Source organism: Melanostigma gelatinosum (genome assembly GCF_949748355.1).
Source record: "Melanostigma gelatinosum genome assembly, chromosome: 3".
NCBI classification, from domain to species: Eukaryota; Metazoa; Chordata; class Actinopteri; order Perciformes; family Zoarcidae; genus Melanostigma; species Melanostigma gelatinosum.
In genome coordinates this window covers 4,312,954-4,453,781 of record NC_136636.1, presented here as the reverse complement: position 1 = coordinate 4,453,781, position 140,828 = coordinate 4,312,954, and the positions used below count along the sequence as shown (strand labels likewise).

Genomic DNA, 140,828 nt, shown 5'->3' with positions numbered 1-140,828 from the left:
CACTGTCTATTCTTACTGAGACCTGTGGGCGTCGCCCAGAAAAATAGGGGCATTTAATAGAAATGATATAATTCCTACTTTGACTGGTATATTTGTGGTAGATCACGGATGATGCACATTTATTTCTGAGGCGACAACATTACATTCAAACCCTTTATTCTTTGATCGCTGGGTAACCATCATTACCTCTGAGTTACAGCATTATATTGATGAACAGTAGAGCTGCATTCACATGCTCTGACTGTCATGAAGACAGACATTTAGCTGAAACATTACAGTACAGTCATTTAGCAGATGCTTTTATCCAAAGCGACTTACAATAAGTGTATTCAGGTCGGGCGGGGGTGTAGGGCTTGACCATGGCCTGGAGATAGGAAGGAGCTGCTCCTTTCATTGCCCTGTAGGCTAGCACCAGAGTCTTAAACTGGATGCGGGCTCTTACAGGGAGCCAGTGGAGAGAACGGAGAAGGGGGGTTGTGTGGGAGAAGTTGGGGCGATTGAACACCAGACGAGCTGCAGCTTTCTGGACAAGCTCCAGAGGTCTGATGGTCGACGCCTGGGCTCCGGCAAGTAGTAAGTTGCAGTAGTCCAGGCAGGAGATGACAAGAGCCTGGATGAGCACCTGCGCCGTCTCATTGGTGATGAAGGGGCGAATCCTCCTGATGTTGTAGAGCAGGAATCTGCAGGAGCATGTGACTGTTGCAATGTTTGCTGAGAACGACAGTTGGTCGTCCAGGGTCACACCCAGGTTTCTCGCAGGTCGAGTTGGCGTCACCATGGTATCATCAATGGTGATGGACAGGTCTCGGTGCGGGCAACCCTTTCCCGGGAGGAACAGTAGCTCGGTTTTGTCCAGGTTGAGCTTGAGGTGGTGTGTCGTCATCCACTTCGCGATGCCAGCCAAGCACGCAGCAATGCGTGCCTCCACTTGAGTGTCCCCGGGGGGAAAAGACAAGACCAGCTGGGTGTCATCGGCATAACAATGGTAAGAGAAGTCATGCAAGCGAATAACAGAACCCAGATATGTTGTGTAGAGCGAGAAGAGAAGGGGGCCCAGGACTGAGCCTTGCGGAACCCCCGTAGTCAGCATGCGTGGTTCCGACACGGCCCCCCTCCATGTCACCTGGTATGATCGACCTGTCTGGTAGGATGCAAACAGAGTGCCGAGCCTGAGACGCCCATCCCCTCGAGGGTGGATAGGAGGAGGATCTGGTGGTTAACGGTGTCAAACGCAGCAGACAGGTCCAGGAGAATCAGGACAGAGAGTTAGCTCTCGCTGCGTGAAGCGACTCTGTCACCGCAAGGAGGGCTGTCTAAGTCGAGTGACCCACTTTGAACCCGGACTGGTGGGGGTCCAAGAGGTTGTTTTGGTGGAGATAGGATGATAGTTGAGTAAAGACCGCACGTTCCAGTGTTTTGGAAAGAAAGGGTAGAAGAGAAACCGGTCTGAGGTTCTTGACATCAGAGGGGTCAAGTGATGGTTTTTTCAGAAGGGGGGTGACTCTAGCAGTCTTGAAAGCTGTGGGAAAGCATCCTGAAACAAGAGATGTGTTGATGAGGTGGGTGAGGAAAGGAAGGAGTTCAGTCGCAATAGACTGAAAAAGAGGGGAGGGGATCGGGTCAAGGGAGCACGTGGTGGGGCGGTTAGATGTAACAAGGTTGAGGACCCCGTTGGGGCCCAACGTCTATGTGACCACCGAGAAGAGAGGACCGAAATCGGATGCAAACACATGGTTTGAAAGTAACTACGTTTGCACGTTGTAGAAAAAGCTGCTCTTCTCATGCAGCGTGTCTATGTTGCGCATAGCTCTGAATAGCATTTACGGCTAACTGGCTTGGCCAGTTGCTGCTAGCACAACAGCTATTCAGAGCTATGAGCAACAACAGTTATTGCCTCATTGCTTTTCGTTTGGTAGCCGTGAGAGACCTTAGTCTGTAATGCAAGTATGTCTGCATGAAAAGATGTACAAAGATATATTATATATTCGCTAATGCTAATCGCGGTTAGCATTTCCCCATTGGCCGTAATGTTAAAATTAGCTTAGAAGCTAGCGAGTCGGACATGTACTGTTAAAAGCATCTTGCCGTTAAACCTTTTTTGTTAACAGTCCTAGTGAGGGGTAGGTCAAAGGTACTTCATCCATATTGTAGCGACCCTGTCAGTAACAGCTGGTAGCAGAGGGGTTGCTGGTAGCAACTGTTCTGTGTCAGGAGCTAGTAAATGTTGTGTTAGACCGGAACCGGAAGTTGCGGTTGTGGCAGAGAAAAGCTACGGAAAAATCCGTATATAAAGCGCACAGGACTATAAGCAGACGCCTCAAAGCCTGGGGTAAAAAGTAGCAGCTTATAGTCCGAAAAGTACGGTAAGCTAGATTCACATCAGTCTTATTTTCAAACTGCCTGTTTCTGTTTCATCTAGAAAATGGCAGAAATTGCCAAAATGTGGATGCAATTTATAAAAATCAATACCAGACGATATCCTCTACCACAGCGGTTCCCAAACTTTTTAGGCCGCGCACCCCCTTCTACATCCCGACCGGGTTCGCGCATCCCCCCCCTTAATAAAAAAAAAAAAGAAGCAACAGAGCCTTTTAAGCCTTCATAGCCGCATAAGAATCGGACCAATGAGAGAACAGTTTGCTCGCGCGTGGCATTTGTTTACAAGATTTAGTCCGCTGTTAAATGTTGCAGTGTGAACACAAACCGAACAAAGGCGCCACTGCAACAAAGCAAACGAACTGAAGGTGTGAAAACGCCCTGAAACACTGCAACAAAGTTTCAATAACTTTCAGTGACACAAGGCGTCACTTTTAAAGACCAATACGGATGGCGAGCACACACGCACAGGCTCAGAGGCAGATTATCACATTTCATTTACAATTAATGAGCGACTAATGTAGCCAGGATGTCTTCGGACAAAGCATCGATGCGGCGCGACACAGTGTTGTTGGACACCGGGATCATGTCCAACTTTTTTGCTTCTTTCTCCCCAATCATACATTCGACCATCTCTCTGGCAGCTGGCAAGCTCACGTCTTCGGCGATTGTGTGCGGTAGCCCCTTTCTCGCTATTCTGTAACCAGATATGAAGCCCGTAGTGCGTCATTTATAGACCCAACACATGAATGAGACTCCAGTTGTTTTTGGCTGTTTTGTAACTCCTCCAATTTCGATATAAACAATGTAAGGGGCTTTTGACTTGCACTGGCATGCTTGGTGTTCAGGTGGCGACGTAAATAAGAGCTTCAGACAGTTAGCCAGAACCTCACTGCACACCACGCACTGTGGCTTTGGGGAATCTGCGTTGCCAATCCAAGTGAAGCCCAGACACAGATACTTTTCATCATATTTCCTCTTTTTTTCCCAGTCTGATGCTCACTCTCGTTTCCTCTTTTTCACCTTGACTCCGCGATGGGCCGATGTGCTCCCGATTTGTCTGTGCTATCCCTTCCTCCTTTTCGGTCTCCTCCATCTCATCTTCCTCTGACTCCCGTTCGATTTCTTCTCCCGGTCTCTCCCCAACGCACCTCTCCGTTCCGTTCCCCTCGCCTCCGATTCCTCTCTCTCTCTCTGTCCCTCTCCTCTTTTACGACTGATAGCTTCAGATGTCCCACCTGACAGTTTTTAAATAAAAATTACATTTTTTTTTAATATTTAATATTATTACACCATCAGACCGCCATTACACTTTTCCTCTCGCGCACCCCCTAGAGGCAGCTCGCGCACCCCCTAGAGGCAGCTCGCGCACCCCACTTTGGGAATCCCTGCTCTACCAGACGATGTCCTCTACCATTCAGTGCTGACAGCTATGGCTGTATCGAATAGTCTGAATCTTTGAAGCCTAGTTCATAATCTTGACAATCAAATTCTAAAAGCAACATAAAATCATATTTTTGCTTATCTATTCATCATGGTTAGGGCATGTTTCTGCTCAGCTGCAGATAAAGATTAGGCTACACTAATATTATCCGTAGGTTTGGAGTATTATACTGTTGAATTTGATTCCCAGGTTGACCCATCGAATCTGGATACAACCCGCTGGCCGGCCGCGTTCGGGTGGGCGACAAAGCAGCATTCTGAATTAGTTTTCAACTACTTACAGAAACACTGCATGCAATAGTCCACCTTGTCTTCACCTCTCTACCTCACTCTCAAACACGCACAGACACAATGTCATAAAATATGACGACAGACATTCAAAGCTTTAAAGAAAAAAGAAAGATGTTCATTACAGCCCAACTGACAGCGCATTCATCACTAAACGATGGCCAGGATGCACTTTATTTCTTCGACTGCGTGGAAATCCAAACCACAGATGATGAACAAAAGCATTAAAAGGACCAGTGTGTACGATTTAGTGGCACTTATGGGTTTGTTGCAGATATCAACCAACTAAATACCCCTCAGCTCACCCCTCCCTTTCTAAGCATGTTGGGGAACTACGGTGGCCTTTAGGATTTTAGTACAACAATTCCTTTTTCAAAACATATACAGAATTTTGAAAACAAATAAAATCAGAACAGGATTAGAATTTGTATTTAAAATATATAAAAATATAGTTTTTAGAGCAGCAACAATTGCGTTTACAACAGCAAAGTCACTAAAATCTCACTGGGAACAAATATAAATAAAATATAACGGAGAGCACAGACATTCCTCAGTATTAGTTATTCCTCTTGTGCTCATGGCTGCTTTGTTTCAGCCACAGAAGTTCTTTAAAATAATGCTGTTGGCCAATAATGCGTGCTGTGTAAACATTGTGTTTGGTCACGGCGCAACTCTGCAGGTGTGCTGGACTGGATACAACATTATATACAAATAGAATACAAATGGGGTGCAACTGCATTTTGTTATGCAACCCTGTGTTGCATAATGACAATGAACTAGAAAATGCATTACCTGCTGAAAATGCGTTGGAATGCTGAAAGCTGAAATGAATCTCAAAAACATTGCTGAAAATAGATATACAATTTAAAAAAAATTGCAAAAAGCTGAATAATTCAAAAGTTTAAAGATTACAAATATGAAAAGTCATACCACCCCTCTCCTGAAAGAGCTGAACATTTTGATATTCGAACGGTTTCTGTAGCTTAAAAGAATTCCAGCAGTAGTGATATTTGTTGTAGTAGTAGTAGAAGTATTATTCGCAGTATAAGTATGAGTAGCATATGAATACGTACTAGTTGTAGCAGTAGTGATATTTGTAGTAGCAGTAGGAGTGGAAGTATTTGTAATTCGAAGAAGTAGTAGAAGTAGTAGTATCAGCAGTCGTACTAATAGCTGTAGTAGTATTAGTACTGGTTATTAGTACTGGTAGTAGCAGGAATAGCAGTATTAGCAGTTGTGGTATCAGTAATAATAGTAGTGGTAGTGGTAGTAATAGCAGTAGTGGTAGTAATATTTATGGTAGCAGTAATAGCAGTAGTAGTAATAGTAGCAACAGCAAAAGGTGTAGTAGTAGTGGTAATACTAGAAATATTAGCAGTAGTAGTAGTTGTCGCAGTATTAGTAAGAGCATTCATTATTTCAACAAAAAAGCCTAATTTTGAGCGAAACGTTTAAATACAGTTAATCCATGAGGCTTTTATTTTGAAAGGGTGGGACTGGGTGGGGGAGGGAGGGGGAGAGGAGACATAATCATCATGTTTGACACACAAACAGAGGTTATTAAATGACAGGCTCATCACAAGCAGTTCAGTTAGGAATGCTTAACAGCATTCCAACAACAAAGATTCAATGAACAATAGTTGGAATGTTTAACAGCATTCCAACAATTAGTGAGAGAGAGAGAGAGAAGAAAGAATTTGAGAGAGAGAAGAAAGAATTTGTGAGAGAGAAGAAAGAATTTGTGAGAGAGAGAGAGAGAGAAGAAAGAATTTGTGAGAGAGAGAGAGAGAGAGAGAGAAGAAAGAATTTGTGAGAGAGAGAGAGAGAGAGAGAGAGAGAGAGAGAGGCAGAGAGAGAGCGAGAGAGAGGCTCTGATATCTCTGGCAAACTTTCTCATTTGGAGATTGTCTGATGTTTTATCTTTTACAGCTTGCATGACTATTGTCCTGCTCTGCCATGTCTTTCCTCACCTCTCCCTCTTGTGTCGCGGTGTGTGTAAATGTCACTCGAATCAGGAAACTTATCAGCATACTCATGTCTGATTGTTGGAATGCTTAACAGCATTCCAACAATTACTGTTGAATCCTTGAAAAGGGCTGTTGAAAGTCAAGGCCTCTCTTCAATAGAATAAAGCGCATGGGAGGGATTGACCAAGAAAGAAAGCTTAGAGGCACTAGATAAGATACCGTTATATTGTGGGAAACAACTCCAAACATGGTTAAAGGAAAGGCTAGTAACATAACCGTGTATGGAACGGAGCAAACTGTTCTGAGCTGAGCAGTGAAAGAAAATTACTTCCGTTGTATCTTTGTAAAACTAGACAAATGTAATTTTTGACACATCCAGTCATTGATTTGTTGAATGCACTCAGTAATTCTTCATTTTTGTGTTTCGTCGTTAAATGTAATTTATGTTGCGATTGGTTTTTGCTGCTAGTCCGCTACATTAGGGGCATCCCTCGCTGGTACAAGCTGGAGACCGTTTTAAGACTGCAGCGAAAATTTTGTTTATTAAAAACGAAAGCAAACTAATTTGGATTGAAGCAGAATATTTATTGGATTAAAAAAAAAACACCCCCCTGACGATTGGCTCAACAATCGTTTCTCTAAAAACTGTTGGCTGAGACCCAAAAGATGGTCGGTGAGGAAGAGAAAGCCTGAATTAACAATTTAAAGATTTGTGCGAACAGAGATATTCATCCCAAAGAAAACATGAATAATCTCAAAGAGTGACATCATCCACCACAACCTTTTAGTCCGATGTTGAGACCCTTTGAGATGACAAAGTCCTCAGTGTGGCCCTTATTATGTCACATGCTGATTCAGTCCATAGTTATCCAGACTACAACAGTTATTTAGTGCTGCCATCAACTTTTCTCTAGGGGGTCGCATAGCTTCTCTCCTCATTTGGAACAATCGAAAGACGCCGCTGGCCTTGAGAAAAAAACAAAACACTATGTGGACACAGGCCCTAAGATTGCAGCTTGACATGAGGAATTAGACTGAGGAGCAACATATTGGAAAGAGGCAAACTTCCCCGTAAGGCATCTGCTTGCATGGCATTGTTAAACAAAATGGCGACTTCACTCCCCGCCGTACGCACTCAAGCTTTGTTCATAAAACTGCTGTTGGGAGGGGTTGACTCAATAAGAATTGGTGCATTTTTATCTTGTAATAGCAAAGTTTTAGTTAAAAACATAAAACCAAGACTGTGCTAGATAATTAATTAAGTAACAATGATTTGAACAGTCTAGAACTGTCTGGTAAGATCAGAAAATTTCACTGCAAACAAAAAATGACTGGCGGGTTGGACAAGTGGTAAAAAAGAACGAGACAATTGTTTTTAAATTGTTAGGCATAGCACGCATGGCATCAAACTGAACGAGGAATAATTCAATAACTGTAATGATGGCAGAGAACTTGACCACAGAGTGGGACATTGTGTCCTAACAGCAGGCAATGTTGTAAACAAACAACATACCGATCTGCTGTGAAATCAAGATCAGACTGGAGACGTAAGAATTTAAAAGATGGGTGAGTAGTACTTGCTAACTTCTTTTAAAGCAGAAAATACTCGTTTTACAGCGTGATATTTACTGACAATTAAATCTCCCTTCGATCTCCCTCGAGCCACCAGCAGGAACTTATAGATAACTGAACTTCATAAATCATCAGTCAATGGCGGTGCATTCAAGGAAACAAATCAACCAACACACATTCAGATCAAAGCTTTAGCTTTTTTCAGTGGTTTTGGGCGATGTTTGTCATTTTAGTTTGCTAATTTAATCGCCACAATTTTTTCTCAAAACTGAGCATAATTTTCAAGTGTTCATTCCTGTTCATCGGATCGAGTACAATTTCACAGTGACCAAAATACCAGTTTAAAGTGTGGTAATCAAAGGCAATCAACCTCGACACTCGTCGCAAAGCGTAATTACAGGATCAAACACAGCTTAACAAAACTGGCAAAGTCATGTGTTTGCTGGATTGTAGGGACAAAGAAACTAAAATGTCACCACAGTTTAGTTGCTCAGTTCAAATAAACTTGTCGGTTCTCTCTGGTGGACAAACTATGTAATGGAGACACTTTCTAATGTCAAATATTTTCTGCAACAATGAGAGAAAGGCAGCGGATACTTTCCAATTCTACAGAAAATAGGAAGACGCAAACAATATGGTCCATCTGTTCTACTTCATATCACAGCAGATTCAAGACTACAATTTTGGCCACACAATGTAAAATACTACTACAATCGTATTAAAACAAGCTCACAACAGTTTATGACGGATCTTTTGATAGCAGTCATGATAGAAATTCAGACCATGGAACTGCTCAAACTGACAGACGGCCAACGTCAAATTTCTGACAAGCCGGAAATCTATCCGATAGTCTGAGAGCCTGATCGTTGATCGTAACAGCATCATGACGCGTGACTAGGGTTGCACGGTGTATCGATACTAAACAGGTACAGCGGTACCGGTACGATTTTGCATATTTTTAGTATCGATACTTCATTAAAATAGCGCGCGATCAGAGCGCACTCGCTGCTCCGCTCCCTGTCATGCTGCCTGCAGGCATGCAAGGGGGGCAGGAGCTTTTTGCCGACCGTCCTCAGCCCTGTTGAAAAACAATATGTCAGACGTATCATCTGGAAGTACTTTGGTAATATTGCAGACAGTGAAGGAAAGCCCACTGACCTACAGAGACCCGTCTGCAAAACGTGTTTCAGACCAAGTGAGGAAACATGTCTAACATGGCAAAGCACCTTTCAGACAGACACCCCGAACTTTTCAAAGAGTTCAAAGAACGACGGGTAAGCAAATGTGATTATAAACATGAACACCCCCAAGCTCACCCATATACAGCTAACAGGAGTAGCCTTAGCCTAGTTTGACAACAAGCCTATATGATGATGAGGTCACAATGCACATACGTGTACTAAATGAAAACACAATTGATGCAAAATGGCTCCATGCTGGTGGAGCCCGAGGGTGGATCTTGAGCTAATTATTTTTAGTTTTAGTTGAGGAAAAATTATTATTCCATGAATTAAGATAAAATATGAAGTGAAAACATCAAACTCACTATGCAAGTAAATGAAGCATTGTTTACCCACCCACTCCCACAGACAGTCAGACAGATGCCAGCAGAGTCAGCAGCAATCATGGCACCATGTAGTTCTCATTAATATCTTGCTGTAGGCTAATACTAATATTAATGCCATTTGTTAAGTGTTCAAAAAGCAGGTCAGGAACAAGCTGGTAAAAAAGGGAACCGTACAGATGTTTTATTTATTACCATTATAGATAAATATACCACTGTCGTATCGTATTTGTGGTATTGTATCGAATTCTGGTATCGTAAGTATCGGTATCGTGATACTTATGACAGGTATCGCATCGAAGTCATAATTTTGGTATCGTGACAACCCTACCAATAATATTAGAACATTGAACTGAGTTGAAGAGGTAATGTTGATTTTCATTAGAATGAATAATTTTTATTCACAGTAGCTAGCCAGCCGTTTAGCTAGCTAGCTAACACCGTGATCAATGTGTAGACGCATTGCTTGATTTTACTTCAATGTAAACAGTCTGCTGGTAATGGCATACTTAATCGTTAACTTAGTAGGCAGTATAAAATATGAAGATGGAGTATTTAGTATGCAGTACGTTAGTCTGTGATTTCAAATACAGCCTTGGTGTCCCAGGAACTGCAAGGCTTGTTCGTAAAAACTAACAAGTTGGCCAACCGGGAACATACAAGCTCTACTCAGTTAACAATAGGCAACTGGACAAGATTTAGGTATCGGACGTATTCTGGTTTCCATCTGACAATAATTTAGTATTTTATTGCCTTATCTTGTAAACTGGCTACTTGTGAAACAATCCGGGCGTATACGTTGTCTCAATTCCAGTCTCACATCTCAAGTTGCTAATTGGACTGTTAGCAACGTGTAGCGTACAGAAAATGAAGTCTTGGTCGAGATGTCCTCTGTCTACGCTGAAATATAGCCCCTTGCCTTCCGAGGCGTATCAGAAAGCCGATGAGTCACATGGCTTTTTACTGTCGGGATTGTACATAATTACATTGCGTAAACAGGTGTTGACCTCCCAGCTAGCTTGTAAGCTAATTGACCGCTAACCACGATAACTCACTAACTTCTTTACTTCCTCATAAGTTAGCGATGATTACAGGTCAACACAACTCACAAAAATAAACACACTGATGTCCTAACTGACCAGAACAAAGAAACATATTATGGTGTTGCTACTACTTTTAGATCAAAAACGCTAAAAATAAAACAAACCAGTTTAGCCAATGAGCTACGCTCGAAAAACGTGCGCAAAGCTACGTGGTTCCGTAGCTCTCGAGCGCCCCCACCTTCACGAACTGGCAATAAGACTCAGTTTATTTTTCCTGGAACACGAACTGTAGTCAGCTGTATTCAAGTAGCCGCCGTTGAGAAGCTCACTTACAACTTTCAGTGGTTTGATGAAAGACGTCGCCATTTTTTTTCACACTGACTTGTGAACTGCCGACAAGCCGAGCTCGCCAAACACTCTCCCAGCAATCTGTCCTCTGTCTGGGCAGCTATAGTTGTAGAGGCTCCCTAAAGCCCTTCCGGCCGACCAGGCCCTCCCCTTCGCTCCGAAACATTATCGGACGTATTTGATGAGTCGGGACCGTGAAGGTTACCGACGTGAATGAAAGTGCTACAGCACAGGGAAAAGGAAAAAGGCGGTATTACCTTCTAACGGCGCTGTTTCGGCATCCTCCACCGCTGCGCCGACGCTCCACACGGTAAAATGGCTGCAACAACAGCGGTGTGGATGACAGACCAGGGAGAGAGAGGCGGAGGCAGCCGGGGAGAGAGGAGAGGAGGGCGGGCTCTGTTCACCGAGGGGGTGGGGGCGGGGAACTATTATTGTGTTAAAAAAAAAAGAAAAATCATGTCTGAATCAAAATCCACAACAACAACAAAAAAACATAAGTTTTATTTCATATCACAATAATTATTTTAAAAAGTAAAAAACTGAGCCCCCCCTCAACCATGAAGCCTAAGTAAATTGTGCCGTCAAGACGGGGGCGTGGCTTATGCCGTGTCTGTGACTAAAACTCTTTGCAACCAACCATCCCAGTGACCGAAATAGCGAAATAGCGAAATAAAGGCTAGCTAAGTACTGTAAAGTACTGTAAGTACAATATTACTTCTACCACACTACCAAGTTTTTGTAGGCACGTATTTAATTCAAACAACATTTATTTGACAACATTAGTTATTAGTTACTTTGCAGATTTAGATTAGTAAAATGATCAACACAATGTAAATCAAGTAATTGAGATATATTACCCAGGAGGATATAACAGTAAACAGTCCTAATCTTGCAAGGCCGACTCTGACACACGTCAACATCATATCCTGTTTTCAGAAACCGGGATAAGTCCTTATCCCGTTTATGGGAAACAAAAATACACCAGCTGGAGTACATCGGGATACTCTTGCAGGCGTGGCTTTAGCCAAGTGATGTAACAAAAATACAAACAATGGACAGAGTCACCCTATTTTATGGTCTATTTTACTGTTAATGCACCATAATTTACTAAATGATCATCATGTTGTATTGAAAAACACATGAAACGATTGAGCCCGTAAACTCATGTTTACAATGTTTAACTGAGGTAATAAATCAAGTGAGAAGTAGAGTTCTTTTCTCATAGACTTCTATACAATCAGACTTATTTTGCAACCGGAGGAGTCGGGCCCTGATGGCCATTAGAAAGAATGCAAGTTTAACAAACTTCAGCATTGGATTCCCTTTTTAGAACCAGATGTTTCCGCCTGGTCCCCCGTAAAGCCTCAAGGCTTGAATCCTCTGTGACTTAACTGACGTCACCTGTGAGAGGCGACAAGGGCTTGGAATGGTATAAATACCATTGTGACAGCACTTTGCAGCGACATATCACGTTACCCGACGACAGCAAAACATGTCATGTACAGCTGTGGGTTTTTATTTCACATTTTTACTGCCTGATTTGAACTTCTCTCAGGCTTTTGTCTCACAAGAAGAGAGGTATTTGTCAACCAATCTATTTACTTGTTTTTGTCAAAACAGAAAAAAAACCTGCAACTTGTACCAGGTGTAATATACCCGTGTTTGATGTTACATTGCTATGAATTGTGGGTAACTCCCGAAGGCAAAGTCGGCAGACATGCAGACTTACATAAAGTGTGCATAAAGGGCTCAAAAGTATTTGAGAAAGCCCTCAAACACTTGATGATTTGACAGTGGGACGGCCCGGACCCCTCAAGGACATTTTGGGAATGTTCTTCAAAATCCGTGAGTCTGTGAGTATGGAGATTGGGATTGAGTCGAAGAAACAGAGTTTTGTCTGTTGGTAATGAAAGAGGCTTGTGACAGTGACAGGCTGACACCTCTGCCTAATTTACCTACACCTTTGTAACACACACAAAAATGTACCATTGTAAATGTTCCTAGGTTGTTTATGGTCTATTTATGTACAAATACATCAAACTGTTAAAAATGACTGCGTCAACGGTGACTTGAGCAAGCTCACATTCTCAGTGGATTCATTTGTAATGTAATATTGCAAACAGCATGATTCTGTGCAGTTTGAGGTGCAGTGATTTGCCACCTGAAAAATCTTCAAACTTAAGGATGAATCTCGCAAACTGGGCTTCCTGGTATTTCCTTTTCACACCTAAACATCACCACACTCATGCCCCGATTCTCTTTAGTTCTTTCCCCAGGGGTTTCCTCAGTGTACATCTGCATATTCCAGACATAGCTGGACTGTGCATTACACGCTGCCTTCATTTTGATACCGAATTTGTTCTGGTTTCGCCTACAACACACAACCACACATTCATTTAAAGTTTGTCTGAGGGCCTGGATTTTAAAGAAAGGACAATCGCTGGGCACACATGGCCCATACATCCTGTATCGTTGTGAGTTTGTCACAAAGCAGAAGAAAAGCATGGAAAGTCTTCAGAGACATGGTGGCTGCAGCATTCCAAAGGCTTGTTGTTGCTTTGCCTTTTGACTGAGACACTCCTGCCAAAATGAACAACCCAATGTAAGCTTGCAAGTGGGTCACATCCAAGTCTGTCCAACTGTCCCAATACAGTTCAAGTAGGAAGAAGGACCATAACTTTCCATTTCTGGACGTTAACATGTCCACTTTTGGAGGCCAAGCAACAACAGAATCTGCTGGTGGTTGAGAGACAACAGGAGGGCCAACCCCAAGAGCATCATTCTCATCAGAAGATGCCTCATAACCAAGGTCCTCCTCAACATTGCCCTCAGTCTCAGACTCTCTTCTATGTCACGTTCACTGTAAAGATAGCACACAGAGCACAGAGTGAGATGGTTTACAAGCCTCCTGTGCAAGCTTTTATATGTTTGACCATCTCCGGTGTTGAGTGAACAATAAATGTTCTCACAGCAACATATTTCCACCACCACACAGTGTAGGAAATATTAAGGGGGTCTCACACTCCTACAGGCATGGTTAGGGAAGGTTAGGGCCGAAAGATTTCAAAATTGCATGTGAAAGTGACCTCAGAATCAACCAAAACAACCTACACAAATGTGTGTTAGATGTTTTAAACAGCTAAAACAGCCTGGGGTCAAATTTACCTCAAAGGCAAGGCAAGGCAAGTTTATTTGTATAGCACATTTCAACAACAAGGTAATTCAAAGTGCTTCACATAAAATCATTAAAAGCATCAAAACACAAGGCAAAAGAAAAGGAGATTTCAAAAACAATTAAAAAACAGTGTAAGAAATCAAATGCAGTCGTAAAATGCAGAAATTGATTAATATATTAATTGAATGTGGTTCAATTAAAGGCAGCAGCAAACAGAAAGGTCTTCAATCTTGATTTAAATGAGCTGAGGGTCTCAGCAGACCTGCAGCTTTCTGGGACTTTGTTCCAGATATGTGGAGCAGAAAAACTGAACGCTGCTTCTCCATGTTTAGTTCTGACTCTGGGAACAGAAAGTAGACCGGTCCCAGACGACCTGAGGGGTCGGGATGGTTCATAAGGTCGTAGCAGATCGGAGATGTATTTTGGTCCTAAACCATTCAGTGCTTTGTAAACCAACAGCAGGATTTTAAAGTCAATTCTTTGTTGGCCAGGAAGCCAGTGCAAAGACCTCAGAACTGGAGTGATGTGATCCACCCTCCTGGTCTTAGTGAGGACTCGAGCTGCAGCGTTCTGAATCAGCTGCAGCTTTCTGACGGACTTTTTACAGAGACCTGTAAACACACCGTTACAGTAGTCCAGTCTGCTGAAGATAAATGCGTGGACAAGTTTTTCCAAATCCTGTTGAGACATAAGTCCTCTAATCCTTGATATATTCTTCAGGTGATAGTAGGCTGATTTTGTAATTGTCTTGATATGGCTGTTCAGGTTGAGGTCTGAATCCATAACTACACCTAGATTTCTGGCTTGGTTTGTGGGTTTTAACATCAGTGACTGAAGCTGAGCGGTGATTTTCAATTGTTTGTCCTTGGTACCGAAAACAATTACTTCTGTTTTATCTTTGTTTAATTTAAGAAAATTCTGGCACATCCAGTTGTTGATTTGTTCAATGCAGTTACCCAGCCCTTGTATGGGATTATAGTCCCCTGGTGACATAGTTATGTAGATTTGTGTGTCGTCTGCATAATTATGATAACACACTTTGTTGTTTTCCATAATCTGAGCTAGTGGAAGCATGTAGATGTTGAACAGAAGAGGCCCCAGTATTGAACCTTGGGGAACACCACATGTCATTTTAGTCAGCTCTGATGTGTAATCAGCTACAGACACAAAGTATTCTCGGCCCTTCAAGTAGGATTCAAACCAGTTAAGTGCTGTGCCAGAGTCCCACCCAGATTTTTAGTCTTTCTAGGAGTATGGCATGGTCGACCGTGTCAAATGCAGCACTGAGATCCAGTAACACTAAGACTGAACTTCATTGTCTATGTTTAAGTGGATGTCGTTGAAAACCTTAACAAGAGCAGTTTCAGTACTGTGGTGCTGTCGAAAGCCTGACTGGAAAACATCAAAGCAGTTATTTACGGCCAAGAAGTCGGTCAGCTGTTGGAAAACCGCTTTTTCAATTATTTTACTTAAAAATGGGAGGTTTGATATTGGCCTATAATTTTTCATCATTGCGGAGTCTAAACTAGCTTTCTTTAGGAGTGGTTTAATAACTGCAGTTTTTAGGGCTTGTGGGAAGACACCTGAGAGAAGGGATGTGTTTACAATTTGTAAAAGATCAGTGGTCATGCAGTTTGAAATATTTTTGAAAAAGTGTGTTGGTAGAATATCCAAGCAGCAGGAGGATGACTTCAGATGTTGTATGATGTCTTCTAGGCTTCTACGGTCGATTGAATGAAATTGTGTCATGATATTTGAATGGATGTTATTCAGAGATCGGGACAACACATATCCTGTGGTTGGTGTGGAGGCACTGACTGCTTGTCTAATTTTCTGAATTTTGTCAGTAAAAAAGGAGGCAAATTGATTGCATGCCCAGGTGGATTGGAGTTCAGCAGCTACCGACACTGGAGGGTTTGTTAGCCTGTCGACGGTAGCAAATAAGGCGCGTGTATTGTTCTTGTTTTTGGTTATGATGTCAGAGAAGAATGACTGCCTTGCATTTCTAAGTTCCAAATTGTAATTGCGAAGTCTCTCTTTATAGATGTCACAGTGAACCTGGAGATTAGTTTTTCGTCACCTGCGCTCAGCTTTCCGACACTCTCGTTTCTCTATTTTGACCAACGTAGCATTTCTCCAAGGAGATCTTTGCTTACCCGAGACAACCTTCACTTTAGTGGGTGCAATGGCATCAATAATATTTTTAACTTTAAAATTGAAGCCATCTACAAGCTCATTGACTGAGAGGCAAGAGAGGGCTGGTGTGGAGGAGAACTTCTGAATAAATAGTTCACTGGTGTTTTCAGAGATGTAACGCTTTGTCACAACCTTGGTTTGGACATTTGTGTGCAAGGAGAGTGCACTCTCAAAGAAAACACCGAAATGATCAGAGAGTGCAACATCAGTCACAGCAACCTTGGAAATGTTTACACCTTTGGTGATGATTAGGTCCAGAGTGTACCCCCTGTTGTGGGTGGGTCCTGTCACATGCTGAGTCAGATCACAGTTATCAAGGACACCACATAGTTCTATAGACTCTCTGTCCTGGGGATTATCAACATGGATATTAAAGTCACCAACAATAACAACACAGTCAAAATCAATACAGATTACAGACAGCAGTTCAGTAAACTCATCAAAGAAGGTTGCACAGTATTTAGGCGGTCTGTAAATGTTTAGGAATAAAGCTTGAGTGGAATTCAGAGCCACATATTCAAAAGAACCAAAATGACCAAAGGGCATCTGCTTGCATTGAAGAGAATCATTAAATAAAACAGCAACTCCACCTCCTTTCTTATGCGCTCTTGTTTCACTCATGAAACTAAAGTTGTGAGGTGTTGATTCAATAAGAACAGCTGCACTGTTATCTTGATTTAACCAAGTTTCAGTTAAAAACAAAATGTCCAGTTTGTGCCTAACAATAAAATCATTGATTAAAAATGTTTTTCCTGACAGAGACCTGACATTTAATAAAGCTAAGTTTAATGTGGGTAAAGCTTTCTTTGTCCAATTTATTTGGACAGGCTGACGAGGAATGTATGTTAAGTTTGATAAGTTTGCATGTTTACTATTGTTTCTTCGCAGCCTCACCTTTCTTTTTCTATGAACTTGCAAGACAGGAATTGAGACGGCTAGCTGCATACAGGGCCCCGACCTTTCCTGGAGAGAGTCATTGGTGTCATTAGCCTTGTAGCCTGGACCCAGAAGATATCAATTATTTCCTCCATCAGGTAGAGGAGACAGAGGACGGTTGTAGAGCCGTCGGGGAGTGTGAAGAGGTGTGTGTTTGGTTCCAGCAATGACCAGCTTTTTCATGTTGTCAGTGAACTCCAGGTGGGGGGAGGATGGGGAGAGTGTGAGAGAGGATTGCGATCCAAAATATGGATCCGAAATAGCTGGGGAGGGAGGTAAAGACTCCGTGTCTAGGAAGGGTGGGGAAAGTGGGAGATCGGAGGCGAAGGCGGTCCCTGATGATGAGGTTGGAGACTCCTCCTTTTTGTCGTTAGGCGGGGGCATCCTTCACGTAAGGTCTCCATGGCGATGCTGTGTGGTTATCTCTTGTTTAGACTCCTCTTGTATCTTGTCTTTGGCAGTAGGGACAGACGAGTGACGCAGGGAGAAAAACAGGTTAGAGGTAAACAGTTTTACCCCTGACTTGTTCAGGCAAAATCCATGCGCTGCAAAAAGATGTCTGCGCTCCCAGAAAAGGTAGAAATTGTTGATAAAATGTACTGAATGGTCAGCACATGCAGTTGACAGCCATTTGTTCAGTGCAAACAGCCTGCTGAATCCTTCATCTCCTCCTCTGACTGGTGGGAGAGGGCCACTGATAAACACCTCAGCCTTGACAGAGCTGACTGTGTTTAACAGATCAATAAAGTCTCGCTTCAGAACTTCAGACTGTTGTTTCACAATATCACAGCTTCCTGTATGCACGATGATGTTTTTCGCTGTGGGATAGTCAGCCACGATGTCCAGGAATTTGTCTCTCATGTCAGAGACCATATCTTTCGGAAAGCAGAGTATTTTGGTGTTCTTGCTGCACAGTTTTCTGACATCTTTTACAGCATAGTCACCAACAATCAGAGTCTCAGGCCCAGTCACTAGCTTTGCCTGCGGCAGTTTCTCACATTTACTCTCAGTTCTTACCCTGCTTTGAGGAGATAGCTGCTTATCCAGGTCATCAGATGGAGATTTAGGATCCTGCGACAATGGAGCAAATCTGTTTTGAAGTTGTAGGCTTGGTTGTTGTGGAGGTATTTTGCAGGTTTTACTTTCCTTAGCTGTCCTTGGCTTTGTCCATCTGGGTGCAGGGGTTGAGGAGGAGTTCTGCCCGTGTGCTAGTGCAGGCCAGCCAGTCGCATCATAAATCTCAGGGCGCTGGGCTCTGTCTGTTAGTCGTCCTCCCATATATTTTCTCTTCGGCTTTGCACCGAGAGAGTTCCTGGGAGGACTACCATTTGAAGATCCATTATCTGCTCTCTCCTCCTGTTTCTTGGTAGGCCTGGTTGTGCTAGTTAGCTGTGTCTTAGCTGGCATTTGTCCAGTGTTTTGAGTCCATGGTAAAGTGGTATCATTCCCACACAGTCCATTTACTTCCACGTTTACTTCTAGTCGGTAGATTTTTGTTTCCAAGACTGCAATCTTCTGTAGGAGTTTGTAGTAGTCATCCGTGGAGAAGGGAGGCATCTTGCTGCTACTTAGCTTTAGCTTAGCTGCTAGTTAGCATTAGCCAACAATCCAAATAGCTTGACGACTTTCTGGATTTGTCTTCACTCAAACGTTGAAGAGTGATATATGTGATATATCTGGAAAGATATATGTGATATATCTGGCAAATTGAAGCAAGAAAATGCAAGCAGAGGCAAGCAGAGGCAAGAGCAAGCAGCAAAGCGACTGCACTCGCTCATCAAGGTCAAGAACACAGATGTCAATGACAATATATCTACATGTTCATTTTATATGTACCCAGTTATCCCTATTCAATTTGGAAAAGTCTCCAAAAATGATTTCATGTTTTAAAAAAAATTACTTCACTGTCCAAAAGAATTCTTAATTTTCCCTAAATGACCACATTTTCCAAAAACGTCTTCACTTTCCAAATATTTCTTAAGTCCCTAAAAATGTTTTAACTTACCGAAGTATTCATTTTACAAAAATGACATTTTTGCAAAAATGACTTCGCCCTCCAAAAATGACCAAATTTTCCTCAAACTTCACTTTCCAGATAAATCATAACTTTCCCAAAATGTTACCACTTTCAAAAATGTATTCACATTCCTAAAATAACCGTACTGTCCAAAAATGACTTAATTCTTCAAAAACAACAAAAGAAAGTCTTCCAAGAAATGTCCTCACTTTCCAAAATGACCTAATTTTCCAAAAAGAAAAAAAAAAGACTTCATTATGATTCAAAAATCAACACAAAGCCACCAACAAGTCTCATACCGGTAAGCTTAATTTGAGGTTCAAATAAACTTTTGAATACATTATTAAACAGATTGTGAATTGTGGAGTTTGTCTCCATCAATAACATTAGTTTCAATTGGTCAATTATTGGTCCATTTCTGTGAGTGGTGGACAAAAGAAGAACTGAGGGTGGGTAAAAAAAAGATCACAATCATCCAGATTGTTTTATTTGCAAATAATATAATTTCCTAGTCATTGATGTACAACAGATTTGTGATGATATGCCAGATATACAGTATGTAGCTACATACATACTGTGGCCATACTTTTACCAGAACATTGCAGCTATATGTGATAGTTGAACAAAAACAAAACATCTCACCATAATGTACCACGTTTCTAATTTGCTAGCCTTCCAAAAACCTCACGTTGGTCTGAGGGAAATATTCAAAAATGACCTCACTTTCCACAAAATTACCTCCTAAAAATACTAAACAATACATGCATACACAATATGAACACATAACAACAAAGCCACCACTAACACGTCTCTTGTCTATTTGTCTGCATGTGTGTCTGTTGACACAGCGATGACGTCAGTTAAGTCCAACCATCTGTTCTTCTGTCAGTCGTTCACTCTGTGAGTTCGTCTGCAGAACGTCCAGTGATGTTCTACTGTGTTCTCATTGGCCCGTTCGCTCATGTGGTGAACACGCGTGTTCCGTATTCTGAAACCCTGGAAAACAATGACACAGGCAGACTGAGTTATAATGTTACTATTATTTAAAGTATAAGCTATATGGTACTCCGACTGATCTCAACAGTGTCTCTTAGTAGGAACATTTCTACACATGATGTTAAAGACGAGATAAGAGGCCATGTACAGCTTTGGAGATGAAGTCCAGCAGATGGACGCGCAGGCTGACTTCCTGTTGGTGGTCACATGGGCCAAAGGTGAAGGACACCTGGTAGTCTCTGGTGTCCATCATGTGTTTGTTCCACTTTGTGAAACTGCTGGAGATCGACTCCAACATTGCATGGACCTAGAGAAGAAGAAGAGAATCATGTGACTACTGGTTGCGTCTAAATGGTGACCTACAATTTAAAGAAAAACGACAACCTATCCTAACCTAAAACACAAACACAAAACACACTCACTGTGTTTTATCCCCCCTGTTGTACGGTTCTGAATGCTGGAGAATGACACAAGAAGATCTCAACAGACTATCAACCTTCCATACCAAGAGTTTAAGACGAATACTGCACATTTTATGGCCAAACACCATCTCAAATAAAGAACTGTATGACAAATGCCAACACGAAAGCATGGAGACCATCCTAATGAGAAGAAGATGGAGATGAATAGGACATGTGTTGAGAAAAGATCTTGCTGATATCACAAGAACAGCCTTACATTGGACACCAGAAGGGAAAAGAAAAAGAGGCCGACCAAGAAACACACGGAGAAGAACTGTGGAGAAGGAGATGCAGAGCCTAAACCACTCATGGGGCACCATCCAGCGACTCGCCCAGGACAGACAGGAGTGGAAGACTTTTGTTGCTGCCCTACATGCCAAGAGGCATGAAGGGAAATGATGATCTAACATAAACCATTCCAGGTCAATGCCGAAACTTAACCATTCCAGGTCAATGCCAAAACGTAACCATTCCAGGTCAATGCATAAACTTACCTATTCCAGGTCAATGCCGAAACTTAACCATTCCAGTATGTATAACTTGGAAACGTAAATGTTTTTTAAAAAGGCTCTCTGGAATCGCCTGAAAATAATAGCATCAGGAAAAACATGCCTGAACTTGGCTGAGAAGTCTGGGACTTTCCATGACACCGTTAGTAAAGTGAAACTTGGATGGGACCATAAAATATAACACCATTATTTCCAGGGCAACAAAGGAGGAGTTCAAATATAAAGGTGGAGCATTGACCCCAGAAGGAGGAACTATATATGAGAAATCAGTTGGTCTGTTCGGGTGTACTTCTTGCTCAAAGAATAAACTGTATCGCATCAAACTGTGACCGCTTTTAGTGATTCCTTTCGAACATTTTCGAGACACCAATAGCAGCAAAATAACAGAATAGACTACGTGTTGGAGCAGTAGTTTAGACTTCATCGACTGGCCCAGACTGAGCTCCTGTTTTCCAACACAAATGTTACTGATTTACCATTTTTCAAAAACAAAGTAAACGGTAAAAAATCAACATCTAAATGCTCTCTATCAATCAAATGAACTGATGTGCAGCACAATATAGATTGACGGTTGAATCATGGACATACACTGATCTCATAGAAAAATCAATTTTAGAAGTATATTCTTGTCAGAATGAAAGTATATACATGTCTAGATGTGAATGTGCCCATTAAGAGAAGAAGCAAATCTATTAACCTGGACTGAAATACCTCAGTAGAAATAAGATTATAATGCATATAATTAGGTTTTGGTACCACAGAATGTTCTGCCACGATATCTCCACAGACAGTATGTATCTACACTGACCTTGGTGGTGATGGTGAGCTGGGTGATGATGACTGCGACGGGGTTGGAGTACTTGGACAGCTTCCTGGTGCTGGACAGCTCCACCACCTCCTCGTAGGTATCAGTGGGGTAGGGCAGCAGGGGTTTGGGGTCTCCTAGACAGTGAATCAGGGGCTCAATCTGATAGAAGTCCGCCTCCTTCCTGAGGAGCTCGGCCTCCTTGAAGTCGCACGGCAGCGTCAGCTCAGACGTCCGCAGGAAGTTGAGGATGTAGCTGAAACAGCAGAAACAGAGACAGGATCAGTCCAGACTGCTGAGTTGATGATTCTGTAAGAGTCTGAACTGTCAGTCAAAGTCAGGACGGGAGGGGAGAGAGCTGCTGTACAACTCCAGAGAGAGAAAGTTTGTTTCACTTTTTCTGACATTTCTGACATCTCTCAATAGTTTGTTACTTCCCTACCAGGCGGCAACTTCCTTTTTCTGAAAAGTGAAGCCAATGCTGAAGTGTCTTAAAATTGCATTCTCTCTACCGGCCAGCAGGGGTTGCAAAAAGAAGACAGATTGTATTGATTTATTACCTCAGTAAACATTGTAAACATGAGTTTATGGTCTCAATCTCCAGTTTCAAGTCTTCTTCAATACAGCATGATGTTCACTTTGTGAATTATGCTCCATTTATTGTCAAACAGACCATAAAGCAGAGTATGCTTTAGGCATCTTGGCAGTCCACAAACCAATGGGTGACGTCATGGTGACTATGTCCACTTCTTATTTACAGTCTGTGCTTCGTGCCCCGTCTGTGGTTCTCAACCCTTTTGATTCTAACCGAGAATGTAAATTTTTGAAAACAGCTCACAAATGCATAGTGTCGAGAAGAGTTGAGCCCACAGAGCTGCCTCGGATACATGCTTGCACATTCAAAGGAAAGTCAGGAGAGAAAAGCACAAAGTATGTACTCAGAAATCAATAGTTAAAGTGTAATCAACAGATAAGGTATGATCATTATATAACAAAATGTTTAATCAATATGTAACGAATGTTTAATGCATAGAGTGGTTTAACAAATGTAAAAACTGATTATAATAATATTCTGTGTGACCGGAGCCGAGATATGGGAAGAGTGTTTTGTCATGATGAGTCAGCGGAAAGAGTGAAGTTAGGAACAGATGTTTTTGGGTGTGGATCAGAAAAGACTGTTGCAAGAGATGAGTCATAGAGGCATAAAATATATAATATAGGATAAGTCTGAACTTGTCTGGACTAGTCTGGACATGTCCAGAACCAAACGCCCACTCAAGTGGGTGGGGGAATGAGATCATGTGTTGGATAGGAGGGGGCAGAACAGACAGCCCAACTCATGAATAAAAGGAGACGCTTGCAAGCTGCAAACTGGGATTTCTTCACGAGAGCCGTCCAAGTGCTCTGAGGAGAAGATACGGACGATCGTAACTGAAGTATTGAGGACTTCGTCTCTGTTCATGGAAAGAAGACCGCAGTTCGTGGACAAAGAATTGAAAGACTGAGAGTTTCCTCTCCCCACTGCTCGCCTCTAACAACTGGACAACGGAGAAGACGCAGCAGCCCTAGAAAGACTTTGTACTGAGTTTTGAGGACTGTTGAACGGACTCTGCTGTAGAGCAGGAGGACCGAGGGTCCGGCCGGACCTTCACTCCTAACGACTCCAAAAGAACCTTTTCATCGCACCATTGAACATCCAGCTCCAACCGAGCCGCCTCGGCATCTAAATCTAATGAGTGTAATCGAAGAAGAAAATTAACGTAACGAATCAAGTGTAGTGACATTTTATGTGAGCTGTAGCTTAACCCTTGCAAACTAACTAAATATAACCTGCAATGAATATCTAATCTGCATTTAAAGTAAATTTCTCAAGTGTATTTATTTGCTCAGGTAGTAAAAAGTTCCTCGTGGCAGTAAAAAGTTCTTCTGATTGTTTACAAATGTCCAAAGGACCACCTTCCCAAATAATGATAATAGTAAAGAGTAAGAAGCCACTGACGCTCGTTAGGAGATGGAGATTCTAGGGTGACACTCTTTCTCTATCTCTTTCCCATTGGTCCACAGTGAGCCAGTCTGTTCCTCCTTCTGTATCGTATATGTACGCTTCACTACGGGCTCATAAAGATTATATGATTTGTATTTGGTGCTGCAACTTTCATAACATTGAACTGCAGTCATCATGGACTGTTGATGTATTATTGTGTGCAAATTAAGCTGGGCTGATGTTTGTGCAGGTTTTTGACGGGGTAACAGCTGGGTTGTGATGGTGCTTTGAGGAAGACCTTTTAAAAAGTAAAAGCAAAAAAAAAAAACCACTTTTCTTTTTTCGGTAAAAAAAAAAAAAATCCATTTTGTGTCCCTGCATCCTGGAGAAAGTTAGCTAGCTTGATCCGCTAGCTGCACACACACACACACACTCACCGAAACAGCGGGCCGTCGCGGTCGATGAAGTAGTTTCCGCGAGCGTCCCTGACGGTCGCGAGGTCTCCTCCGAACATGGCTCCCAGCATGGACTCAGGGTAGCGCTGCAGCGTGGACAGAGACGTGCTGTACAGGCAGCCGCCCACGTTCAGAGTCACTAGCTCCCCCATCTGGAGAGAGCAGGAACAGCAGTCAAGAGAAAAACAATACAGAGAACACCGAGAACAAACGTCTGCTCTTGAACTTAGGCTAGTTGACGAAGAAGAGCATGAAGAAGTCCTGTTATCCCACATGGATATTTAAAATACAACCGAATCTGATATCACACACGACGCAGCCTGTTTTTTTTACCGAAATATATTTACATCTCCACCGTTTTATTTTAAAGTGGACCACATTCAAATCTAAACTGTTAATTTCTGGATCTGTCGGGGAGCTAAAGCCAATGAAAACGCGCTGCGGGTTGAGGGGAAACCTGGTGGAGGGGTCACCTCACCTGAAGCCCACCTGTGTGAGCTATGTGCTGCAACGTGGACCACAGTTGTTGTTGTTGCACCTAGAGTGTTGGATGCTTGCATGAGTAAAGATTACACAGTGACTGATCTATAGAGGGGAAATAGTACTGATGTGTAGAAACAGGCTGTTATGTGAACACGTGGCACGACTACGCTGCGACTGCGTTATTTTTTCTCGTGGGATTTTGTGACAAAACCTAGTTTTGAGACCTCATCAGGGATTCCAGATGAAGGATCTTGTAAGTGTGTGACCTCCCCCTGTTGATGGTGAGTCATGTAACACAGCGTGAACATCACAACCTGACAGCATGTTGATTAGTGTGAACTGTACAGCCATCTGACAACCTTGAAAGTTGTGTCGTGTGAACTCGGCTTTAGAGAGCACCGGTATCATAACTTAACTGAGACAACTGAAACAAATTGAGTATGTTGTGCATGCCACGATGCACCAGATGCATCAGCTTTAATGGTCAAGCGAGTGTGTGCTGATACAAAGAGTTTAACTCAGACATAACAGCTAAAAACAAGGACAACAAAGCGGAGCACGGTAAACATGACCAATGACTATGTACATGCGATGCCTACATTTCTATTGGTAGTGATGATATTAACATTCTAAAGAACAGTGAGCATTTTAACTGTGGAAATATATAATTTACCGTTAAAAGTACATTAACATGGCGACAGCGAACCAGAGGCTCGTAGCTAACAGTGCTAACAGCGCCAACTACAGCGAAAGTGCTGACAGAGCTATATCTTTACATAGCTAACAGATGTCTTAACGCTACATCAACGTTCAAACACAGCTCCGATTTACATTGAACGGTAGCTTCAACCTGTTACGTTGTGGTCGACACGGTCATGTGATGCAGAGAAGACATATGTAATGTGTAGTATGTAGAACAGTAATATGAGATTTTTAACACAGCCGTTGTTCAACTCGCCAAAGGCTGAAGTGCCGGAAAGCGGGAACAGTATGAAGGTATATTTGTGTCTTTATTACGCAAACAAACTAAAAATGTTTCGAGAGCAAATTTCTCGCACTGCAATCAAAAATCAAGTTTGTAAGTAAAAATATATAAACGGAGAATAAATTATTTGTTAGTTTTGCTTATGAAACGAGAACATTTGGCTGCAAATCAAAGCCCTACGAGTTGAGTTTGGATGTAGTGGGCGGGGCATCCGCTGCTGAATGAGCCGGGACTTGCTATTGGTGGGTTCGACTTGGCTCTTGGTATCTGCTTCCACTGTAAACACTGACGGGAGGTTACTGTGATGAGCCACATGGAGGTCAGTTGACATTATATTGCTCTGTTTTGTCAAAATGATCTCAAATGTAGCAGCACTTCACTCTTTGTTTGCGTAATAAAAGACACAAGTATACCTTCATGGAACAGTTCAGACCGAAAAACATGTCTGCAGGAAACTCGCACGTACCATGTGACCCAGGTCTCCATTCTCCATCTGCAGCGTTGCTTCTCTTCGGGGTCAGACCGTCGACGAGATCGTCTCCACCAACACCTGCAACGAGAGGTCGATGAGACGGTTGCCATGGGGATAAGCGACCCAGCTGATGCGGCTGCGTTGCCGTGGTCCAGACTTCATCATCCGGCTGATTAGTCTTGTGTAACTGATGTGTGTTCACCGTGTGCCAAGCCAGTGAGGAACAGGAGGTGGAGCTGTGGACCTCCGTCCTTAAATCTCAGAAACAAAACTTGATTAATGACGCACGTTTTTAACGAGCTGTGATTAAATATCGTTCATCGCAAATGAGACTCAGCTGTGTTTCAGGCTGAGGATCTCTCAATTTACATTTTCAGCATCCTGCAAACTGATGCAGCAGCACCAGAGACTTTTTTTACTGCATGCAATCTTCTTCTTTGTCAAAAAAACTGGCACCTGCATTACCCACAATGCAACTCAACTGGTGAGACTTTATTCAGAGGTTTGTGTGTGTTATACTGGTAGCACCTAATGTAGCCTCGTGCTGTCAACCAAGTAGCCTACAGACATCTCACTTTCGCCCTGTAGCTTTTTCCAGCTATAAAGCTAAAAGAGGCTACAATCGTTGTAGTCTTTCAGTTATAAAATAAAGCTTTATTGTTTTGGTTTTCCAGCCTACAACTGTGTTTTGTGTCAGTCTCACTGCTCTCATCAACATTGATTCCAGCAGCAGCAGCAGTTTTCATTAAACAAGCTCTGATAAACCCACTGCAGCACCAAACGACACCCAGACAAAGTGAAAGCGTTTAGCTGGTGAAGAAAGTGGAACATTGAGACCAAACCAGAGCTTAAAGAATTGTGAATATTGGACTTGTGCTTTGATGCAGGATAACAAAAGGGTTTAAAAATGAGTCTAGTACCCTCGTAATATGTGTTGATTATTAGATTCAAGCCCCTGCTGAGTTCATGGCGGTTTGTTATTATTTTTTACATCTGGTGTCTCACACAGTACACGTCACCAAGCCGTTACCCTGGGCTAGCTAGCTGGCTAAGTAACTTGGTTGTACGCATGCACAAATGCAACGTTATCTTACCTGATGAGTTAATTATTCAGCCATAAAGCAAAAAAAAAAAGATCAAAACCTGTCGTTTGTGTGAGTACATCGGTGAGAAACAATCACAGCTTCACTGAGAGACATCATTCATGCAACTATTGGATGTTTCGTCTTTCTAATTACATATGTTCACAGTCTTGAACTTCAAAAGGTTTATTACAAAATGCCACTTATTTGACATGCAAAATTGTCATTTAACCAAATCAAATGTCATCAAATGTGTGACTTATGGCAAATTTTTAGATGGGATAAAAAATGATTTGTCTCTCGTCGTTGACAACCGTACAAATAAGGTCTCATGGTGGTCAACGGGAGATTAATGTGGAAGTGCTTCCCAAGAAGTATGACTCCAATCAGCCACATGGTGGCGCTGTAATGAATTCATGGAAGTCCTTCACAGTGTAACTCTGGTTGACTTTAAATTCGACACACATTTTAACATCTCATTGTGCTCTCATCAGGGTCATGAACACATTACAGACATTTACTAACTCAACCAATTGAAAGCGAGGGTTGGTGATCTTAAGGAACTAGCAAGAGTATGCTCGAATTAAAACCCTCGATGATGAAAATATATGTTTTATTACTCATCAGTAATGGAGCAGAAACTGTTTATCAGCTAATTGATGAATTGATTGACAGAAAAGTGATATTTACTGGTATCTGTACTGGAGGTAGTTTACTTGTATTTACATTTTCTTCTTATTTATACTTTTGCTCCACTACATTTCAGAGGCAAACATTTCATTTTTACCAACACTACATGTATTTAATAAATGTAATTACTTTGCAGATTCAGAATCTTAATACAAAACAACTAATAAATAATGTTATTACTATAGATTAAGCTACTAAGAAGTCAATAAGTAGTTTAATACACACAGACATACACATGTGTACAGTGATCCTATTCAGCTGATTTTGACGATGATTTAAGCTAAATGTGGTCATTTCAGAGGCTGTAGTTTGGTGTTTGTTGAACTGGACACTGCGTCAAACACGCTGTGACACGTTTGTATTTTGCAACAAAATGTAAACACATGAAGGAGCAAGAAGACGTCACACTTTGATCCGTTTAAAATAAATATAATAATAAGATCTGTTCGTTCTTACCGATAACTGCTCCATCACTGCTTTAACACGACACACAGGTGGAAGGTAGACCATCTAGCCAACGAGCTAAAATAGCCTTTTTACATCCATCAGTTACAGTTCTGTCACGCACGCGTCGAATAGGAGACTTCCGGTAAGACCTGTCAAAATAAGAGTCGTTATTATCAATATACAGATATGAATAGTAGAAACATGAGTATATATTATTGTCAGTGTCAATGCTGGAACGTAATAAAGTGTATTTATTCAAGTGCTGTACTTAAATACCATTTAAATGTACTTTACTTGAGTATTGCCATTTTTCCTTCTAGTCCACTAAATTCTGGAGGCAAATATTGTACATTAATTCTTACTCCACTAAATTTAGATTATTAATCCGAAATAAAAATCAAGCTATAAGTGATGATATCGTATAATTAAGTTACCGAGCAGTATATAACACCATTAAAATGAGCTCCACCAGCTGCAATATTAAAGGGTTGTACACAGTAAGGCATCAATAATTACTATAAATTAGATTCTGAAATGGGCAGAATGATTACTCTACTTTTTGTTCCTTTAGTAAATGTTTATCCTAATAATCTGATGCTCAGAAACACTAATGCTTCCCGTCCACAGGGACTGCCCCAATCAACAACAAATAAAAGTTCCTCAGAGTAGCTTTAAGTACAAGTTTGAATGCATGACAAAATTATTTTATAATTTAATTTGACCGAGATCATAGTCTTCAATCTGTGCTGATTATTAGTGTAAACAAAGTCTAAATGCTAATCCAGAGGCAGAAATGAAAAACAGAATTAGTTACTATTTAATTTAAATCTATATATATTAGATATTTTAGCTGAAAAAAGTGTCCATCCATCCTTTAAATAAACAGTAGAGGCATGTAGTATCTGCCTTGGCCTAAACAGTATGCTTAAAAAAATAGGTAAACATGAAAAAGGCAAATGCGACTATTGTGGGCAAGAGGAAACAATAGAACACGTTATTATTGTGCAATGTCAGAAATATGAAACAATAGAACATGTTATTGTGCAATGTCAGAAATATGAAACAATAGAACACGTTATTGTGCAATGTCAGAAATATGAAACAATAGAACATGTTATTGTGCAATGTCAGAAATATGAAACAATAGAACATGTTATTGTGCAATGTCAGAAATATGAAACAATAGAACATGTTATTGTGCAATGTCAGAAATATTAAACAATAGAACATGTTATTGTGCAATGTCAGAAATATGAAACAATAGAACATGTTATTGTGCAATGTCAGAAATATGAAACAATAGAACATGTTATTGTGCAATGTCAGAAATATTAAACAATAGAACACCTTATTGTGCAATGTCAGAAATATGAGCAGGAAAGAGGGCAGCTGATTGGAGACCTTGGCAAGATGGAGGTACGGTTTGATGTAGTGGATATTCTGCAAAAGAAAAAAAAAGGTATAATTTCAAGACTTAGACTAACTAATATTATTAAGAAAATATGAGCCAGTTGTTTTGTTTGTTCTTTTTCTTATTTATTTAATTTCATTTCTTTATTTATTTCATTTTTTATACTATACAGTAAGTACTAGACATCCTGATCCACACTCCAGACCATTTGGTGGCGGTAATGCACCAATTCATTGTTTGCCAACCGTCAATAAACCACAAAGAAGAATACGACATAGTACCTGCCTCCCACCACCGGGGGGCGCCAGCGGCCTCTCAGTTAACATAAAACACGGAAACTAAACATTGTTTATCGGCGGCTACATCCGGTTGGATCACGTCTCTTGTGTTTTCTATCTGCTCTGGAGTCGTTGCTACTTAAAAAAACAACAACCTGGAGGCTCTCAGTTGTCGTCATGGCGACTAAAAAGACCGAAACGAAGTTGGGTAAAGATGACGATGCGGCTGCCGCGTCCGAGCACGACTATGCCGAAACTACTGCGGCCAATAACTCCACGTCCACGGATGCTGCAGACGGCGGAGTCGTCGTGCAAGAAAGCTCAACAACGGTCGGTGCGGAGGTGGACTGTCCACCTGTAAACCACGTGTGTGCGTTTACTCCGCTGCAGGCCGAAGAAGAAGAAGGCCCCCGAAAGACAGACGACGCCACGGAATTCGCTGCTGCTGCGACCGTCGCCTCTCCGGTTCATCGAGTTGGCCGCCGGCGTCCCAAGCAGCCGGAGGACAGGAGCTGCTCCGCCTGCAAGGTTGCGTTTGAGAAGCAGGGCCGCAGCTTCAACCGGAGGGCGGTGTTCACCTTCACCACACCGGAGGCCGTGCAGTGGGTGTTCCCGGACTCCACGACAACCGTGCACGACAAGTCCTTCCTGTGCGAGACGTGTGCGCAGGTCATCAGGACCAAATGCAGACGGAGAATGAACGGGAAGAGAGCTATGTGGCTGAAACCGTATCAGTATCAGGTGTGTGTGTGCGAGAGAGACACTATCTCGATATGAAACTCAGATGAACATTTAACACGTGATCCTGTTTTTAATGCATTGCCCCTGATAAATGTTCCCTAGTTCCAAATACAAAGGGAATATATAGCCAGAGGTTACATCTCTTTGCTCTATACAACACAGGAACAATCAATATATATATACAAGTAAACCCCTCGTTACCATATTTTCTTTGGATAAGAAATGAAGTTGTAACTCTAGAGAAGCTGAGTGTTTTGCAGAAGTGTACATTAACGTATGCTGTGTCCAAATTTAGCTTACTAATCCGTATTCACTGTACAGCGTGTTTACTGCTTTGTAGTGCTGCCTGAATTCTCTACGTAAAACAGAATGTTAATCATGCATTTATATAATACCTCAATATGGGTTTATATATTATAAGAGGAATATTTAGCTCTCTCAAAAATCTAGTATTGGTTAGACTCAAGTCAAACTTTTCCAAAAGTAGTGTACGGTGGATTGTGACTGAGCAGCATATACCAAATGAAAATAATGCGCTGTAGTGTCCAGAAGTGGCCAACTAGCGCACTAGATAATCCTCCACATAGGGGGTTTAGGACCCAGCTGTAAAGTTTACTTGCACACTGATCTGATCGTGTCACTTTGGGATGCATTGAGAAGGTTTGACGTTTGTGTCCTCTGTGTTGGTGACTGCAGCCTGAGGTGAGTGACAGGAAGACGAAAGGCCGCCGGATGGGAAAGAAGAGCAAAGCCGCACTGCTGGTGAGCAAGTCGTGCTACAAGTCTGCTTTCAAAATGCTCTGGTCCGCTAAAGGCGCCCGGAAGCCCATGCTGGAGTTCTGGAGCAAACAGTTGAAAGAAGAGGTGAGGACGGAGGCTCCGCCTGGTCGATCAGGACAAACGCATCCTGCTTTAATTCTTCATAATGCATTTTTTCCCACTGTTGTGTAATCGTGGCGTGCTGTGTTTCCTGGTGGCGGTGCAGATGAAGGCGCTGACGCGTCAGACGGACAATCCCTTCCACCAGAAGGTGTCGAGCAGGAAGCCGCTGTCGTCCTTCCCCTGGCGGCGCTGTCTGAGCTGGGCCCAGGACAAAGCTCCGCTCGTCACCACCTGCCTCACATCGCTGTTCCCCGACATCAACGCTCTGTCCAAGAGCAGCCAGTAAGTCTCAGGTTGAAGAGTTAGCTCGGGGGATTGGGGCGGAGGAGTTGAGGAGTCCTGCTGCTGGTGGCGGCTCATTTCAAGCTCAACAAGAAAATATCTAAGACCTCCTCTGTGTTCTGTTTGTTTCGTGTGGTAGTCAGATGTCAGAGGACCAGGCCCAGACGCTGCTGATGCGCCGGGCCGTGGTGGCGCTCTCCATCCCGCTCTTCACCAGGAACATCTGGAAGAACAACTTCCTGCAGGCCGCTCTGGGGGCGGAGCTCCGCCTGCAGGGCTGCTCGGGCTCCGCCCTGGACGCCCTCAACACCATGGGACTGTGTCAGAACAAAGACACCGTCCGGTTACTGCTGCACAGGCTGCGGAGCGGCAACAAGGCGGTGAGTATCTGCCGTGTTTACACACACATGTTGGCTGCAGCCAGATGTTTTTATGTGTTTGCACAATTCAAATATGATGAGATAACGCTTGATTTATCCAGAAGGAAAATCTTGTGCCAGAGTTTGATTAAAGATTACTACAGAAGAAGAAAAAAAAAAAACATGAGTACACATATATGTGTGTGTGTGTGTGTATATGTATATGTGTATGTATGTATGTATGTATGTATGTATATATATATGTATAAGCAATGAAGTAATAAGTTATACTAACGGCAGTGCAAATAGAAAAAGTAATTACAATAACCTATGATTAAAAAGAAGAGTATAAAGTGCATAAGAAGTAATTCTGACAGAAACTAAAATAGAAAAGCAATGTTGTGCATGATATCGAAAATGCTCTGCTCCCGACAGCCGGCACAGAACGGACGACAGAGGATGAAGATCAAACTACAGCAGCCGAAAGGACAACAGATGACAGATGTGGAGGAAGGGGATATCGAGGATGAGGAGGAGGATGAAGATGATGAGGAGGAGGAGGAAGATGAGGAAGAAGAGGAGGAGGAAGAAGAGGAGGAGGAGGAAGAAGAAGAGGAGGAAGCTGAGGAGGAGGAAGCAGAGGAAGAAAAAAACGAGGAGGAAGAAGAATATGAAATGGAGATGGCAGTGGAGGAGTTAGAAGTGGAACAGGAGGAAGTGCAGGATGTAGTGGAGGAAGTGGAGGATCAGGCAGTGGAGGAAAAGACAGAGAAGGAAAAGAAGAGGAGGAAGAAGAAGGCAAAGAAGGAGAAGAGGAAGGAGAGAGCAAAACAAAAAGTGAAGGAGAGGGGGGAGGTGAAGGAGGAAGAGGAGGATGATGATGAAGGGTCTGAGCCGAAGAAGAGGCGGGTGGTGGTGGTGAGGCTCGACCTTCTGAAAGGGCACTCAGAAGTCGGACGATCCGACCTATCTGCTCCTTAAGACTTTATAGACTCAACTGGCCCCGCATCCAATCAGAGAGCAGGACAGAGGTCCCGCCCCTCTTCTCTGGGTGATATTGAAAGGGATTCTGGGAATAGTAGGAGGGCCATAACTGGAGGGAAACTATTGAGCGCTTTACTTTTAAAGTTTTCATTTTGTCGTTGGATAAAAAAACTAGTTAATTTGTTTCCAGAAAAGAAGCTCAACCGAGAATACAACACTCACAGCTGATTGGTCGGCATCGTTTTTAACCCCGACGGGTTTTGTTCCACCTTCCTCGGTAGCAGCTTCCAAAATGAATTCTTTGGTAACATTTTGTTTTGCAGGTCCCACAGTCTGATATTAATTTACTGATGAACTGATATGTTGTTTTCAACTCTTAGAGGTTTCTGGGCAGAACTCCGCAGTCTGCCACCACTTTATGGGACGTGAGAGAGAATTAAAATAAATCAGACGTTTGTCCTAAATATTGTATGAATTTGGAAAAATGTTACATGAACAATTTCATAACTTGAGAAGAAAGACTTTGATGTATGATAAAAGGTAAATATTGTGATAATAAAATTGCAATCCTTCAAGAAAGTTATATTTTGAAAAATGATTTGATTTTGCCAACGGTCAAGCTGCTACTAAGAGGCTAACTGTCTTCTTAAAAGATGTGTACTCTCAGATTATGTCCGTACAGTTGGCACCACAGTGCTTGTTTATAAACTCGCAGGAACAGAATATGGTTTGATTTTCATCCTCAGAACTGGACGTCTTCAGCTGTTTCTGTTTACAGACTGAAGCTGTGCGTTTGTTTGAAATGTTTCTGTGGATGCACCACTGAGGGAGAGTTCATTGCTTTGTCTCTTTGCTTCCCGTTTGTCGGCCATAGTGAACCCATCGGATCAGGATAACTGCTTCAATGTGCTCGTTTGAGGCATAAACTCTACATGTTGTATGATCACAGAGGTGGTAATGCGAGGGTTAAACATATTGTCCGTATAATACATACAATATCGCACTAAAACTATGAAATAATGTACGACAGGCTTCCATGTGTTTCGTTTTCAGGAACATCGAGATTAACGAATTCTAGAGCTTTTAAAAAAATCTGTTTTAGCCGTCGTTACGACAGAGATGTTCATTTGAATGGTTTTTACAAGTCGTACGACTGGTGATTACGGTAACTCCAACATGACCTGAACGCAGCATTAGAGCAAAGAAAACTAAAATATACGATTGTCAAAAATCTGACACTTCTTTTTTTTCTTCTTAGAATTCAACAATTTATCTTGTAAATTGTCTTTTTAATTTGACTATATAGTCCATCATTTAAATGAAAGGACTATATAATGCGACACTAATTGTGAAGAAAATACTTACAATCATGGCTAAACTGGGTTAAATAGATTTATGGAGAATAACGTTCAGCATTATCACCAGAGTACATCGATCTTTCCGGGACAATAGGATATTAAAGGCTCATAAAATAAATGTTTCTCGATCCTTTTCTGTGGTGTTCACTGAATATTTCCATCGTTTGTAAAACTGCGGATGAACTTTTCTCTCCTGGTTACAAAACGAAAGTTTGTGAACCAGGAGACGCTGTAATATAGTTTGAGTTGTAACGCGAGAGCTTTCGTTCTTCCTTCAGTGAATATTATTTTCGTGTGTCTTGAGTTGGAGGAATGTGACGGATGTTTTCTGTTGAACCGAGTCTGATGATATCGTATTATAAAAGTCAATAAAAACATGTTTAAGGCTTCACCCGTCTCGCTTCTCCTTCAGATGATGCAGATCTACTGCACAACAATGGCATCTTGTTTGTTTATGGAAAACAATTGATTTCCATGTTTTGTTCTGTTGATTGAGGCTTGATTTTGTAACGGTGGAATATAAATAAGAACATTCACGACAGTATTTCTATTTCATGCCACTTTATATTTCTAACTTACTTTAAATGTAAATAGCAGTTACTGGTTCATTTGCAGATTACAAAATATAAATTGACTAATAAATGATATATTATCTTAAACTATCTTCACAGCACTACAGTGATGTATGCATGAATGCGTCACTCATATCTGATGAATATATATATATATATTTATATATTATGTATATATCGTGAAATGCGCCATTCTGCATACTTCAACTTCTGGCACTAGTATATTTTGATGCAAATATTTTTGCAGAACTTTTACTTGTAACTATTTCTACACTGTAATGTTGCTTTTAATTAAAGTAAAACGATCTGAATACGTATTCAACGTCTTGCATATCATTACCTAACAACATAATTAAATGTCACTGGTTTTTGGGTTATACGGTTATATGGTTTTTGACGGTCATATCGACCCCGCAGTGCAAAACTTTAGGGGGAAACAAAGATGTCTTACCCTCAAAGATGATTCTGGGAGGGTGACATCTTTGTTTGCGGGCAAAACAGAAGTTTAAACCCAGTTTTTCCCAGAAACATCACTGCAAACGTGGCCTCGCTGCTCTCCTCTTCTTAAACAGGCTGGAGGAACACTGGATTTAGGTAGATAGCAAACACCTGTGAGATCACGAAAACCAACCAATCAGAGAGCAGAAGCCTTCACCTGCCAACAGGAAGTGAACAGGACGGACTCCTGAAAGAACGAAGCAGCGTGAAGGGAGTGAAATGTTTTTATTTCTGTAACAGAGTAATTTACAGCAACAAAAACAGCAGAGCTGCTGCAGCTACAATAAATATTCCAGACAATAATCCACCTCTATAATGTGTTCTGGTGGTCAGAAATATATGGAGTTTAACAACAAAACTACTGGGAGTAAAAAACACATTTTAAACAGTCTGCAAGTCTAAATTTGAGAACACGCAGGAACAAACTCATGAGTTTTGTTGTTACCCAGATAAACAGAAAATCCTACAGGACAGAGGGACTTTTATTTTGAAGGGTGAGGAAGTGAAGAGAGAGCAGCCAGAGCTCCACACACAGAGTACCCCCAAGCTTATACAAGAGGCAACGACTTGACTGAACCCTGTGTGTCCGCCGCTCTGGGTGCAGACAAACAGCTGTGCGCTTCATTGACCAACATCTGGCGAACAACATTACAATCTGCATTTTTTTAATTTTCTTTTTAAAGTTACCGTTCGGCTGCATTTACACACGGTTCAACTGTTTTACCGGACGATGTTTCCACCGTCGAGACAAAGACGATTCAGGTGGGTTCGTCTTGAGTGTGCGTTTCAGACATTGAGGGTCCTTTTGACGGAGAAGATGATGTCTTTGATCTGCGGCAGGCTGTTGTCCTCCAGGATTTTGGCGTACGGCATGGGGATGTCGACGCCCGTCACCCTGGTGGCCGGAGCGTCCAGGTAGTTAAAGGCAGGACCTGTAAACACACACAGGATGTTAGACGTATTTTAGTTTATACCCTAACATCTCCAGATTTCTCCAAACTCACTGTTCGTATTTAACCCCATGAAGGGAGAGCGCTGTGTGACTTAAACCAGCCAATCACAGGACAAGAGTCCACACATTCAAGGATTTGAGGGGCAGAAATTGTTACATGAAGTTGAACGCGGTGTAATGCAGCCGTTACCTTCCATGACCCTGGCGCAGATCTCAGCTCCAACACCAAACTGAGGCCAGCCGCCCTCCACTGTCACCAGGTGGTTGGTCTTCATCACGCTGGTCTCAATGCACTCCACATCCAAGGGACGGATGGTCCGCAGGTTGATCACCTGACACACACAGACAGGAAGTAGTTAACAGGCTCTGACCGCAGGTCATCAGTGTCGGATAACAGCGTGCTGCGTTCCTTCCTCTACCTCACACTCGATTCCCTCCTTGGCGAGGACGACGGCGGCATCCAGGCAGTGGCTGACGTACCGAGAGTGAGTGACCAAAGTGACATGAGTCCCTGAAACAGAGAGAGGAGGAGGAAGAGGAGGAGGAGCAGAAGATGAAGAAGACAAGTTCAGGAACACACCAGTGACAGACAGATCTCTTGACATCCAGGTCACGTTTAACTGAACACCCTCACAAACCTCCGGTTCATCGTGTTCATAACAAATTTCAAATGCCACCTTATTCTCCATAAAGCACTGTTACACGCTGTTGCACCTGTGTGAGCTGTAGTGATTCATGCAAGTTAAAGGAACAGTTCAACATTTTGGGAAAGACGGCGTAAATATCTATAACCTTTGCAACATTTAAGCCGATAACATGACCATTAAAAAAAAAAGAAAACAAACATAAACCTCAACAACCAGAGGATAATTAATCGATGTTTCCCACCGCCTGCATACTCAGGTGTTAACTTTCAGAAATAGTTCCACTCTGTTCTTCCTCCGAAGTACTTTCTGCAGCGCAGAGACAATCGTCTTCCTGTGTAAACCGCTAAACCGTTATTTGAAACGGTGCAAAGACGTGCGCGTGAACAGACACAGATTTCGTGACAGTGATCTATGACGCTAGAACTATCTGTTTTTGGGTGCAGCGACTGCGTGAAGCTTCCTGACGTCCTGTCGTCACAGTGAGGTTGCCACCAAGTCTCACCTTGTCTCTCAACCTTGGCCTTGCCGATGGGAATGGTGAAGTCTTTGGACTGAGACTCCTCTGACATCTCGAAGGGAACACCGTACATCAGCTCGTTCTCCAGGAACACCACTGAAAAACACACACACACGGCGTTCAGTAAAAAACAGTGAAGCCCATTTACAGTTATGGGTAACTGCTGATGTCTTGTTCTGTGTGAAAAGGCCCTTTAGTGTAAATCCCAGAAGCATTCACGATTGCATGAATTAAAGGTGTGAATGCATCCGTCTCTCAAAGACGCATTCTTAAACTCCAGTCTTCAGTCATCAGCTTGCGCTCGGAGCAAACCACCACTCACACGGATGTGTCGCTTTTGATAACGGCAGCTTATCTCTTTTAACAAATGATGCATTCATATGTATGAAAATGTGAATGAATCACAAGATTTGAGTATTGGAAGCGTTCTGGTTTCCGTTTGCAGTCCGTGTCTCAAAACAGGCGGAGCTCATTGGCTGAGATGTAATCTCTGAACCCGCCCGCCATCGTCTGACAACGATTTAGATTTTTAGTGGTTTTGAGTAGCTCGTCTCTCCTCATGAATGCCGCCTCTTATCAGTCGTCAGCTTGTTGACGATGCGCTACGAGACTGAGCGCTCAGCTAACGTCACACTGTACATCGACTGAGATCAGTCGTCGGTGTTCGTGTCGCGTCTCACCGGGGTTGTCGTCTCTGATGGCTGCCTTCAGGAGACCTTTGGCATCTTCTGCGCTCCAGGGACTCACAACCTTCAGACCTGGACAGTGACCGTACCTGCAGACAGACAAAAGCACTCCCGTCACCCACTGTTACTTCCACCTTTGAAGGGTGCCTAATTTTTTGGGCACTTACTTTCGCCCATTTGATTGTTTGACTGCTTTTTTGTTTTTCCTCGATCACAGCTGTTAACTTGTACTATTGCTGATAAAATGATCAAAACTACAAAAGCAAGTTGTAATGAAGCTACAATGAAGAACCTTGCACACATTATTAAGAGTTAACAGTCATCAGGTGTCAGTGAACGCACCACGCAGCGAAGCACTGCGAGTGCTGAGCGGCGACGCCTGCCGACGCCCCGTTGGGGCCTCTGAAGACGATGGGCACCGACTGCAGACCGGCGGACATGTAGCAGGTCTTTGCTGCAGAGTTGATGACCTGGTCGATGGCTTGCATGGAGAAGTTCCAGGTCATGAACTCACAGATGGGTCTCAGGCCGGCCTGCAGGGGACGGAAGTTTAATATTAGTGAAATAACACTGAGGAGCCACCATTCAACAAGAGGCCTTCTCGTCTAAACATAATAGTTTTAATATGTTGTATTTGTTTTATATGTATTCATTTCTTGCTGTAATAAAGAAAATATCTAGTAGAGGTCTCACACTCTTAGTTCCTAGTAACCGAAACCCGTCTCAAGCCCCGACACCGGTCGAGTCCAAACTATATCCAGTCTTAGGTCTGGTGGCTCTCAGGTCTGTACTCAAGACATCTTTTTGCTGTTCTGTATACTTAATATAATAACTTAATAGACTAAGGATTCTCATGTTATTCAATCAAACAATTACCAGCACACTGCCAACGTCTTTCAGGGAAACCTGCGTTTTTTGAAGTTGTTTTCCTCACAAACCAAGATGTGAAGTAAAGTTTTGTGGTTCAAAGAGTGTGTGTCACAGATTAAATAACAATCTGATGAGCAGGTGGCCTCTTCCATGATGAGTTTATGGTTTATCCAGAGTCATAATGCCAATGTACTGTTAGGGATTCATGTGTGGTTCCTCACTGTGTTACAATGGGGACGGGAAAAAAACAACTCACCATGGCGGCTCCCACTGCGATGCCGGTAAAGCCCATCTGGGGGGGGGGGGGGGGGGGGGGCAGACAGACAGATGTTAAACAGCTGTTCCTGTTTGGATCACAAACACTGAGCTGATTCACTTCCACAGAGAACATTAGTGGAGGTTCGAGAGTCTCACCTCTGTGATCGGAGTGTCGATGATGCGTTTGTCTCCGTACTTCTTCCACAGACCCCTGCTCACCTACACACACACACACACACACACACATGCACGCACAAAACTGTAGTTTTCGTTTAAAGAGAAATAGTCGCTGCAGCGCTGAGTGAACAGGCTCAGCTGCTGGAATGTCCAGCCCCTGGTTGTTTATTCCAGTTGTCTCCTGAATCCAGAGCGTCACTAAATTCTACTCACAGCCTCAGTGAGCAAACTGTTAGAAACCGGTCGTTAAACTCCTTGAAATAAGGAGTTTCCGGGAAAAACACTCCTATTTCAGTGAATGTTATATTCTTTAGGAGGATGGGCATCTCTGTTGCACAGTGACCACATACTCGTTCTTTTCTTTTGGTTGCCACTCACCTTGTAGGCTCCGTCGTACTGGGCCACCTCCTCGCCCAACAGGAACACCCGCTCGTCCCTCTCCAGCTCCTCGTCCATTGCCTGGTTCAAGGCATCACGGACCATCATCTAACAAAACAACAGCACAGCAGTGAGTACAGACCCTCTACCGTCAGAACGGAGTCTTTTGAAAACAAATCAAACCATCCTGTTAGTGAGACACACTGATTATTTACAGTTTGTAATTATTATTTTTTTGCAGCTATAACGATGGTTATATTGTTAATTATAAAAGAACAAAATATTAGAATATATATATATATATATATATATATATATATATATATATATATATATAAAAAATGATATTATATAATATCAAATAATGTATATTTATATCAGAGCAATCAAAGCTTTAAACCTTAGTTGACTGAGATTGGGCTTTCACAGCAGCACAAGGACAGAGAGTCGCATTGAGAACTGATGATGCGACATCTTTAGTAGAACAGTAGGAACCTTCAAGCTTAACGCTGGAGGTGAAGCCTGGTCCGACTGTGGAACACAGCTGACAATAACGACTGTCATCTGTCAGTAAAACAAAATAAAAACCAACACAGCTGGAGCTAAAGCTAGCATGCTAGCTGCTAGCACTGACCTGCGCAGCGGCCGGAGCGCTCTTGTGAAATCCCCGCGGTCCTAGAGCCGACACGGCATTCTGTAGGAAAATACAGAGAGACGTCGTTAGTTACACTCATAATCAACAAATTCAGAGTAACCGTTTACCGGAATAATAGTCATACCTTTCCTGAGCGGAGAAAGCATCTTACGGAGGCCGCCATGTTCAATCTGTCCTCTGCCGGAGAGAAGGCCGGGTCTCCGACGTAGGTCAGGAATTTCAACCAATCAGGGCTACAGTTCAGATGTCGACCGGAAGCTGTTATAGCTAAAGAGCCAATCACAACGGTTCAGCTGAGACGGAGGCGGAAGCAACGTCAAGAGTGGAAAAAAAACATCCAAGGACACTGTTCCTGTCATTATGTATGGAAGACCAAAGCTGACACGATGAAAAATAAATTAAACGTTATAAATGACAAATATAAAAAAAATACTCGATGGAAGACACCACAAATTAATATAAGGCAAATTCAGAGTTCTACGTAGCTGCATAATTATTTAAAACAATAGAGTTGCAGAGAGGGAGGAGCTATTTTATCCTTTTCATCCACATTTTTAAGTTAAACATAAACATGAGTGGAAAATGTAGGCAATGTTTGTATTCATTAATGACACAGGCAGTCTGTCCTGCTGCATCACGTTTACTTTGCGGTCCTTTCCATGCATGAAAAAACCAAATGAAAAGGGTAAATATGGGTAAAAGACAGACAAGATTTACAGTCAATAAAACGAGTTGTACACGCTGCACTAATAATAGTTTATAGAGCCTTTAATCAATATTTTCTTCTTCCTACCCCCTACGATGCCCTCGCCTGGACAAAACATCTTTGAACTTTACTTTCACTCTGATCTTAACTACACACCTGTAGAGTGGGTTAGGGTAAATTAAGAGGTGTATGGCAGCACAGACAAGCCAATACTACTTGGAGAACACTGTCATTAGTGTTCATGAGGAGGTGCAAGGGAGCTTCTATACATGAATTTCCTTTTTTTGTGTAAATACTTACTACACATTCCCTGGTTTCGGTTTAATCTAGGCATTTCAAATCTTCTAAGGTGTGTCCAAAAAAACCCATTTCACTACCAAATAAACACAACTTAGTCTTGATTTTCCTGAACCATTTTTTAATCAAATGTTCATTCGGTTGATACAGTTATTATTTCATCACAGCAGGCTTGCTAGATTATTATTTTTGACTTTAATATAGATGAGTCATTTTGCAGCTGCATTAAATGTAGAAGACATTTTAATTCAAAGGCGACATCGGGACGAAACATTTGATGCATCTAGTGCGAGATAAAAGACCTGATGATTGAAGAGTGGTTTTTCATAACAACACTTGTAATCCAGCGCCGTCTCTGTGACTCTGAATTTAATTGTTTTTCGCAAACACACCTCTGGACTCGTCTTCCGCTGCTCGTGGGTAAAGTGCTGCAGAGAAACATCCCGATACAATTTAATGACCATTCAAAGAATGTGAAGGCCATCGCATTGGACCGGATTGCACTGAATAATAAAAACAAAAAAAGGCATTCAGCACACAGCATCGATTTAAAACCAACACTCTGAGTGCTTAAACTTGGATTGCAGAGATCAGTCATCAGGTGGCAGGATTCTACTGAGCTCAAGACTCACAATAAGCGCTCTGTCACAGGCTAACACTTTAGCACGCAGTGCGTCAGGTAATCACAGGTGAGAGGAAGAAGAAACGAGGACCGAGACACAAGTGGAAAAGATCCTACCGTCAATCTGATGACAGTCTACTTCTGCTTCTACTGTTGTTTCTTGTTAAGGTTTACAAGTAAAGTAGCTCCTCATGCTGCAGTGGTCCTACCCCAGAGTCACACACACTTTTAATCATTTGACATTCTGGAAAATACACTGAGTCGCTTTCGGGCAGAGAGTCGGATGAGAAGATAAATACCACTCTCATATCGGTCTGTTCAAATAAAAAGCTACAGCCAGAAGCTGGTTAGCTTAGCTTAGCACAAGGACTGGAAACTGGTGGCACCAGCTAGCCTGCCTCAGTAATAAGGCCTTGGACTGTTTGTCAGAGGTACGAGGTGTAGACGTCACCGGGTTTTCACTATTTATAGACGAAACGACAACGAAAAGTAATCAGTTGGTATTATTTTGGGAAATTCCCAGACTGTAATGGCAATAACATCCTGTGTGCTAAAGTGTTACTCAGACAGAGCTTGTATACATACAGATGATCTGGTATGCATGATATCACAGACAATATTTCAACAAAAACAAACATTCATTTTTCCATAGGCACATGGATCCATATGGCACAATAAAATTAAAATAATCTCAGCTCTATGACGACAACAGACATTAAAATACAACAGAATTAAAACAAAAGCAAAAAAACAAAAACAGGAATCAACACAATCAGGGTCTGAAATGAACAGTCACCGTCTCACCAAGGTTAACTAACGTTAGCGTCACCAGCGCTGTTCAACAAAATAAGATCCCAAAATAACGGATTTCCTTCTTTCATTCCTTCAGGTGAGTGTTATTAATGAGTGTGAAACTTACTGCAGAGATCCATTTATTGACTTTAAATCATTCCTTTGCGATGCATTTATAGATAAAATACACATCTGATCTGATCGGGCTCCAGTTCGGTCTGATGACCTGAATATCTGGCTGGTGGGGAGAAAGGAAACCATGTCTTTGCTTTATTTTGTTATGTGCTTTTAGTCCCTGCTTTTTTCTTATCTATGGATATTTTAGCTTTTAGAAAAGTGTTTTCATCAATGCATCTCACCATGAATTATAATAAACACTAGATCATATAAGGCCTCAGCCCAGTTACACCACAACATCAATCAGGTTTCCCCACCATGTGAGAGAAGGTTTAAAGTGTCATTTTGGGTTTATAAAAGCTTGCAGACTGAGAACTTTCATTGACGTTATCACAAACTCAAACACAGAATTAGCATAATGAACAAAGATGGATGCTGTGAAAAGCTGAATTTGAAGTTGGTCATTTGTTTACATTTCAGGTGCTTAATCTCTGACGCACAGTCGATTACTAGTTCAACCGCCGTTCAATACAAAGCCTGCAAGCAACTCTGAATTGGCACATGACTATGAATTCATCAATTCAAACTGAAAGGTGACGAATGGATTTTCTCTCTGTAGCAAGTTTCAAGTCTGTGCAAGTTCATTTTCGGAGAAAGAAGGAAATCTTAAAACATGATGGGAGACTTGGAAAGTGATCAGCAGTTAATGGGCCGAAACAAAACATGCAAAAGCAGCAGTGTGGGTCATATAAGTGGAATACAGAGGATTTATTGTGGTGCAAAGAAGCAAAATCATGAAAAATCTCACATATCAGTAAAGATGCTGGTGGAGAAAAAAAGTATTTCAGATTAATTTCAGACCCCAAATACAATCAGAGCGGCTCATCGCTGCGGATCCACGTCGCTCCGATTCAGGACGGTACAGACTCCGTCTCACAGACGTTCACCAAAAGTGCAGGTTTGACATCGCGTAGAGCGACGTCTCTATCCAACGGAGAGAGCAGCTGCACCAGCCGCAGCGTTACTTTCAGCGGCCGCCGTTACTTTCTGCCGCGTTTAGCAGCCGAAAGTCTCACTGGCGAGGCAGAAGTTACAGTACGATGGGAGATCAGAGGAGAATGGTGCTGAACTTCATGGCGGGCAGTTCCACCTCTCCAGCCCTCCCGGGACTTGAGTGAAAACTATGGTGAGCGTTACATATATTGGGATTGTTTACATGAGCATTAGTCAAGTTTCCACACAAATGTAGTGGAAATTTTAACCAAATTCCAGAAACCGGCTAAAGAAAATGTTAAATAAATGTGCCTTTTCCTCCAATAACATGTGAATACCAGGTGCATTAAGATCAACAGTTGGTGGCGTTAATTCACCTGGAATGGTGGAAAACATGATGTAAATATGTTTGTTTCATGTTTTAATTAGAGGAAGATTTTAATCTCATCGCTCCACACAGATCTGATTTTGTCTCTTTGGTGAACGTTAGTCTTCATGAACATCATGATTTTATGTGTATTTATTTATACAGCAACATTTCTACTTTTGAGACGTATAAATATTCCTTTTTAAATTTTCATTTAGCCTTTATATGTACAAATTGAACATGCGCAAAAAAATAGGTGGATGGAAACAAACTTCTTGCAGTTTGGAGCAACGCGGGTAGTTGTTGATTATGTGCTGCTCTTTTTCTTTTGTGCTCCAACTTGTGCAAACTATTTGCATGCTCAGTCAGAAACGGTCGTAGAGTTGTTTAGAATGAATCAACAACTGACCAATCAGGACGCCTCATGCTCACAGAGCTGAACAGTAAAGTTTCTTTATCCGTTCTTGAATGGGATGAACAACCTCAGAGGGTCCATGTCAATCCACAACCTCTAACGGCACAGAACCTCATCAACCCCTCCCTCTGGTTCAGGGTCTGATCCCACCGTGACGTTCAGACAGACGCACTGCAGCAAACGGACATCTGTAAGTTGAGAATGTTCTTAAAACGTCTGACAATAAACCTGCAGGTCACATACGGCGACCTGCATTGTTTTTTTCAAGATGCAGACACATTTATAGAACATTTCAGTTGAAATATTTAAATTTTTTTCAATTGTTTTTTAAAAAAAAAGTGTGTTTTTGGGACATAATAATAGACAAAAATGACTTTATTGATTCGAGTGATTGAGTCTTTTTTTTGTCACGATGTCCTGCAATGAAACGGTCTCCGTGGAGGCAACACGTCATGAGATGATTTGTCAAAGAGGGAAAGCCGGAGTTTGGATCAGTCTCAGGACAGTGATCATCAGTGTCAGAGCACCGATATTAAGATCGTTTGGATCCAGGAAATTCAACTTCATCCTCCAGCGGGACGAAGCATTCACAGTGGCTCCAAAACATAACATTTCAAAACATTCAACCGCCACCTTGACAAGCAGAAAAGAAGCCAGTTGTCTGCCTGTTGAAGCAGCAGGTCAACCAGAAAAAAACCAACCCCCCCCCCCCTCACCAGACTGTGGAGCCCGGTGGCCGTGAGGACGAACCTCGGTGCCTCAGACTGTCCAGAGTTTTTTTTAAAGGGCAGACTGAGACTCCTCTTTCCCACCACAGCAACAGATTTTAAAAATTTAAAAGCAGGAAAAAAAAAAAGCAGAAATAGCAGTAAAAAGTAAAACTAGTACTTGGAATATTTTTGTTTCGTTAGCGATTCCTTTTCACATCTCAGGGAGCGACGACATGAACCAGTCCCGACCACAGAGCGGAACCAGCAGGTGGGTCGTGACGCCGTAGTGACTGGTCCTGGTGGAGGAACAGGTGGGCGGGGGTCAGATGATTGCCTTCTTCAGTTTGCCCTTACTGAAGGCCTGGATGGAGCTCAGCAGGGCGGTGCGACCTCCTCCAGAGGAGGACAGAGGAGGAGGACAGGACGACGAGTCCAGCGTCGGAGGAGGGGGGGGAGGAGGGAGTGGAGGGGGGGCAGGAGGAGCAGTCAGGGCTCCTGGATGAAGGAGAGAATCAAAGAAAAGAGGGTGAGGAACCAACAACACCTCTGGTTTCAGTTTCCCCAGGAGCTGGTTACACAAAGATGAAGTTAAACTGGTCGACTGGTTCACGCTGGTCTTAGTTTTACTCTTTAACTAGTTTACAGAGAGTTAAACTTTAAACTCTCATTAATATCTTGTACCTTAATTAAAACAGAGCAGTAAAACGTGTCCACATTAAGACACTCAGTCAATAGAGGTTAAAGATTAAACATGAAGGAGTCATAAATCACAACGTTATCCTTCAGATGATCAGAGCACAAACCTGTTCACGGTCTGTAGTTTTATTAGAGACTATAACTGCTATAATTGGTAGAAAATGGTTTTTCATTACTTTCTATTAAGGCACTTTGTCAATGCATTATTAATTAATAGATTGTTTACTAATGATTTATAGTTCAGTTCAGTCATGAATAAGAACCCCTTTAGAGTTATCAAATGTACCCTTTGTTGATCATATTTAGTCAAGTTATTAATAAAAATATTTTTCTACTTAGCAAACAGCCGAAGTCATCTGCAGTTATAAATGAGTTATTGTTAAATGTGCTACACTGAACATTTTTGACAAACTAGAAACGCAAACACTGGCCTCTGTTTGAAGGTTGCCACCAGTACAACCACACAGAATTAGAAGTATGGTTTACAATATATTCATGATTGTACAGACAACTATCACTGGATTACTGTGAAGAAAAGTTAAAAACAGTTCATAAATATTTTACCAATGACTTATTAATTATTTTTTTAACCCTTTATGAAGGGTGACATAACACACTTATTTAAATTGTCGATTGTGTTCTGTGGGTTTTGCAGAGTTTATCTTTATGAAACCAGCTCCTCCAGATCCGCGTCCCGGCTCAACTCAACCATCAGTTCACCTTTCAGACACGTTGGTCCGGAACTAAGAAGCCTTATTTTAAGAATACGGAGTCAAACGGCCAAGTGGTCCCTAAAGTCAATACGTTAATAAAATAAGTTAGAAAGGTTTCTTCTGTGGCTTCACAGCTCTGTTGTCTTTTACTAAAGGAGCGACTGCCTCCGTTTCTCTACTCGTCAGGATCACTTCGATCGACGGCCTGAACTGATGGCGAGTTGAACCGTAACCCGCTTCATTCTCTTACAGTTGTGCCATTTTGCATCCCGAGCTGAATTAAAAAGCCGGGGATTAAGGGCAGAGAGACGTCGAGCTCTAGCATGTCGAAGCAGAGGCCAAGCGCTGCGACTCCACAGACTCCACCTTCTGTTTCACCGTCTGTGATTATCTGCGACGTAATGAAAGTACATCCGTCACTCGGACAGATGGGAACCACACCTGGAAAAACCCGTCACTGCAGAAGGACATTATCATGTTTGAAGATGATTTTATTTGGAATAACCTGTTTTTGGCTGAGCAGAACAGAGGAAACGTACGTTAGATTTGAATTGTTTTGCAGGTATTTTATGAAATCATAATTTAAGAATGCCTGCAGGGGTGACTGAGTATCTCCAGGGTGGCTGTGGAACAAACTCACTTTCATTACATTTAGCAGCCACAGAGGCCTTTGTTTTTTTCACGTAATATTCAGATGACCCTTCAGTCACGTGCTCAGCTGCACTTCCAGTGAGACATCCGTCTTCAGATGCGTCAGACCGGAGCCCAGCTGTGTCCACGGTCCACAGTTCACGTGATTAAATGAGAAACTTGTGCTCAGATCTGTGATCACAGGCCGACTAAGACACGCTGTGTCCGAAGTACGAACCACCATGAAGGTTTGAAAATGGTCCGTGCTATGAAAACAAAAAGGTTTAATAAATACGGGCCCAGATCACAAGTAAATTATTCTAAATTTGTAATCGATGTGCTTGAAAAAAGAAACCAAAATGAGAACCAAGAAAAGGTTTATCTGGTGACTTCACGATGTTTATGGACAAAGTATTATCTGAATATTAAACCAAACATGTGAAAATCCTTTTAAAAGATTTTCTGGAGGGTTTGGTCAACGGTAGAGCAGCTGGGAGGTAAATTAAAATATTGAAAAAACAAATCAGAGTTATTATGAGTTCAATACGTTTCTGACCCAAAAAAAAGCAACGTTCAAAGACCTGACACGTCTTCACCGTGACACCCCCGTCCCAAACACAGACACACGAGCAGACGAAAAACAAACAAAACAGAGACGGACAAACGGACATGCTGCAACTGACCAGGCGGACAGACGGAACGGACGGATCACAATCTCCAATGAGGACATGGGGTCTGAATCGGGGAGGAGTGTCTGTGAGGTTTGGAGATCATTGCAGATTGTGAGGATTTTTATAAAAGTTGTGCGTACACCCTGTTCCAGGCAAACAGAGACTCGTTGATCTCATCATTGACCCTACGAAGTCCCTTCGAGGTTGAGAGAGGAAGTAGAGCCGTGCCTCCACTACATAGTTTGTCCACCAGAGAGCACTGAAGGTTCATTTCTGTCTTGCAGTCGTCCGGCTCAGTATGTCTCTTGTAACACAAAATACAAACTATCAAAAAAATCGAAAGGAGGAAGTTTTGACGTATTTATGTAAAACTTGAATCACCGCCTCACAGTTGTATCCTTCTGCCAACTCGTCATTTTTTAATTGACGTCCATGTCTAAACAAAATCACTTCATCATTTTATCCGATTCGACATGTGTGAGGTTGTCATAATTAGCGTATCAATTTTTGAGTTTGTGCCAAAACGTCTAAGTCGGTAATCTCCGGTTCTGCCGATTGATTCCAATGCTGAAGTGTCTTAAAGCTGCATTCTCTCTAATGTCCACCAGGGGGCTCCTCTGATTGTATAGAAGTCAATGAGAAAATGACTCTACTTCTCTCTTGATTTATTACCTCAGTAAACATTGTAAACATGAGTTTATGTCTCAATCTCTAGTTTCAAGTCTTCTGCAATACAGCATGATGTTCATTTAGTACATTATGGTCCATTTAGAGTCAAACAGACCATAAAGCAGGGGATGCTTTAGGGCGGGGCTACTGTGATTGGCAGGTCACGAGTGCTATCAGAGCGGTATACGGCGCAATATCAGTATCAACCGGAAAACTCCAGTATTGGTCAGGTCGTATTTAGAACGTTGTAGTAAAAGTCCTCATCACTGAAACACAAGTTTCAACACCAGAACGAAAGAAGCTCTGGATTTCAGCTTTCAGTTAACGGACGGACATGTTTGTTTCCAGGAAGCTGTTATCTTAACGTGTGCTGCTGTCTGCACATGACACACACAGAGGCTCGTGATCCGGCTCAATCCATTAAAGTCTGTTCAGCCATTACTTGAGATCACAAGCATGAGGCAGATCTCTGACCAGCAGACTGCTGGGAAATCAGGGTGTACGACAGCTTAAAAAAAACACCAGTGACCTTCATCATCATCATCGACGTTATAAATCGTTTACTTTACCCAACGACACGGTCAGAATGGAGCATGCTCTATGGTGGAGACGGCACGGGAGAGAGAGAGGGAGATGACAGTTATCTGTTCAGTGGACCAATCAGCATTTACACAGTATCCCCAGGACGGAGAGGAGAGGAGAAGAGAAGGAAATAAGAAAAACAGGAGGAGACGAAATAAGAGAGAAGAGGAAATAAGCAGAAGAAGAGGCAATAAGAAGAAGAGGAAGAGAGGAAATAAGAAGAGACACTTCTATCAGGGGAGGAAACTGATGCCACATGTTGTGAACGTTTGATGATATTCATTATTTTTTGCATCGTCAAGAAATCTCATGAAAAAGACCAACAAAGAATCCTAACAAGTATATTTTGGATTCCTCTAAATAGCGATGGAGGAAGTACTCATCTCTGTTACTTAAGTACAAGCAGCAACACACTGTTACAAGTTAAAGTCCTGCATTCAACACTTCGCTTAAATAAATGTACAAAAAGTACTTACGACGCACACTGGCCCAGATATTGTATCATACAATTATAATCATTGTTTTAATTTGTTCATCACTTTAATGTTGCAGCTGGTAACGTTGGAGCTAATCTTAATTTACTTACTTACTGCTGGGTACCTTTAACTATAATAACACATTATAATTTACTAGTTGATCCATATATTTGCTTATATATTGATAATCTAAATATGCAAAGTGATGTCAAATAAATATTAAAATAAAAAGTACAATATTTCCCTCCAAAATGTGATGAGTCAAATTATGAAGTATTGTAAAATGGAAATGCTCAAGGAAAGAATAAGTACCTCAAAATTGTGCTTAAGTGCAGTACTTAAATGAGTAAATGTACTTAGTTACTTTCCACCACCACCAACAGAGCTCAAACACATCAGCGAGCAGCATCAGTGCTCACGAGAGCACCAGATGTATGTTCATCCGCTGCTGAAAATAGTCCCACAAAAACGCTGCATTTGCTCCTGTTTGAGTAACGTTGGCTAAAAGCTACAGTGACCTTTTATGAAATATGGAACTATATTCTGTATTAATGAGCCTTTCTGACAGACTCACGTCTTCAGGTTTGGGTCTTTTCGTGGGATTTGTTGTCAACAAGCATTAAGAATATCAGCAGACTATTGCTTTGAAATATAAAACATCAGTGTTTCCCATCCTGCATCCAGCTAGCTAGAGACACAACAAAGCGAAGGAGACACACCGGAACCAGGTCCTCACATGGAGAGAGAAGAGGTGAAGAGACAGACGGGTTCAATGATTAGTCTTCATATTCACGCATGCAAATCTCAAGAGGAAAATTGAGGGAAGAAGTTCAGGGTTAACGATAAAGATGCAGTTATGGATCTGAGAGCTGCTGCAGCAGGTTCTCACCACAGTCTGTCAGATACGTTCCACAACACAGAGACACCGGGGAAGACAGACAGTTCAACTGACAAATGGGAGGACAGACAGACAGGCAGCTGAACATAAAGATGGGACGACAGACGTACGAACAGACGGACGAGAGGACATACAGACGAGAGGACATACAGACGAGAGGATAGAAAGACAGACAGACAGACAGACGAGAGGACATACAGACGAGAGGATAGAAAGAAAGACAGACAGACAGACGAGAGGACATACAGACGAGAGGATAGAAAGAAAGACAGACAGACAGACGAGAGGACATACAGACGAGAGGATAGAAAGAAAGACAGACAGACAGACGAGAGGACATACAGACAGACAGACAGTTCAACTGACAAATGGGAAGACGCACAAACAGACTGATGAGGACAGATGGACGAACAGACGGAAAGACAGACAGTGCCTACCTCTGGTGGATGGGGGGGTGGGGGAGGAGGGGCATGTGGGAGGGGAACTGGCTCCAGAACCTGAAGATGGACAGAAAAACAGATTATTCAGCATCAGTAACTTTAATAAAGAACAAAGCGTAGCTCAACAAAAGCTGCAAGTGCAGAGTCTAGACCACATTTATTGTTTTAATACCTATTTCCATTTAAAGATTATTCTGGGATGTAAATGTCATTCATGGTGCTGTTAGATTGCTGCTCGACCGTCCCGTGCTTCCCGTTGTGTTTTTGAAAAGCTAAACGCCAACGAATAACGAGCGAAACAGAAATGTTTGTTCCATAAAAACACGGTGGACATTTCATAAATGATTACATCCATCTTCTTTTCAATAAATTTAGACTTTTGGACCGAGACAATGACAGAGACGAGGACTGAGCACCACCTCGCTCTGTGTGTGTGTGTGTGTGTGTGAGAGTGAGAGTGAGAGTGAGAGAGAGAGAGAGGACTATTGCACACAATGGTTCTGTCAATATAATTAAAATGTCAACGTTATGAATGAAGATTTGAACTATAAGGTACAACACTAACTAAGACGGTACCTCGGTAACTGTTCAACTAGGTGTCTAACTACGACTAACATACCAACAAACTAACTAGCGTTAGCTACCAGCACTGACCTACCAGAGTTATTGTTGTTTCTGACCGAGACGTCTTCTTCATTTTCATAAGCCGACCGTCTGGACTTCTGCAAAGACAAAAACTCAACATTAGATTTCATTGAGACGATACGGTTCAGCTAACATGAAGCCGTTCATTTACAAGAAATGAACGGCTTCTTGTGCACTTGTAGAGTCACCTCTGTCCCTCCAACCTCAGACAGACGACCGCGTTTAATGCATTTCATTTCAGTCTCTCAACAGGAACTTGTTCCCGTGGGTTTTTCTAAACAAACGCGTATCCCATGAGTCTTGGCATCAACCAGCCAAGACGTTTGTCCATGACGACGTTCTGTCTGTTGCTGTCGCCTACCTTCCTCGCCAGAATCTTCCTCCTCTTCCTCTCCTCCTCCGAGCCGTGGTGAGACTGAGCTCTGGTCAGCCTCTTGTGCTGGTGGAGCTTCAAACAAACCAACAAACAACGTTACCCTCCTTACAAAACAGCAAACCTCCTATTTACAAGCTGCCTTGAATTTGTCCGTTTCTAGAAACAAGTGGAATGCAGAGTTCACACAACATCACGAGGCTCTCCGGTATCCTTCCATGACCTCTCCTTCATGGAGTAATCTTTGTCTATATTCTTGTTTTATAACTGCACAGTGAAACAAGCAGAGGAGAATCAGCGAGTGCAAAGACAGCGGACGGAGATTCATGTAAAACGCTTCATAAAACAGTGCGACATTCAACTTTATGGACTGCTGCAGCTAGCGTGCTAGCCGTGCTATCTGCTGCAGTGAATGTTTACAACCCGGCTCGGGCTATTCCATCTGCTTTTTCTGCCTCGGGACGCCGGTAAACGTCTGCGGGTGAAATCTGTTCTGACTTCCATTTAAGAGGCAAGCCGTTCGCCGTCACTCTATGCTGGTCGATAGTCGAGGAAGCATGAAAATCAAGCATTCATTTCCCCAAATGCAGAATGTCATTCGTGAAGCAGTCATTCTCAAGACATTAGAAGACATGAAAGAATCTGCGGAGAGTCAAAACTGCGTTCACTTTGTAGTTCTAAAGAGAAGACATGAGGTTTCAGTGCCGTCTGCTCCTGGAGTCGGCATCACTTACAGGAAGAGCAGCTTGAAGCCATTTGACGTGTGTGTGCAACATGAAACGGTTGTGGGAAATCACGTTGCAATGTTTTTCCACAGTGTTTTATGTTGCAGGGGCCCGGCCTTGTCCAACTTGTTCAGCAGGTCACCCATTCAAAATACAGATATTTGGGGAAAATCGTTGGAGCCTTTAAGAAGGGACATGTCCTCCCGAAGGTCTTCAGTGGAGAAAATAAACAAACGATTTACAGACGTTAAATGAGTGTCGTGACCCACCAGCCTCTGCTCCTCCTGCAGCCTCTTCTCCAGACTCCCCTTCGCCGTCTTCAGCGCCTCTTTTAGCCGGCTGGGAACCTGGAGGAGAGGAAGGACTCAGAGGTCTGCTTCATCTTTCTGCTTGTTTTATTCTTTTTATCAGAATAAACATTCTGAAAGAGTTCACATGGACAAACTCTCAGAGCAGTGAACTCAGCCTCTCACCTTGATCTGGAGTTTTTCAGAGTGTTGGAGCTGAACGTCACTGAACAGCCTAAAAAACACAAAATGTGACTCATCAGCAAAAAAAAAACATGTGATTATGATCATGTGTCTGTACACAGGCAAGATTATGATCATGAGTCTGTACACAGGCTGTAGGTACATCACTACTTAATGAAAACAACAGGACAGAGGCTACGTCAGGTGAACTCACGGTGTCTGGATGAGCTGCGACACTGTTGGCATCCCGCTCTTACAGGCTTCTGTGGACAAAATGGACTGCAGCACTGACACTGAACACACACAATAAATCAACAGAGCACGTTGGAACACTTAAGTAAACTTGTTTCAGGTCCAGAGGACAGAATGTCTGGAGGTAGAAAAGAAATCGTGACAGCATCAGCATCTGTATGTGTGTGTGTGTGTGTGTGTGTGGATATATACTGACCCACAGCGGTGTAGGGGGCAGCCGGGTATTGATCGGCGGGCACGCTGTCCGGCGGTCGGCCGTACATCATCTCGTAGAGTAAATGTCCAAAGCAGAAGACGTCTATGCTCTCTGTGGTCTGCAGAAACACAAGTAGGACTTAGATAAACTAACCTTCAATCACAAAGTGTGTTGGTGCATGTACAGGCTCACAATCTGAAGATGTAAAGATGTTCACAGGAACACGAGCTAACTCCTGGAACAATTGTCTCTCTCCCATATTCTCCCTTTTCAGTGTCTACGTACGTTGACCTTCCTGAGCTGGCTGAAGGCCGGTCGCAGCACTGAGGGAACTCCCAGCATGCCGTTTTCTACATCAGTCAGTCGACACACGCCGTCATCCACAATTACGTTGGACGCGTGCAGGTGACCGAAAAATACCCCGCCATCATGGAGAAGCTTCAGGCTCTGAACACACACACACACACACACACACACACAGAGAGAGAGAGCGAGAGAGACAGAGAGTTGTAGTAACAAGTAACATTTTGTGATGTGTGTTTTATTGCTCTGCACGTGTGTGTGTGTGAGCGTGTGTGTGTGTAAATATACCTCCAGGATCTGGCGGCCGTACAGTTTGATGTGCTGCAGTTCGAGTCCCTGACTCTTCTTCGGGTTACAGTACTTCTTCAGGTAACTCTCTCTGGGTTTCACCTGGAGGAGAGGAACGGGTGTCACTGGAACCTTTTACCAACAACATGGTGGAATAAAACTAAGTACATCCACTCAAGCACAGTTTTGAATTTCAAGGCATTTGTACTTCTACACACACACACACACTAATTAAGATGATCTCCACCAGCTGCAACGTTAAAGCAGTGAACACATTATTGCACAGTGTACCTTACAGATGTGGTCTCTCAGAGAGCCTCTCTCACTGAACGGCCGGATGAGCAGAGCTGAAGACTCACTGGTGCTGGAGAACAACAGCGGACAGAGGTATGGAGTCTGGAGAAGGAGGAGTTTCATCATTTACAGATCATTATTAATTAGAAATAAATGCATCTCTGCTTTTAATATTCATATTAAAATGGTACGATTTAAAGAGGGATATTTTTTATTCTTTTCATCATTACTGGATTTGGCTACAGCCTCAGTAATGTGGAATATATATTGCTATAGCTACATTTAGCCGTAGCTTTCTCACCACCTAGCCGGTAGCTTTCTGTTGACATAGCTTGCGTTAGCTTTAGCTGTCTCCACGCCGTTATAATGACGAGTTCAACAGTTCACAGATCTAAGTGCAGTCACTGCAGTTTGGCATGTTTTGGCTCCTTTTTGTTGTTGCTCCAAATTTAACACAATGTTCATGTGTGTATGTTCAAACAGTTGCTAAGAAGTCAGATTCTGGTTTCACGGCCAAATGTTTAGTTACTGTGTAAGGTAGTGCAAGTTACTAACACACACACACACACACACACACACCACGAGTACGTACAGACAGGCTGGTTAACAGCTTTATTGCTGACTGCAGGTCTTTGTCGGACAGGAATTTATCAGGACCCAGGTCCACCTACAACACACACATAGATTATGGGTTATTTCGACAATTACAATCTTCTCTACAGACTTGCTTCTGTGAACCAGAGTTGCACAAATGCATTTTAAATCATGTACTTTTCAGATTTAAAATACTCCCAGATCACATATTTCCACATACTTTGTAGCTTTTAACATCAGTGAATTACTTTTAATTGAATCCAAATGAAGCTAAATTTAACGGTGGGGAATCCCTCAGCGTCTGAGACGTTCCTGGAAACGAGTCGGAGGAAAGTATAAGTGGAAAACTGTTTTAAATTCTTACTTCTCTTTGAAGAGAGTAAAGAAGAAGTCATTGTGATTCAAGAATTCATTGAGTAAAACTTGTCCTTGTGTTGTTGTTGCTCTGAATTCGGTCACTTTTCCATAAAACGCTGTCCTGCAGAAACGTGTCACAGAATTATATTTGTAAAATGCTTCATTATAATGATTTTAAGAAACATTAACTTCATTTCCATCCTCAGTTTGTGAAGGACTAAAGGTTAGAGGCTGGGATTTACAATCCTCAACCTTCTGAACCCAGAGCAGCTTTTCACTCCCGTCACATCTTTCTTGATTTCCACTGAAATATATCCAGTAAGTCCTGCACCTCTATGGAAACAGCACAATCATGGCTAGAAGTAGCGAAACATTTAACATGTCTTTTGTGCAGTATAACAAAGTTACAATGCCATAAATCTAAAAAATGAAAGAAATGCAAGTTGAATTTCTTTGATAAAGTGTTAAAGCTCCATATATTTTACATGATCTGGTTTGAGTAAACGGTTTATTTGGAGCAAAATTTTAAATGAGACATTTTTGGGATGAAATATCAAAATGTTTTTAGTTTGCTTTTTCTGACTGGAGCGTTCGTCACACATGATATGTTCAAGGGCCGTCGGAAAGTTCAACCCACATCGCAACGACACAAGTTCCCTTAAAATAATTAACTGATATATTTTGGTTCAAAATCAATACAAACAAAACTTGATTAAATAACAATTCACGCATGCATGTTTGAAACTTCATATAGAATTTGAGCATTACTCCGAAGATCTCAACTCACTATTTGAAGCCAGATGAAACAACGGCCCATGTTGCACGCTTGTATTACTGTCCTCCTCAGACATTATTCTCAGCCTGTTGTTGCTGTTTTTGATCAGTGAAACTCGATTTCTTTTGTACTCACCCAGCTCAGCAGATACCGCTCTTTGGGCTGCTCTTTGTTTTTGATTAGAAAGTATTTCTTCCTGATCCTCCAGCCTGAAACAAACAAACAGCGTGTCACTTCATTTGATACTCAGCCAATAAGAATCAAACAACAATGTTGACATACATTCAACTATACTGCACCGTATGATTTATTTTGGATACTGACTGTTGCATTTGAAAACAACGAAGCTAAAGCAAACTTCAGCATGTTGTGCTAGCGGTTAGCATTAGCACTGCAAACAGTCAGGTTCAGAGTCTTACCGTTGTCTTTGAGAGGCTCCAGGACCTCCCACTTCAGGTCCGACCTGAAGAACATGGAGACCTGCTGCAGGGCGATCTCTGACAGGCAGAGAGACAGAAACAGTAAAAAGACAATGAAATATAACAATGCAAAAAGCTTTGTAGTTCGTCGTAGTAGTTTTATAAATTCATCACATCTCTTGCATGTAAAATCTGAATCTGCAAAGCAAATGTTAAAAAAAGAATATGTTCAGGTTAATGTCATTGGGTAAAAACTACAATAATATACATATATATACTGTGTATATATATAGTGAATATTTAGTGAAGTATTAAGTAGCATAAAATATAAAAAACTGTACTTAAGACGAAGGAACACACCTGTGTAGTTGGCCGAGTAGTTGTTTGGGTCAAGGAACTTCTTGACTATCAGGGAGCTGGAAAGCAGGGGATGCTGGGTAATTGAGTCCAGAAAAGCCTGCAGTCCTCTCTGCCTCTCTGCTATGAACTCCCTGTCCATGTTTCCAATTAGCTTCTTGGGAGGAAGAGGGAGACTGATGCCGCAAACCTACAGAGAGAGATGGAGTTTGTTTCCTTATCAACTTTAGTCCTTTCCTGTATATCTAAGCAATGCATTTACACAGAGACAGACTAACAACAGGCTTCCGACAGTTCTGCTGCATGTTGACTGAAGGTAAAGGGGCTGACTGGAGGTCGGGGTCAGTGGGAGACCCCAAAAAAGGAAATGAGCAAACGAAACCTCAGCAGAAAAACTGCTAACTTCCTGTTATCCAGCAATGATTTGACCTGAACATCAGACGAGTCACAACCAGGACAATCTGACACGAACCCCAAAGTCAGAGCCGCTCCAACACAGTTCTATTGATTATAGGTTTAATAAAGATCAATACGATACTGGGAAGATATATAATAAATCTTATAATAATAAATAAATAAAATAATAATAATCTCTGAGGTAAACGGAAGTTTATGATACTTACACGCTTTGTTGGTAAATGCAGAATTAAAGGGCCGGCGCTACAATCAAAGTTCATCATGAATTCACTTCCACCAAGCTTGATATATTTATATCGATATCTGGAGTCTCATTTAGCCACTTGTTAAAAACACCTTTCTTGTAGTGTTGTATTTACTGACAATTTTATTTTGTAGAACAAAATGTGAAAATCTCTGAAGCTTGTTTTAACCACAGAACTTATTTCAGCCACCAAGAGAAGAACCGGATGTGTAAAAACACCGACTCATTTCCGGGTTTTAGGATTCCTGCAGCGCCCCATCCTTACGCTAAGATAACAAACACTTCACACATAACCATGAACCTTCCATCTTCTGTAGGATTGAGCCACGTGACAGCGTCACGGTCCAGACTAAGGTATCTCATCAACTAATGGATTGCCATGAAATTTATTTCTGACAAGTTATTGGTTGAGATATTTCAGTCCCGAGAGCTTGAACTCTGCTAACAAGGCGAAAAAGATCAATCACAACATGAGCTGAATCTCATCAGGTGCAGCGGAGCAGAATGAGCACACAGCAGCATTTTCAACATATTCTAGCAGAGAGATACGGAGTGTCGCAGTGCAACCTTCCAAAGCAAACAGCTCATCAGCACACAGACCATCAGACTCTCAAAGCACCAGCCAGGAAATCAATGACTCAACAGCAAAACCGTGAGCATATCGTAACCAACAGTGTTTCCAAACAGGAAGGAGATTATTGGCTAAGACGATGCCGCCGTGTGTAAATGTGCACTTATAGACATTTCAAGTTGGCAGGCTGCTGTTTTCTTCATGTTATTAGGCAATTACCAACAACGCACTTCAACAGTACTGCTGCCCATTTTATAAAGCAGTCCACCATAACAGTGTATGATAATCATTTTTAAAACTAATGTCATCTGTAGAGCTCAGTCACCAAAAACACTAATTTCTGCACCGAGCATTTAAAGACGTCTGTGAAAGGTTTGTAGTTTTTTCCTTCAGCAGCAGCTTGTTCATTCATGTCAGTCACGAAACATCCGAAAATGTCCACAGAAACGTTCTCAAAGCAGCGACGAGGCACGAGACACTTCTCTGCTGTTCCATCTGCAAGACCAGCATGTTTTAAAACACCGGGAACAACAGGAGACGCAGCGACTAAAAGAAACTCACCATCAGGCTGCTGTTGAGAACATCGAAGTCACTGTAGCGCCGAATCACCTGCAAAAGACAGACAGACACGCACACACACACACACACACACGCGTTACTGACCCGTCTGTGATTTCAATTCATCTCCTTATTGGTCTTATGATCTTGACATTTTCATCGGTCAGTACTTCTGCCAAACAAACTGATTGATTGGCATTTCACAGTCATGTTCTCGCCTCTGAATTCTAATTGGTTGCCACCTGAGGTGGTGATTGGTGCATTTACCTGCCAGCTGTTCTCTGAAGACACGCCCCTCTGGACTCGGATGATGTACTCCTGAGAGACGAGAGATCACAGCCATCAAAACATGAGTTTGTCGCTTTTCTTAAGTAACTAAAAACAGACAATCACAACTTGTGTAAATGGTTTAAACAATGAGAAACCACTGGGCAACAATGTCAAATTACATTCCCATACAACTAAAATCCATTCTCGATCAGGTTTCAAAGGAAACATTTTCTACAGATTACGGCTCGCAGTTGTTTAAAATTGGAACGCAACAAAATGACTTGTTACGTTTGGTAAAAGATCACGGCTTGGCTTTTAAAGCTGTGTTTCTGACGCTTTAAGGAAAAGATGTAACTTAAAAGAAGTCAATGTTGACTTTTTAAAATTGTTTTTGCAGGATGAAGGTCCCATTACATATCGAAATACTAAAATAAAGAAACTGTATTGCTGTGAAAATAAATGGGTATTTTAGAGGAAAATTGTCATAATATATTAAAAGTAAATTAGATGAAAAACCATGTAGTCACAACTTCAAGGGGAAAAGTTATAATACTGCAAAAGTAAGTTTATGATTTTATACAAAAAAACATTGTAAAATTAAATTGTAATTTTATGGGAATAAAGTCATAATATATGATGAAGTTTTAATTATAGAAGATAAATGACAATAAATACAAATATACAGAAAGGTCACGCTGAAACACAAACAGCTTCATGTTTCAGTAGAGTTCACTTTCGGTTTCTTTTCCAAATAAACGGTTTAAATAACACAAACGCTGTTCAGTGAGGATCTGTCTGATCACGCCACTGCGCTCACAGATCTCTGCAGTGAAATGTTTTCATAACCAACAAGAACGATTATGAAAACAGGACTCGTGGCGTAAACACAGACTTTTCCTTTAATCTAATCCTCTAACAGTGTAATTCCTGCTGACAGGCTGGTTTCTACGGTTATCTCGCATTCATTCACGTGAGCCCAACACAAACACATGACATCACTTCCTGTTGAACTCAATACAATCTCTCAGACGATTTCTTTCATCAGTCTCTTCTGAAAATGTACAAAAGCTACAAATTCCTGAAGTTTTTTCTCCAGTGCAGCAGTGTATGTTTCATCACTGTAACAACCTCTCTATTATTCATGATATCCACCCTCCATTCATTTATAGCAGTAATGTTTGCAATTGATAACAGTCGTCACTGTTCAGGCCCTTCTGTCCTTTTGAATTGCCTTGTTTAAAAAGGTGCAGCACACATAATCCTGCCTTCTGTCCATTCTCGTAGCTCTCCACTCGGCCCCGAGTCTGTAAAGCTGCCGACCTTTGATCTGCAGCAGTCTCGTGCTTGTGGGAGCCGTGAAAAATAAAACATATCAAAACAAAAGGGACGCAGCAACCGGCTGATTGGCATCAGCGTCAATACCGATCACATGAAGCAGGTCGGGTGATCCACGCCGAGTACAGTTTTCTTAGTAGGCGTCACATTATTTAGCTTCAGACTCTGTTTTCTTTGAGCGACACTAATTCCCGGCCTCACGTTACTCAACACGTAAACCATCCCAATGAGTTCCACACAGTGAGCTATGACGAGTACCAGCAACAGCAGATACCAGGACGTGGAGTATTGGATCCACACAAATGGAGTTGACCTCACAACATATTGTTGAACTTGGATAATATCCAGAGCAAGATTTCTAGTCGTTTGTGTTATTAAAAATCACTTTGAATTAGTTTTTTTATTCTTCGGAATAGAACATGCAAGTTCTATGTTAATATGTATTTTTGCCACTGACTGACTGTACATTACTTTATTAATTTAATTGGGAGAAACGCATGATAACATGACACCGACCTCCCTGTGTGGAGTCCATCAGACTTCCTCTCCTTCTAGTCAGTGACTTGTAATTGGTGACCAACAGGAAGTGACTCGTCCTTGACTAGAAGCTCAAATACATGCCCCAAATACAGTGTTAGTGAGAGGCACGTGCTCACATTTCTTAGGAGTTGCTTATGTTGTGAAATTCTGGAAAGTCATCTGACAGATTCAGCATCAAGGAAATCTGTAATAATGTTGTTCTGAATTACAGGAAAGTTGGTATTTTGAGTGGACTAAAACAAAAAACAGGGACTACCAACCAAAAAAAACTACCAACAGGGAGAAATGTAAATACATAAATACAGGTATTATATCTGTCAGTATTAGTCTCTCCTATGAGGTTATGGTTCTGTTTTACATGTGCAGCACCGATGCCTGACATTGGCATGCTAACTGGCTAGCTCAGCTGATCCCCAGTCGGACCGTAAACAAACCCGCCACAGAGGCGTCCATTATCGGACAGACGAACCCATGTCATAAAGACATGCTTTATGTCCACCGACAGTCACGTTGTTCAAACGCCATTTCTTACTGCAAACGAGTATAAAGTACACATTTAAGTACAAAGTAATGCTGAACATGAGCTTTTGCAACAAGTTGAGTTACAATGTTGAGAGATGATGTCACGCCAAACTTAGTTAAAAACAAATCCGACAAATTAATGTTTCCGTTGATTTTAACAGACGCAGAGATTATTTGTGTCACTTTACAAACATATCCACCATCTCTTCGCTTCAGCATGTATAACCATACAGAAAACAGCAAGCATAGTCCTCATACAACGTTAGTGGAAAGATGTCAATGGAGGCAAATAATAAAAATAACCACGTATTATTATTATAACTTACATATCTTATTATTTTTTTTATATTATATATATATATATATATATATATATATATATATATATATATATATATATATATATATATAGAGATAGATAGATAGATAGATAGATAGATAGATAGATAGATAGATAGATAGATAGATAGATAGATAGATAGATAGATAGATAGATAGATAGATAATTATGTATGCCGAATGTTATTGTTACAACAGACCATTATAGATTAACAATACTTTTTGTTTTCGATAACGTTAGACAGCCTTAAGAGGAATCCATAAGACGCAATGATTCTCAATATAATTCACTTTATTGATCATAGATAAGCGACGGTTCTCGGAGCTTTTACAGGCATTGCTTTCAGCTGCTGGTCCTCCAGTCAGTCGGTGGCAATGCTCCACTCTGATCGCTTTACATCAGCAGTCTGCTGGATGCAAAACAGCTTCCAGGAAATTGCTTAATCAGTGACAGTGGCTCTCTGTCCGATAATGGAGATACAATGTCAACTCTCACGCTTAAAAAAAATATGACTTGACAACTGACGCATGGGGGTGGGGGGGTGACAGTAGTATTTTTTACAGCTATATTGACTTGAGTTGAAAGAGTTGGTTTGATGGTTTAATGAAACTATTAAGAAAAAACGAGCCGAAATGAAGCTTCCAACACATGTGTCCGATAATGGAACCGGTGACGCAGCGATTGCCTCAAACGATAAAATCCCCCTTAAAATGTACGCTATTACGCTGTATTTTCGACACGTACGAGCATCTGTCTTATTGGGGTGAATAACAGACTGTTTCACCTGTTACATCTACAGGTTGTTAGCGGGTTAGTTAGGTTGACGTTTGTTGTTTTTCTAGTAAACACTCACCGTGTGGGACTGCAGGTTCTGGCTGGCTTCGATCACCGCAGTTAGAGGAACGGTGTCGTCAAGCAGCAGCCGGCCCGGGGTCTTCTTCTCCAGGAAAGACATCCGGAGGATTAACGGAGAAAGTATGGTCTTAAAAGTGTCCGTCTGTCCACTGACTGAGGAGGAGGAACACCAACAGCTCCGAGAGAAGCGAACTAACCGCTGGCTGTTAGCTTAGCTTTTTACCGTAAACCAGGATGCGGTGCTGCAATCAGTCGCCGAGGTGCGTCAGCGCCCCCTGCTGGTCCGGAGGAGGAAGTGTTCGAGGACATAAACAATTTACCAAAATAAAAGAAACGAGCAAATAAAGAAACTGAAAAAAAGTAAATAGGTGTCAAACAAACCAGTTCAAAAACAAAAAATCACAAGACAATGCTGAGCTTATTTCTTGTTTCAAGAAGTTTCAACCACAGTTCATGGCCTTCCTCAGCTGATGGAGTTGATGGTTGGAGTATTGTTTTGAAAATTAGTTTGTCAAACCTTCAGGCTGGAATAAAAAAGAAAAAACGGCAGGGTTAATAGCAGCAATGCTGGAGACAATATGGGCGGATGAATACCAGCCGCTCACACATTTTCTGGTCATGTATAAAATTAAAACATTCTGGGAGAGGGTTATTCAGATTCTTGAGGATATTTTATGCTTCAAGATTCTCAGGGGCCCCCTGACTGTGTACCTGGCATTGATACCCAGTGACATGATCTAAAAAGAGGACATCGATCTCTTTAAACCCTCATACTTGCATGAAAAAATGACATCACACGGCGCTGACCGTCCAAGACCAGGACAGTGGTTTAACATTGTAGACTGAAGGAAATAGAGAATAGTTCAAAGGTTGTAAAGAGAAAGGTGTTATTATGAGGTCACAGGGAACTTGACCTTTTCGCCACCAAATCTTAACCAGTTCAACCTCGAGTGCAAGTGGACGTTTGTGCCAAATTGGAAGGAATACGAGGGAGACAAGTAGAGACCTGAAAACTGTTGAACTTAAGACCGTGACAAGACGTGAATGGATTTAATAAATTCAATGATTGTTTAGAGTTTTTATTTCGCACATTAAAGAAAATACAGAGCAGATCTGACAAATTAAACATCTAAATAAATCATTAGTCTCTCTGGTAGCCGTCTCTGTCCAGACGCAGATCCTGTTTCAGCCATTCATGTACAGTATCAATAAACTGCAAAAAAAAAGTCTCGAGAGACGCCAAGCTCCACTGCACCCGTCACCTCTGACCTCCTCCCTCCTCCTCTCACTCCTTCTTCTGCTGGTCCTCGGGCATCATCACCATCACCTCCCCCTCCATCACCACCTTGTCCCTGACGGAGCACGTGACGGCGATGAAGGCGAACGACATCTTGATCTTGCGGACCTCGGCTTCGGCCAGCACCTCCTCGCCGATGTAGAGCGGCGCCGGGAAGCGAATCTCCTGGTACAGGAAGACGCAGCCGCGGCCGGGCATCCTGGTGCCGAGCACGGCCGAGATCAGGCCGTTGATGAGCACGCCGTGGACGATGGGCGCCTCGAAGGAGGTGGTGCTGGCGTAGGCCGGGTCCAGGTGGAGGGGGTTGTTGTCGCCCGTCAGCTCGGCGAACAGCTGCACGTCGCGGGCGGAGAAGGCTTTGGTGAGGGAGGCCCGCTGGCCGACGTGGAGCAGCCGGCAGGAAGGAGGAGAGAGACACAGCCGCGGTTTGTTAAAGATGCTGCTCCACATGAAACTCATCCTGAAGAACGAGTATCCTCCTCCTCCTCCTCCTTCAGTCCAGCTGCAGCTCTCGACTGTTTCCTGTCAGCGCGAGGAGGAACGGAGACACCTGAAGATAAAGAGGAAGAACAGTCATTATGATTCCACACAGAAACATTAACATAGCATTTGTTCGATCATAGCTCTCAGCTCCAACAAAGACACGTAAAGTTCTTCACACATGCATTCAAAAAAGTCTTCAACAGCAAAACTACATAAAAACAACAGTTTACAAACTCTCAGTGCAATCAAAGTCTCCTTCATCCAGTCGTACGCTCACTTCTTCTCACACATTCATCTTTACAACTTTACTGTTTAAAACACTTGCGTATAAACATTCTCACACTTGTGCAGGACGATCAGCACGTCTGCACGTGTTTGGGAAGTTTTGTGCAAACGACTGGATAAACAAGACTTTGGTTAAACTGCACGAGTTGTGTGAGAGTTTGTAAACACACGTTTTGATCATTAAGAATTCAGTTTTTTATGCTTTCTTCAAAAATTCAAGATGTGACACAACAGAGGTGTGAAATTGATGTACGAAAGGACATTGTGGGGATGAAGTATTCCTTTGATATAACTATTCTGGCTTTGTTTAAGTGACTAGTAGACACTCATAACTTGAATTTTCCAGCAGTCAAAAGTCATGAATCTAGAAGTGAATCTCAGGCTGCTTCCTTTAAAAGGCAGAACCCTCTGAACAGATGTGAGACTGAGTCAGAGTTTAACTTTCCCTCAGCAGCTGATACACAAGATAAAGATCATTGTTTTTGACTGAAGTGAAGTCTGCTGACCTGCAGCACCCTGAAGGCACAACTCTGGTTCCGGTAGGAGCCCAGCAGAGTCAGGGAGCTCCACAGCTTCACCAAACCCCTGAAAACACAAACACACAATTAAAACACACATCTTGTGTCGGCGGAGTTAAACTTTCTCTCCATCCTGCTGCTGCTGAACTCACCGGCTGTAAACACGCAGAAGAGCAGTGAGGGAGTCTTCATCGTACTTCAACAGGTCAAAGGTCAGCGCTGCTCCCACCTCAAACACAAATGCAGTGGTACATTTACTCAAGTGATGTACTTAAGTACAACTTTAAGGTAATTTACATTTTCTGCTACTTTATACTTCTACTCTATTTTGGAAGTAAATGTTGGAATTTTAACTCCACTACACTTATTTATATGTATCAAGTAGTTTTGGAGATATCCTACAGACAAACAAAGCATAACCTCAACAATCACAAACAAAAACAACAACTATATTTTTGATAAATCATTTTCACAGTTGAAACAAAAGAATTTCAAGCTTTTTTCCCCGAACCAATAATTAGTTGATTACGTAGAATCAGAATAATTTCAGAACTAGCTGGACATTTTCTGGAGGCTTCCTCACAGATCACACTGTGGGAATCGAACCGTCGATGTGTTAATGACCTCACCTCTCCGTACAGGCTGTTCAGACCGGTGACGATGAACTGCTTCAGGTCAACTGCACTCAGTCTGGTAGACTCATCCTCCAGAACGCTGAACACCAACAGAAATACAACGAGTGTTGAATGTACAAGTATAGTAGTCATGGACAGACATGTACAAATACTATGGATCAATATACAGATATATGTTTCAGACATAGGCACTACAATATCAAGAGACGATTAAAAATAAACCAATGAATGATGATGTGTTGACAGTGTGACAGTGACTTACAGGCAGACCTTCATGTAGTGGTACGGCGAGGCGTTCTTCAACACGACCCGTCGGTAAACTGCAGGTTCGTTCTTCGTGTCGGCGCGTCTCATTCTATCAAAGCATCCGTGACTCCAACAGGTGACGAGCAGCAGGTCGGTCAGCTGACTTCAGACGAAAAAACAAACCGCTGAGGGTTAAACAGACATCAACTAGCACGGCGGTTTGGTCTGTTTGTACCCTGTGTATGTGTGTGTGTTACATGGTTCAGACGAGTCAAAAGTAACGGTGAGTCTGTTGTTATGAGGTCCTGCTGCTGGAAATACTCACTAAAGCACCAAATGTGGATTCATCCACCGCTAAAAATAGTCCACAACAAACCGTTTCCTCCTGTTTGAGTAACATTTGCTGAAAAGTTGAACTACAAAGACCAGCTGTTTTAGAAAAATACTGAGCTGGAAAGATATATTTGCGAGACGTTTTAAAAAAAGATTTATGTCACAAACAAGAGAGGAGAAGTATTGAGAGACTGACTTACATGTTGATGGTTTTGGTCTTTTAATAGGATTCCATTGCAATAAGAAATAGATTCAGAGTCTACCAATTTATCTTAAAAATGTTACTTCATAAAAGTATTAGTCATATCAAAATATACTAAAAGTACAAAAAGTAAAAGTACTCGTTGAATATTAGTTAAATGTTTAATTCATTTCTGACTGCAGAGAAACTAAATCTGTCAAATAAATGTAAAGAAGTAAAAATAAAGTACAATATTTGACCCCAAAATGTAGTAGAGTGGAGTATAAAGTGGCATGAACTGGAATTAATCAAGTTAGATACAACGTACCTCAAAGTTGTACTCAAGTACAATAACTCAGTACTTGAGTGAATGTAAATGTCAAATCATTAAGGCAGCTGTTTATCTACATGTTGACACAGGAAGTGGACAAACAATACTATTTAGCTTCACAAAAAAGAATACTAAAATACCATCTGAGGATCACATGAATACAAACCTGCTGAAAAGTTCAATTTGTTTTGACACACAAACGTATGATAGACTGAGCTAATAACCAGGCTACGACGTTACATTCTGACTTAAAATATTAACTTACGCTATTAATATAAAGGCTTAACACGTGTGACAGACTAACTTTTCCACGTGACAAGTCAAAAACATGTAACCTGACACTAAAACTAGCTGACATGAGGTCAAACAGTAGCAAAGTCAGGAGAACTAGCTAACTTTAGCTAAGCTAGCTCTCAGCTGCTACACTGAAAACAGCTAGCAGTAAACGAACTCTCATTTGTTATTGATAAAGTATTTAAAAAAACATTGCGTTTCGCAGCATTTAACTCACCAACTAACATCAACAATGAGCAATAACGGCGTGTTGTGAGCGCCATGCACCCTTGACCAGAATCAGCGCATGCGCAGTCACCACAGCAGGATATTGTCAAAGAGGTGTGAAATGATAAGATGGCTCACTCTGACTCAACACCGAACATCCAGGAATCACAAACGAGGGTAAGATAAGATGAGGGGAATTTCAGGTACTATTGCACCACCAGCACTAAGACATGAACAGGTACAGAAAAATTAAAAATTGACAGACAAGTAAAAATCAACAGTTAGAAGTATATGAAATAAAAACAGGTAATTTGACTACATTTTGAATTTTTGAAGACATTTCGATTTCCATCAGAAAGAGAAACATATGGTTGAAAAGTTCGGAATGATATTGAATACAATTTCGCATAAGTTATTAAAATAACACAAGACAGTCAAAATTATGAGATATTGTCGAAATCTTGAGTTTATTTCACTTCTGTCACAGCTGATTATATTTTTATTTTCATAGAATAAATGGTATTTCATGCTCTCTTCACAACAAACGGTTCACGAACCCAATTTACACAATAAGCCAAAGTATTTGAAAACAACGAATCATATTTAACCAAAAACAATCAAGTTACTTTTAAAATGCTTATCAATAACTATTATAATGTACTCATCAGAGACCAGTTTGTGCTGTGGAGTGGTACATCCAATCAGTCAGTAAAACAATTATTTTTATTATTTATAAGATTTATTTCTGGTCGTCCAGAAACACTCTTTGTGCAGACATTACTGAATCACCTCATTCATCAAACGTTATTCACTTACAGTCCATGTTTCATTCTGAATGTGTTTCTATGAGGTTGAATGTGCAGTCGGTTCACAGCAGGAGACTTCACACACACACAAACAAACAAACGACTGTCATTCACATGACACAGAAGATTCAAAAACAGTTTATCTGAAAGAGAAATGCGCAAAATCCCAAAGTGGAATGTTTTCATTAAAGATAAACATCTAAAACAGAGACTAAAGCCTCCTGCGTGGTGCTGTGTGTCCAGAAACTTCAGGACTATTTGACCGTCTGTCCCTCTTTTGTGCATTAACTTAATTTTCACGGATGTAAAAACCCTGATATCGAAATAGAAAACGGTATCATCACCAAATTTCAATACCACTTCATCACAACCTTCATTCTCCTCGCCTTCAACATCCACAGTGAGGTCGTACGGTTTTCTTCAGGAAAGTTTCTTAGTGTTTTCACAGCTGACTTCCTGTGCAGAAAGGAAGTCCATGATGAGCTTGGCGGCTTTCCTGGGACGATCCAACGGCACAGTGTGACCACAGTTGTCCAACAGCTCAACCCGACAGTTTGACAGCGCCGCCTCCAGCACCGCCGCCCCCGAGACGTCCACCACCTGAGAGAGCAGACGGGTTTGTTACAAGCCTTTGGTGATCAGCAGATGGATGAGTCATATTCATTCTTTAATAGCTGCAGCGCGGCTGTATGGTAGAGCCTTTTTGGTCAGTCTGTCCTTATCTAAATTTCATAACACTTTGTTGAGACATTCATGTTCCCCAGAGGATGAATCCAAAATACTTTGTTGATCCCCTGACTTCTCCTCTTGTGCCACCATGAGGTTCACATTTGTGGTTATGAGAGAAATACCTCAACAACTATTGGATGGATTACCATGAAATTTGGTGACGTTCATGTTCCTCTCGGGATTAACAGTAATAACTCCAAAGATCCTCTTATTTTCTATTTAGTGCCCCAATCAGGATAACATCTTAATGTGTCCAAAACTTTAAATTTATGACCAAATACATGCAAAACTAATGACTTTCCCTTCAGCCTCAGCTGTACCTTTGGTGCTTATCAACAAGTGTTAGCATGCTAACACGCTAAATTAAGATGGTGAACAATGCAAATGTTATACCTGCTGAAGATCAGCATGTTAACATATTCAATAAATCTGTTTTTTCAGAACATCTGTTCAGTGTGCGGGCGGGACTGCCTTTTTCCTTGAACATATCTAGTTTTCAAATGACCGTCACTGTGGTTCATTTATACCTGGTCCTCCGTCCCCCAGATGACCTGCACGGGTGATGTGATCAGATGCAAGTTTTCCTGCAGCGAGTGACGAGACTTCTCACCGACGAGCTCCATGAACACTGCGCGCGCGCGCGCACACACACACACACACACACACACACACACACACACACACACACACACACACACACACACACACACACACACACACACACACACACACACACACACACACAGTTATTAAAAGGTGAAAGATACGAGATTGGGAGCATTTCGATTGCCTCTAAATGGCTCTCAACATGGCGATGCCTCAGCTGGCGGCTCACGGCTAACAGAGCTAACAATGCTAACTACAGCGACGGTGCTGACAGAACCAACAGTGTTGACCTGAGAGGGAACCGGAGGGTGCGGGCTACGAGTACGTTATCGGCTCTAACCGCCGTATGAGAGCAGTGCAGAGCGGCGGCCGTGAGATAACAAGTGAATTAAACATGAATTAACACGCACGGCACGCCTGGCTATGTCAACAAAGCAAGGCGAAACTCGGATAACAACACGCAGAGGGAGAGCGACTTCATTCTCTGCTCAGGTAGACATTACTGCTCTGTATCGTTACACGAGGAGGAGGAAGTGCTGGTGATGGATATGAGCAGACTGACCTTCTTTGTAGAAATCATTGTTGGGGATCCTGTTGTCAAGTAGACCCCGCATGACCTGGCAACACACACACACACACACACACACACACACACACACACACACACACACACACACACACACACACACACACACACACACACACACACACACACACACACACACACACACACACACACACGATATTTGTATACTAACAGTAGTTGCACTGATATATTGATAATGTTGTGTGAAGCCTTAAAGGGACAGTTCACCCCAATATCAAAAATACATATTTTTCCTCTTCCCTTTAGTGCTGTTTATCAATCTCGATTGTTTTGGTGTAGTTTTGGAGATATCGGCTGAAGAGATGGCGTTTTGAGAGAAAGCAGACATCTCTCCTGCAGATACCTTCAAAACGAGGCAACTCACACCAAAACAATCTCGATTGACAAATAGCACTACAGGTAAGACTACCAGGTAGCGCAGCTCTTTACCTGTCGGGGTAAGTTGAGGGGGGTGAAGCAGCAGAGTTTCATCATGTTGTCCAGCTCCTGAGGAGTGGTGGGGATCAGAGGGATCGACTCCTCAGTGTTCTCTATCTCCCTCAGACGATTGATGAACTTAGTTTCTGTTGGAAAAACCAGACCTGGAGGACAAAGAGGAGGAAGAGGAGGAGGAGGAGGAGGAGGAGGAGGAGGAGGAGGAGAGAGGCGTGTCTATTATTCTGCGTCATCAAACTGTCTCAGGTTTGAATCATAAATGAAGACGTTTGCTGAGTTTACCTGCCGGACAGACCAAGGTGACGCCGGAGAGTTGAGCTGGGTAACGGGCGGCGTACACGCCGGCGACGTTCCCACCCATCGATGCCCCGACCAGGTGGAAAGGTCCTTTGTCCAGACCGATGCTCTGCACAAACTGTTACAGAGTTGTTAGGACGCTGAACATACTGAACGACAACAAGGAACTGTTTCACGTTTTTACACTTCTGTTTGTATGCTGATTAAACAAACAAGATGCGCCGTGATAATTACAGATCTTCAGTGTTGGAAGATGTAGGCCAAGGATAAATCAAATTGCGGGACAAAGATGAACCTAGTCTGTCAGAGCTGGTCAGGAGTTTGCACTCAGCCCCCCAGTAAAGAAAGCCGGGCTTTGAAACAGATCTTACATAACGGCCAAACGATGAAATCATGATTAACGGGCCCGTCACATGATGCCATGGGGCCGCAAAGACTTCTTCCTATGGGATTTACATTTCGGAAAGAGACGTCTTTAACTTGGCGGATAATTTGTTTTGAGGTAATTCAACTTTCCAGTACAACCACAGGAGCATCCCTTATGTAAAATCATCATTAATTTCCTTTTCCCAATCATGTGAATGAAAAAGAGGCTGGACCAAAGGCTGGGAGGCGGAGTTATAGGAACTCCTCCAACTCTGTATCCAGTTCTCTTTATTGAAACAGGAAACATTTGAGTTAATTTTAAGTGACACTGACACCTTCAGACTGCACATTGACATGCAGTATGTTGTGTTTGCCACACACACACACACACACACACACACACAGACCTGGTGGATTCGGGTGACCTGCCCCTGAATGCTGTAGTCCTCGGCGCCGGTGCGACTCGTCCCCTCGTGTCCCGGCATGTCCACACACACCACATGCTGGCCTCTGGGTAAATGCTGCACGAGAGCAAAACAGACTCACTGAAATAAACGGTGTTCCGCTTCAGCGTGTTCACAACAGAAAAAAAAAGGGACAAAAATGACATGTAACGCGTTACCGTGACGATGGGCATCCACATGTCCTTGTTGGCGGAGAAGCCGTGCAGCAGCAGCAGTGACGGCGTGGCGACCCCCGGCGTCCCGCGGCTGCTGTAGCAGAAGCGGTAACTTCCACTGTGAGAGTAGCGGACCACCAGGCCCAGCCTGCGACGCACGAACCTGAGGAGCATCACAGCACCATCACTATGACAATTATAGAAACGTTAATGTCTGAAGTCCTGCTCGCATAAAGCCCTGACAGTTGTTGCATAATCAACAATAACTACGCCTGAAGATCTTTATAAGGCTCCACTACACTATAGTTGGCTTTTAATTACATTGACATATTACCAAGTCAAACTGCTTGTGTGTGCAACATACTTGACAATCAGCCGTTTCTGATTGTGCGATGTGATAAGAACAGCTGGGGACGCTGGCAGATGTAGACGAAAGGTTGATCTTAGCTGTATTTCACTATGATGAACCGCTCAGTCATATTGTCATTGTTTAAGATCATTTGATTTCTCATCTTATTTCATGTAATGTTTCAGTGTTGTATAACTTGACATTTTATGCATATCACAGAGCTGCTGATAAAAGCACTATTTCGTAACTGTGACTCAGTAGTGTGTGTGTGTGAGAGTGAGTGAGTGAGTGAGTGAGTGAGTGAGTGAGTGAGTGAGAGAGAGCTACAATAACCTTCCTAGCAGCCAACATGTAGGATATTTTTTATACAGCTTAGACAAAGTCCACTAGGCCAGGTCACACTAGAGGCCCTGCTCCTTCACAATAAAAGCACATTTTAGAGGCAGTGACAATCCAGCAGCGCAACAGGTTGTAACACACTAATGATTAGTGAGATAACATTGTCACAAAATCATTACAATCAATACACAATGCTGAGAAAAATATGTTCACAACAGCGAGATAATGTGTTCTTGAACTTGAACCTGAAGTCCAGTCCTGAGGTACATCTGTCCCTCTGCTGCTGGTGAAGGAGGTGCATTGTCTTCAGTTGTCTACAGTCATTACTTCATCATTTCATCTCATCAGACATTTGTGTACAATTGTCATAATTAGATTGATTAATATAGGAACTTATGGGTACTTTTGGAAGTTAATGAAATAAAGAATCCAACATGTTACCAAAGGGGAAATAACTTAAAAAATATTAAAAAAAACACAAAACGTCAGTAGATTTGTCCGTCTTTAGGGACAAGTAACAAGTAGACAGATTACTAACTTTGATGCACTCTGATATTTCTTAAAGACATGAACGTGTGTTACAACTCATGAAGTCAGAACTGTCAGAACATTTTCATGAGACTCCTTTCAAGAATGCAAAAACCCAATCTCACTGGAATCCACCAGTTAACACAAACCAGTTATGTCTAACATGAGTGTGTTTACCAGTTGTAGGCTTTAAGGAGAACTCCGGGCCAGAACAGGAAGGCGGTGATGAAGGCGAGGACCGGGAGAACCACAATACCTCCCGAGAGTATAATCAGCTCCATCGTTGCACACGCCTTTCAAAATAAAACACACAGACAGACATTGTCATTTGCTCTCAGCTCAGCTTCTGAATTGTCGATGCTGACCCAGCGTCCCATCAGCCTCTTCTGCTACTGACACACCAGACCAGTGTGGTGGCAAGAGTCCAGTGAAACCAGTACGTGATTCATCACTTTTGAGTCAGCACTCTCGCAGAACATTGATGTGTCAGATAACAATAAAAATAAAAACATCAAATGAATACTTGGACGATGGGCGAATATCATTTTCATCTCCGTGCAGAAATAGCACTGTGATTTGTTTTTAGCTTAGCTTAGCACAAAGACTGGAAGTAGAGGGAAACTGCTAGCGCCCGTCAGCTCACTGTCTTGCCCATGGGGCCCGGAGCAGGTTTATCTGGATCACTATTCATTTGAATGTCCCGCTATTCAATTATGGAGCATTAATGTGTCCCTCTAAAATAACAATGGCTAATGAAGTCGGTTATGTTTGTTTTGTTTTTTTTGTTGTTTTTTTTAAATCAGAATTTTCACAAATTTTTTCTTATATATGTAACAAAAAAAACATTGTTTATCACAAAGCATTTCTATTTGAGTTGTCAAATAATCTTAAAATGACCTTCACACTCATTAAAGGGTTTACAACTCATTCGTAACTCTACATTTGGACGCTCGGTCACAGTCTTTATCACATGGAAACACAACTAGGGTTTGGTTGAGGGAAAAAGGATGTTTGTTACGTAGCTGAATTTGTGTACATAATTACTTTGTTAAATTAGTCAACTGTTGACAGACGCATTCACAAAGAACATGTACTCCTGGGTGAAAGTCCTGTTTGTTTGACCTTCCCATCCACCCTGAACCTCCTCACGACGCCCACGTTCTCGTTCTTTATACTTGCTCTGAGTGTCTAATGCTGCTCGTGAAATCTGAGAAAGTAACCTCATGAGTGGGCTACTTTATGGCTCCAGTTCACATGATTCACAATTTTCAGAAATACTGCAGACATGAACTGATAAAAAAATTGTTTTGTGAAATGATGGCTTGATTTAAACATTGTTTTTTTTCCATTTTTGATATTATACTTCTTTTAGTAAATTGTTTTAAAAAATGCTGATGACCAATTTGTCTATGTGACCAAGTACTCCACTTCTATACAATAAAAACTATAAACATATATGTAAACAACTCTTTAAGTCAACACAGACACAGAAACTCGATCCACTGATGAATATAATGTGACGCGGTGGAAAGTTCCGGAAAGAAAGTGGACCTTGACTTGCCCTTGTTTAGTAAAAAAAAGAAGAAAAAAAGTTCCATAAAAATCTATTCGTGTCGAAATCAACGTGAGCCGTCAGAGAAGCGGAAAACGGAACTTCACTTTAACCGGATCACCGCGGGTTTCCTGTCAGTCTCATAAGAAACGTTTCAAACTGCAGGTGCAACATTAGAGCGGAAACTGTCGGTTATATTATTAACATACTGACTGAGTAACACAGTTTGGGTGCTGAACCGGAAACATATGCATTTTAATTACAACATATTTATTAAAATCACCTGCACGGAAGTAAGACTGTACCTGTCGGACTCCTCTTCGATCTGTCACTGCAAGCTGTCCACCATTCAGTCCGCTGCTGCTGCTGCTGCTGCTGCTGCTGCTGCTGCTCTTCCTCCTCCTCTTCCTCTTCCTCCTCCTCTTCCTCTTCCTCCTCCTCCTCCTCTTTCACCCGGATTACTCAACAGCCTTTCATCTGCACTTAAAGGGAAAGAGCACCGAGAGGACTGTGATGCGTTCAGGTGCTGTGAGAAATATCACAATCGCATGTAACAACGCATTCTATGAAAGTCCATTTACGCCAGCAAACAAATAAAAATGACAAAAAACAAAGATGAAAAGTTAGAATTGATAATAAAACGATCCCCATGGTAAATCGAAGTTATGAGATAGAAAGTCGAAATTATGAGATAGAAAGTCATAACTATGAGATAGAAAGCTATGAGGTAAAAAGTCATAATTATAAGATACTTAAGTTACCCTACATTTGACATATAAATGGATTGTGAGTACATTGAAGACTACTTTAAACGGCCAGGTATCGCAGGGCAAACAGGTGGCGGTCAAAACCTTGTCCTAGTGCAGGGGTCTCAAACTATATTATATTTTTTAATCAAATATAATTGCAACATAATTGATGACGAACCACTGTCGGCTGTTAACTGTTGAAAATAAAGATAGTTTAGCTGAGACTGTCCACAAGACGTATTGGCATAACCCACTCACTGTGAAGTCAAAGTTCACGATGATGTGATGAACTTTCAACATGAGTTGGTGAAAATATACATTTACCGATCAAACACTCTCTCCAAACAGATGACAGACAACAGGGAGTTCAATCAGAAGTGACTTTAATTCAGGTGTCAAATCATGATCAGCAGAAAAATCTCTTTCACGCCATCACTTCTGATTTAAAACAGTACAGTCTGATTTATGTCATTCACTGTTCACTGTGGAACTCAGTAATTAGTTTTGTGTTTTATCCCACAATGTAATGTAAAAAAAGTACTAAACAAGTGATGGTCACCTTCAAATCACCAAATACCATCAGTGTCAACGACTGACAACAGCACAGTTTAGCATTTCACTGGGAATTCCTTATTGTGAACTGTGAATGACCAGTTCTGAACACAGCATCAAACCTTTTCATTTTAAACACGAGATATAACGGTTTTTCATACCAGCCGCTAAACAAGGTCCTGCTTCAGAGAGCAGATCCTTGTTTGTCATTTTACACAGACAAAGATAAATATCTCATCTCGTTGTGTTCGTGTCAAACTATTATTTTATCGTTGACTGAGCTAAGCTAGGCTAGCCGTTTCACCCTCGCTTACAGTTTTTGTGCTAAACACGTCAGGCTTCTCACACACTGTTCGTATATCTATACCTACGAAAAGCAATGCACTATAATTATTATATAACACAAGTAATCAATTTATGTGTAATCCAAGTATTTGTCAACCAGGAAGTATAAAGAGCGATAAAGTCTGTGAAGGGAAGAGCCCAGGGTGGATGGGTGTGTCAGAAACACACCGCTTTTGTCCACAGGGGGCGCCAAAATCAACAGAGTTTAACTTCCTTGTAGTGACTTTAACGCCACTTTTGTATATATTTTAAATCACAATCTTTTCCTAAACATAACCAAGTAATATTTGTTCGCACTTATCGCTCAGGTTGCTGGACATTCGTAAGAAAACGCACAAAAAACAACAAAATATGTTTTTTGTAAGATATCATACGAACCTTTGTATGAAGATTTATTGCACACTGATAAACAGGTGGAACTAGTATTCATAGTCAATTTGAGATTGCTATACACGACATATTTTCCGTCACAGATAACATTGTATTGAACAGTATTGTCTGTTTGCTACATATTTAAGCTGATCACTTCAAACAATATTGCGAGCTTAATTGTCAACAGTTAGCGTTTTCCAGCAGCAATCAATTAAAAAAGCAATCGAAAGACAATAAAAAACACGCAAGCACATTGCCTGATGTTATGGAACAAAAGTAAAGCTAATTAGCTTCCGTCTCTCACAGATGTTTATTTCTGGCTACCTTGATTTAAGAGACTTCATCACATTGCAAAAATACTAACTTTGCAGCCCGAAAACCTTGTGTACCTCACAGTACCATCTATTACACAAGATGAATCACCTTTGGTAAGTGTTAACGAACTACAAAACTTTACACACAATTTAGCATTCAGAAGCACAGATTAATGTTCACGAAAGAGGTTAAATGCAAAATGTATCCGCAGTTTGACTGAAGAAACTTTCTATTTCTAAAAATACATGACGCAACTTTGATGAGTATTAAAAGGCAGGCGGTCAAAATCTACTCTAGTTTAAACAATACAAAAATAAATCCAGCAGTACTCTTCATTTCTAATTAGTTTTATGCCTTTTCCAGCCTTCTTCCTGTCCAGTTCTCCGAGATCTAAATCAAACAATTCCATTTTTTCTGTCTGAAATAAAAGTGAAACATGAAGATGTGTGATGTGGTTGAGAGAGTGCTGGAACCATCAGCTTGGACCTTTTATATTTATTTATTCATTCATTCATCATCTTATTTTCATTTACTCATTTGTTTCCTAAACCGTCTGCTGCTCGGTCCTTTAAGCTGCTGTTTGTATCTGAGACCAGCACATCTGGGTCCGGTCACTGTCAACAATCTAAGTGCCAATAAATCCACCAAATGTTTGTTTCAGTACTTTAAACACTTTTGAGTCCACTTAACATTTGCTTGAGTATCTCAAACACCAGTAGGCTCAACTGAACAAGTCTTTAAATACTTCAACGCCCGCTGGATGTCTTAAGTATTATAAACATCCACATATCAACTGGACTTGTAGGATGCCGTATTTTAAACAGTAAATGTCAAATAAACATCAAGTTTGAAGACATAAAGCCCCATTTGTTCGGTATTACTTATCGCTTACTTATTTATTTTTCTGTGTTTACCAGACGTTAAAGAGAGCCAGAACATAAAGGAGGGGATGAAGACCAGATTACCTCCTGATAGCATCATCAGCTCCATCACCGCACACACAAATTAAAAAATGTAAAACTCTACTTATTTCTTTTATTTATTTAAAACAAGCAAACCAACTACACTCAACACGACAGTTTTTTTGTTGCCTTGTCTGTAATTCAGCTTTTTCAGCAGTGCTGAAACTTTTTTAAACTGACCACCATATTGTGTCTCAGTGCTGACAGGGCGTGTCCAGGTTTTGCCCGCACTTCCAGCAGCAGTAGTGATGCCGATGCCACGTCCGGCCATCTTTTGCCGTGTGGAAAGACTGACAGAAGATCAACTGAGGGAGGAGAACGGGAGAGGAGATAATTAAACAGTGATAATCAAACATAGTTGTTCAACTGATGTTTGTAGGTGGCTTCATGGCATGTGGTTTTTCATTGGTTGAATCCATCTCCATCTGTTGTAATTACCCTGTGACTTGTATACAAACTGTGTATTTAAAGTCTACAGCCATGCTAGCTGCTCTGTGAAGCCGTACTCATCTTAACGTCCCTCTGTCTGATATTAATAGTCTCTACAGGAAGTCTGACGGGACGACGTCTCACCTCATCGCAGCCGGAGCATCGCGGCCAGACCGTCTGACAGTAGTGTCGGCCGCAGAACAGCTTCTGATTGGACCAGAAGTAGACCAGGTCCACCAATCCCTGGCCACACTCTGAACATTTGAAGCAGGTGGGATGCCACAGGGCGCGATGGTAACCTGCACGCTCAGCGTAAATAGCTGGACTCTCTTTGGCAACCTCACCATGGCAACAGGTGCAGCGCTAGAGCACAGAGAGAGGGCAGAACAAGAAAGTGAGAGACGTTCATGAACTAAACTACTGCAACAATACAGACACATACATACATCTGTGTGTAGGATTTAGTGGCATCTAGTGGTGAGGTTGCAGATTGCAACCAACTGAATACCCATCGGCTTCCTTTCCAAGCGTTTTGAGAACCTACGGTGGCCTGTAGGTAATGTAGAAATACTAAAGGATCTCTAGAACCAGTGTTTGGTTTGTCCGTTGGGCTGCTGTAGAAACATGGTGATGCAACATCGCCAACACCATGAAGAGGACCCGCTCCAAATATGTAAATATGAATCATTGTAAGGTAAAGAAAACACAACGATTCTTAGTTCCAGGTGATTATACACGAATGAAAAGATGGTTATGAATACAATATTCCATTTCAGAAAAATTCAATTCCAATATATCCCCCTAAATGCTACATCCTGGTCCTTTATGAAAACATGTAATCAGTTTATAAAATATGATCCGTTCTTACAGACTAGAGTACCAAAAGTACATGAAGAATTTAAAAATACAACATTTTAATACATCGATAAAATGATCCATGTAACACTCACAGTACCGGTAGTTACTTTGAATTTACATTTGATCCATAAAGTACATTTAGTTTCAAATACCTAAAGAATACCAAGTTGATTTTTTTACTGTGCCATTGCTACGTTTACTTTCAAGTCAGTGATTTGAATACTTTTTCCACCTCTGCTGTTGACTTCAGTCGGGAACCTCCGGGTCGGAAAAGTGAAGTCAATGCTGAAGTGTCTTAAACGTGCATTCTCTCTAATAGCCAGCAGATGGCGACTCCTCTGCTTGCAAAGAAAAGTCTGATTCAAGTGTTCCAAAAAGTGCAGCTTAGAGTTTAAGGTCTTTTTGGGGTTGACGTCAAGCTTTGCAGAATTGCTTTGCAAATATTTAACGAGACCTACAAAATAACCTGCCCGGAATAACTGGACCGAATGGAAATCCACCTGATGTTTTTCAAATCTGTCTGATGCTTTGCTGTCAGAGGCCTTATTTCCTTACATATCCAGTCTTGTTATCTGTTCCGTTCGTGGAGCCAGAGGCAGAGGCAGCGCTGCTGTTGGAGGAGCCATGGTCCTGGTGCTCCGGAGCATCCTTCCTGTCACTGTTCTTGGCGTCCTTCGCTGTCCTCTGAGTGGCTGCTTCCCTCAGAGCTCCGCCCTCACCAGGCAAGGCCACTTCCCCGACTCCCAGCACCTCCTGTTTGTAGCTCTTCACAAACAGCAGCATGGAGGAAATCTACAGGAGAGGTAAGTCAAGATCAGAGTCAACTAAAGAAAACAGACTTTACATGGTGTTTACATTGTTTTCCAGCCATAAAAACGGATTTAAGTGACATTAGATAGCGAACATACAGCTTAAAGTTACTCTGAGGAAGTTTGACCTGATTATGAAACACTCTTAATACTGAAGACTCTATATGACCTACATAAGTAAACAAGACTATTGGAGAGAAGAGAGAATATATTCTTAGTTATTCAGAAACACTACCACCTTTGTCCACAGGGGCCGCCAAAATCGGCACAAGATAAAAGTTATAATAGCTTTAAGTAGAGTACGGTACCTCCTCTTCACTGGCCAGGCTCTGGCACTTCATGGGGTCCTGATCGTAGGCAGGAAGCTGACTGAAGAGTTTCCTCCGTCGCTCCAACGCTCCATCTGTGCCCGAGACCGGACGTTGTCTCTGCGGGATGAGCTCCATGTACTGCATGGCCTGAGGGGGAATCAGGGGCATTTTACTTGTAACCTGTTACTTCTTACAGCATTAGTCGTGTTGGGATGCGATCCAACTTATTGAACTGACAAATTCACTCGTTCACATTTATCAGGCTGCAGATTCACCACGACGGGGAGCTGTTTGGTCTTTATGAGATCAGCTCTCCACCAACCTGCACCATACAAGAAAGATAAACAAACAAACAAACAAACAGTGGAGAAAGGCAACATATTTACTGGATATACTTTGGCACTTCCCTGACTATTCTTACCACTGTTATTTCAGCATGTTGAACACACTCTATATCAGAAGACACTGATCTGAGCCTATAGACCTCGCGAACATGGCTGAGTGACAAACTTCAGCATTGTTCAGGAGTCTGTGTTTCAGCGGTCATCGCTCCATCCAGGTGTTGTCAGAGACACATCTGTGTTGTCTGCAGCAGAGTAAGATGGTGACTAACAGTCTAGAGCTGCGGCGTTGGTTTCAAAGCATGCAGAAGTTCTTTTAGAGGCAGATCTGGAGAGCCGTCCCAGTGTTGGATCTGGATCTGTCTCTACAAGTTCAGCCGCAGGAACGTCTCCCACCACCCCGCAGTGCTCAATACTCCCTGTCATCCTGATAATCATAGGTTGTGAAAACTCAAACAGACTTGTTTTTAATGGAAACCAGGCGGTCGAGACGGTTCGACACGCAGAGGAGGCTGCAGAAACTAAACTAAAGTGAAATGATGAATAAAGTGGTGAAACCCAGAGGTGAGCTTTAAGGATGGGAATAAAATAGATGAAATGTTGTTGAAAATAAATCTTTTGTGTAATTCTTGCCCGAGTTAGATGTTCTTTTTAAATCTAGCACCCTTGAAAAACACAGCAGGACTGACAGTTGTTATTCAGAGGAAGCGGAAACAGTCAACATAAAGAGAGTCTGTTGCTTGAGATGTTATTGATTTGTATATTTTTGTCAAAGTTCTATCCGAGCTGTTGCAGACCAACAGCCTGCGGCGAACAACTATCGCCTGCACTCCGAACTGACCCTCACCAGTATCTGGTTGAGGCCGGCCGGTGCCCAGTCGTACGTCGTGGTGTTGAAGGTCGGGTCTTTGCGCGACACCACCGGATTGGTCACGATCATACGGTTCCTCTTGTACACGCGGAGGCCGCCGCCTCCTTTCACCTTCGCTGTCAAATGGGAGCAGGGCGAGTCTGCGAGCAGGCGTCCCATTCGCTGGTCGTCTTCGACGTCACTTCTTGGAGCGTGGTTGACGGCGCTGCAGCCGCAGGAGATACAGGCTTTCCTGCACAAGTAGGTCAAGAAGAAATATGTCACATGACCAGCTTTTAGAGAATGCTGAACAATTAAAAGGATGTGTTGCCAAATTGGGTGTTTTTTCCTGCCAAAGTGGGGTACTTTAAAAACAGTTTAGGGAAGTTTGTGATCATTTGTGATACTTTTTGTACCATCTTGATGATTTCCCTCCAAAACATGAAGCTACATTCCAATGAATCGATGATGAGGTTGACAGGGATCATCATGCAAAGACTGGTAACTGATGACCCATAAAACAAAATTACATTTGAAATAATGACTCGATTTAATTAATTTTCCTTTTCAGTTTGTCATGCGTTCATAGCTCTGTGATAAAAGACTTATGAAAGCGGTTTCATCTACAGACCTTTAATGTTTAATGTAACGTTAGAAAAGAAAAATAGATTGTCACTTTTGTAACAATGGTTTTGCAACACATTCTCACTCCGAACTCGTCAAATTGTGCCGCTTGGTCGGTGGCCCTCGTCATTGGAGATCGATGCGCTGGGTTTTACGAATGCTGCGGTGCGTTAGTTGAAAGCCCGGTGCGTCGCATACCGTCCCCGTAGGGGGCCTCCGTCGCACGGAGTCCGTGCGACGATCTCGGATACCGAGGAGCACTGACGAAGCAGCGATATTTGACGACCTGGGAGTGTTTTTAAGTTTGCCCAATTAATTATCTGTACTAATGAAACCCCGTCCATCCATTCAGTCTGTAATGTATACAATTATTAGTGTCAACAGTGGTGACACACTGCTCAAGCTCGCGAGGACATCCCTCACAGGCTTCCCATCTGTGGAAACTGACATGTGACCTTTTTAATGTAAAAACAACAAAATTCAAATGTCCTTCTTAAAACATATACGTTTATTTTGTCCATGTAGTTTAGGCTTGTAAGTGCAGTGCTGTTTGACAACTGACTCATCTCATCTTCAGCCAATTGGCTAAAAAGATGCAGAACCAACAAGTTCCTTTAATAGCAGAGAATCATTGAGAGGAGAGAACTTGGGTTTTTTTTTTCAGGCAGTGAGAAATAATAATAAAATAAATAAAAAACAGTGAAGGTTTGTACCTCCAAGAATGCGGCTGGAATCCAGAGCAGCTCTCCTCACATACGTGACACACCGCTGCACCTCCTGCACTCGGCTTCACAGACATCTGAGAGGAGACAAAAATACAGTGAAAACATCATGAGGTTTTACGTTTAAATTGTTTGTATGGGTACAATCTAACAAATAAATAACTAACAGTGAGATCATCAAAGATCAGAGGCCAGCAGCTAGAACTAGAATATAAAACCATTTTGACCAGGAAAAAAAACTGATGAAAAGGTTAAAAAATGTTGAAAAAAACACTATGGTAAGTCAAAAATATGACATCACTATGACAATTCAGACTTTTGACAAGCTGACCATTAGCCACGAGGCCTAAAGGCTCTTAAATGACAAACACCAGAGTTTGTTGGATTCCTCTGTATCTGACAAGGAACAAATTTGGGCTTGAAATTTTGTACTTTTCCTGATGAAGAACATTATTCAGTATATTTTTCACAAGTTGTTACGAATTCTCCTTCATATTAGTTTATTTTCATCCTGTCTGCTTATTTGACTAACTCTCCTGTCATTTCACATCCTACCATGCACACCCGATCATCTCTCATTCCCCTCACCTGGTCCTCCTCACCTGCAGCCCATTCCCTCATTAGCCCTCACGATTTAGGTCCCTTCACTTGCACATGTTTTATATATATATATATACATACACACACACACACACACACGAGTTGTGCGTTTAGGTTCAAGTAAAATGTCTGATTTAAACAAAAAATAAATGATTCTTAAAGCACCTGCAAAGAGTGAACTGCCCCCTTAACTGCTGAGGAAATATTGCACATGCTATTTGCATGTATATAAATCAGGTAATATAGAGACGTTTAGAGCAGAAGTTGCTCCTTTCTCTGCAAATGAGCCTCATTGCAAAAGCTGTCCATTTAACAAAGATCAGCGCGAATAGCCACACAGTAACAGTGACGTTGTCAGCGAGTTAAACTGAAGCACATCTATTAGGGGTGTCAAACCCAGACTTTCCAGTTATCGTGGCATATTAAATCCCAAATATAGTTTCTCTCCGTTACGTCTAAATTCTTCGCCTGAAGTCTTGAGGAATGCCTCTGCACCTCGTCGGTCAGGACCGTTTATCTTGCGGTCCAAAAGTTTTCTTTTTCTCTCTCCTCAATGTTCTGCCAACTATGTTCTTGACACAAAGGCAACATTTATTCTTTGCCACATGGATGATTACAAACAGATGCAAAAAGAAAAGGGCAAATTGCACTGGGTTGCAAAACTTCACGGTCGTGTTTGAGCTGTAAAATCATGAGCGTAATTAGCATTAGCTTTCAACCAACTTCCTCTGCTGGTGAGGCCTGTGAGATGTGGACGAAAGCTCTGGAAAAAAATGCTTCTGTGGACCTTCAGTTGACCACAAACAGTAAGTATTTGTAGGACACAGAGTTAACAGAGACGTGACGACGATTCTGTAGACGACGGTTGAGAGAAAGTGTTGGATGAGAAAGAAGAGTTGTTTTTGGACATTTCTCAGTGAGTGTGGGAGGAAGAGAAGGGAGTGAACCACACACACACACACACACACACACACACACATACATGTGCAGGACGGATGATGTCATGGGTCCACCCGGTGACATCATCTCAGTTCCGACAAACTAAGTCTTATCAGTCATTCCTGTATTTTCACCTCCTCTCTTTAAATCTTTTTTCTGTGAAACTGTTTTATTATTGGCTCCTCTTCTTTGTTTCTCTTCCTCTCCTCACTGTGACTCACGCTTCCTTTTCTTCATAACTTTCATATTAATTAAAAAAGAAAATAACTTTCCCACAATCCTCTTCCATACTTTATACTGTGTACTCGTCTGGTATTTGTCACAACTAACAAATAACAACAATATCTTGTGATCAGTGTGTCATTAGTTAACCTTGTAAAAAAAAGTCCACTTTGAAAAATATCTTTCAACCACGTGAGTCGAGGTTGCTTTATTGTCAAAGGACAACCCGTCACATGATGACAACTGAGCAAACTACTAATGGCTGAAAGCTTCAGGGGGTTCAGAGATTTCCTTTTTTTTGATCAGAAATGATTCCAAGATCAAGAATGTTTGAGTTTAACTTCGGCGATCAATTTGCTTTGATAATCTGTTTTGGTTTTGACCAAGAGTCTGTGTGTGTGTGTGTGTGTGTGTGTGGGCTACAATACTTGGGATGACTGGCTGTTTCTAAAGCCTCTGGCAGGAAACCTGACGACTGTTCTGCTAAAACAACCTGCTGCTGACAGATTGCCCACCTGTCCATCTGTCACCAGGTATTAACAAGCCCATCTCTCCTCAGGGAGACATTCATACAAGTAATATACTCTGTGTGTGTGTATATATATACACACATACATACACACATACATACATACATACATACACACACAGAGAGACACACACAAGCTCATCCAAAGTAATGAACTACAAATAAGCCTCAACTCCTCTGGGACCTCTTTCCATCAGATGTTTGAACCTGGCTGCAGAGATTTGTTCCCGTTCAACCAAAAGAGCATCAAGTGAGGTCAAGGTCACAGCCACGGCTCTGTTCTTCCGTCTTCTTTATGGACCTGGCTTTGCCTATGAGAACATTGTCATGTTGCAACCTCCAGTGCTTAAAAAATGAAGCTGAGTAAATGCCAGAAATTGCATTTCCTTGAATGGCCACTCAAGACTGGTTTCAGAAGTGGGTCAATCCTTATAGAACTACAGTATGTTAAAATACCCAACCTTATAGCACAAATAAACGTGTTTACAGCCTGGTAGAAAAATATATTTGGGTCTTTACAGCTTATTTTCCCGTTCATGACAACAGAGGGTGAATTTTTATACAACTCACCGGTTTAAATTATATTCACGATTCGATTGCCTCACAACATGACGACGACGAGCCAGCGGCTCATAGCCAAGGGTGCTAACAGTGCTAACCCACAGAAATGAATGTGCTATAATTCGTAGATATCACATGAAATCAATTAGCATGTGATCCACTAATCAAGAACGATGAAGTACAAAGACCGTAACAACCAATTCAAGGCTATTTGTCGAGTAACTTTTGTACTTAAGTAACACCACTTCAGTCGTTATTTTAACCCAACCGAAGATCTTTTCCTAAACCTAACTATGTCGTTTTTTTGCCTTGTTTGCTGTAAAGTCTTTTTGAAAAGACAGTATACGCATATAACGAGTGGAAATTGACACGCATTGCTTAACTATCGTTGGAAAATGCACAAAAAATGACGAGTAACCCATTCATAAGACATCAAACAAACGTGAGGATACGTTGCAGGCCCGAAACGTACATATATTTCCCTTTATTGGAACTCGCACCAGCAAAAACAGACACAGACCACAGCAGTCATTAGAGAGCACAGATGAGTGCGATAAGAGGTGTGAGGAGAGTGTGTGAGACGGTGAAGAGGCCGTTGATCTGTTGAAAAGGTCACAGCTGCAACAGAAACAGCTGAAGAAGAACAAGACTTCATTACATCCCTCTGGAATACACTGACTGACAGAGTGAGTGTGTGTGTGTGTGTGTGTGTTCATTATTATGTCACTGAGCTGACACCACCAGCAGTGGTACGAAAACTCATATCTGAACTTGGTTTAAAGGAACATTCCACGAAACATCTGCGGTTGTTGGTGATGAGCTTTACATCTTTGGCTCATTTTTCACTGTTTTCATGTCATTTTCTTCTTCCTGCAGAAAAGCCAGACACGACCCTTTAAATGCAATTTGAAAACAGTTTGTTTCACGGTGTTCTTGTCAGCGCGTCCACTCACTCTGACTCTGGTGGGAGTCACAGTGAGAGCAGACGTGACTCAAACGTTCCTCCAAACAAGCAAGAAATAAGCCCGTTACTCATCCTGTGACCAGAAACGACACAGCACTCATGATGCAGGTCGTGCTGTGGTGAACGGGTCACGCTGAACTGCTTTTATTACTTTGTGGTTGCAAAAACGTCTTAATTTGCAACCACAAATGAATCCTTATAGAACTACAGAATGGTAAAGGAACTGTTTTTCGTGATGGAAATCTGAGCGAATGAATGATTTGAAGCGTTTTACTTCATCACAACATCTCTGTTGTCATGTGGTCGCTGACAACCTTCACTCGGACTGACGGAGTCATCTTAACCACGAATACTTGACAGTACAGAACGTTTCGCTGCTCTGAATGAAAACGTCTGCCAAATGAAACATGTGAGCCACACTAGAAATGCATCATTTTTTCAGAAAGTGGGAAACGTGGGGCAGCTCTATATTTAGGGAGTCAGATAAGGCGAGTATGTCGTCGGTGGACCGGACTGAGCCTCGCTGAGTAATTCTAAACATGCCAGCTATGCGACGGTTCATTTAAACTGCAGGAAACGCTGAGAGATAAGAAGCTGGAGGTCAAAGAGGCGGCGAGCTGAGCCTCTTTAACCTCCAAAACTTTGTCACTTGGCATCCTGGATATTTCCTGTTCTCCATTTAAAACAAAACTAGACAATATGCCACGAATGAGCTGGAATTCATAGACGAGAGCACCATTTCGTTATCACTCTTAAAAAGTGTTAACAAACAGCACATCAGGGAGAGGACAGTTTGATTGGATTGTTTCCGAAATAGATGTTTCCTCACAAACTGTCTGGAAATGAAACTGAACCATAATAATGATAATGATAATGATAATAAGGATGATTATGATAATGATAATGAGGATGATGAGGACGATAACAATTTTACTAATGAATGAATCCTTCAAAAAAAAAAAAAAGTCAACCATTTCCCAGTTCCAGCTTGCCATTTGTGAGGAATTACTTCTTTTCTCAGTCTTATCTTTTCATAAATTCAATATTTCTTTTGTAGTTTGGACTGTTGGTCAAACAAAACAATTTGATGACGTCGCCTTTGGCTCTCTGGAAACTGTTTCAGGCATTTTTTACTGTTTTTTTCTGGCATTGACTGGATTATGAAAAACATTGTTAGTTGCGAGTCTATTGGTTGTTTTCTTGTCTGAGAGTTCTTGTTTAGTATTTTGGTTACAGCGATACCTCCCCACTATCCTGATATCCATTGTGTGTGTGTGTTTGTGTGTGTGTGTGTGTGTGTGTGCGCGTGTGTGTGTGTGTGTGTGTTAGAGGTTATTTTCACCCTGGTGATGGCTGTTTTTCCAGCTCCTGTATGCAAAGAAGGGGTTGGGGGGGGGGGGGATCAAACCCCCGACAGGTGACACTGATCCGTCAGGTTATATGACTCAGACTGATGTAACCTCTGGACGAACAACCAGAGGATGATTTACAGGAGGGATCTGTGGGAGAATAACTGTACACGGCACAGCCGGGGGGGGGGGGGATAGGGATCAGGTCCTCGTGTTCGTGGATTACCTTCACTGACTGAATTACAAATCTCCAGCTGTTTGAAAGGGATCGGGTGTGATCAAAGAGATATAACTGCTTTGTCTATAACAGGTCAAATAACCAACATGAAATAAAAAAATCAGCATGAGGTCAACTTCTTTTTTAGGGCCGAGCAATCCATCGAGTGCTGCCATCTTCACATCGCTCAAACAGACTTTTTTGGCCGGTAACTGTTGCTCCTTTTTCCTCCAGCAATCGTCTCTTTGGACAAATTACCTCCAACAAATATCATCTCATCAATTTCCACCGATTACTTGTTGAGTAAATCATTTTGTGGCGTCATTGTTTCTGGCTGATCATGTCTGTGCCATATAAAGCGAAAGCTTTTTTTTTTAAAGTTTTTAAAACTGCACTTAAGAGGGCGCCATCTTTGAGCCTGACAGCCAGTTCCTATCCTTGACTTGTGGCCTCTAAGGACGATGCTTGATTGAAAATGATGTTGGCCGGACGTATACCTCACTCAATTTGCCGTGACAAAATAAACCAGCTCTCAAACAGAAATGAATCGTCATGAACGCAATTGTGTGAAATGCAGTAAAACGCAAGTTCACTTGAACTCAGTAAAGAGTTGCTCCATCAACAGACGATGTCCATCACTTCAGCCGAACTGACCCTCTGACCCTTGACCTGCTCACTGTTGTTGTTCATCTGGAAGTATACGTGACATATTTCATCTGTGTAGATGTCAGTGTTTCCGTCCTACCTTCTCCATGGCTGAGCTCACGTCCATGTTGTCCAGCGTCCGTCGGCGGTTCGACCCCTCGGCTCTCTCTGCCGCTGCTCTTCCAGAACAATGGGGCTTAAATTCCTCTCCTGTCGACCACACTTCCTCTCTCCCCGCCCACAATCGCTCCCGCCGCCGCTCTGCTCCGCCGGCTCTCCACAGCCCACTGCAATTGAACTGTGTAGACTTTCACCTCATTCCTGCAGAGAAACATCAGCTCACTTCTTTACTTTTAACGCTCACTGCAAAATCATTTTCCTCTTTCCAACTTGATTTCACAATTCCAACTCTTTTCTTTCTTCATAGAATCTCAACAAAACTCACCTTTTGTCTTCCTCAGCTGTGGACTTCTGCGTTTCCTTTTCTGTTGTCTTTTTTCCTCCCCTCTTCCCTCCTGATTCGTCCGGTTGCCGGCTCTCCTTCTCCACCCTCTGCAACCTGAACTCAGATGGTTTCTTTAACTCCTGATTTTGCTCCAACACTTTCTGCTGTATACAGTTAAACAGCAGCTTCCCTCATTCACCTCTGCTTTCTCTATTTGACTCTGCTGAGCAGTGAAATCACCCTGCTTTGCTAAATATTAGGTTCCTCCTCTGTTACAGCTGTAGTCAATCAGGCAGATTCTTTCAAAAACAGCAGCTGCACAGCTGGCTTTCTGCAGCAGACCAGGATGTGAATATAGTCCTGGTCCTCAGCAGACTGGAGGACTACCTGGTGCAGCGAGGCCTGACTGGACTGTTTATGTTTTTAATCTGAGACAAAGACACAGAGACCCCTGAGGGATTCCCTGCTCACGCTCGGCCAGCCAATCAGAGTGAGCCTGAAAAGAATCCTTAGCCAATAGGAACGTCAGGGATTCCTCCACCTCCTCCATTCTGCAGCTTTTTAGTGTGAAGTTCAGAAGAACGTAGACCACAGTTGAGTAGGGCCAAAGTGGGCCAACCAGAGTGGTGTTAAACAGAGCCAGGCAGTCCGTAGAGGTTCAACAAAGCTAGCTGGACCAATGGGACTTCACAGAGCCAGGCAGGTCTAAAAGAGGAATAAAGTGATCCGGGCAGAGCCGTACAGAGTCAGGAAAAGCCAGGCAGGCCCAACAGGGATTAGGAGACCATGATTTGAAGACTGGCCGCCCACTATCGACACCATTGAAACGGCAGCCCAACACAGCGACATGTCACCATGCAGGACTTAGGAGACGCGACCGTCTCTCCCCGACAGTTCAAACGCTCACCGTCAGCATCAGTCCAGAAGCCATTACGGTATCAGCAGGCCATGGTCCAGATGTAATGCTGGTAGAGTAAATCCCAACATTCTACATCGTCAGTTAATTATTTTACAACTGTATGATTATAAATACTATATTTCAAAATATCCCTCCTATCAAAGCTCTCCAAGTTGTACTGTACTTAACTCTCAGTAAATAAGTAATGTTAACAAAGTTGCACCAAACATACGAAGTCAAATTACGAAAAGTGCGAACGGACCAAATCTATTCTGAATCCAATGTTACAGGTCAGATATGCTGGTTTACACGACGGGAGTTTGGTGAGAGTATATCCCCCATCATCCTCCATCCGGTCGTACCCGAACACCCTAACACGCCAGCAAACAGCACGGCGCTGAAAGTGTTAACGTTCTGTAACGTTGAGTCAATAAATGACTGGATGTTTGTTTCTGTACTTCAGCGTCAATACAACTCAGAGGTGACAGTTTTATAGGATTACACAATTAAAGCTTTTTGCATGGTTTCATTAAATACATCCACTATATCTTTCTGTTAATCCTTCATTCAAACAGGTACTCCTGTTGAAGAAAGCCCCTCTGATACTGTGTCATGGATTCTCACTTCAGTGAGTTTCTTAGAATGAAGGTTCTGTCATGTTTGTGGCTGATCAGTGGATTCACTTTCACCATCACTTACAGAGCACTTCACGGTCAGGCTCCGGCTTATGTAGCTGATCTCCTTCGCCCCTATTCACCCGCCCGCACTCTCAGGTCAAACGCTCTCGGTCTTCTGTCCCACGCACAGGATTTAAGAGCCGTGGTGACCGAGCCTTTGAGGCAGTGGCCCCGAGGCTCTGGAATGCTCTGCCTGCAACTCTGCTCAAAACCCACCTTTTTAGACTGCCGTTTGAGTAAAAATGTCCTGGACCTGCTCTTAAAATATGTTTTACATTTTTATTTTATTTTTTATTATTTATTTTATTATTTTTTATTTTTCTGTGTATGTAATTTATTGACCCTAGGGTCACATTGTGTTTTTTATGCTTTTAAATGTCTGCTCTGTTAAGCACTTTGTGATGTTATGTCTGTGAAAAGCGCTCTATAAATAAAATTCATTCATATACATGTTTACAAAAGAGACCAGGGGGCTTAAGCTGACAGTATTTCCAGTCTGTCCCCCACTCTGGAGAGGAGACATCCCTTTTTCTAAATATCACATAGCAATGCAATTTAAACTGATCTTGTGTGCAATGGCGGGAAGTGACACTTCAAGACAAAACAAAAGAGATGAGGCGACACGTGAATGTGGTCATTAGATTATATTATTCAATTTGTTTTTTAAAAAGGCTTCATTACAAGAATTGACTTCATTCAGTCAGACACAGTCAAAGTCCTAACATGTTCTAAACACCATTGATCAGCTGCTGACGTGACAAAAACATGGACGCATGGACCACAAAAGAGGACGCACGAGGTTCAGGAATTAAACTCTTGGGTCTTTGTGGCGGAAGATGTTAGCATGCTAACAAGCTAAATCATAAGATTAGCATGTTAACATGCTAGCTGTAGCTAACTGCAGATGAGAAAGTACAGCTTCGACTGATGAAAGATGAGCAGAGTCTGAAGTGGCCACCATACAGATTTAGGGAACAACCATCAACTTAACTCGAGCGCCACCTTTACGATCTAAGAACAGCAAAGTTGTCTTCTCCATCTTTCATCCCAACAATTTAGTTTCCTGGTGTTTAATGAATGAGTAGTCAGCAATTTAAAGATTGAGATTCATCAAACTTCTAACAGATATTGAGGTAATGTAAGAATGAAACAGAAAAAATAAATTCACCTTGTGTCATGACAAACGTGTTTTGTTCTGTAGTGGAAAGTTTCGCGCTTGTTTCACTTCTGTTGCACCTGTAGCCACACCCATTAGTGATGTCACAGCGTCCCGGAGTACACCTGTACATCATCCCAGCAAAGTGATGAGTTAAACCACTGGAGGTCAGCAAAAACTAAAAGGTCTTCAGGGGGCGTTAAAGAAACTCTTAAACATCAACGTAAAACAAGTAGAATATGACGGAAACATCTGTAAATATACTTGATCAACTGCAGTTAGATTTTCTTCACTTTTTAAGGAGCAGTGACGAGCTCATCATTGAAGCGCAGAAGAACAGATCAAAAGAATAGAAACAGGTTTGTACCTGTCGAGTTCACCAAGACGAGACACCTGCTCTACAACTCATTAACGCGGCACTAATCAATATCTTTACATAGAAACCGATCAAACTACATTCATCTAGTGGACACAAACAACTCAAATCAGATAATAATCAACTTTGTTGAACCACGTTTGTTCTGCTGCCCACCCCCCAACTGGCCAAAAATCTATTAAGTAATGAAACTTTAACCTTTACTAGCTATAACTTATACTGCAGATCAGATCAGAAATCTCAGTGTCAGTCATGATTCCAGTCTCTGCAGCATTACGATCCTTCAGTGCCTGTTTTCTGTAGCTGTGCAGGAAATGTAAATGCATAGTGAATCATAACAGCAGTGTTCATATTGCTCTGTATCGCCCACTGATCAGGCTTCATATTAACTAACTTTCTTGATGTGCAACAGTCTATTTTAAATCGACAAACATCATATGCGTTACTTATAGCACAATTATATATATCATATCATCGTTGACTAGCATACAGGTTTTTCCCCCCGAGGGACTTTGCCTCTCTTTTGAAATAGTGTTCACAGGAGATATTTATCATCCACCACGTTCAGGACTTTAGCGTTCGATGTTGTTACCTGCAGCTCTGACAGACGTTGAAACAAATCTAAACCTTCCTGACGGGCCGGGCTGCATTTTGACAGCTTTTTTGCTTACGCCATTGTTTCTGATTGATGGCTTGATGCAGCTCAGCAGGGCTAAAAACAAGTCCAAATTAACTTTAAAAAACTCCACTCGTCTGTTAATCTCTCTCTCTCTCTCTCTCTTCTGGCACAGTTTGGGTATTTAGTCGAGTCTGTATAAAAAGGCGTTGGGTTTTTTCCTCCTCTGTCCGCTGCTACATGATGATTCGTGGCTCTTGGACCGACTCGTTGATGGATTTGTGAGGCAACACGTTGGCACCGTTCAGGTAAAGCTCGTCGTTCACGATCACATCCTCCCCCAGCACCGTCACGTTCTCCATGCGGACCTGACGACACAGATTGACCCAGAAATCATCATCATCACAGCAAATAGCAATCATGAAAAGGATCAACAGTAAACAGCCAATATGACACGAGAGCGAGAACAAAGCAACCAGTGAACGGAAGTGACCATATTTGGACTGCGTAGGAGTGACGTAGAGACAATGTATACGGCTCTGGTAGTGGTAGCAACCTGTCAATCACAGTAAGCCCCGCCCTAAAGCATACCCTGCTTCATGGTCTGTTTGACTCTAAATGGACCATAATGTACGAAATGAACATCATGCTGTATTGAAGAAAACTTAAACTGGAGATTGAGAACATAAACTCATGTTTACTGAGGTAATAAATCAAGAGAGAAGTAGAGTCATTGTCTCATCGACTTCTATACAATCAGAGGAGTCGCCCCCCGATGGTCATTAGAGAGAATGCAGGTTTAAGACACTTCCGCATTGGTTTTACTTTTCAGAACCGGGTTGACGCCCTCTGTGCTCTTCACTCACCCACTGGCCCACAGAGGAGCTCCAGCCCACGATGCAGCTCTCCAGCCAGGAGTGCGATCGAACCCGCGCTGCCTTCAGCACCGTGCAGCGTTTGATCCTCACGCCGTCCTCCACGACCACGCCGGCACCGATGGTGACGTTCGGGCCGATGGTGCAGTTCTCCCCGATCTGCGCCGTCGGGTCCTGCAGAGGGAGAAGCGAGGAAGGAGGGTTATCATCGGGCACGGTGTTTATTTCTACATAGAAACGCCAACGAGCCGACTCACCACCAGAACGTTGCCGAGGAATCCAGGCCCCGTGCGCAGCCTCTCGGGGGCGTGTTGTCGCAGCGACTGAAGGTACATACACATCCCCGTCAGGAAGTCTTTAGGCTGACCGATGTCCATCCAGAACCCTGCAGACAGCAGATCGACGAACAAATAAAACACAGAGACACAGACAGTGGGAGAAGCTGGTTATCGTGGAAACAAGGACACCGAAGCAGAAGCTTCCTTGAGATGCTGAAGCACAAGCTCGTCATGAACTGACCTCCGCTGACAACAAAGCCGTCTTTAAATGGACCGTACTGGAGTTTATTCATTTTCTATCAAGTAATATTTACATACGTACGAGTTTTTATTGTGTTTCCTGCTCACAACTGCTTTGAAATGCAATGATCTCTCTCTGAAAGAAACTGAAATTAAACAGCTGCCCCAGACAATCAATCTAAATCCTCAGGCTGTACTTTGTACAATAAAAAAATGTAAACAATGAGCTCAAACGAATAACAAGCCAGCAAAAACACAAAACAAAACAATTAAAGTTGAGTTAAATGTGTCTCTGTGCTTCTTTTACTGACTTTATTTCATTGGTGTGAACATCTTTATCGTGAGAATCAAACACTCCACATTTAATGTTCCTCTACACCTGCGAGTTGAAAAGAGGAAAAGTCTCTTGATCTGAAAATCAGTAAACACGTCATGAGAAGTCAAAGTGTTTGTCGTCACGTAGCTGAATCTGAGCTTAACTATTTGACTCCAGATTAAATTTGAAGCCAGCTTTAAAAAGGAACAGAAAACTCCAGGAAGAACTGCTTCATCATCATCATCATCATGTGCACTGGACTACATACAGGAAGGGGGGGGGGGTTAACTTCTAGATGTTTCCACTGCTTCAGCTGATCGCCCCCCGAGAGGGATGAAGATCTAGAGAAGAGTCCAGATTCCCTCCACTGATCTGCTATTATCTCCATCTGAACACTACAGAGTCCAGCCAGCTGGGGGGTAAAGCTCGAATAAACGGTCTTAATCGGGTTTCAGTGTGTTTTTGTTTAGCATCGGTGCTTCTCTACAAACTCCAGAACTACGCGAGTTTGGGTGTGAAGAAGAAACACTTACGTCTGGGAGAGCTGTGAGCTGTGAGACCAGAGCGAGCACGCAGGTCAACTTCCCACAAAATATTCATCACGTTACCGTGAAAGTAAAATCCCTGAGAACACGATGATAACAGAGCAATAAAGGAAAAGACAATAACGTCCCAAGCAAAACTTAAAGTACGGCAAATGATTCTGGCTTAGATGAAAGGGAACAGGGTACTGGTACACAGGATGTGTACGTAAATACTGTTTATGTATATATGCGTACATGTATATGTATATATGCATAGAATTATTGCCTTTTAAGTTTTTTGTATCATCCATATTTTTGGATAAAGATGTTAAAATGAAATGCTAAAAAGTTAAATAAAGGAAAAGACAAAAAGAAAAAAGAAGAAAAAAAAAGAATTTGTTGTTTATTATTTGCTTCCTTGCCAAAGTTAGTTGAGGAGTTTCATGTTTGTACATTAAAGATGAGACTATTGCCAGCAGCTGGCTAACTTAGCTTAGCATAAATAAGTGTGTATTATAGATCTGTGTTGTAGTACTGCAGCAGTAGTATCGTTACCTTGTAGCTCCATGGTGTACAGATGTCCCTCCTCTGCCATGACAGGAAATATCTCTTTCTCTATGGATGTGGGTCTCAGCTGCGAGCACACACACACACACACACAGAATTAAATGCCAGTAGAGCATATCAACACCAAAGTATTCCCGAAAGATGGTGTGTGTGTGTGTGTGTGCGCGTGTGTGTGTGTGAGAGACCTGGATCCTGCTGAGCATGCTGGGATTGAAGATGTAAATGCCAGCGTTGATCTTGTTGGAGACGAAGACCTGCGGTTTCTCAACGAAGCGGTGTATTCTGCCGCTGTCCGCCTCAAACACCACCACGCCGTATTTAGAGGGCTCCTCCACCCGCGTTACCTTCACACACACATTAACATTATTCTCTGAAGTGAAACTAGAGCAGAAACAAAAACAGAATTTAAAACAAAAACATGAAAACTGACCCAAAACTAAAATCAAATCTAAGTTTTATTCAAATGTGCTGAAATTACCAGTAAGTCAAATATTTGTTCTCTTGCATCCAAATGCTGTCCTTGAATCTAAATGCTTTATCTTCAGTACAGGACAATCCACTAGATGGCAGTAAACCATTGATCCACAGTTTCAACTTAAGACTAAATAAATGTAAACGTATTGCGAGAAGCTTCACTGTTAATTGTCAAATGAAGGCAAAAATGATCCCCAAAAATAAATACATTTAAAAACCCACCACGATGGTTCCCTCTTTGCCGTGGTTGTCGTGAAACTGCAGCAGATCTTTGAACGGAAAATCACAGATGACGTCCGAGTTCAGGACGAAGAACGGCTCGTTGTCGACGTTCAGCAGCTCTCGAGCCAACGCCAGAGGACCCGCTACACACACACACACACACACACACACACACACACACACACACACACAAAGACGTTCATAAATTATATCAAACGATCAGTCGGACGGATCTTAAACTACAAGACACTATATGAAGACACTTCAAAGGGCTCAACACTAACTTTTTAAAGTGGTCGCCTGGCATCAGCTTTTGGTTGCCTTTTTTTAGCCACCTTATATTATTTTATCCAGACTCACTATTCCAACCACTGTCTACTTTTTAAATGTACATTGTTGTGGGGCAGACTGAGACAGTTTCCTGTCTGTGGTGAAGAGAAACTCACCCGTTCCCAGAGGCTCCTTCTCATGAGACAGAGAGATACGAATCCCAAGCTGAAGAGAAGACAGTGAAACATTCAGCCAAACAACACTCAGAATGTTCATTAACAAGCTGTCACTAATAATCAAAGTCACTAATGATCAACTGATTCATTCATTGATGAATTGTTGCATCAGTAAACTACAAAGCATGACAAACTTTGACTTAAGATTGAATTAGTTTATAAAATATATCCAACCGGTTCTTTTTTATTAGACAATATTTTATATCAAAAGGTAAAACGGCTGAAGAAAGACAAATCTGTGCACATGGATGAAAACAGTTAAGATGTGTTCATGGTAACATTACGGCTTCCCTCTGGCCTTCAAAATAAAATGGGAGAGGGAGAGATTATGTCGCTTTATGGTGACGTAACCGGTTATCTCATCATCACTTTCACTAAATTAAAGCAGCATGGATTCGATTTTTTTGGAGTCTGTCAAAGCATCTGTCTCCATGTAATGCGGTGGCAGCAGAGATCAAACCTCAAGAGAATAAACATAAACTGTGGATGAGTGTTTTTGGTGATTTGTGTGAATTGATCCTTCTGCTGCTGATGTGCATCACAGCTGGAACCGTGTGTCAGAGCGAGACGGTTGGTGGTACGTACTCTCTCCTCCTGGACTCTCATCTCTCTCTCCAGCAGATCCGACATGTAGCTCACCGCCAGAATCACATGGTCCACGCCGGCCTGTGCACACACAAAGAGAGAGAGAGACCTTCAACCTCAGCAGTAAAGTTGGTGTGGTGGATTTTAAAACATGGGATCCCATGAACAGGACTCTCCTCCGTACCTTGACCAGTGCCTCCACCTGGTGCAGCAGGATGGGTTTGTTGCAGAACTCCACCAGCGGTTTGGGGACGCTCAGCGTGAGCGGTCGCAGCCGGGTCCCGTAACCCCCGACCAGGATCAGAGCCTTCATGCTTGTGGCGTTAGCACCTGTGACACAAATGTAATAGTGATACATGAGAGGCACAAACTGGGGATTTCTCCAGTTATTTATTTAGGTTTTTCCTCTGATCTGTCAACCTTCAAAACATTAAAGACAAAGTTCATATTTGGACCTCAGAGGGGCGCTACTGAGAAGACCTAAACACTTGTCAGATTGCATTCTTGTTTGAGTCATAAGATAAATATTGCATGTTGGAAATTCTCCCTTTTAACTACAACTGTCTATATTGTTGATTAATAAAACCAATTAACACTTCAGAAAGAAATTAACATGTTTATCACTATTTCTCAGAGCTCAAGCTGATGTGTTTGAATGTTTTTTGTTTGACCGAAACCCAAAAGATAATACATTTACAGTTATATAAAGCAACAAATCCTAAAATAAGAAGTGTAGTCTGACTAAAGTTAGTTGAACAAAAACATTTGCTTATTTCTCAGAGCAGCGTTTTAAAGATTCATTCATAAAGTATCAACATGATGATCCCATGAGAGAGAGAAACCATTAATGTATGCGTTCTTTAAGGAAGTCTGGCTCGTGTTCTTTTAGTTTTAGTAAAGTATCAACAAAACAAACAGAATAAAGAGGAGCTAAAACGAGGGCACACAGATTAAAGCAACTACCGTAGCTACTATATATATATTAATATTTACGATCATTTATGAATAAACTGTAAGTATTGTGTAGCTTATGAGCCAAGAGATAAAACAGACTGTGCTCGTCTCCCGTGATTGTAGCTAACAGCTGTTAGCTTAGTTGAGCTAACGTTAGATACATTACTGAATAAACAGCGTTTAACAACAGGTAGATAGCAGCCAACTGCTGTCTTCAGTCTGTGTGAGAGTGAATAAAGAGAGTGAAAACTACTTACGAGAGTTTTTGTGAGAGCAAAAGTCTCCAAGTCGATTTCTGAATGACTGAAACTGTTGGAATGACACGTAAGATCGTTTAAATCCTGATTCTCCTGTTTCGCTTCCTGTCGAGCGGATCAATCGTCAAGTGAGATAGCGGGACATGTCAAACATCCGGTAAATGGTTTAAAAATAAAAGCACTATGTTTAGGTAGTCGTTTTGAACTAATTTCTTAATCGAGAGACATATTGCAATGTGAGGCACTGTTTTTATTTTGGCTTAGACAAAAGATTTGCAAGTTGGTACCCACTGCTAGAAAGTAAAAATTCAAAAATCCAGAAATGTCTAATTGCAATTAAAGACAATTATTTTTACCCAGAGACAACAAAACGTGGGAATATGAAATAAACCTATTCTACACAGTGTTAAGTTTATTAAAAAGTAGAAAAACAACAAGTGTAACTTTGAGAAAACGTTGCTGATTTGTATACAATAACAGCAACACATCCAAGACTGAATTCCGATCTTTAGAGGCGATTTTTTTCTTTTTTTTTTTTGATTTGATTTATTTGTATAAAACAATGTAAATACATGTATAAATATAAAAATACAAATAAATACATTAAAAAATACAGGGTGACACAAAAAAGCGAAAAACACTTGTTTCCATTGTGGCCCACAGATGGGAAAAAACACAGACAAACATGACGACTTAATAAAAATGAAAAAAAATTATACTAATAATAAATAAATTGGTTGTTATCTTGAAGGGCCATTTCATAGTAAAAAAATTGCTTAACCCTGATTTTAAAAACCGGTTTAGAATCGCTGGCCTTGATGTGACTAGGGAGGCTGTTCCACAGCTTTGCACCCGTGAACTCAAAAGAAGTAGATCCGAAGGACTTTACATGTGGAATGACGAAGGACAAGGTGCTGGACCTAGTATTATGGTTGGAAGAATTTAGTTTAAATGAACCTGATAAATATTCAGGGGCCTGGTTATTGACAATGTTGAACATATGGTTGAGTTTGAGTTGTTGAACTCTAAGATTCATGGGCAGCATATTGACCTGTCTGAATTGAGTAGGACCTATGTGTGTCCTAGGATGAGCATTAAGGAGGAAACGTATGATTTTGTTCTGCATAATCTGTAACCTCGCCTGATTTGTCTTGGTCAGGCCAGAGTACCAAGAAGAGCTGGCATAGTCCATATGATAATTTCGTTTTCATTTGTATGCCATATCTACACTAAATTATTACATTTATTTAAATATAAGTAATCTTTAGGAAACAAGTTTAAGTTGATTTTACTTTAAAAGGCCACATCACCCAGTTTCCGGTCTGTCTAGCTGACTTTGGCTACCTTGATGGTCTGCCTCTCGGCGCTGTCACTGACACGGGGTGTATAAATTAACTGGAGCCTTAAATGAAAAACGCAAATCTTCCAAAACTATACAAAACCAACGTTAGATGTGTTATATTCTTATTTATATTGACTGAAAATATGCCAAATCACCATGACTATCCCACTTATCCCGTAACCTTTATTTAAACGTTTCAACAAGCCCCCTAGCGCAGGACACAATGGTATGTCCCAAACACTCCGGTCCCGCCTCTTCACGACTTCTGGCCAATCACAGAAAAACAGCGTGGCGATGGAAGGCGGATTCACTGCGTCCACATTTGACTGCTGACAGCTTGTTTACCTACTTTCCTCGATCCATATCTTTATTTAAAAAATATTTATTCGTTGAGTTTGTGAATGACATAAAAAATATACATATATAAAAATTAGATTTTGACTTGATCACAAATTTTATTCCAACTTACTACTGAAAAATGTTTTTAGGATTATGAGAAGTGAATATATTGTTCCACAAGGCGCTTTTAAATTGACCAAAACAGTCAAAAGAAATGAGAACACCTTCATAGAGACGTTCCCCTCATCCTGTGCTGCCTTTGAATGTTGCTATAAAATATAACAATAAAACAGAGCACTCAAGAATGAGCCAGGAATCAGATTCATGCTGTAAACTCAAACTTTATCAATTTATTCAAGACTTAAAGAACCACTGAGCAACTTGTTTGGCCAAATAATAGCAATAAATACCTTTGTTAAAATATTAATATTCTATTTTTCATTATTCAGTAGTTGAGCCAATAAAAGTCCATGTGAACTAAAATGTGTTTAAACAGCTGTTTCAGAGGGTGAGGAGGAGCTAATAAGATCTGTGATTAACAACAATTATCGACCTAAAATGATGCAGTACGGCGACTTAGTTTGTCAGGAGTACCACACAAATAAGTATTACTTTAAAAGGGAAAATTATTATTTGCAATTCATCACTTTTTCCATTAACAGCCCCAACACTGAATATCAGTGATTATAATTCCTTAATTATTGTACTTTAAATAATACAATATGGGTTTCATCACAACAGTAAATGTCGTATTGTAATTTTCATCGATCTCCAGTTAACCTGCAGGTTTTTTTATGCTGAGACTTCATTCAAATTTAAAGAAAATCCAAAGTAAGTATGTGTTTGAAGGAGCGACTGGTGACCCGGTTCTCCATTTTCTTTTGTCCAGGAGGTGGTTTGAGGTTAAAGGTCAGAGGTCAGGGGTTCCAGCGCAGGTCACAGATCAGAGCGATGTGATCGGAGGGATGAGCGACGCTGGGAAGAGCCTCGTAGGTGGTGACCTCCTGGTGGGTGGGCAGAGGGATCACCTGCTCCACCTGGACACACACACACACACACACACACACACACTTTTTGCTCAATAAATCATGGGAACCACAGAACTATCACATGGACGATGAACTCTATTGCCTGCGTAAAACAATTACCCATGGTGCATTAGTGGCCCTTTGATTTAAGATTGATTTTTTTCAGACCAAATTACCAGTACACCAGTACCAGTACCAGTACCTGCATGCTGTCTGGCTGTATGAAGATGTAGTCCAGGCAGCCGTGAAATCCTCTCACGTAGTTGGTGTAGGCCGGCTGGCTGCAGGCGCTCAGCAGAGGGGGAAAAGTAGAGAGCAGCTCCATCCTGCAGGACTCCTCTGGACCAGAGCTGCTCCAGTCTGCATGCTGCAGAGGAACCGCCGTCTCACTGAGCAGCTGGAACACACCTGCAGACAGGAAGAGGAAGACGAACAAATGACTCAAACACAGAATGCATCAAGTCGAATATTGTCAATAGTCGTATGAGCCTCAACTGAAGTTAAGGCAAAGTGAATACTGGTGGAGACAGGTGGTGCTGTGAGCTTGAGTTACCTGAGTTAGGAGAGGAGTTAAAGTCACCGCAAAAGAGCAGAGGGGCTCCAGGTGCGACCTCGTTGATCACGTGACTCAGGTGTCGCAGAGCCACGCCCATCTGGACCAAACGAACATTCCCTCCTTCAAAAAAAATAAAAAATATCAATTCAGTCGTTTAGAAATGTGTCCTTGCACAGATTAATTAAAGGGTACAAGTCGTCCCTCTGCTCTCTGACATCAGTGACTCAGGTGTGTTCACAGAGGAATGAGGCGCTCTACCTTTCGGGTGCCAGTACAGGTGAGTGTTGGCCACGCAGACCTTCCTGCCTGGTTTCTTCAGGTCCTCGAGCACACTGACCTGCAGAGAAACAAGTCAGGAAACACAAGAGTCACAACGCAGATTCACAAAGCGTGTCCCCAGCGTAGTAAACCCAGACGGTAACCTCCAGGTCTGAAAAGTGAAGCAAATGCGGAAGTGCCTTAAACCTGCATTCTCTCTCATGTCCAGCAGGGGGCGACTCCTCTGGTTGTATAGAAGTCAATGAGAAAATGACTCTACTTCTCTCTTGATTTATTACCTCAGTAAACATTGTAAACATGAGTTTATGGTCTCAATCTCTCGTTTCAAGTCTTCTTCATTACAGCATGATGTTCATTTAGTACATTATGGTCCATTTAGAGTCAAACAGACCATAAAGCAGGGGATGCTTTAGGGCGGGGCTTACTGTGATTGCCAGGTCGTTACCACAACGTTGTCCGGTCTGGGGGTTGTCTGTGTTTTCGTCTTAGAACTTAAATCATTTCACGGTGTGTTTTCATTTCATTAAAGTTAATTTTAACAGTTTTGCTTGCTAAAAAAAACTTCTTACATACAGTCTGTGTAAACCCTGATTATTTTTGTTATTATTATTTTTGTCTATTATTCTTTTGATTAACTTATTAATTAAATGTCACAAAAAGGCAAACATGCGTGTCGTTCTGAGTTAGTACAGCAGTACCTGCATGGCGGTGGACCGCTTCAGTATCTTGCCCTTCAGACCGCTGTTAGCAGAAACGCTCTCCAGCAGCGTCGAATGGATGGGGTCAGAGGTCAGAGCCTCGCTCAGCACGATGTCATGCTGGCTCAGCAGCTGAAACTTTGACCTAAACAAGACAAAATGAGTTTATAATTATAACCTGACTTATATATTATCAACTAAACACTGTGGTTACAATACATCCTGGGTTGTGAGAGGAAAGAGCGGCGTGATCACAGCAGTGGAGGGTTTGACCTGCGAGATAATCAGATTTGAACAATAAACCATTTTGATTGAAATGAAATTGTTCCGATCAAACATAACCCGACCTTTACTGTCAGACTGTGGATTCTCCACCAGGGGGAGCTGTTCAGTAGCTATAACACTAGTTCTACACCTGACAAACAACATTTAGACCTGCAGCTGTAGACAAGATCAGTCCAGTTAATTGAGGAGTAGAAAGGGAAATTAAATAATTTATAAAATATTTAAAAGCTAACATTTGCCGTGATACAGCCACCAGCTGGATTACAGAGTTTAATATCCACTATTTTGCTGTTCATTCATTCATTGTTTGTGAATATAAAAGAAAGTGTAAATGTTGCAACACGTCTTTCATACTCAGAACAGTTGAGTATTTGAGTTCACTTGTAGCACGAACACTCATATGTACTGTTGGACAGCTATCTAAACATTTTAGACAGCCTGTGCCCATGTGCATCATATGTGGCTGCAACATTTTCTTCAGACTGTGGTTGCTGGCAGACCTGACCTGCGGTAGAAAGTGGCCAGTCCTTCATGCTGCTTCTCTTTGATCCTAAAAACACCATCCAGACCGAAGGCGTCCAGAGCTGGAGTCAGACTGTCCGAAAACACCCCTACAGAGTCCATAGCACAGGAGGAAAGTCAGAGAGCAGATGTGCACATCCACCCGATGACAGAAAATATGGAGACAAACATCTTGAGCAACGAGTCATTTCCCGCCATAATTACCCGTGTCGACCTCCTGCAGACAGACGATGTCAGCGTTGTATCCGGCCAGCTCCTTCTTGATCAGGTTCTGCCTGTAGTCCAGCTGCAGGGCGTAGGGCGCGCAGTACGGGTAAAGCACCGTCTTAGAGAGTTCTGTCTGAGCGTAGACGTCGGCCAGGATGTTGTACGTCACCACCCTCACTGCCGGCCACTCCGCCTCTCTGACAGTGTACGCGTGGCGGTTGTCGAACGTGCACACGCCTGGTCCGGCCTCTACGGCCCCCACAGAGACCAGCTCCTTGGCCGGGCCACTGCGTCCTCCATCTTTAGGCGTGCAGAGCAGCTTGAGCCTGAAGCCGATGTCCTGATTGGACGGGACGTGGACTCTCCCACATCCTACCTCGGCCCAGCTGCCGTCCTGACGTGGAAGTTCTTCGGCAGCTTCAGGGCTGTGACAATAAAGAGAAAAATGACTTTTTAAAAACCTTCTTCTCTTCATGCAGCCCAAATCACAAGCTCTAAATGTGTGTCTTTGTCACACCGACTCCTACGTTACAGTAAACATGACAGGGTTTTCCATGTCTGCTTTTTGGTGGAGATGGTACTTGGTCGAGGACGTGTCTGTCTGTCTGTCTCTCTCTCTTTGGCTGTCTGTCTGTCTGTCTGTCTGTCTCTCCATATTCCTGTCTCTCTTTCTGTACGAGTTTGTGTACAAGACCTGGCCAATCTTTCGTGGTTGGTGTCCCACCTTCTTTTTTACATATAAAAACGCCACTGTATGTTTTTATAGTGTAATTAATTACCTTGCGTTTGGGGTATTTTCTTTATACCACGTGAACTCGCAGTCCTGGAGGTGTCCAAACTCGACCGCCAGGTTGGGGCAGACGGGGAACCCGGCCAGCAGGGCCACCGGGAGCTCCGCGGTGACGAACGTCGGCGCGTTCCTCCGGATCGAGTATTCAATGTCTCCCACGTGAAGCACGGATCCGTCCCGCCACGCCTCTGAGTTCAGCACCGTGTCGGACACCTCTTCACCCTCGTGGTACAGCTTCACCACGGCGGGCTCCGGCTGCGGTCCCTTGTTGTTGTTCCTCTTCTTCTTCGACTTCTTGCCTTGGCCCTTGGCGAGGCCGTTGGAGATCCGGACCAGGACCTTGCCCAGCGGCTCGTCCTGGTCCCGCAGCATGTTCTTGTGGCTGCCGTCGTCCAGGCGGAAGGAGATGGTGAGTTTGGGCTCCCCGGGGAGACACCTCACCGCCGCGGTGCGGGCCATCTCCATCCTGCCGAGGAGGCTGGTCAGAGTCCTCGGTGAGGAGGCGAGCAGGAGGCGGCGAGGGAGCAGTGCGAGGGCAGCGGATAGGTGGTTCAACATGAAGTCCGCGGCGGCAGGAAGAGGACACTAAAGGCAAAAAACCCACACTAGTTATAATCGTTAAACTACGCCTGCGACGTTATCGGTAAGTCGCGTGGTTCCCTATTTATATGTCACCTTCCTGACGTCACCTGGTGGTGGAACTACTCTACAGTTAGCTACGCTAAATAGCCAACATGCTAAACCGAAGAAGAAAACCGGCAAAAGTAGAGAATTGAATTCAAAATGAATAAACCTGCTTTAAATAATGTGGAGTTTATTATAGTCACACAAGTTGGTATCTGTAAATACTCCCATCAAGTCAGTGCCAGTCGTCTTCTTCTTCTATGAAATATCATCTTCTTCGTTGGTGTTTACTGGTGGTTGACCAGTTTAGAGGCGCATTACCGCCACCTACTGGAGTGGAGTGTGGACCAGTAGCTTGACTTCTGTGAAACATTACTGCTACCCACATACTTATTCAACGTAACATAATTTTAACACATTAATTCTACATCCATCTTTTTAACTTTTATTTATATTCCATACATATATGATATAAGTAGTCATGCTTTATTTTTCTCTTGTTACTGTGCATGTGACTTTTAATAAACTTTTTATCTTGATATTCTTAAATACTTATGCATAAATGCAGACAATATAGTACATAATAAAAGCTGAGCTCAATATTATGACTGTTTCATGAATTTTTCTTTTCACAATAACAGTTTATTAGGCAGTTTCTATTTTATTCCAGCTGTGAGTGAAGTCATGTTTATGTAATCATGTTAACGTCCCCTGTGTTTGATCATGCTGAATCCTGTACAGTGTAACCTTTGACTGAATTCATTTTGGCCTGATTGCCTAAACTAAGGCATTGTTGTTGTTGTTGGACGTCATCAAAAGATGCTGACCTTTGCTTTGCGAGTAAAATCATGCAAGATACTAACTGAAAGAAGCAACACCGACCAAAGGAGGAGGACCAAGACAAGGTTTAAAGAGAGAACAGGTTCCCATCGGGGTGCATATTACAAACTAACCTCTTTTGTTTGTGTGTAAGAGATTTTGTCTCGTACCTCATTGTCAGAGTGGGTTCAAAAAATTGCCACGACAAAAAAATATAGATAAAACAAAACATGCATTTTAATTTATATTTTATTACATTTTTTATAAAGACAAATGCAGAAATTCACTAAAAGGAATATTTAAAAAAAAAAAACACAACAAAATGTATATTTAAAAAATCTAATCCTGAGCGTGACGTGTACCATCCCACCGGAGGTTTGGTGTCAGTTGTCAGCATCAGTCAGTGTCTCTTTTTGAAGTCTCTAATCATCCCCTTGGCTACTCTACAGTATATTTTTCTCAGCGTCGTTTTCCAGACAGCAATGTTCGGGATGTTCGGGGCTCTGGGGGAAGTAGACGTCGGCCTTGTGTTCGTCGTCGTGCTCGATGTGTTTCAGGTGGACGACCATGTGCAGGGCGTAGGCCAGGACCAGCAGCAGGATGAGGGAAGTGATGAGGCCCATCAGGATGGCCGGCGTCATGAAGGTGGCGCAGACGGTTGCAGGAGAAAATGTACCGGAGGTGACGTTGAACGCCTGGATCTGACGAGGAGACAGGGACATTTGTAAGATCAAATTCATAATGTGTCGGTTCAGAATTCAAGTTTATCGTCAGCATACAGTGAAATATATCCTCTTAGGATTCAGGGTGTGTAAGCATAGTTCAAATCCAAACAAACAATCAATGCAGATGTTATGTCAGTGTCAAGTGGTACTGGAAAATAACTATTTCCATGCAAATAAATAAATAAAACTTCCCCAAGCTTCAGTCAATTTAGTTTAAACCTGCAATAAGCTGGACAGGTACCTGGAAGTTGGTGAAGGTGACGCTCCAGCGGCGGGCGTGGTCGGTGCTGGGCAGCAGCAGGGCGCTGTAGCGCTGCAGGCTGCTGACGTGGAGGCAGTGGTAGGAGGAGGAGGCCGGAGCGTACACGTCGCTGGCGTTGAACACGGCCTCCTCAGAGGTGTTGTAGAGCAGAGAGACGCTGTCCACCGAGAACCACCACTGACCCGAAGACTCGTAGAAGGTGTTGGACAGCTGCAGTCTGACAACAGAGGCACGACAGGAGACCTTCAGTCCAAATTTTACAGTAAATGTTTCAGCTGCTTGCATGGCTTGCATAGACCTTTATGCCTTAAAATACCATGTGGAGCTTTTTAACTCTGGTAGCGCTGTGAGCAGTTTTGTTATGAGTAGGATCCCTTTTTCCTTTGTGCCAATGGTGTCGCATTATTCCACTGATCATCAGGAGGTGGTGATGCACTAAGAAATGCAACACTGCACCAACAAAGAAGAAGACGGCAAGCTGACATGAATATAAACAATGGAGGTCTTAAATGGTTTCAAAATAAAAATGGCTTTGCAAATGTTTTATGAGGAAGGAAATGCAGTCAACTGATTTGTTAGGGACAAAATGTATTTTGGTGAGTAACATTAAGAAGAAGTTAGATCTGTCTTATCAGTGTGACCGCCTCTTTTACTGAACATTTGATCGCATATTTGTCTTGATGAACATTATATGAAGTTGTGTTTTTGTGAGTGATTGTCAGACATGTTGTATGACTGACCTGATGGACAGGCCTCTCAAATCCTCCACATCTCCAAACCTCATGACCAGCCTGGTGAAGACAGACAGACATTTATGTTTTCTGATGCTTTTAAAGGTTTGTGTAAATCAGACAGACAGGTAGACAGTCGGGTCACTCAGACAGACAGGTGTACGTACGTGGCCTTGTCCTGGCGGCAGACAGACTCGCTGGTGTCGACAGGTTTCTGAGGAGAAAAGGCTCTCTCTGTCAGGTCCAGCTGCTTCTGCTTCTCATAGCGGAGAGACAGCTTCCTGGCCTGGAACAGGACACACGGCTCCCCATCGGACAACACCTGGTGGACGAAGACAACAGTATTACTGCACAACACCTGGTGGACGAAGACAACAGTATTACTGGACAACACCTGGTGGACGGGGTCAACAGTATTACTGGACAACACCTGGTGGACGGGGACAACAGTATTACTGCACAACACCTGGTGGACGGGGACAACACCTGGTGGATGGGGACAACAGTATTACTGGACAACACCTAGTGGACGGGGACAACACCTGGTGGACGGGGACAATAGTATTACTGCACAACACCTGGTGGACGGGGACAACACCTGGTGGATGGGGACAACAGTATTACTGGACAACACCTAGTGGACGGGGACAACACCTGGTGGACGGGGACAACAGTATTACTGCACAACACCTGGTGGACGGGGACAACACCTGGTGGACGGGGACAACAGTATTACTGCACAACACCTGGTGGACGGGGACAACACCTGGTGGATGGGGACAACAGTATTACTGGACAACACCTGGTGGACGGGGACAACAGTATTACTGCACAACACCTGGTGGACGGGGACAACACCTGGTGGACGGGGACAACAGTATTACTGCACAACACCTGGTGGACGGGGACAACACCTGGTGGACGGGGACAACAGTATTACTGCACAACACCTGGTGGACGGGGACAACACCTGGTGGATGGGGACAACAGTATTACTGGACAACACCTGGTGGACGGGGACAACAGTATTACTGCACAACACCTGGTGGACGGGGACAACACCTGGTGGACGGGGACAACAGTATTACTGCACAACACCTGGTGGACGGGGACAACACCTGGTGGACGGGGACAACAGTATTACTGCACAACACCTGGTGGACGGGGACAACACCTGGTGGATGGGGACAACAGTATTACTGGACAACACCTGGTGGACGGGGACAACAGTATTACTGGACAACACCTGGTGGACGGGGACAACAGTATTTCTTTAATTGTTTTTAAATCTCCTTTTCTTTTGCCTTATGTTTTGATGCTTTTAATGGTTTTATGTGAAGCACTTTGAATTACCTTGTTGTTGAAATGTGCCATACAAATAAACTTGCCTTGCCTTGCCTATTACTGGACAACACCTAGTGGACGGGGACAACACCTGGTGGACGAGGACAACAGTATTGACTGTGTGTTGTGAGAGATGTTTTTATATTTTCTCAGCCATCAGTGTCTCTACAGTGTTTAGCTGGTAAATCATCTGAAGACAACCCCACCTTGAGGGGAGGGAAGGGAACTGCAACTCCTGGCGTCTGAAGTATCTTCCTCCGAGACACATCTGGAGACTGAAGAGAAGGCTTGAAAGAGAGAGAAACAGAGAGAGAAAATACTTGTCCTTCAGTTCTTGATTGAAACACAGCTGACTGACAGAGAGCTCATGATTCCAATCTGATTGTATTTGTATGTATATTAAAATAAAAACCTGCATCCCCATACTAACCTCTAATCCTCATACCGTGTTTGCTCCTCTCCTGCTATACTTCCTTCCTTAATTCCTTTCCTTCAACTGATCTTAAGGAATGAAAATCGGATGATTTTTTTCTCAGCAGTGAAACTCTGAGTGTCCTCGCTGACTCTTGCTCACTTTTACTAACACACACGTTTGAATGCATTGCTGTATTTTACCACCACCATTTGTTTGTTTTTACCTCAAATAGTATCAATACTTCTACTTGAGTAAAACACTGTTGTGCTCTCCTCCTCTCACAGTTTACCTGCAGTTGTCTGAACGGTTGGTCTGCAGACATCAAACGCTCCTCCGTCCACATCCCTCCATCACTATGTGCCATCTCTTCATCTGGAGAGACAATAACAGGACAGATTCCCTCATTTTATGAAGTAAACCACATATAATATATACTTAGAAGCCCCTTGGGCAAATAAACATATCTAAAAACCTATATATATACAAACACAAAGACTTGTTTGTAGTTTTCTGAAAAGTTTACATTTTGGAGACACTAGGTTGCTTCTGACAACAGCAGTTACAGTAATAACGTCCTAGTGGGCCAAAGCAGCCAGACGAGCAACATCCAGTCGTATGTAGTATTCAGGTATTCAGGGTTACACTTGTTGAACGTATGCACTTTACAAAGTCACATTTACGTTCCAGAAGTCATGCATTTCGTTGCAGGGGATTTATTTTTACCGCTCTCCTGCTGATTTGCTGGTACTTCTACTACCGTGAAGGCTTCTGTAGGTATTTCTAAAAATGTAGGTTAATTTAGCTCGTTGGGTAAATGTATACTTTATAATATAATATAAATTATAATAAGTACTGAAATTACAGTCCTGAAAGAACATGCAACATGACTGTTGGTTTCTTTTAAATCTTCCGTTGTTGGTGTTGTTTCGTTTTCTGTTAGATCGATACACACGAATGATTCATTGATTGTTATATATTATTTCCCAACTATGAGAATAAGGAGCAACTACCGAACAATCCATCAGAGGGGTTTATGGGAAGGTAGTAGATTATCAAAACACAATGAATTATCAATGTTGTTTACACGTTTAAGGCGTGGGGATGTTTCTAAAGATAGATATAGATATAGATATAGATAAAAGGTACTCACCATGGTCTGGAGAGACGGCAGCACTGTGAACAAAAGTGGCAGGAAGATCAATAAATAAATGAATGTTTATCATTTATTTTACTTTTCCCACTTTTAATTTAACACAGCTTCCTGTTGTAATTGATTTGATTCTTTCTTTCATTGATCAACATTCCTTTATGTTTTTATTCAGGTCACATATTTAATAAATGATCACATCTGACACTAAATGTCTGTCAGTTCTGAGGGTGTGTTTGAGATATTGTAAATGAATGTATAAATATCTTCTTTTCTTTTTATTTCTCACTTTTTTCATTTCTTCTTCTAATTAAGTAGCGAGAATTGTTTTCATTTATTATTTTTTATATTCCCGGGTGTTTGAGAGCCCTGCTCTAAAACATTTGTCTCAGCACATACTGAATGTATTATAAATGTGCTTTGATTAGAACAAGAGGCATAGAGAAGACTAATCCTCCCGACTCACTTGCAGCCAAAAAAGAGGTTTAGCTCCTCTTGTTTCGTCAGAGCCGGACTGTGGATTGTGGGATTGCATTGATTATATCATCATACAATCACGCCTAGCACCACACACACACACACGCACGCACACACACACACACACGCACACACACGCACACACACACACAGGATGCGGTGGCCTCTGCAGCCAAAAGGAGATTTTGCAGCTTCTCCCTCCCTTTACAATCAGCAGCTGCCGACGATAACAAATGACAATCTACAAACAGCTGCCGTTCTCCAGCAGACACAGAGAGACAGTTCCGTTCCCCTTAAACAACGCTGATATCGAATGACTCTGCAAAAGCCTGGATTATGCAGACAGATTTCTTTTTCCGGGTCCAATGCCAACATTTGTACAATTCTCGCTTTCTGCTATGAAGTTGTGGTTTGGGATAGATCATGGCTCTGGCAAATAAATGGTTGTGGCATGCTTAGAAGGTAACTAAAACACGGCCACGGTTAATACAAATGGGAATTCAGGTTTCACACAAACACCTGCATGAAAGCCAGACGTGCTGCCACATAACTGCATGCTAGGATACTGGTTGGTATGCATTTGAGTCCAATATTCATCATTTTAGCTCTAATTTAGGGACAAGCCTACAGAGAATTCTCATCAACTCTGCAGATACACAGAGGTTGTTGCTATTTTTTCATCTTTTTGGTCACATTTACTGTTTATTTCAGTCTCAAATTAGCATCATCGGATAAACCCACTGTCCTCTGACTGCTCAGAGCCAAACAGCAGACACACAAAATTAGAGATTAGCTGGTGAACATAGTGGAGCATTTAGCAGTTTAGGGTGCTTATATGTATGCCAGGAGTTGGTACCAAAAAACAGGTAAAAGGAGAGTGAGTATTTGGATTCATCAGGTACAGAAACAAAACTCCAGCAGGATGATCATGTTGCTCTGAGTCTGCTGCATGTGAAATAACTGTTTACCATCACTATATGATAATATGTCAATGTTGGGTTTTTCAGATTGTTGTTCTGTCCCCAAATAACCAAATAAAAATGCAGCTTTAAAGAAATAAACACAATGAAACTAGGTCCTGGTGGGACTCACAGTCACAACGCATCAGTAATCTTTGAGCTGACTGTGTGTGTGAAAGATTAGAGCGTCACGAGAGGTCAAAATCAAGAACCATCAAGGTAAAAAATAATCTCTTGTCTCTGCTTCACTTACCCGTCAGCAGTTTGTCGGTCGAGGCAGGTTGATGGTTTTGGATGCAGGAGAAGGAGAGAGAGGAAGAGGAGGAGGAGGATGCAGCAGTGTTTCCATGGTGAAGCCATCCTGAGAGCCATCGTGAGAGGGATGCCAGCACACTCTCTCCTCCGTCTCTCCCCCAGTAATCTACTTTCATCAGCCCACCGTCTTTAAGCCCCCTGACAGACGGATGAATCAGCCAATCAGGGCAGAGCACAGGCATGAGAGGGGTTGAGACAGCCCCGCCCCCTGGTTTCCCCACATTTTCTCATTTTCACTTCAGCTCAAAATACATTTAATTTCAGCGGATTACAGGGCATCACAATGACGAGTGTGCAGTCAGAACAACGTATTGAAGATACACTTGAGAAGTGAAATTGCCTTGAATCTGCAATTTTTCAGATATGGAATACAATCATGGCCGGCTTCTCATTAATTTAACAATTGATTGTATTATTCTACTACCTATTTTATAAAGTAGGATACTGCACAAGCAAAGAATGAAAAAATATTAAGTTGTGACTCATTTAGTTTGCAGTTTGTTCACATTCTGCAAGAGTGTTGATGGATAATTGACAATAAAGAGAAGGACTGCTGGTCTGAATATTGCTGTGGTTGAACAATTAAACAATTTGTTGCTGCAGGGAAACAAGACTAAGACCAGTGGTGGAATGTAACTAACATATTTCCTCAAGTGCGGTATGGAAGTACAATTTTGCAGTACTTGTACCTGCATTGTGTGCTATTTTATACTTCTTATACAAAACTAAGAACAAAGCAAAACAAATGATTCACATAAGTTATATAAAATACATCACTAAATTCACATATTGCAGGTAAAAAGAAAGTCTCAAATAATGTTAAAAAGCTGAAACGCTTGGACTGACGTTACCTATATAAATCTAAATGTATGTCTATAGAAGTAATCAGAATAAAAGTATTAAAATGATTTGTTCTGTATCAAAAATAAAAGCATACAATGAATCGTCATCGTTTTACCAATGGATGCATACCTTAACCTTCGAATAATCATTTTAATCAGGCATCTTCTGTAGCCACTCCCAGCCGGGGTCCTCAGACTAGACATTTTGCCGCGGTGCATCTTGGGCCCTTCCTTTCGATCCCAGGCTCGCTTCTGCAATCATGGGTACGGCCTTAACTTCACCCTAAATATTCAATTATTATGGTCACTGCTGACATTTTTCACGTCTATGTCTATGAATGTCTTACAAACTGTTTTCGATGCGTTTGTGCTGGAAAAAACTCCAAAGATTTACTTAAACACGGACCGTTTTTACGGTTCTCTCTTCCCGCAACGTGGAGCGGCCATAGCACATCTGAGCTGTGTGTTAGCATGGTTAGCGTAGCATACGTCCCGTTTACACCATACATTGTTAATACTTACAGTATGTAACTAAACAGCTGAATAACTTGATGTCCTATGCGATCATGTACTTCGCTTCAGACTGAGTGTTGGTAATCTCGGTTAGTATCATGCTAACACCGCTCGCAGCTAATGTCCAAAAGCTTCGTTAGTTTGTCTCTGTACGGTTGTCACAATTGCGGCAGGTTATTTGGGGAAATACCACTATTAAACCCCCAGACGGCATTTATGTGATTTATAACGTTCATGTTTGTTCACTATTTGTGAACAGTAAAGGCAAATGTATTAAACCGTAGTGGTTGTAAAGCTAACCGTAGATAGTTACACACACACATTATTAGATTATTTTACATCTTCAATTGTTTTGTAGTTGGTGTGAATTCAGCCTTGATATAGATCTGATTGTTTTGTGAAATATACTGCCAGCACACACAATAATGCTGCATTTATTGTAACATTTATAGACAATCACAAATTTAAGCATTTCTTTTTGTATCAAAGTATTTTGACTGATGTGAAACCGCTTACCTGGAGCTTCAGAGGCTACCTAATGACATCCCAGGTCTTGGAGTTTAAATACAAGTAAATGTAGTTTGAGATTTAAGCAACCATGTTTTCTCATTTACATGTGTATGAAATCGGATTAATGGAGGCAGTTGACAATGATGTGGTTGCTGTATCACCCAAACGCACTTGATGTTACAAGTCAGAAGTTGTTCATAGCATGGTGGTGGTGATGCTCACTCACTTTTAACCCCGTATATTTAAGAGAAAGCGGCAGCATTGGCTCTAACATTATTTGTCTTTGTCTCCCAGGAAAGTGTCGTGGTCTGCGCACAGCCAGGAAGCTCCGTAACCACCGCCGTGAGCAGAGATGGCACGATAAACAGTACAAGAAAGCCCATCTGGGCACGGCCCTCAAGGCTAACCCCTTCGGAGGAGCCTCCCACGCCAAGGGCATCGTTCTTGAGAAAGTGTGAGTACCAAGAGACCTGCCGAACCATAAAAGATGGAGTGATGGCGGATAACAAAACACAGGTCATGGACAGCTCTTCGTTTTAGACTTTTGATTTTTGCCACTTAGACAAAGTTGACCCCGCAATGGTCTATTTAAAAGCATCTTAACCAGAGAGCTTGGTTCAAACCGTCACATTGGATGTTAACAACTCGAGTGACCCGGGGGTGCTGACAAAGTTGTTCTCGGTTGTCAATGTCACCGGGGAAACGTCAGTCTTTCCCTCATCACACCTACTGGAAAGTCATAGTTAGGTGATTTCTGTGACTGTAATTTGAACTGTTTTCATGTTAAGTTTATGTTTGTTAAAGTGTTTTTTTTCCCGTCTGCAGCGGTGTTGAGGCTAAGCAGCCCAACTCTGCCATCAGGAAGTGTGTGAGAGTTCAGCTCATCAAGAACGGCAAGAAGATCACCGCCTTCGTCCCCAACGATGGTTGCCTCAACTTCATCGAGGTAAATACCCGCCCTGTATACATCCTCGAATAACTGCCAAACAGTAAATGTACAGAATCTGCAGCTGTGTTTCTTATTTTACTGACCACCCTTGCTCCTCTCTCCTCCCCTGCAGGAGAACGATGAGGTTCTGGTGGCAGGATTCGGACGTAAAGGTCACGCCGTTGGTGACATTCCTGGCGTTCGTTTTAAGGTCGTCAAGGTGGCCAACGTGTCTCTGCTGGCTCTGTACAAAGGCAAGAAGGAGAGGCCAAGGTCATAAACAGTTGAGACAGAAAATACAATAAACACATTTTCAATTACAGTCTGGTTGTTTCGTGTTTTAATTATTTGTCACAAATGTTACTTTTACAAGACTTGAAAAGCATGAAATGTTTACACTAGTACGGATTGTAGCAAAGATCTTTTTAAAAGTGTAGACTGGACGAGCTGGGGCTCAAAAGCAAGTTTTAAGACCTTTAATATGATACTTTAACGATTAATATATACACAGTAATTAATGAACAACTACTTTGATTATAAATTAAATACTTTTCCAAAAGCAAAAATGCCAAATGTCTCTGGCTCCACCTCTAACATCACCTGGGACTCTTCATGGACAAAACAATTTAATCTGAAAAGTAGTTGTCGGATGAATCAAATATACTGCTCAGAGTAATCCAGTCATGATCTGTCCTGCAGTCTCACACTGAATATCTGCTAATCAGTTCACTTCATAAACTCTTCTGGAGGTAAATATAGTAACGGGTGTCAGATCCCCGCTCAGCCAGAGTGCTGCAACCAAACAGCTGAATCATGGAGGTCGAGAGCTCACACGAACCTCCAGAGTCTTTCCCTGCAGAATTGCGACACTTTAATGACTTCCAGGACAAAGAATTTGATCTTTAGTATAACTCGCGTGTATTTGCAGGCAGACGGTGCTTTACTATTAAAACACGGAACATGAATTCATTGACGGAACCCATGCAGAAATAAAGCTCTGGTTTCAGTCACGGGTCAGATACCTCTCCTCCTCCTGCTGCCGTCAAGAACAGATCCTCTTTTAATCTGCAGGGACTCGAACAGCCGAGTAGAGGAAACCAAAACAAGGACTCAACACAAACCCACAAGGTAAAGAAACTGACATCTGTCAGCACAGAAACCTGTATAACCTATATATACAGTATATATAATGGGGATAAAGTGGGCAGAATATGAATTCACAAAATCAGGAAAAGTCTATTTGACAGCAGAAATAGATGAGAAACGATCCGGTTTTAAGATGTTTTTTAAAGTTGTGCGGTTGTGTGAATCGGTTTAACCAGTTTGGTGCGTAAGATCCTGACTGGTCTGCACAAACACCTTTGAGATGATCACCCACTGTGATCCAGACCTGATCAGTGTTGGACCTTTACTGATGCTCTTGTGGCTGAATGGGAACAAATTCCTGCAGCCTGGTTCAGAAATCTGGTGGAGAGTCTGAAACCATGAGTGGAGGATTTCATAGCAGCAGATTAATGCCGACTATCACGTCCTGTTTCAGCGCTCAGGGGTCCACTCGCCTATCAACATGTAGGGTTCATGACGTGCTGCAGAAGGATCGGATTTAAACCAACACCGGCCTGCTGATCACACACAAGTTCAGTGAAATATGCCTTTTTGAACAGGGCCATCGTCTTCATCATGGAGTTTGTGCGATTTGGGCTGCAGGAGGATGACGAGGATGAAGACGAGGACGCAGCGACTCAGTACATGATCGAACAAAGTCTTCTCGAGAGCAACAAACAGAAGGAAGCTCAGCAACCAAGGTCATGAATACTTCTTTCTCTCTTCCTGGTTTGTTTTGGTGAAATGATAAACGACATGATGGAAGTTCTGCTCTTTCCTTTACTGTCCTGTAAAGTACTTAATACTTTAAAACTGTTGTCTAAAAGAGACTGTGAGTTTGTCACTGTACATATTTTCTCTGTGATATAAAGTTGCTAAGTTACTACCATACTATTTACTATGCCATAAAAAGAGTTAGTATGTCCCAATATATAATATGTCAAAAGCAATATGACAAAAAGTACCAGCATGTCCCACCAGCATGCTTTTCTGGCTATTCTGACCCACAATCCTTTGCACGGCTGATACATGAACACGAGAGTTAAAGGTGCCATTTTATGAGGAAGTAGTACGTCCCAATTTAATCCATAGTACATGCAACAGTATGCACTTTGTAAGGACAGCTGCAGTATGTAGTCAAAGAAAACATATGTGAGTTTGAACAGAGCTTTTGTCTGCTCAGTGGCTGCAATGAGCCCAGTGCATTCTGGGTGTTGTGGGTTTTCTACCTTTTGCCCTAAAGGGAATACCACCGCCCCCCTTTCTCTGTTCATTTAGAAGCAATAAAAAATATATATTTGTTTTTCTACTGCACGGGCCGCCTAGTTTTATGAAGAGACCAACTTTCCAGCGGTGAAATACTTCTTTAATCCGTAAGAACTTGAGATGTTCAGTGTTGTAATTAGTTGCACTGAATAGTTAAGTTACTTTTTGAACCAATATTATTCCCAGCAGGTGAAGCTCTTCAGATCAGAGGACTTTTCCTCTTCAGTTTCACAGAAGTTAATTCCACTCTGTGTTTCGTTTAACTTCTTCTTTGCTCACAGCTCCGGGCCGGAGTGTGCACACAGCAGCCCGATCTTCACGGCTGTAAGACAAGGTGAGGATGCAAGGCGTGTATCCAGGTGAATGCTTTTGTTGTGGTTTACTATAAAATAATACATATTTTTAGAACTCATGATGCATTTTCTGGATTTAGTGGTGGTTAAGTTGATTCAATTATTTACTTTTTTAGTTTCTGATGGCTGCTTTTCACTGACATTACAGCTTAAACGCTCTGTAAATTACTAATTCTGTGTTCCTCTTCTGAAGATTCTGAAACAAAAAGCAGAAAATTAACATTTTATATAAAAAGTCACAATGGCTCCCTCCAATTTTGTATTCATTTGACGGACATTTGTTCTGTCTTTTAATAATAAAAAACAATAAATAACAAAAAAATACATTATTTTTGACTCAAAAAGTAACGAATGTGATTTCAGTTGCACTCTAATATCTAGTTTATTCTTTTTCTTCATGGGTTATTTTTTATTTTAAAGGGACAGAGTATTTCCGACCTCCTAATAATATAAAAAGGGACAGAAGTTGACATATTTACTGCTGCTGACCCTCCGTCCCTCCAGGTAACGAGACGCTCTTAGAGGATCTCATCGCCCGGCAGAGAGACGAGTTCTCACTGACAGACAGCCGAGGTTGGACTCCTCTGCATGAAGCAGCAGCTCAGAGCAACCAAACCATCCTGGAGCTCACATTCAAAGGTTTGCATCCGCTTTATACTGATTGTGCACAGCTTCATGAAACACCCAAATCAATGAAACAGAAGCTTTACCAGATCACACAGTGGAGCGTCATGTCCTCCAGTTTCAGGCTCAGACTCTGTGGAGAGTCGCACTCTTCGTGGTGAGACTCCTCTCCTCCTGGCAGTGGAAGGAGGTCTGATAGAAAACGCCTCCTTCCTCCTTCAACATGGAGCCCGGCCGGACAGTCAGGACCAGGACCAGGACTCAGCGCTGCTCGTAGGTAGGCTGACCAACGCTTCACTGCCTGTTTCCCTCAGTGTGGACTGCACTCTAAAAACGGTTTCATAAAAGTCCTATAAATTGTTGCTATAATTCACATTGAAATACTGAAACACAAGCTGCAGACATTCTGTCTCAGTTTAAACATATTTGCCATCCTTCTGATGAATTCCTTCATTTAAACGGAAACAAACTGCAGCAGGCTGAGGAAGTACTCTGATCCTTTACTTCACTACAAGTAAAAGTTCTGCATCTTCTGTTATTTGAGTAAAAGTATGTAAGTACAATCAGGAAAATGTACTGAAACTATTAAAAGTAAAGTACTCATTCTGAGGATGAATGTTCTGTGACTGTTATATCTATTACATCATTAGATGATTATATCATTAGTAGATTATTATTACTCATGGGTTTATGTAAAAGCAGGATTTTACTGTTGTAGTTGGTTGAGGTGGAGCTCATTTTCATTATGAATCAATCAGCTGATTATTTTCTCCATTAATCAATCGATTGTTGACGCTGTCAAAATATTTGTTTGGTCCAACCAACAGTTAAAACTTCAGTTATTAAAAATCTAATTTAATTATTAACATAATTCTGTTATCAAAATAGTTTCCATTAAAATAAAAATGAAATGTAGTAGTAGTAGTAGTATAGTCGTATAGTTAAATAACAATGCATGTTTTATGAGCACTTCACATGTTTTTTATGAATACGTTTTATTTGTAAAGTAATTAGCAGCTAAAACTGTAGTGGAGGAAAAAGTACAACATTTCCTTCTGCGTTGTATTAGAGTAAAAGTATAAGTGTATGAAAATACGCAATACTCAAATACAAGTACGTGAAATTTGTGCTTAAGTACAGTACTTTAAGTAAACGTACTCAGTTAGTTTCCATCACTAATAAACGGTGGCTGCAAACTGTATGTTGTTTACAAAATAAAACACAACATTGTGCTTCTTTTCATCGCCATCGCGTTTGACTCCTTCCCTTCTGCAGCGATCCGTTCAGACCGCGCTGACCTGACGAAGCTGCTGCTCCAGCGGGGCTCCTGGGTGAACCAGGCCGGCTGCCACGGCCGCCGTCCCCTCCACGAGGCCTCGCGGCTGGGTAAGACGCCGCTGGTGACTCTGCTGCTGGAGGCCGAGGCGCAGGCGGACCCTCGGAGCGACTACGGCCTCACGCCGCTGGCACTGGCCGCTCAGGCCGGACACCTGGAGGTGGTGGAGACGCTGCTGAGGAGAGGTGAGCGAGCACGGACGTCTGGGAGCAGAACAAGAGTCCTCAAAGTTCAGCTTCTTATCAAACACTTCCTTATTATTTGACCTGCAGTTCTTAAGTACATATATGCAGTATATGAAAAGTACAGCTACTGAAGTTGTTTACTTGCTTACTTGAATATTTGTGTTTATTTTGCTACTTTATTCTTTCGCTTTCAGTGGCAAATATGGTACTTTATACTTTTCTCCATGTATTTGATGGTTAAAGTTACTGGTTACTTTGCAGATTAAGTTTTTAAAAACATGGCTTATTGATATATATATAGTGTATTAACTAACGTCACCTCAACCAGCGAAACAACTTAAATGCTGCTCAGATTAATGCACCACAGCAGTACTTTTACTTTTGATACTTGTCCTGTCATCAAGTGGCTAACTTACTTTCTCCCCTCTTGTTGGCCGTCCTGCAGGGGCGGACGTCCTGTCCCAGGCGCAGGACGAGGCCTCCATCTTGTACGAGGCGTGTTCGTCAGGAGATCCAGAAGTCATCAGTCTGCTGCTGGAACACGGCGCCGACGCCAACGTGGCCAAAGAGACGGGACACATGCCGATCCACCGCGCCGCACACCAAGGACACCTGCAGTAAATGTTAAATGTTACATCTCATTCCATGAGGCAGTTGTTGTGTTTTATTCTGTAAAGTGGTTGTAAACTACATCATCAGATGGAGGTGTGTGTGTGTGTGTGTGTGTGTGTGTGTGTGTGTGTGTGTGTGTGTGTGTCTCAGAGCTCTAAAGCTGCTGATTCCAGTCACTTCTAAGGCAGAAGTCAACGACATCGGGATTAGTCCTCTACACTCTGCTGCTGCAGGAGGACATCCACACTGCATCAAGGTGTGTGTGTGTGGAAAGTAACTAAGTACATTTACTCAACTACTGTACTTCAGTACAAGTTTTAGGTATTTGTACGTTACTTGAGCATTTTCATATTCAGAGCATCAAAATTATAACACAGTAATATAATAATTATTTTTTTGGAATATGACATTCTGCATTAAAAGTACTTTTACTTTTGTTACTTTAAAGTACCACTATGTAGGATTTAGTGGCATCTAGCGAGGGTACTTTTACTGAATTTGTCTGTTAAACACAAGAGTTTAACAGCAACTGAATGTCCCTCCTCCCCATCTCCCATCAGGCCTTGCTGGACGCAGGTTACGACCCCAACTACATGCTCCATCCCTGGGCTCGGAGCAGCTATGACGACGAGAGGAAGTCTGCGCTCTTCTTCGCGGTCTTAAATAACGACGTGCCGTCAGCCAAACTGCTGCTGGAGGCCGGGGCCATGGCCAACCAAGACCCAATCAAATGTCTGCAGGTACCCGTGTGTGTGTGTGTGGTGTGTGTGTGTGTGTGTGTGTGTGTGTGTGTGTGTGTGTGTGTGCGTGTGAGTGTGTGTGTGTGTGTGTGTGTGTCAACAGTTTGGGAAACACAGTATTAAACTTTCTTTCTGAGATTGAGATGAGAAGATTGATCTCATGTTTGTGTTTGAAGTTCAGAGCTGAAGTCAGGATGTGGTTAGCTTAGCTTAGCATAAAGACTGGAAGCAGGGGGAAACTGTTAGCCTAGCTCTGTTTACAGTGAAAATAAATACACCTGCCAACAGCCATGAAGCTCACCAATTGTATCTCCTTTGATTAGTCGGCACATAAACGGAACAGTTTGTCGTTTTTACGGGGAGTTATTTGCTGGAACTATCTTTTGACAAACAGTGATCGTGTTCAGCTTTCTGAAGTGTTGTTGTCACAGTGAGGTTGCCAGGTTTGGTATCACTGTGCCTGTTAGGGATGTCCTTAACCAAAGACATTCTTAGTTGACTAACCCTCACACTGATTTGTTCACCAATCGATACTTGGCGGATGGATACGCTGTTGGTCGGTCTGTCAGCCCATCACCTCCCTGAGTAGAATCCTCTGTTGCTGATCCAGTGACTGTGTCTTTAAGATTTCACTGCGTGTGGGCAACTACGAGTTGATCAACCTGTTGCTGAGGTTTGGAGCCAACGTCAACTATTACTGCAGAATAAACACAACGCACTTCCCGTCAGCGCTGCAGTACGCTCTCAAAGACGAGGTAAACCGTTGCTCTTATTATTATTATTATTAAAAAAACATTTTATAAAAACATTAGTTTTACTTCACACTGTAAGTACAGTTGTCAGCTTTTGGTTGCTGTTTTTGAGTTGAATCTGGCCTGCTGTGTGTGTGTGTGTGTGTGTGTGTGTGTTAGGTGGTCCTCAGGATGCTATGTAACTATGGTTACGATGTGGAGCGTTGCTTCGACTGTCCCTACGGTAACGGCTCCCACATCCCTGAAGACTACGAGGGATGGAGCAACTCCGTGATCAAAGACACCAAGGTAACGTAAAGTTCATCAGGAGAGCTCGCTCAGTGTTCAACTAACTGAGACATAAACTAGAGCTGAAAACATAAAAAATACTCTTAAATCTCATTTTCCTAAATGTCCTAGAAAGGGTCAGATGCTGTGGTATATTTAGGTTGAGAGGTTCCCTGTCATTGCTGTTGGAAAAGTGTAAATGTTGACCTGCTGTTGTTAAAAGAGAAGTCACAGGATCTCGAAAGCTATTCAAAGGAATAGTTCACCCAAACATATCACTATACGTTGTATGTACTCCCTCTGCTCTTTAAGATGCACCAGTCAGTATTATTAGTGTCGTCTTTTGCTTCGCTCTCCTAAACACTATTTGATTGAAAACGGACCGTCGAGAGCCGAGGCAAGTGAGTACTACATCAAAATGATGTTGTTTTTGGGTGAACTATTCCTTTTAAAAATCTTAAACTGACTGTGTCAATAACGATGGTCCCAAAAATTCCTAAAAATGTACCTGCTGGTGTCACTAAAACAGAAGTCAAAGGATCTCCAAAGTTATTAATATTTATCCTCTGGAGACAATGAATGTCAGCAACAAAGCTCAGACAAAAAATGAAATCCAATTCCCTGCATGTACGACTCAGAGGATGTTAAACTCGTCGCAGTCTATTCATGTTAAAGTTATAATACTTTGAATCATTCAGTCATTTCAGAACGTGTGTCATGAAGCTCATTCACACCTACCTGGACATGGAGAACCTCTTCTGTTGTCCTTCTGTCAGTGCAGTTCTGCGAGGTGATCACCGTCTACTGGCTGAAGGACCTCTCCGGTCAGGTGGTCCGCGTCATGCTGGACTACCTGGATCACGTGCCCTTGTGCTCCAAGCTGAAGGCGGCTGTGATGGAGCAGCAGCAGTGGCCCGACATCTGCAGGCTGCAAGGTTCAATTCAATCAAACTTTATTAATCCCTGCAAACAAAAACACACATCCGGTGGTCTGCGTCAATGTTTCCTCCTCCTCCCCAGAGAACGCTCGCTGTCTGCAGCATCTCTGCCGTCTGCGGATCCGTCGTTGTCTCGGTCGCCTCCGCCTGCGATCGCCGGTCTTCATGAGCTTCCTGCCGTTGCCGGTGCGACTGAAGGACTATGTCCTGCACCGGGAGTACGACCTGTACGGCCGGCAGAGCAGCACACCGGGGTGATGCAGGAGGACTACAATCAGAGAAAATATTTAAATATGAACATGTAGTGTAATTTAAAAATCACACTTTAAAGTTTTGATTTGATTATATTGTCTTTTTCTATTAAAATCAATGTATTTCCCCTCTGAAAGACAGTGTGTGATGTTAGTGTCTGTGATTGTGTATATTTTGATAAAACATTTGAAAGTAAAATAGAGACTTGGAGGATAAAATCCAGTGTGAACCAAGAATTAAAAGTCTTATTTCCATAAAAGGATCAACAAATAACAATAAAAGGATGTCAACAACAAAAATTGTCTCACATTTGTTTCAGATATCTTTTTGTCAGATTTAATTAGTATTTAATTACGTTTTGTTGTGTTTACTTCATCACAATCTGATTCTACTGAAAGTAAATAAATGATTATTTATTATCCTGCTGCTTGTTGTCTTTATTGGTGATACTACAAACCTGCACATCCCAGAGATTTGAATCTGATTTCGAGTTAATATGTTTCTGTCATCAGGAGATCTCTACTACCAGCTGTTGATGTTCTCGGTTCCCAGAGGATGTTCCTCTAGCGCCACCATCAGGACATCACCACTGTGTATACAAGAAATATCCAGACAGTTAAAAACAAGAATAAGATAATGTCAGAAGTGTTTTGTTCAGACAATAATTTCAAGAATTTTGTGATTAGTGAATTCATAACTCAAGTATAAAATTATGATCAAAATTACGATTGTGTGCTTTAATTCAAATATATATTACAGCAGGTGTTAGTGTCATGAGGCTATCCATATATGGAACTAGATTTGTCTCAATACTTTTGATCAAAATCTCCAAAAAATATATAACTTGAGAGATAATTTGAAATTTAAAAATGATCTATAAAGCACATTCTCATTGTTTTAAAGATGCAAATAAAATATAACATAAAGTATGAGGTCTATCAATGAAGACTGCACAACAGTAAAGTAAGTAGCAGGGTTTTTGTGTTAATGATACAGTAATTTACTTCATAATTATTGTATAACATGAGCCATAATTTAATGCGTCCCTGCCTCCTGGACATTACTGGTTTAATTACATTTAAATTAAGATCAATACTGAAGCTTACCCAGCAACAAAACAAACGAGTCACACTGAATTAAGTCACAGATTTTATTTTAACTACTGCAGGAAGATTTTCAAATAGCTATTTATGAGAAGAAATAAAAAGCTTTAAAGATTGAATACAAGATTCAATAACTCAGGGTGAATATCTTGTACTTTTGACACACAGATCTGATGGTGACTCTGCTGTGAGTCTTTACACAGCAGCAGGTCACAGAGACCAGTTTAACCGGGTTCACCCTCCTGCTGTGTTGAATCCCTCGATGTGAAGTTTTTAAATATGCAGAAGTCTACTGGAGTTTTAGATGGGCGGCTCTGACATCTTTGACCCGACATGAGTCCTGATTGTCTGATGAACATAAAGAGATTCTGATGTTTGGTATTTTAAAGTATCAACACCTGTAAAGTTTATCAAAGATTTACACTTTATCGAGACGCTTTCTCGCATGCATGTGACTGACTGCTGGTGATTGTTAGCATAGCATTCTGTAATAAGCATAAATTATATTGCACACAGTAAGCTTTTACCCTGTTAGCATGAATGTGTCTGTGAGTCATCGGTCAACTTTAGAGTGTCAGAGTCTGTTTATCTCTCTCAGTCAGTCTCTGTAGAAGCACATTTCAACTAAGAAACAAATACAAAATGTAGAATTACTAAAAACATAAATACTGATGGTGAACCAAAACGATGAGATATCAAGTCAAGACGATGAGATACACAGAGTCACGGTGGCCTCTGCTTGGCACTAGCAGCTCGATGCTACGTTAGCCGCTACAAGCTTAACGCCAGGGAAGAGAGCCAGGCTTCAGCACATTTCACATACTGGCCAAACAGTGTAATAACAATTTACAGGTCCATCAAGTGATGCCATAAGGCCCAAAAAAATACTTTTAGAGTTAGAAAATAACATCAGCTAGTGAACATGGTGGAGCATTAGCAGCTAAAGGTGCTCAATATGGAATTTAGAGCACATGTATTGCCTCCATATGGCTCTCAACATGGACGGCTGTTTCCAGCAGCTGTTAGCCAACGGTGCTAACAGTGGTAGCTAGTCAGTGGGATACAACAGACGGACTCATTACTCCACTATATTAAAAATAGATGTTCTCTACTAGTTCTTAATGCTCTTAATTAGCAGCTAAAGAGACAGATATTCCCCTCAGGAGTAGGTGGAGACCAAAAGCAGAGCGAATATCGGACATACATATTTGAGGTGGACACAAACAGGATCCAAATGAATGATCACGTTGCTCTGTAGCTGCTGGATGTATAAATAGTGGTGAAGTTACATCGCTATCCTTCAGGTAAGCCACCGTTTGGTTTGTCCCCTCTGGGCTACTGTAGCAACATGGCGGCCCTCCTGAAGAGGACCCGCTCAAGATGTAGATATAAACGGCTCATTATGTCCGAAAACACAATTCTTAGTTTCAGGTCATTATATACGATTTATATTATACTTCTTATATACAGTCTATGGATTGTACACCAATGAAAACATATCGTTATATGAATATTATATTACATTTCTGCCAATAAATCCTCCTAAATCTAAAACACTTGTTTCTTTAAAAGGTGATTATTTGTCAATGATGTGTTGACGAGTTTCTTCTGCTCTCAAGTGGCCAAAATAAACAAAACATGCAAGGTTAAGGTCCTGATTTAGTGACTAGATCTCCTAAATTGACTGAATTATGTGACTCTGAAGCAGTTTCTGCTAATGTTCTGTTTTATATGATAATCAAAGCTATGTGAGAACTGACAGTGTGTCATTTGACCTGCAGGCTTCTTCTTCTTCTTCTGCAGCAGGATTCACCTGTCAGGGCAGAGCTGGACGTGTCTGTCTGGGTAAGAAATTACAACAAGAGCCCAAAAGCTTCTGGAAAGATTTAATCTCACGTACTTTCACTGTTCTAACAAACAGTCAGGGTGATGTCAGATGCAGAAAATGCTGCTAAAATAACTCTGATCGATCATTGAGGCTAATATCCATGATGAGGTATCATGATCTTGAGAGGACACGTGGAACCGTCGCCGCCTTAGACTCTGTGACGACTGTAACAAGAATGTTTATGACGCTGTGGTGGCAGATGACCCAAAACAGGAGGACATTAATGTGCATGCAGTTCTTTACCAACTCCTTAGAAGTGTGACGTGAAACAAACCAGAGACTAAAGATGGTGTCTACCTGCTCTCTCTCTCTCACACACACTCACACACACACACACACACACACACACACACACACACAAGCTTCCCACCAGAGCAACAAGTCCACAGCAGGCAGAAGAAGTGTCGGGCTGAAGACAGGTCAGCAGCAAACAACACAGACTTGAGTTCACTCAAATAATACTGCGTAACGTCTCACACACAGTGTCTCAAAATATCTTTACATTTTATACATTTGGGTGAAGGGTGGGGGTGTATAAGACAACACGTTTACCCACACACACACATGGGTAAAGGTACAATAAAAAAATAAATTATCACCTCGATAAACCAAAAAAATAAAATATTCATATTTGCTCTCTTATTCCACTTCCTGTTGCTGTCCAGCAGGGGGCGGTGCTGCGTCACAGCCGGGCCTCTGGACCTTTGTTGAAGAAGCATAAATAGACGAATGTGATTGGCCAACACTCGTCTCATCAGAACCAATCAGACGAGACGAGCGGTGACTTCTTCAAAATTGATTGAGCCCAATTCGGCTGACGGTTACTGGACCGTGAACTGTGTCTTCTCTGTCCGTGTCGAGGCACCTTTGAGGCCGGACAATAATTAAACAAACTTGAATTGATCATGATGATTTAAAACATCTTCTTTTACAAATTATCCAAATTAATGATTCTGAGGCAAATTATGATTAAAAAAACCTTAAAATTATAGATTTCCTGGAAAACAGTTCAATGCACTGAACAATAATTTGATTATTTTGTATGATTTTGCGCAGTTTTCCACATTGTGATTTTATCACATATATATATATATATGTATATAATATATGTAAGAAAAATATTCCTCTTATTAAATATTCTTGTTATTCAACCATATCACGCAGCCCTAACTTAAAGACGAATGCTGGTATTAATCTATATTTGTTTCTTATTGTCAACAAATCCAATAAAAAGACCAAAACCAACAACACGTTCTGACTTCCTGTCTCCGGCTCTCAGCCTCAAACCTGCATCTACAGGAATTCATTTAAAAACTGATCCCACACACAACAATCCCACCACAAGGACCAGTAAGCATCTGTTTCTGGAGCTTCTGTATCACACAATCCATCATTTATATATTTTTAACAAGCACTTAAAGGACTTCTCGCCCATGTTGGCTTAAAAGCAGGAATTAAAAATTCGCTCGACATATGAAAAACAACCAGCAACAGGAAGTCGTTCTGGAGCGATGCGGACGGATTGTTTTTGTCAACAGCTGTTTCCAAAGTCAAGTTTAAATCTTCAGGGATGAGGTTTTAAGGCGCCGAGTCGCCAATTATGAACCACGAACGTCCCCAAATAGTCTGAAGGTTCCCGTCACCTCTACAGTCGGCTAGCAAAGAAAATCACCCCCAAAATAATTTGATACAGAAACCTACATAACCTCCAATCTCAATAATTTCCTAAAACAGCTGGTCGCTGTAGTTCTTATCAAACAGGAGGAAATAGTGCATTTGTTGGGGACTATTTTCTGCTGTGGATTAATCCACGTTTGTGGCAGCAGGGCGGTGTGTGTGAGTCAAAATAAACTACCGTGTGTGTGTGTGTGTGTTTTTTTAATGAAGGAACACGTCAGGACGGCGATATATCCGGCTTTGGATACACAGATAATACTTGTTCGTAGTATTAGCTTTATAGTTTGTTTGTTTGTTTTATTAATAGGATTTGTTGACAATAAGAGAAATATCAGCAGACCAGATTTGGGGAAAGTGACACTTATGCTTTACACAATAACCCAGAGGATGATTCTTACAGGACACGACTACTAACGAATTAGAATCAAGCCCCCAAAAATGGACACAGCGTTTTTCCTCTATATTCTCTCCTTCAAGCCTACTTCTACGTTGCACTTCATCGCCGGTCTGCCTGCGGCCGAAGCTGCCGTCTGCACCACTGAAGAAGAAAAAAAGAAGAAGTTGCCATCTATCATCGCCATATATTGCTTCAACAGATGCTTGGATGTGTTTTTCTGAGCGCGTTGCCAAAGGTAACGCTAAAAGAGTCACGTTCACCCGTCCAGGTTTGGTTTTCTGTCGAGAAAGAGGAGTGAGGAGGGAGTGAGGAGGTGAGGAGGAGGAGTGAGTGTTGGCCAACTTCAGTAGGACTCAGCTGATTGGTGGTTTCAGAGAGGACGCTCTGTCAGACAACTGTTCCCAGGATGTGTGTGTGCGTGTGCGCTCTTGTTCGTCTATCTTGTTGAGGATCAATTTGAGTTTTGGGAACTTGAGAGTGACGACATTTTTCTTGCTGGTCCTCACGTCCTTCAAAGTCTCACTTGGTGTTTTGGTGAAATACCGCTTCCACTCATATTTGTGTTTTTTGCTTCTTCTTATTTCACCTGGATGTTTGAGATTCACTTCACTTTAAAATCCTGAGTTTAAAGATTCCCTCCAGACACGACTAAAATAGTCCACTTTGAATATTAGTTTTACGACTTCTTACTAATTCTTTGACTAACGTCTACTACTGGTCCCAATTCCTTTTTATTGGACATCCAAACAAGCCGAGACGCTCGTACGTACACGTCTTCAACTCAGATTAAATGAGAGCACAGAGAAACTTCAGCAGACAAATGTAAAAACATCCTTCGACAAACATCATTCTGCACAAGTGAAGCTCAAACATCCAGGTGAAGAAATAAAAAGCTAAATATATTTGCGAGTGGAGGGGGACTTTAAGGTAAACGTTAATGGTTGAGGTCAGGGGCTGGGTGATGCATTATGTCAATGCAGGTCCTCACAAATATAGAAGTACAAATGTGTGTGTGTGTTTTGCAGAGCATCAGACAGACAGAAGTTCTCCATATCAGCTTGAAGAATAACCTTCCGTATTTACAGCCAAACCGCCTCGGTGCTTGAGAACGAACCTGAACTAACAACAAGCTGTGTGTGTGTGTGTGTGTGTGTGTGTGTGTGTGTGTGTGTGTGTGTGTGTGTGTGTGTGTGTTCGGAGCTACGGCAGGTTGTCGTCCTGCAGGCTCTCCAGGATCTGGACCAGGCTCTCCAGTCCGAACACGTAGCCCCGGTCCGGCCCGTCGTGCACGGCTGTGTCGCCGCGAAAACCCTTGAAGGTGGAGTGGGCGAAGTCGATCATACGCACGTCCACCAGGGGGGGCTGCTGGGGCTGGGGGGCGGGACGAGGAGGAGGAGGGGGAGGGGGAGGGGGGGAGGAAATTAAGCCGGGAGCAGTAGAGGAGTCTGGATGTGGGTGAGGCGAGGGGAGAGGTGGGTGGAAGGAGTGGTAGTCTGACTTGGAGGGTGCGGCCTTGGAGGGGGAGGGCTTAGCCTTCAGTCCAGGTCCCTGAGAAGACAGTGGTCCCGTTTCACAGGGAGCGTCTGGGGCCGGAGGTGCGTGGGGGGGGCCGGGGCCACGGTGGGGCTCTCCGGCGGCCGCAGGGGTCTTCTGGTGCAAGGGTGCATGCTGCCCAGAGCTGAGGACTGAAGGGCCCTCAGGTTCCTACGGACAAGAGTCGCAGTCGTGAACAATATGAAAACGTCAGCAGCGTAAAACCGTTATTTAATCAGGAAATCCTGGACGGAACCGCAGGGCACAGCGGCAAAAAGATCAGGTAGGTAACATGGAGGAGTAAAAATGATCCAACATCTAAACCAGCCTTCCAATGAAAGTAACTAGCAGCACTAAAGAGCCCAAAGTAGCTACAGCCAACGAGAAAGTCCTCAAATCTGCAACACCGACAGTCCATTTCCTTCAGGCTTCCCTCCAAAGACACTCCCTCCAAATCATCATGATGAACACAAACAACCAAGGTTGCCAGTGTTAGTACTTAATTGCGGATCGGGATGTGACGAGAATTTCAACATAATAAAAGAAGCTGCACCCTCGTTTTAAGGTGAGGCGAGCAGCAGGACAGTACAGGATGTCTATAAATAGTCAAACACTGACGTGGCGGCGGACTGAACCATCTTTTGCGAGAGAGTCGTGGCTTTATTTAGTGAATACTGGACTCACATTCATCAGGTGAAACACAAACACGACTCCAACCGAAAGATAATGTTGCTCCGTAACCGCTGCAACTGTTTGCTACCGAGCTCACCGTATCAACTTAAAATCTGTGTTGTGATCATAACTTGTGTCACACGGCTATGACTTGATGCTTCAGTGAGACACATCCGAGAGGGTTTAATTCATGAGTTGATATCCAACAAACACAAAGTGTTGTTGTGGGTGGGAAGCCAGTGAGCGATCACAAAGAGACGTATAATTGTAACTGTAACATAACAATGAACTGGTCGGTAATCCAGGCTTGGCTGCAGTTACTTTTATAGAATGTACGAATAAATAAGAATAAATGAGCCCTAATCCAACCGATGAGCACATGATCACACAGCCGATATATTTTGACACCTGAAGACACAGTCAGTGTTTTCCGGCTTACCTTTCCCTCATAGATGATGAGCAGTGAAGACGAGTAGAAGCGGTAGGACGCCTGCCTCTCCAGTACCGTCTTCAGGCTGCGGAGCTTGTTCAGGATTGGCTCAAAGAGGTCCTGCCTCAGACCCTTTCCGTTGTGCATGTACTGCTGGAGGGCCTGGCGGAAGCCGTCGCTCGACAGGCCGCGGCCGTAGTACTTGCTCCTGCAGAGGTAGTGACCGGTGTTCAGCTGGTACACCTGCGGAGACAGAAACCGCTCAAACATCTGGCAACATGCATCGGCGCAAACTGGTCACACTTCTATAACTTATACCACGAAATAACGGGGGAGAATGGATGCAATGCAGACATCGAGCTCTCGCTGTTGAATGAGGAAGAGGGGAAAAAATATATTGTTCGTCGTAGTTAAAAATTGCTGATATCAACGTCCGTTCCTTCCACATCTGACATTTTGAAGGCAGAACTTGTAGTACTTCTACACTGTGGTATTGCCATTTCTAAAGATGAGAGTACTTCTTCTACCACGATTGACAATGTACTGCTAGGTGTGTGTGCATGTACGCACACCAACTTATTGACAGTTTAAGTCGTACTTGTATTGAAAGTCGTACCAGTGGTCTTAGTAGTGCTTTAAGTATAAGTAGTGGGAGTAATACAATAGGTTGTATTGGCAGTAGCAGAAGTATTATAAGCAGTATAACATAAGAAGTATCAAGACATCATCTGATTCTCCACCTCCCCAGAGATGAAACCAGAAAAGAGTAAAATATAAAAAGGCATAAAGACGATATTTCTCTGGCTCTTTGGGTTTTCTAAGCGTGCATTAGGAATCCTAATATTATTATGTTACTCTGCCCACTTTACCCCGGCACCCCGTTTTATTTCCCCTACGTCCTCAGGCTGCGATGTGTTAGATGTCGCTGTCTGAGGTTGTCCTACCTGCATGCCACACACTCGCACTCCCAGCGACGCCGAAGTGCTCTGTTCACATTTCTTCATCTGCCGGGCCGCCTTCTCCTCGGAGGCGTCGTCGCCGTGCTGCCTGGTGCCCATCTTCAGGTCCAGGATGCAGGGGTACGAGAAGTGGTGAACCACGTTCTCCAGCAGCAGAAACTCTGGTTCAAACGATGCAGTTAAGGAGCAAACGTCTGTCGAGCGAATCGTCTCTGGTCTCAACGCGAGCTCGAGATTTGTTTTTTTACGAGGTGGAGAGACACACAACAGCTTGAATATTGCAAATGAGCCAATGCCAAGTTGCAGAGCTGCCACGTTGATATTGATATCTCATTTTGATCCATGTTCAGCTATTTGTCAACAAAATGCAACACATCCTGCAAATCTTTGAGATTAACATCTGCAGCAAGTGTAGCGTTTTATCTCATCATCGATAAACACGTACAGACGACAGACGATGCAGCGGTGCCACACGTCACATTTAATCGACGTTGCAAATACACGAGGAGAGGAGGCGAGGAAAGGAACAGAGGATGCACAAACTGGGAAAATGCATCGGCAGAGAGAACCCCGTTGAAGGCTCGACTGGACACAGATGGACCTTGTTGAGGACAGAGAGCGTGCTGCTGTGTTTTCCAGGCAGCTGCTCTCTTTGAAGCTGAAGATCAAAACACGAGCTTTGACCCGATAACCTCAGGGAGCTCCCAGCCTCACTGACGTTTACATTCAGAGCCTGTTATTGAACCGGCACACCGCCCCACTACTCGCCTGTAAAAACTAGTTGTTCTCTGAAACATCAGTGCTTGAATACACATCACTTCTACAGCTACAGTCGGGGTCGCGGCGGTCGCATGTGCACAATATTAGTCGTGGTTATTCTTGACTTTGATGAAAGAAATCTTAACAAAAGATCCATTACTAGTTTTTTCCAGAGATTTCTTTTAAGTTTGGAAGCTGTGGGAGAAAAACAGCGAGTAAGTGGACCTTTGTTTATGTATTTTTTGTCAAAGGGAAAACAAAAACAGTGGCTGTGATTGGTTGAGGAAGGATACTGAAGAGTTTGCGGTCCTTGGATTCGGACCTCATGCGGCTGAGCTGCTGTTTGTGGCAGCGAAGGCTCCAGGGGTTGTGGCTGATCTTCTCTGAACTAAAACCGCTGTTCCCGTCCATCATCTGGAAGGGAACGTCCGAGTGGATCTTTGGGTCGAGCCTCGGACTCTTCAGCTCTGCAAGGCTGCAGGGACGAGGAGAGAGGATCATTCATTGAAGACAACCAACTGTTGGTTCACCCTCTGTTCCTACAACGGACTCAAAGGTTTGTGTTGTTCACGTGAATTTGAGAGGATTACTATGACATTTTCTGTCCACCAACTGTTCAATAATTAACTGTTTCACCACCGGTTCATCTTTCCAAATCTCTTTCCCCCCCCCCCCATACGCTCTTACTTCTCAGAAGTGTCGGTGTCGTATGACTCCATCCTGTCGGGACGCTCCTCCTTGTGCTCGGACGTGGAGGAGGAGCGATGGAGGCTGCGCCGCGAGTGTTTCCTCCTCGGCTGCTCCCTCTCGGGGGGGTCGCGCTCCTCGTGCTCCGCCGTCCCCCCCTCCATGTTGGTCTCCACGTAGGGGTAGGCCACCAGGTTGATGTAGCCGTCCGAGTCGCCCTCGAAACACACCAGCACCACACCTGACAAAAAAAACCCCAAGCAGGGAGTTTATAAATAACAGAATGATTTGTTACAGACACAGATACATATAACCCATCTTCTAAAACACTGAAATGTCTAACATTGTTTCTTTACAGCAGAAGTACAACTTCTCTTCAGTTCTTAGTAATGGAGGTCGGGCCTACATTATGTTCAGTCTAATCAGGTGCTGTCGTGCCTCATTGTGTTGCCACAAGTTGTCAGGTCTGCGCGTCAACATGTCTAACAATACCCGAGTGGATCACCTCGAATTACTTTTACACCTGCTGTCGTCATTTAAAGGCGACCCGGACGGTCGTCAGCTGATTGGCCATGACGGTCAAACTCACACTCGTGTGCTGCATGATGGATTTAGCACGCACGCACGCTCGTCGAGGCTAAACGATTGAACACCTTACCAATACTCCTTTCTGACTAAATGTGCACTTTTATGCGGGTATTTCAAACAGAGAAGTTTGGTGATGAGTTTTATCTTGTTCCAGAGTTTGAATGACGTGTGCTCTATGCTTTGTTTGTTAATAAAAGGACAACAATTGTCCAAATCCCTGTTGATTTGATTTATTATACTGTTCTTTCACGTCAACACGTGTCCACCCGGTTGTCACGTCTCCATCGCTGCCGATCGGAGCTGCAGCCGACAGATACCGGTGACGACTGCAGAGCCATTTGTCCCGGTAATGAATGCTGTTTGTAACCTTTCACACTGGAGACAAACGCCGGATGTCCGCTGGTGTTCGTGTGGGTTTTCTTTTGTCCAGTGGGAAGCGGGCAGAACACGCTCAATGTTTGTTTTACTGTCATTTCTCATCCGTCTGTACAGCAAGATTTGCTAATTGTTCTGTAAATTCAATTGAGAAACTGTTTGTAGATTAAATACCCAGATAGCAATTGTGTTATTCAAACATGAAGATATTATTTTCAGTTTTCCAAACAGAGTAGAGCATCTCGTCCCCGCTAAGAGGGAGGATGCTCAGTGTCTCAGTTTGTCCAAATCTAATTTTACTGTCACTTTGCTCAACGGCGGAAAATCCACCCCAAAGAAAAACGTCCAAACTGAAGTCTGGCGACCGTCCACAGGAAACTGGAAATGTCTAAACACTTTCTGGATAAAACAACCTTGACAGATTGAGAAAGTCGTCCCTGGGCGGCAGCTGTCCGTCCGTCCGCTGTTTAATCAGCAGGACAATGGTAGTGGGCAGAGATCCAGGGCTAAATATAGCCTCCTTATGGACCACTGTTGTCAAGGCACTGGGACCCACAACACCAGCAACGGGAACTGGGAAGACAGACAGCGGGATGTAGTCGTTTTCTGTCATTCCAGAGCTTTCTCATCATGCTTTGTAACGCATCAAGTTCATCGTGTGTCCATCAACAGAACACTCAAAAGTCACGTGTCTTGTCTGCAGACTGACATTTCTGAGTTACGTGTTGTTGTTTTCGACGTGTTGAACTGGCTCATGTCTCGTAGTGTCTTCCTGCCAAACCTTCCTCGTGGCAGACATCTTGTAACTATGCTACGAGCAATTTCCGTCTGTCCTTCACATATCTTGACAACCGATCTGCTTCCTTCTTGGCGGATGTATTGCTGGAGACCCAGAGAGAGACGGGCAGTGTCGAAGTCTGCAATTGGCCAGATGGTGGCTCTGCGGCAACTAACTTTATTCTTTGGCCTGTAACTCTTGAACGGTCTCTCCTGGGTCCAGACGAATCCATCCATTTGTGTCCAGATTGATTTTCTGCCATTTTGAATTGTTACCAAATCTGATTTTTTCGCAGCTCTAACTTTGGTACAGACCATCTGTGGACCATCATATTCCGTACAGTTTTGCGCGAGCTTGCTCAAAGCTGTGGGCAGAGCGTAAATTAGAACAAAAAGAGTCATATCTCCTGAACGCTTTGTGCCATTGTAACCACATTTGGTGTGTAAATATGATGTCTGAGTGACCATGACAAAATTGGTGCCAATTTGTCAATTAGTGGCGCTGCAGCAGCATCACCTAACTATAAATCAAAGAATCTCTGTATGCATGCATGCGTGTCCTTCACATATCTCAAAAATCGTCCATCCGATCTACTTCACACTTGGCGAGTGTGTTGCTGGGGACCTGAGGACATGCAATGTCGACTTTGGTGCAATTTGGACACACAACACGTTCAATATTGATGAACTTTGAAGAAACAAGTGAACGGCAATCTGTGCAGCAGCAGCAGGGGGCGGAGCTTCAGCTCTGTGGACTGGAGTGTGAACAGGCTGCAGCTCATTGACTTCAGTCAATATATAACATATAATATAATATTATAAACATATAATAATGACTGCATTCCATTAAGTGTTTTAGTGTCAGGAACGTGGTGTTTTTGTGACTTAGAAACACGTCTAAATAGAGCCGAGCTGCTCCATCCACCATCTCTCTTCATCTCCCAACCTACTTTCATTGGTCCTCGTCTCCTCCTCTCTTACATAGTTTGCTTAAATGATAAAAGGTCACATAGGAGAGGAGTGTGTGCTGGCTGTCAGAGTGTGTTTGGGTCTGTTACTACAGCAAAAGCGAGTGGAAACAGCTCCAGTATGTGCCGAGTGATGAAGAGCAGAGCAGCTAAACCACTTCACTGCTCGTAAACATCCGTACTTCCGTGTTCCTCGCTGGCTTTTCTTTCATATTTCAGACAAGATTTAAGAGTAAGCGAGACGGTGTGCACACGTTGTTCACTTCCATTAAAGCATTTTTTATCCGAAAATAAGAAAGAAAATATCTTTTAAATGTGTCGCAGCTCTTTGAATTGGTCTTTAATTTCTTTCGTTAACATATTTGTTGTCGACGTGGTGTGTTTTTATGCAGTATGACTGTATGCTGTACTTCAGCAGAAGTAGTAGTCGATAAAAGGTATTATGATGAATGTGTTCCTTTAAATTACATTTTGACATATTGCCGTCTCATCTGTTGCTGTGGAGAGCTCCTCTGATCTGAACTCAGCACTTCCACCCGGTCTGTTCCTCTCCTCCCAACAGCCAGCGGGCTGTACTCAACCTCATCTTTCTGTTACATTCAAAGCTTCTGTTGAGGATTTCAAATGAAGCTTCGAAGGTTTTTTAAAAGATAAAATGCCAACAAATATGGATCGAAGCAGAATCGTTAATTCGATACAAACATGTTGTGAAGTTTGTTAATGATAATATCTACTTTTTTTTCAATAAATGTGTGGAAGACCAAACCAGGACTCTTAGATCACAGTTTCCGCTGGCGTTTCATCAAATATTACACCACTGGGCTACCAGAGCAGACACTCTTTATTGGTTTCAGCCGTATTCAAAAATGTGATTAACAATTTTAAACAGCTCCTACAATAAATATTTAAACATATAGATGAAATTGTGAATCGATTGTGACTGTTTTCTTCGTGTTTTCCTAATTTTAAGACGAGCTGAATTCCATTTAAACGGTAAATTGGTCGTTAGGAACATCCCTCGTTGAGTGAGGATCTGAAGTCAGATTAGACGGATTTATTCAAAGTAAACTCATCTGTAATCTTGTGTTGTGGCTGCGGTGAATTGGCCACAACAAGACAGTAGTTGACAGAAGAATCTGCGGCTGAGAACGTGCGTTTGCTACAAGTTCCGTGTATTAATTGTCACAAAGAACACGACACACCGATTCCCACGTGATTGGAGAATGAATGCAAACGAACCAAACTAACTGAATAAAATACAACAAGCCTCAAAACAGGCAGATCCAGGATCAATAAGTCTGGTACGGTGTCAGAATACCGACAACAGGGCGGTGGTCGTATACGTCAGACATAAAAGGGTTCGTAAACGGAGTTCCCACAGCACGCGCAGCCGCGGCTCCACTATTGACACACGTCAGTGAGTCGTGACTGACCTTTATACTCCGGAGTGAACTCTTTCATCTCTGGAGGCAGAGACTCGTAGAAGCGCTGCTCTCTGCTGAGCAGAGGCTTGCACACCGTGTGGTCGTCATAACGCATCATACTGGTGTGACCCCCCACCTGCACACGCAAATATGAAAACAATCAGCACAAAAACGTAAACATCTGTTACGCCATCAACATGGAGCTCCATCGTTATCTCCGTATGTTCTGACACACGCGCCGTTACTGCCCACCTGGTGTACGAAGGGCTCCAGCAGGACGCCTCCTGGCCGTGGTCCCAGTGCAGCCACTCCTCCTTGCCCCGCCCCCTGTAACTTGTTGTCCATGATGTTGGTGTGAGGGAGGCACATGGCTCCTGGCAGACGCACCGCGCCTCCTCCTGCCAAGGAGAGAGGGATGTATTAACGGGGTGTAAAGCCGGTAGCTTCGGAAACGTCCTCTGCAAACACCTTTCATTTTAACGTGTCGTCCGACCCTCGTATTCTCCAGTGTGACCGGCCCTAAGGTGCAGATGTTTGTTACCTACTAGGGCTAGATATCACTTTAAATGTTTTCATGCTACACCGGATCGTGAATCAACTTTTCTTTGGGATAACACAGTTTTCCAATCAATCAATACAAACAGTATGTACAACTTTTTCATTTTATATTATAATTATGATAAAAGATCACAAATCTGACCAGACATTCGACGTCAGCGTTTGCTACTCAGTGTGCGAGGTGAAGTCTTTGACATTTGAGTCATTGTGAGGACGCGTTTAAGTTCAGACCTGCAGGTTTCACTGCAGCAGTTTGGGCTAAAATTAAACCCCCAACACATAAATTCAACACAAGCAACATCTTCCCTCTTCGCTTTATACACACTTTACTTTCTGTTTCCACCACTGTATGTACATATTTATTACTTCTCATTATGAATATACATTTGCTATATTCCTGTTTACATTCTGTTCATCTATTTGCAACACTGTCTCCTGCTAATTTATATTACTTTCATTTGTATTTTCTTTTTGAATATTTCTGCCCTTTCTTTTAACTTGCTCTTTCGATGTCTTGCGTGAATTTGTTATTCTTTTTATACATATTTAATGAAGATTGTTGGATGGAGCCTGAGATACTCGATTGTTGTCCTTTGTTACTTCTTTAATCTTTGCACAGAAAGCTGTTGTGTTTAACTGACAGAAGTCAAACTCAAAGGTCTCTTTAACGTTGCTGTCCGCTGACATTTTATTTATCTAAAATATGACAAACATGTCTTTGTTTTTGATTGTCAATCAAAGGAAATGATGTGTTCATTTGTGTTCACAACTCTTGGTTTGCTAGAAAGAAACCAAACTCCCTTTAAAAAAAAAAAACTTAAATAATTCAACACCTCCAACTGATGAGCTGGGATCTCTACTGTGACACATCACAGGTGGTCTCTGGTCCTGGTCCTGGTCTTACCTTGGGCATGGGCTCTGGTGTGCAGTGACGGGGAGGGGGGGGCGCAGGGCACCACGGGCTGCTGGGAGCGCACGCCGGCCCCGGGGGGAGGCGGCGCCAGACCGAAAAACCACCTCGCAAAGCCTCCAATCAGAGTGCTCCAATCCACCGCCGGCAGCACCGAGACCCAATCAGGACTGGGGGGGGGGGGGGGGGGGGGGCAGCGTTGTCAGGAAGGCAGAATCACCACTTCCTGTGGAGAGAGGAAATAATACCACGGTGAGTTTAACATGCGTCTACAGTTAGTGTGAGGAACTTTGAACTGGTTATGAAAACGTAATACTGAAGTCTCTGTTTGAAGTTATTCTTAATGCTCGTCATCGGTGCCACCGGGTCGGACTCTGGTAAAAATCTGATGAAATCATTCAGGTTCACCAGAAACTCCTTCAGCTCAGACTCCAGCGGGCAGAACCAGAACCAGGCTTGAACGGACC

At 42.3% G+C, this 140,828-nt stretch overlaps 13 protein-coding genes across 16 annotated transcripts in view; 3 read left to right on the top strand and 10 right to left on the bottom strand.

Moving 5' to 3' along the window:
• ccdc71 (coiled-coil domain containing 71) overlaps positions 1–10,928 on the bottom strand; it is a 17,074-nt gene extending 6,146 nt beyond the window's left edge. The window contains exon 1 of the mRNA XM_079297231.1: positions 10,859–10,928. The gene's annotated coding sequence lies outside the window, so the exon portion shown is untranslated. The remainder of the gene's footprint in view (positions 1–10,858) is intronic.
• Positions 10,929–19,416: 8,488 nt separating this feature from the next.
• Positions 19,417–29,764, bottom strand: kctd6a (potassium channel tetramerization domain containing 6a). The gene is made up of 7 exons (XM_079297116.1): positions 29,645–29,764; positions 28,307–28,446; positions 26,073–26,156; positions 24,121–24,290; positions 21,703–21,955; positions 20,073–20,231; positions 19,417–19,924 (listed from the first exon to the last, which is right to left on the bottom strand). Exons 3-7 carry the CDS (start codon positions 26,097–26,099, stop codon positions 19,814–19,816), a joined length of 720 nt encoding a protein of 239 aa, XP_079153242.1. The 5' UTR covers positions 26,100–26,156; positions 28,307–28,446; positions 29,645–29,764; the 3' UTR covers positions 19,417–19,813.
• A 314-nt stretch (positions 29,765–30,078) lies between these two features.
• LOC306775731 (uncharacterized protein) lies at positions 30,079–34,983 on the top strand. Of its 2 annotated transcripts, none has more exons than XM_079266218.1 (5): positions 30,079–30,727; positions 31,424–31,591; positions 31,713–31,891; positions 32,031–32,271; positions 32,686–34,983. In XM_079266218.1, the coding sequence occupies exons 1-5, from the start codon at positions 30,164–30,166 to the stop codon at positions 33,229–33,231; spliced, it is 1,698 nt and encodes a 565-aa protein (XP_079122344.1). In that variant the 5' UTR covers positions 30,079–30,163; the 3' UTR covers positions 33,232–34,983. The 2 variants fall into 2 exon arrangements, with proteins under 2 accessions (XP_079122344.1, XP_079122343.1); XM_079266217.1 differs by having other exon boundaries at positions 32,028–32,271.
• Positions 34,984–35,876: 893 nt separating this feature from the next.
• On the bottom strand, positions 35,877–41,020 carry pdhb (pyruvate dehydrogenase E1 subunit beta). Its single transcript, XM_079297012.1, has 11 exons — positions 40,927–41,020; positions 40,782–40,841; positions 40,148–40,255; positions 39,749–39,811; positions 39,591–39,626; positions 38,807–38,997; positions 38,459–38,553; positions 37,764–37,874; positions 37,034–37,125; positions 36,805–36,946; positions 35,877–36,594 (listed from the first exon to the last, which is right to left on the bottom strand). Exons 1-11 carry the CDS (start codon positions 40,963–40,965, stop codon positions 36,449–36,451), a joined length of 1,083 nt encoding a protein of 360 aa, XP_079153138.1. The 5' UTR covers positions 40,966–41,020; the 3' UTR covers positions 35,877–36,448.
• Positions 41,021–41,966: 946 nt separating this feature from the next.
• On the bottom strand, positions 41,967–63,459 carry pxk (PX domain containing serine/threonine kinase). Its single transcript, XM_079266479.1, has 18 exons — positions 63,295–63,459; positions 59,702–59,752; positions 59,438–59,485; positions 57,648–57,834; positions 57,288–57,365; positions 57,004–57,077; positions 55,735–55,809; positions 55,140–55,244; positions 54,849–54,950; positions 54,543–54,704; positions 54,258–54,375; positions 54,024–54,102; positions 53,813–53,861; positions 53,609–53,686; positions 52,603–52,689; positions 52,255–52,318; positions 51,594–51,653; positions 41,967–46,316 (listed from the first exon to the last, which is right to left on the bottom strand). The coding sequence occupies exons 1-18, from the start codon at positions 63,394–63,396 to the stop codon at positions 46,144–46,146; spliced, it is 1,692 nt and encodes a 563-aa protein (XP_079122605.1). The 5' UTR covers positions 63,397–63,459; the 3' UTR covers positions 41,967–46,143.
• Positions 63,460–64,359: 900 nt separating this feature from the next.
• On the bottom strand, positions 64,360–68,196 carry rpp14 (ribonuclease P/MRP 14 subunit). Of its 2 annotated transcripts, XM_079266358.1 has the most exons (6): positions 68,117–68,196; positions 66,777–66,923; positions 66,509–66,593; positions 66,032–66,108; positions 65,868–65,946; positions 64,957–65,143 (listed from the first exon to the last, which is right to left on the bottom strand). In XM_079266358.1, exons 2-6 carry the CDS (start codon positions 66,866–66,868, stop codon positions 65,087–65,089), a joined length of 390 nt encoding a protein of 129 aa, XP_079122484.1. In that variant the 5' UTR covers positions 66,869–66,923; positions 68,117–68,196; the 3' UTR covers positions 64,957–65,086. The 2 variants fall into 2 exon arrangements, with proteins under 2 accessions (XP_079122483.1, XP_079122484.1); XM_079266357.1 differs by lacking the exons at positions 66,032–66,108; positions 66,509–66,593; positions 66,777–66,923; positions 68,117–68,196 and having other exon boundaries at positions 64,360–65,143; positions 65,868–65,941.
• Positions 68,197–68,592: 396 nt separating this feature from the next.
• On the bottom strand, positions 68,593–75,742 carry abhd6a (abhydrolase domain containing 6, acylglycerol lipase a). Its single transcript, XM_079266207.1, has 9 exons — positions 75,645–75,742; positions 73,965–74,080; positions 72,575–72,734; positions 72,360–72,473; positions 71,572–71,704; positions 71,284–71,435; positions 70,810–70,864; positions 70,169–70,269; positions 68,593–69,512 (listed from the first exon to the last, which is right to left on the bottom strand). The coding sequence occupies exons 2-9, from the start codon at positions 74,066–74,068 to the stop codon at positions 69,333–69,335; spliced, it is 999 nt and encodes a 332-aa protein (XP_079122333.1). The 5' UTR covers positions 74,069–74,080; positions 75,645–75,742; the 3' UTR covers positions 68,593–69,332.
• Positions 75,743–76,488: 746 nt separating this feature from the next.
• On the bottom strand, positions 76,489–90,081 carry lmcd1 (LIM and cysteine-rich domains 1). Its single transcript, XM_079266019.1, has 8 exons — positions 90,050–90,081; positions 89,705–89,925; positions 83,570–83,655; positions 82,230–82,485; positions 81,039–81,188; positions 80,477–80,713; positions 79,208–79,426; positions 76,489–78,939 (listed from the first exon to the last, which is right to left on the bottom strand). The coding sequence occupies exons 2-8, from the start codon at positions 89,729–89,731 to the stop codon at positions 78,829–78,831; spliced, it is 1,086 nt and encodes a 361-aa protein (XP_079122145.1). The 5' UTR covers positions 89,732–89,925; positions 90,050–90,081; the 3' UTR covers positions 76,489–78,828.
• A 2,172-nt stretch (positions 90,082–92,253) lies between these two features.
• On the bottom strand, positions 92,254–99,658 carry gmppb (GDP-mannose pyrophosphorylase B). The gene is made up of 10 exons (XM_079297287.1): positions 99,571–99,658; positions 98,544–98,689; positions 98,360–98,440; positions 97,715–97,763; positions 97,269–97,411; positions 96,758–96,916; positions 96,561–96,639; positions 94,905–95,032; positions 94,639–94,821; positions 92,254–94,140 (listed from the first exon to the last, which is right to left on the bottom strand). Exons 2-10 carry the CDS (start codon positions 98,670–98,672, stop codon positions 94,009–94,011), a joined length of 1,083 nt encoding a protein of 360 aa, XP_079153413.1. The 5' UTR covers positions 98,673–98,689; positions 99,571–99,658; the 3' UTR covers positions 92,254–94,008.
• A 1,914-nt stretch (positions 99,659–101,572) lies between these two features.
• Positions 101,573–106,479, bottom strand: pde12 (phosphodiesterase 12). The gene is made up of 8 exons (XM_079265927.1): positions 105,606–106,479; positions 104,824–105,251; positions 104,603–104,708; positions 103,813–103,957; positions 103,094–103,172; positions 102,833–102,955; positions 102,482–102,687; positions 101,573–102,288 (listed from the first exon to the last, which is right to left on the bottom strand). Exons 1-8 carry the CDS (start codon positions 106,172–106,174, stop codon positions 102,169–102,171), a joined length of 1,776 nt encoding a protein of 591 aa, XP_079122053.1. The 5' UTR covers positions 106,175–106,479; the 3' UTR covers positions 101,573–102,168.
• A 7,981-nt stretch (positions 106,480–114,460) lies between these two features.
• rps23 (ribosomal protein S23) lies at positions 114,461–116,549 on the top strand. Its single transcript, XM_079265930.1, has 4 exons — positions 114,461–114,540; positions 115,594–115,753; positions 116,125–116,245; positions 116,361–116,549. The coding sequence occupies exons 1-4, from the start codon at positions 114,537–114,539 to the stop codon at positions 116,505–116,507; spliced, it is 432 nt and encodes a 143-aa protein (XP_079122056.1). The 5' UTR covers positions 114,461–114,536; the 3' UTR covers positions 116,508–116,549.
• A 675-nt stretch (positions 116,550–117,224) lies between these two features.
• On the top strand, positions 117,225–125,032 carry asb14a (ankyrin repeat and SOCS box containing 14a). 2 transcript variants are annotated; one of them, XM_079265929.1, is made up of 13 exons: positions 117,225–117,355; positions 117,892–118,032; positions 118,879–118,931; positions 119,455–119,589; positions 119,699–119,851; positions 120,850–121,095; positions 121,541–121,712; positions 121,858–121,963; positions 122,268–122,447; positions 123,074–123,202; positions 123,359–123,487; positions 124,248–124,401; positions 124,487–125,032. In XM_079265929.1, the coding sequence occupies exons 2-13, from the start codon at positions 117,908–117,910 to the stop codon at positions 124,660–124,662; spliced, it is 1,758 nt and encodes a 585-aa protein (XP_079122055.1). In that variant the 5' UTR covers positions 117,225–117,355; positions 117,892–117,907; the 3' UTR covers positions 124,663–125,032. The 2 variants fall into 2 exon arrangements, with proteins under 2 accessions (XP_079122055.1, XP_079122054.1); XM_079265928.1 differs by having other exon boundaries at positions 119,693–119,851.
• A 2,598-nt stretch (positions 125,033–127,630) lies between these two features.
• Positions 127,631–140,490, bottom strand: ip6k1 (inositol hexakisphosphate kinase 1). Its single transcript, XM_079265261.1, has 8 exons — positions 140,356–140,490; positions 139,146–139,291; positions 138,903–139,029; positions 134,762–135,002; positions 134,368–134,549; positions 133,301–133,476; positions 132,366–132,599; positions 127,631–131,425 (listed from the first exon to the last, which is right to left on the bottom strand). The coding sequence occupies exons 2-8, from the start codon at positions 139,260–139,262 to the stop codon at positions 130,922–130,924; spliced, it is 1,581 nt and encodes a 526-aa protein (XP_079121387.1). The 5' UTR covers positions 139,263–139,291; positions 140,356–140,490; the 3' UTR covers positions 127,631–130,921.
• Positions 140,491–140,828: the final 338 nt, after the last annotated feature.

Coding starts and splice junctions, on each gene's coding strand:
- asb14a (XM_079265928.1), top strand. CDS start 117,908: ATGGAGTTTGTGCGATTTGGGCTGCAGGAGGATGACGAGGATGAAGAC. Junction 121,964..122,267: donor GACATCCACACTGCATCAAG/GTGTGTGTGTGT, acceptor ATCTCCCATCAG/GCCTTGCTGGACGCAGGTTA. Junction 123,488..124,247: donor CCGTGATCAAAGACACCAAG/GTAACGTAAAGT, acceptor CTGTCAGTGCAG/TTCTGCGAGGTGATCACCGT.
- lmcd1 (XM_079266019.1), bottom strand. CDS start 89,731: ATGGACGTGAGCTCAGCCATGGAGAAG. Junction 82,486..83,569: donor TTCCAGCCGCATTCTTGGAG/GTACAAACCTTC, acceptor CTACTTGTGCAG/GAAAGCCTGTATCTCCTGCG. Junction 80,714..81,038: donor GCCTGGCCAGTGAAGAGGAG/GTACCGTACTCT, acceptor CCTCTCCTGTAG/ATTTCCTCCATGCTGCTGTT.
- rps23 (XM_079265930.1), top strand. Junction 115,754..116,124: donor GGCATCGTTCTTGAGAAAGT/GTGAGTACCAAG, acceptor TCCCGTCTGCAG/CGGTGTTGAGGCTAAGCAGC. Junction 116,246..116,360: donor GTTGCCTCAACTTCATCGAG/GTAAATACCCGC, acceptor CCTCCCCTGCAG/GAGAACGATGAGGTTCTGGT.
- pdhb (XM_079297012.1), bottom strand. CDS start 40,965: ATGGCGGCCTCCGTAAGATGCTTTCTCCGCTCAGGAAAG. Junction 39,627..39,748: donor TCGACACTCCGATCACAGAG/GTGAGACTCTCG, acceptor CCCCCCCCCCAG/ATGGGCTTTACCGGCATCGC. Junction 37,126..37,763: donor GGCCAAGGTTGAGAGACAAG/GTGAGACTTGGT, acceptor TCTCTGTTTCAG/GGACTCATGTCACTTTGGTC.
- pde12 (XM_079265927.1), bottom strand. CDS start 106,174: ATGTTGAACCACCTATCCGCTGCCCTCGCACTGCTCCCTCGCCGCCTC. Junction 105,252..105,605: donor GAAAATACCCCAAACGCAAG/GTAATTAATTAC, acceptor TTATTGTCACAG/CCCTGAAGCTGCCGAAGAAC. Junction 102,956..103,093: donor CCTGTACTGGCACCCGAAAG/GTAGAGCGCCTC, acceptor TTTTTTTTGAAG/GAGGGAATGTTCGTTTGGTC.
- LOC306775731 (XM_079266217.1), top strand. CDS start 30,164: ATGGCGACTAAAAAGACCGAAACGAAGTTGGGTAAAGATGACGATGCG. Junction 30,728..31,423: donor TGAAACCGTATCAGTATCAG/GTGTGTGTGTGC, acceptor TGGTGACTGCAG/CCTGAGGTGAGTGACAGGAA. Junction 31,892..32,027: donor GCTCTGTCCAAGAGCAGCCA/GTAAGTCTCAGG, acceptor TGTTTCGTGTGG/TAGTCAGATGTCAGAGGACC.
- gmppb (XM_079297287.1), bottom strand. CDS start 98,672: ATGAAGGCTCTGATCCTGGTCGGGGGTTACGGGACCCGGCTGCGACCG. Junction 97,764..98,359: donor TGAGAGTCCAGGAGGAGAGA/GTACGTACCACC, acceptor TCTTCTCTTCAG/CTTGGGATTCGTATCTCTCT. Junction 94,822..94,904: donor TCCTCGGCAACGTTCTGGTG/GTGAGTCGGCTC, acceptor CTCCCTCTGCAG/GACCCGACGGCGCAGATCGG.
- rpp14 (XM_079266357.1), bottom strand. CDS start 65,052: ATGAGTTTCATGTGGAGCAGCATCTTTAACAAACCGCGGCTGTGTCTC.
- kctd6a (XM_079297116.1), bottom strand. CDS start 26,099: ATGGAGAATGGAGACCTGGGTCACATG. Junction 24,291..26,072: donor ATGGAGACCTGGGTCACATG/GTACGTGCGAGT, acceptor TGCTCTCTCCAG/ATGGGGGAGCTAGTGACTCT. Junction 20,232..21,702: donor AGCTCACCATCACCACCAAG/GTCAGTGTAGAT, acceptor CTTCTTCTCTAG/GTCCATGCAATGTTGGAGTC.
- pxk (XM_079266479.1), bottom strand. CDS start 63,396: ATGTCTTTCCTGGAGAAGAAGACCCCGGGCCGGCTGCTGCTTGACGAC. Junction 54,376..54,542: donor GCCAGCTCAGGAAGGTCAAC/GTACGTAGACAC, acceptor GTGTTTCTGCAG/ACCACAGAGAGCATAGACGT. Junction 54,103..54,257: donor TGCCCCCTACACCGCTGTGG/GTCAGTATATAT, acceptor GTGTGTGTTCAG/TGTCAGTGCTGCAGTCCATT.
- ip6k1 (XM_079265261.1), bottom strand. CDS start 139,262: ATGTGCCTCCCTCACACCAACATCATGGACAACAAGTTACAGGGGGCG. Junction 139,030..139,145: donor TGGAGCCCTTCGTACACCAG/GTGGGCAGTAAC, acceptor TTGCGTGTGCAG/GTGGGGGGTCACACCAGTAT. Junction 131,426..132,365: donor TCATCATCTATGAGGGAAAG/GTAAGCCGGAAA, acceptor TCTTGTCCGTAG/GAACCTGAGGGCCCTTCAGT.
- abhd6a (XM_079266207.1), bottom strand. CDS start 74,068: ATGGAGCTGATTATACTCTCGGGAGGTATTGTGGTTCTCCCGGTCCTC. Junction 71,705..72,359: donor AGGTCACCCGAATCCACCAG/GTCTGTGTGTGT, acceptor ACTCTGTAACAG/TTTGTGCAGAGCATCGGTCT. Junction 70,865..71,283: donor CCCTCAACTTACCCCGACAG/GTAAAGAGCTGC, acceptor GTGTGTTGCCAG/GTCATGCGGGGTCTACTTGA.